The sequence below is a fragment of the Capricornis sumatraensis genome, chromosome 10 (genome assembly GCF_032405125.1).
Source record: "Capricornis sumatraensis isolate serow.1 chromosome 10, serow.2, whole genome shotgun sequence".
Taxonomy (NCBI): Eukaryota; Metazoa; Chordata; class Mammalia; order Artiodactyla; family Bovidae; genus Capricornis; species Capricornis sumatraensis.
In genome coordinates this window covers 9,845,529-9,988,712 of record NC_091078.1, presented here as the reverse complement: position 1 = coordinate 9,988,712, position 143,184 = coordinate 9,845,529, and the positions used below count along the sequence as shown (strand labels likewise).

Genomic DNA, 143,184 nt, shown 5'->3' with positions numbered 1-143,184 from the left:
TCCCCCATACCTTGCTCCATGGCCAAAAACAAAAGAAAGAAACAATAAGCTATGGGTTACAGGGACTTCAAAGAGGGTACTGGGGAGAAGACTTGTTTTTCTTTTTTTGGCTGTACCATGTGGCTTATGGGATCTCAGTTCCCTGACCAGGAATTGAACCCAGACCACAGCTGTGAAACCCAGGAATCCTAACCACTGGGCCACCAGTTGTTGGGGGTTCTTTGTACCTTTGTACCAAACCACCCCCCACAACCTTTCTTGAACTCTCAAGAAGACATGTTTCTCTTGCTTCCCTTTGGGGTGTTTGAGACAGCATTTACTCAAATCCTAGTAGTTAACGTTCATCCCTTGAGAATACATGTGGCCTTGAGTGGCTGAGTGGTACAGGCTCATTTGAATGGATGGTCAAGAAGGAATGTGCATAAATAATGAGGGATCAGGCTGGTTGGGCATGTGGCTTATTCGTTTATTCCTTTTCTCCAAGGTACAAGAACAGATCATTTCTCTGGTAAGTTCTGAAATAAGTTATTATGAAACAGAGGTACATTGGTTACCAGGATCTTGGGTTTGAGAGCCCTAGGAGCCCATACAAACTCTGCCCCAAATCCAGCCTCCCCTACCCCTTGGGATAACCTAATCATCTCAGTTCGTTGGGCTCATACTTGGTTGGGGCTGAGACACAATTATCCCTGGTTGAGAACTGTTGTTCTACAAAAGGTAGGAAGACAGTGGTTTGGGGTATATCTGAGTCTGTGAAAGAGTCATTTGTATCCAAAAACCTATGATCCTGCTTCAGATGGTTTGCAAGACCCTGTGTTCCATTCTGAAAGGAATGGAAATTCAGCCTCAACAGAAAAGTGTTTCTCCCAATACAGCCTGAAGAAAGAGTGTTGATTCTAACTCAGGTGTGTTTCTTCAGGACATCGTGACTGCTTATTTCTGAACATCTGTACATAAGAGATGAGCTTATAGTCATATCAAGTGGGCACGTGCCCACTGAAGGCATGAATTCACTGAAGGTATGAATTGCAATCCATGCCTAAACCAGGAAAGCCATCTGAGCCAGAGAAGGTGATTTTTTCATTTGGATCCCAGCTCTTGGCAGAGGGAGAAATGTTTTAAGGAATGCCTGTATACATGAGGACTTGAGTACTCTGGGTAGTGAAATGAAGGCAGATCACTATTTCCCCTAAAAATCAAAAAATGGGAAATGCTAAGATGTCAAATTTAAGGAAATGAAAGGACAAGATAAGCAATACTATATGAGGAGCCCTCCATTCTAGCCAACCAATGGAGGAGCCACTCCTAGCCTGGTGTGGACAGTTGCTCTGAATTTGCACCTAGTTTGCAAGGATGAGATGAAAGGTATAAATCAAACCCCCAAGATTTGGCCTCAGAGACATTGCCCTCTGCTTGACGGGTCAGGGGGGAAACAGTGGAATCTTACTTCTTCTGATGGCCATGTCTCCTTTTTCCTGCCCTTGTTATGGTTTTAGAAGCAAAGAGCTCAGCACCCAGAACAGAGCAGAAGGGAGTCTGTGAATGCTCTGGCAGAAGGCCTCAATACCAGACCTCCCCTGACAGTTCCCAGAGACCAAAACCAAACAATCTGCCCACTGCTGTTGGGATGGACCTCACAGGCCTTTGTGCCTTGCAGATGCCTTGCCTTAAGATTGAAGTAAGAGGGAGAGATAGCAAGAAAGGCACGACAGGGCATCTTACATTTTCAAAACAGAAACTCCTAGAGTGACATGCCATCATTTATAGCAGATAGGAAATGGCAGCAATTTTTGACACTGGGAAGAAGTGTCAAAGTGTCTCCCTATGATTCACTGGGGGAATTGATGTCAGTAGGGCTTATCTGTTACCAGGGAAACCTGCAGCTAGGGCAGCAGCCAGCATGTGGGTAGTTAACTAACTAAGCCCTATATTTAAGAGGACTGGATAGACCTGTGAGTGGAGCAGGGACTGGTCGAGCAGGGAAGTGTAGAGGAAGCAAGAGAACAGCCATCTTGAATGGGCTGACCATACACTCCACCCCTACATAACCTTCATACCCCTTGATATCTTGGTCAACCCCTCTTCTGCACCTTACCTGGCTCAGGTATATAGAGGTGTACCACAAACAGATACCACTAATGCAACACAGACAACCACAGCTAGTGAATACTGAGTCCAAAAGGTAGCAGCCTTTGGAGACAGGCATTTATCCAGTCAATTTTTCATGGGATTCCTGAGGACAACAGCAGCATATCGCTGCAGACCCAGCCATCAGGCTCATTTTGGGCTGAGGTCATCATTATTGCTCTGTCTGCAAACAGAGCCCTCCACTCAGACCAGACATGAAATATAAGATGTCTAACAGACTCATTGCAGGGAAGATCCTGACCATTAAGCAAAAGACAAGCAGTAAGAGCACTGTAATATATTAACATGCTTGACTATGATTTTGTCCTGGGCTGCAGTACCATTATGCTGTCCAGCCTCTGTCCTCTTCAGCCAGTGTCAAACACCGGAGGGGGGCTGGGTAACAGAACACAAGATGAATGGTGCCTTTCTCTAGTAGGGGACCGAGATTAATTTCTTAGTCTTCTTACCAGGGTCCAGATGAAATCTGTAAGGTCCTTTCTAGTCTTAATCCCCACAGGGCAGCAAACCCAAAACACCTGGGACTTCCCTGCCAGTTTTAGTCCTGGGGCCACTTACAATATGTTCCCCTGGGGATAGATCCTGTGGCAAGAGCAAAAGTGAGTTATTCTCCTGATCGTTAGCTGGCAATGATACTTGGGTGGTCAACAGTTGAACTGCAATGATGTTAAATAGTTTGCTCTGGGTTAACATGATGTAGGTACGCCCTGTGCTGACTGCTCCTGAAATATTTAATGACAAGCTCTGTGACTTAAGCTAGTCTCTTGGTTCACAGGTTGAGACAGTGGGTTTCCTGTATCAGTTGTTGCTTGCTCAGTCCACTTGACCTTCTGTTAGCCCAGCAGCAGTAGGGCTGTAGGACAGGCAGAAACACCAGGGTATGGCATTTTAATCAGCCCATTCCTGAACCTCATGGCCACTAAGCGGTGTTTTTCTGCATTGCTCAGCAAAATTGAGTAGGCCCACTGTAACAGCTTCCACCTGTTGTAAAGCATGTAGGCTGCATAGAGCTTTGTTCCTTGACACTATATCCCTGATCTGCCCCCTCCTACACCTGGGACCAGAAGCCCAGAGGGTACTCTTTTTATTTTGCCATTGCCACATGTCCCAACCAAACCCTTCAGGGTAACCGACCATGGCCAATTCACAAGCCTGTGCCAGTTAGTGTCCCTAAAGCTTGTAATTGTTTAGGGGTGGTGGGTCAAGGGTATGTTTGTATTTTGTAGAAAACAATAAAACCAGAAAGGCTCTTGTGTTTTGCCAGTATCACAAGCCCTCCCAGGCAGTCAGGTGAAGTACAAGCCCAGGCTGCTACTTTTAAACTGGAAGAGCCTCTGAGGTTAATAGGATGTCATCAGTTTAATGGAAGAGAAAGACATCTCTCCCAGGAACCCACGTGCTAGGGGAATAAGCCCCGGGATTATCCCCACAACTTTCCCTTCCCTGTCCTCATTCTCCAACATCTCGGCACTCACTGGATTATCTGCAGCTTTCTGGCTGACTCACCAGTTGTTGGGCTGCACCCTGCGGATGTGCACGCGTGTTGATGCCCAGCCTTGAGACTGAAGCAAGAGCTGGGAGACAGGGGCAAAGACGTCCATGGCTTATTAGATAAGGAATCTTAATGTCCGAAAAAGAAGGGTCTTAGCGCAACCATGTTCAGCGAGAACAGGAAGGGCATGGACGCAATCTTCACCGCTTGAGGGAGGAACCCCCCAGTCTAACAGAGAGTTGACGTCAGTTTGTTTATCAGTTACCAGGGAATCCAGTGTCTGGGGCAGCAAGTATGTAGGTGATTACTGTTAAACCCTTAATTAAGAGAATTGAATAGTCATGTGAGTGAAGGAGGGCTGGGCAGGGGATGAACAGAGAGCATAGAAAGCCATCTTGAGGCAAGTGGAGCGTTGTCCTAGATTTACAGCAGAAAGCAAAAGAGTGACCCCTGCCAGATGGCAGCTCCAACAGACGCTGTGTCCCACAGGCTGTTGCCTCAGCAGCCCTTCACCTGCCCGACTTTGCTCAGTTTGGCCAAGCAGCTCCCAGCTCTTTCCTAGCATCTGAGCAGTAATGTTGAGATGAAGGTGGAAGAGAAGTGGGTGCAGGGGGTGCTGTTTCCTGGACTTGGCAGAGGCAGGCTGCATTCACAAGAGCTCTAGGCCATTGTGCAGCTTGCTGGTCTTCTCTGAACCTTGGATTCCTGGACATCCATGAAACACAGACACTGACACTGACACTTTACTCACAGGGCTGCAGTGAGGTCCTGATGAGATCCTGGGCTGAGGGTGCTCTTTGAACTCTAAGGTGTGTGTAGTCCCATGAATTTCAGTGGCAGGTGTCCAGAAGCCAGGAGAGGGTGCAGTTGAGTGAGTCAACAAGGAAGGAAATTACCTACTTCTTGAAGAGAGTTTTCACGAAACGGGCTGAGAGTCAGGTTACAGGACAGGTATAAGGAGCCAGTTCTCGCCCAGGAACTCTAATTTGCCTGGACGTGCTAGAGCCCTACAGGAAACAACTGTGAGTGTCTCTGTCCTTGCCTCTTGTTTTCCAATGTCTGGTGAGTATCTCCCTGCCTATGTGGGTGGTTGAAGAAGGCAGGGTGTGTGTAGGTCTTCTCTAGGTGGTTCAGTGCTGGTGGTGGGAGAAAATGGGGTAATAAGGGGAGCTCTTCATTCTGCTCCCTTTGTTTGGTGGGAGATGTGTTTCCAGATGTGTTTCCAACTCTCCAGATGTGTTTCCAACTCTCCAGAGAGGGAGAGTTGGTTGTGATATCCAACCAGATCTCTGATGCCATTGTCTGGCAGTCCCTTTGGAAAGTGCATGTCATCTTCCTCTTGGAAGGAGGCCCTTCTCTGGCCAGGAAACCCCTTTCCTCCCACCACCTCAGCCTGCTTGGCAACCCTCAGTCGTTTGCACAGGTCCCTCGGGCTTTCTTCCACGTTTCTGCACCTCCCATGATTCTTTTCCATGCTCAAAACGTTACAGTTTCTCTCAGAGAGGAAAGAAGCCCAACGCTGGCAGTGACCCATGTCCTGCACCCTGATCTCACTTAGCCCCTGAGTCCCCTTTCTGATGGTGACTGGAAGCTCTGTTGGACATGGGCTATCCTCCTCTGAAGCCAGCCTCCCCCTGATGGCACCCATCTCACAGGTCCCCTCTTCCATGAGGCCCCTGTCCCAAGTCCTCTCAGGAGGCCTGGGCAGGACTCTAGGTGTGCCAGGAACTTTCCTGGTGGAGCCCAGGAATGACAAATCCTGGAAAATAAGCAGTCATGCCCCATTCTGTGCTCAGGACAGACCTTACCAAGCATTAGCACTCTGGCTTTTTTTTTCAGATCGCACTGCAGACTCCAGTCCTAGCCTGTCCAGAGCAGCAAGTGAGAGGAAACAAGCCAGCATTGTAAGAGGTAAAGCAATGGACTTACTGGTATAAAAAGGGATAAGAGGCCCAGAGAGGGAAGGGTCCCACCCGAGGGCCCTCAGTGAGTCCCTCCTGGGGTGACAATGGCCTCAGTGAGGAATTCTACATCCTGATCACAGTGCCCCTGGCAGGGATGACAAGCCCAAAGAGGGATGACACAGAGCATCTGAGAGTAGATTCATGTGCTGGCAGACCAGGTCAGAGGCCTGGCTGGTCCGCTCATGTCCTCCCTGGTCAGACCTTATCCTCACTTTCCCTAAACTGCTTTCGGAGCCCTACTACTCTTGGCCCCAGAGGATGGGAGAGGAGATCGGGGAAGGGCTTCTCCTGCCCTCCAGGAGCTGGGCCAGCCCTAATCCTCGTCCTTGGACCAAGAGCAGCCCCTCTCTCTGTTCCTCTGCCTAGGACATGCTTCTCCTCCCTCTCTCCGTGCTGCTCCTGCTCACACAGCCCTGGAGATCCCTGGGAGCAGAAATGACGTTCTATTCCCAGAAAACATTGGCCAACGCCTGTACCCTGGTTGTGTGTAGCCCCCCGGAGGGTGGCTTGCCTGGTCGTGATGGACGAGATGGGAGAGAAGGCCCCCGGGGAGAGAAGGGAGATCCAGGTAGAACTGGGTCCATGGACTTGTCCTGGTGGGAAGGGATGGGCACTGGAATTGTAACCAACCCCAAAACTCTGAATCTTCTGTGGAAACCTTGAAGATGGTCTTTCCAAGTGGGTGGGTTTCCCCCAGATCTTCAGTCCACCTGAGACATGGCTTTACTGGTTGGCAAAGACTGGCTTGCCCAAGTCCCCAGCTCCATAACCACCTGTGCAGATTCTTCCCCTAGGATCTTCTGACCCCAACCACCCCAAAATTGTACAAACAATGAGCAGATGACTGGTATTTGGAGTCCCCTGCTCCAGAACTCATTGGGCTTACCAAGTGGTGCTAGTGGTAAAACCCTGACTGCCAGTGAAGGGGATGTAAGAGATGCAGGTTCGATCCCTGGGTCAGAAAGGTCCCCTGGAGGAGGGCATGGCAACCCTCTCCTGTATTCTTGCTTGGAGAATCCCACAGACAGAGGAACCTGGCGGGCTTTGGGCCACTGGGTTGCACACGACTGAAGTGACTTAGTACACTCATGTAGGAGACATAGGAGATGTGGGTTGATCCCATGGTTGGGACAATCGCCTGGATAGAAAATGGCAACTCACTCTGTTATTGCCTGGAGAATGTCATGGACAGCTACAATCCACAGGCCACAATCTGTCAGGCTGCAATGCACAAAGAGTCAGATGCGACTGAGTACACACACTCCAAAACTTAACTGTTCTTCATTCGTATTAAATGTTGCCTCTGGAGAATGTTAAATATTTTTGAACTGACGACAGTGTTGTAAGTTTCAGTTTAATCATCTGTAGATGAGAATAATATCGACCACACAGTGACAAAGAATTGAGCCAAGGCTTCATTTTTTTGGTGGGTCTTCAAGATAGTTTATCCTTCTGCTGTCCCAACCAGCTGAATTCTCCTGAGGTTTCCAAATGTATTGATTATTAAGGGAATTTTCTGGAAACACTGCCCCACAGGAGAAGATCTGGTTTTTACTGGCAAGAAGTGAGAATTTGATGAACCAGCGACAAGGACGAGGGGACCACCTTGGCCCTGGGCCAGGGCTATGGGGGATCAACTGAGGTCCTTTATCTTTCTGAAGTTTGTGTTTTGATTGGAGGAAAGAAATGAACAACATTAAAGCTGAAAAGAATACATAACATCCCCAGGATGTAGGGTAAGAGACAAGTATCTGTCTGTCTGTTAGAAAGAAAGCAGCTTCTAACATGAATGGGCTGGGGCTTGAGAAGGCCTCCTAGAAGTGATCTCAGAGGAGGGGTGGTATTCAAGATGCCAGCTCTCTCTAGCTCCCCGAGAGGCCCTGAATTGAAAAGTATCCCTTCTTCTCCCTCCCTGCTCTCACGGCCTCCATGGTTGTGCAAAGGATGGGCAACGTCTCATGCTCCCTTCTAAGGAGTGACTTGCTTCCAAGGTACCTGCTGCCCTCCCCAGCCAGAGGGGAACACAGGAAAGGCTAAGCCAGGGACCTGGTGTCTCTGCCTGAGCACAGTGCACCAGGGGTTCTGGGACGCGGGGCCCATCCTCCAGGCTCCCATTGATTGCCTAGTGAGAATTGGAGCTGAGTAAGACACAATGTCCAGCACAGAGGCTCTCGCCACCTGCACAGTCTTGGCCCAGGCAAGCCTGGCCCTTCTTACACTGGGGGAGTGGTTTCCAGATCTGAAATATCATCTCCCCTCTCCAGGTCTCTGAATCCTCTTCAGCCTTGAAGTCCTGTTTACTATGAGTACATGTGTGTCCATGGGTTGGGGGTACTGGGATGGGACGAGGGACATCTCATAAGCTGTTTTCTTCACTTGTTACCTGTGCCTCACAGTTTAAAACTTGATGATAAATTCCTTGCAGACCAGGACCTGGTGCTAACGTGTACATCCTGCTCAGTACTAGGCAGAAAGTGATGTTCCACAGATAGTTTCTCAGTGAACAGAGAAATGAAATAGTGAGGAAATGAATAAATAAGTGAATGAACAAGTTAGCAACACCCGACAGATTTCTTTCATTGTCTTTTTGCACATGGATGCTTACTCACAACAGTCAAAAGATGGAAACAACCCAAGTGTCTATCAACATTTATGCATGGTGAATGAATAAAGAAAATAATTATATTCATACTATAGAACATTTCTCAGCCATAGACCAGAACGAAGTACTGAGATGTGTTACAATTTGGATGAGCCTCAAGAATGTCACTCCTAGTTTAAAAAGGCAGACACAAAGGGTCATACATTGTATGTCTTTATATAAAATATCCAGAATAGATAACAGAGACAGGCAGCTTCATAGCGGTAACCAGGGCCTGGGAGGAGGAAGGGATGAAGTGATAAATGGGTATGAAGTTTTCTTTGGGATTAATGAAATAGTTTTGAACTAAAGAGAAGAGGTAGTTGCACAATTATGTCAATGTTCTAAATGCCGCTGGATTGCATACTTTAAATGACTAATTATAGGAAATTCCTGGAGGTCCAGTGGTTAGGACTCAGTGTTCTCACTGCCAGACCTCAGGTTCAGTCCCTGATTGGGGACCTGAGATCCTGCAAGTTACACATCACAGTAAAGAAAAAAAAAATGGTTATTTTTGTATTATGTGAATTTCATCTCAATGAAAAAAGAATAACCAAGCTCACAGAATTGAGTGTATAATTCTTGAATCAATAGCCATTTCTCCCTTTAGTCTTTGAAGGTAAATCTCTCATAATTTCAGACTTAGGCATCCTTCTTAAGGTAATGTGATTTTTAAATGTTCGATCATTTTTACAAAACAATTAATATGTGATCACTAATCACAAAAAGAAGAAAATTAAAATTACCTAATTGTGCCCCTTAGAAAAAATAACTGTTAACACTTGTGTGTGCTCTTCTTGTGGTTTTTTCAATGTGTGTTACATGTGCACATGCCTGACACATGCGTGCACATGTTGAAGAAACTGATTCAAACTAAATAGAGTATTTAGAGCCTACATTTATCACTTGATGATGCACATTAATTTTGACTATCTTCTTTAATTTTAAAAACATGTTACATAGTTTTTTCTCTTTATATTAAAATAGAATTTATAATAGATTCAGATGTATATAATAATGATTTCATATTTGCATATATGAAATGCATATATGTGAAATGATGTCACAATAAGTCATGTCAATGTCATCAATACACATAGTTACAGTTTGTATGTGATGAAAACTTTTAAGATCTGCTTGCTCAGCAATGCTCAAGCATGCAATCCAGGAAAACTAACTATAGTAATTTCGCTGTACATTGTATTCCTAGGAATCAATTGTTTTTTAACTGGACACTTGTACCTTTTGAAGATTTCTATCCATTCTGCCCACTTCTCAACCCCACCTCTAGCAGCCACAAATCTGTTCTTTGTATCTGTGAGTATGTCGTTTGTATTTGTGTTCTTAGATTTCACATATGAGTGAGATCGTATAGTGCCGCCTTCTCTGTGACTTATTCCACTAAGCACAGCGCCTTCAGGGTTCACCAGTGTTGCTGCAAACAGCAGGATTTCGTTCCCTTTATGCCTGAATGATGTTCCATTGTATGTGCACCCTGCACTTTCTACACCCGTTCATCCATCCACAGATACTTGGGCTCTAGGCTGCCTCCACATCTGGGCCACCATGAACGACGCTGTAATTAACTTGGGGGTGCATATATCTTTCCGGGTTAGTGTTTCCATTTTCTTTAGTTGAATGCTCAGAAGTGGAACTGATGGATTATACGGTAGCTCTAGTTTTAACTTGCTGAGAAACCTCCATACTGTCTCCGTAGTGGCTGTTCCAGTTTACATCCCTACTGCACAGAGCTTTCCTTTTCTCTACTTCTCCAGCACTTCCTATTTGCTGTCTGATAATAGCCATTCTGAGAGGTGTGAGGTGACAGCTCATTGTGCTTTTGCTTTCTGTTCCTCTGGTGATTACTGTCAGGTGTCATTTCTGACAGAAACTTTGGTTTGGGGATGGGGGACAGCAGGGAGCCCATGGTCCAGAGTAAGAGTTGACAGACTTACCTGCCATAAATACCGTGGCCTTGGGGCAGGGGCAGGTGCATTGTATGCAAAGTCAGGCGAATCTTGGTCTGGATCTGCCTCCAGTTCTGCAAGCCTGTTCCTTCTCCTGTAAAATGGAGATGTGAACACGCATTTCCTATATCACCACTGGACCAGTCACCTGAAGGGGGAGTGTCTACACCCTACAGAACCCTGGAGGAATGCCAGGGCCCTGACTCTGGAGGCAGCTGGCTCCTCCTAGGCTGGGTCAGCTGTATGTTCAATTTTTTCTGCCACAGGTTCACCAGGACTAGCAGGACAAGCAGGAATGCCAGGACCAGCTGGCCCTATTGGGCCAAAAGGAGACAATGGCTCTGCTGGAGAACCTGGACCAAAGGGAGACACTGGACCACCTGGTGAGCAGCTGGGCATGGAATGCAGGTGTCTGCAGATGGCGTGCTGCCGCTAGGCCATGGCAGTAGGCGTTCACAGATTCTGCCCCAGGAAGAGGAAGGTCATTCTCAAGGTGGCACGGGGTTATTTCAGAGAAGAATGGAGCTCCTGGGGAGGGCGGAGAGTGAGGGTAACATCTTTAGGAGGAGGCTGCCTGTCTGATTTCTATTATAGCCTCATCTTTTATGCACTCCCACTTCCAAGGAGATTCAGTGTCACTAACCAGGCTGGTCCTTTTTCCCAGGGCCTACTGGTATGCCTGGTCCAGCTGGAAGAGAGGGCCCCTCAGGGAGGCAGGGGAGCATGGGACCTCCAGGCACACCGGGCCCCAAAGGAGAACCTGGGCCCAAAGGTAGGAGGGTGGTATGTGGTGGATTGGGGAGGGAGAAGGGAGGGGTGACGTTGGCAGCCCTGGTGGGGACCAGGGTATGTGCACAGTTGCCTGGAAAGCCTGGAACCTCTGCGGCTGGTAGGCCTGGCCTGGGGCTCTCCCCCGACATTCCCACACTGACTGAATTTCCTAGAGGAGACCAAGAAGTCAGGAGCAGTCTCCCGGGTCACTCTCTCACCTGGAGCTGTGGGTGACAAGCTGCACTGCTCAGGAAATGGTACCTGCTGAGCACACTCTCAGCCGTGTTTCTCAGTGTGTTCCTTTTGCAGGAGGAGTGGGTGCCCCAGGCATGCAGGGCTCCCCAGGTCTCAAAGGAGAGAGAGGTGCCCCTGGTCAGCCCGGAGCCCCTGGACCTGCGGGGCTGGCAGGTGAGCAATGGACGTGGGGCTGGGCTCATGTTCCCCTGTGCCCACCCCCACTACCCTTCTGGTCAGAGCTAGCATTCTAGGGAGAGAGCCAGTGTTGGGTTCTGGGAACTGTCTGTCTCCAGGGAGAGGGTGGTGTGGGCAGCAGGAACTGTCTGTATTCAGGGAAGGCTGGTTGTCGGGTTAAGGGACAGTCAGTGTGCAGAGAGGATGCAAGCAGAGGATCCAGGCACTGAGGGACATTTGTAAAGGTGGAGGGTGTATGGCTGGGGGATAGGAAGTCCATGTTTGGGGGTGGGGAGTGGGTATGAAAATGCTGAAATATACGTTCAGCACTCACCCATTTCTACTTCTCTTATCCAGGGCCTGCTGGAGCCGTCGGTCCACAGGGGCCTTCAGGAGCCAGGGGCCCCCCAGGACTGAAGGGGGACAGGGGTACTCCTGGAGAAAGAGGAGCAAAGGGTGAGAGTGGGCTTGCAGGTAAGGAAGACTTGGAGGCCCCATTAGGGTGTTGGGGCAGGGAGGAGGCCTTATTCAGCTCAGCTCTCCTCTCAGGTAACCTGTTTACTTACAGGTGGGGGTCAAAGCAGGAAAAGTTGACAGGGTATATGGCGAGGTGGACTCTGGGCTTAGCCTCTATGACTTGCTGGAGGACAACCTGAGCAGATTTTCTATCTGATCTTTATGACAAGCAAACCTGCCTCTCCAGTTCATCAGATAACCCTGAACAGCAAATAACTCAATGGATGTATTTTCCATCCATTGCGTATCCTTTCCTGCAACCATACCACCACCTGCAATACAAAAGGAAGTGCTATCAGATTCCTAGAATTTGGAATTAAAATGATATCTGGTTCACTGTCAGTGAGGCGCAGGGACCTGCTCAGGAGATACTGTTCAGAAGAGAACCACAGGAAATCCCATGGACGCAGAGGCCAGCTAGGTCAGCAGAGGTGGGCTTTCTAGGCCTCTGTTCCAACTTCTTACCCCACCCCCAACTTGCATCTCCACCTGGACACTCTTTCCTTGAGTCCTGGGCTCTGAGTGACCCCAGGCTGTTCTGGATTTGTCTTCACTTGGCCTCTCTCTCCTGCAGAGGTCAATGCTCTCAGGCAGCGGGTGGGAATCTTAGAGGGACAGCTACAACGCCTCCAGAATGCCTTCTCTCAGTATAAGAAAGGTGAGTTCCTGGACCTGACCCTCAGCCAGTCCCTGATCATGGGCCTCAGACTTAGTCTGGGCTTGGCTTATGGTTCGCTGGGCTTGGGTCTAAACTGGACTTGCTGGGACCATGATTGGGACTGGACCTAGACCTGGGGCAGGAGTGGGGCTGGGACAGAGCCGTGCTCCAGGAACTGCAAGTAGACACATGGAACAAGGAGGAGGAAGTGTTCAGTGTCACCAGTTCAGCAGACCTTATCCCAGCATACCCTGGGCAGGTGCCTACGACAGATGAGGGGATACCCAACCCTTGTCTTTCTTCTGTGGGGCCAGGTGTGCAAGTGCATAGAGAAGCAGCCACACAGCCCAGGGCAGCAGAGAATCCATACCTGATCATGGGAATGGGGCTGGGGTGCTTCATGTGGGGTTCAAGGCTGCTGGGGACCTGTCCTTAGTGTGTGGCCTCCAAGTATCTCTCCCTAAACATGCCCCCAAGTCTGGCAGGGGCAGGCTGCCTCCGGTTTCTGGCCAGTGCTGGACTCCCCCACACCTCTTGTGGAGTTTAAAGCATAGATTCTTCCCTAAGCCTGGATCCTAAGCAGGCAGAGGCCTCCTGCAGCACACACCTGGGAGCCCTGTGCCCTGGGACTCTCCACCAACTGCCCCTCCTCCTTCTCTGCTCTCCCTGACGACAGCTTTGCATTCACATCATTCATCCAAACTCAGTGATTGATCAAACATTTTCTGAAGGAGCAGAGCATAAAGGAGCCTGATCTGGTGAGACGTATTGTTGGCTTCTAAGGACTCTAGCCAACTAAGTACCAAAGTAGTTCAGAATGCGACTTGCCAGTGTTTGGTATGTCTTCGTCCTTCCACAAGCATATCTGCATACATATTTACTCCCGCACGTGCACACTGATGCAAACCAAGAGGGCTTGGGCACATGCACTGGCTACGCACATCTGTACCTAAACACCATCACCTGTGTGATACCATCTACCTACATGAGCACCGTGTATGCTCAGGCTCTCCTATCCAGATGGACCTTAAGTCTGCCCATGTATCTTCGGATAGACACATGGGCGTATTCACTGATACAAATACACACCCACCCAGATGCATGGGCTGTAAGCCCAGTAGTGTCACATGGCTTCACACTGACCTTGTTCAGGGCTGATCTGGGTGCCATCCTGACCCCCCAGAGAATCTGTTCCCTGAGTCCCTGTTGAAGCTACTCAGAGAAAGGCAGACGGTCAGGGTGCAGCCTGGGTTCCTAAACAGTCCAGGAAGCCCTAAAAATTTCCATGTATGACCCTAGAAGTCAGAGTGATGGGGACGGGTTACAATAAGAAGAGATACTTACATCACACAGAGGATACTCATACTGTATACCCCTACCTTAGAAATAAGGAATGAGACCCTGAAAAGGGAAGTGACTTTCTTCTGTCCACCTGGACCATCATTGCCAAGGTGAGGATGAACACATGGTCTTCTGGATCCAAAACAGGGTTGTTTTTAGTGCTGATCCCATCCTGCCCACTGTTCCTACACACACTGTCCAGTGGTCCAGGGACGCTGAGTGACTTGCATCACAAGCATGTCGAGGCCAATATTAGGCTGTTCTCAGAGGCGCCCCCATCCTCTCCTTCCCCTCACCCCTTCAGACAGCACAGAACTCCCTGTGACAACCCCATGCGCCTGATCGTCATGGAGGGGTTGGAGTGAGCCGTATGATGTTTTCCACACTTCCAGGAACTGCCCTGGGCTGCATGGTGTCAGTTCCCTCCTACCCAGTAACTGAAAACTTGATTCTGGCATGCAACACAGGGAGGAACAGAAAGTGCAAGCTTTAGTGTTACCTCCAGCAAGGTCTGATCCTTGTCTACGCCTGACAGCTGGGCGACTTTGGGCCTCTTACGTAAGCATCTGACTTCCGGGGTCCTCACCTGTACCTGGAGACCACGGCAGCATCACAGGGCACATCGTGGAGCCAGGGCTGCTCAGAACCAAGTGCCTCACTTTCTTCCCGTCTGGTGCCCTGGCACCCGGATGGGAGGCTGGGGATTCTGGTTGGAGCACAGGTCTAGGTGCGGCCGCATCCCCAGCCTGACTCTCCTCTTCCCCTAGCGGTGCTCTTCCCTGACGGCCGGAGTGTCGGGGAGAAGATCTTCAAGACGGCAGGCTCTGAAAAAACGTTTCAGGATGCCCAGCAGGTCTGCACACAGGCTGGAGGACAGCTGCCCTCCCCACGTTCTGCAGCTGAGAACGAGGCCTTGACTCAGCTGGCCACAGCCCAGAACAAGGCTGCTTTCCTGAGCATGACCGATACCAGGAAGGAGGGTACTTTCATCTACCCCACGGGGGAGCCCCTGGTCTATTCCAACTGGGCCCCCCAGGAGCCCAACAATGATGGCGGCTCAGAGAACTGTGTCGAGATCTTTCCCAATGGCAAGTGGAATGACAAGGTCTGCGGAGAGCAGCGCCTCGTGATCTGCGAGTTCTGAGCTCCTCCCACACACACACACACACAGTGTGTGCTGGGGAGGCGGGTGCAGTGCCCAGAGCTGCATTTTTCCAGTGTTTCAACAAAACGGTGACCCTCTGCTTGCCAGGGCTTCTCCACAGAGCCATAGGATAAGGCCAGAAGCAGGGCTCCTATAGAATACATCCCTCAGAATAAAGTTTGAAACTGGCTTCACACAAGAAAGATTTGTCAGAGGAAAAGAGGGGCAGCCTCCCTTCCCAGGGGCAAGGGTTAAAGGAAGTTCTCCAACTCTCCCCTGTTGCAAAATCCAGTGTCTCTGCCTCATCCCTCCATCTCTACCAACCATCAGTTACATTTGACCTCACTGATCACTGTCTCCGCCCCCTTCCCTTTTCCTCTCCTGCCTGTGGTTTTCTTATCTTCCTGGCTGCTCAGCATCACTCTCTTTCCCTCGTCTCTCCTCCTCTCCTCCAGTCCACGGAGGAGGTTGGGAGCCTCAGTTCTGGCTCCCTTCTCTCCTCACACTTACTCCAGGCTTGGGCTCATTCTCTCCCATAGTTTAAATTCCTTCTATTGATGCCTCCCCAGGTATTGTTCTGTTCAAGGCCTCTCCCCAAACCCTGGATTTCTCTAGCCAATGCAAGCTGTCGCCCTGGGGCTGGGAGTGTTGCAGGAAGGAGGACCTCTTCCAGGGCCCAAAACTTGGCTCTTGTCTAACACTCACTCAGAAAAGAATTGTCCGAGGAGACGCATGCACTGACAAAGCAAGAGATTTTATTGGGAAAGGGCACCCAGGTGGAGAGCAGCAGGTAAGGGAACCCAGGAGAGCTGCTCTGCCGCGTGGCTCGCAGTCTTGGGTTTTATGCTGATGGAATTAGTTTCTGGGTTGTCTTTAGCCAATTATTCTAACTCAAGAGTCCTTCCTGGTTGTACACACCTTGTTCAGCCAAGATGAATGCCAGAGAGAAGGATTCTGGGAGGTGGTCAGACATGTGGTGTCTCATTTTGACCTTTCCCGAACTCTTCTGGTTGGTGGAGGCTTATTAGTTCCGTATTCCTTACCAGGATCTCCTGTCATAAAACAACTCATGCAGATGGTTATTATGGTGCCTGGCCAGGGTGGGCGGTTTCAATCAGTGTACTTCTCCTAACAGGAAGTCTCTCAGTGGCTGCCTCTTGCTTCAAGCCCTGAGCCTAGGAAGCTGCACAGGTATAGAGGGGTGACCTGGCAGGAAGGTACCAGCTTCTCTGGCCAGATTGAGTGGCCTTACACACAGTAGGACCCTCACTCTTGAACACCCAGGATCTCTCTCTACCCTTGACAGTGTGACTGCCATTGGCTCATGGGAGAATATACCATCTGCACAATCGTAATCACTTTTGAAATTTCAGGCAAAGAGGGTGTAGAGCCATATTCAGTTTCACCGCCAAACCTCTTCCTGCCTGGCAGTTCTGGGGATGTTCGTCTCCACTCTGCCTCAGAGATAATCTAGTCAAACCCTTCTCATTTTACAGACAAGAAACCAAGACACAGAGAGGAAGGGAACTTGTACAGGTAGAACTGGCGCTACTGCTCACTCTTGAAGAAGGCCATATGACCCCAGAGCTTATACTTTCAGCCTGTAAATTTTTAGATCAAAAATTTTTATATTTAGTTGATTTTATTGACACGGTGCTATAAAGAAAGATTTAAATGACACCTGTGGTTAGGAAATTATAATGAGGCCTGAATGACCCACAGGCTTATGGGAGGGGGTGATGAATATCCTCCCCCAGACAGGAAACCAGCCTCTCTTTCCTTTGTTCCCAGGGACCAGGAGGACTGCCTTCTCTGGCCCTTTCTGAATGGGACCCCCAAGCCCCACCCCTCTTCCCAACATGCTTACAGCTACACTGCATATATGAACAACACATCTGAAAACAAAGCCACACCTCTCACAGCATGCAGCTCAGGTTCCTGCTAAGATCGTTCTCCTGTTAACTGAAAATCTCCCCAAATTCCTGGCAGTTTCTGAAATATAAACATTTACACAATAATGAGCAAATCCAACATGGCCATGGGATGCACGGGAGGTCTTGGTGGTCTGGGCGGATGCTCTGTGGGTGATCACTACTCATATCCCAGTGTGTAAGCCACGCCTATTTCTTGGCAAGAGGAAACTATGTGATGCCATAGGAAGGAAAAAAATCTGTGTTGCTGAAGTCTGCAAATGCTGAGAAAGAAGCTTAGATCAACCCGCATCGTGGGCCACGGGAGTCCGGTTTGCATCTCTCCAGCACAGAGAATAAATAAGGAGAGTCTTCAGGCTCTGCAGACACAGTCCGATTAAAGCAGAGGAAAAAGGCAAGGATTTCAGAAAATGCAGGTTTTTAACCATTCTTGGTCACAGAGGTCTCTCCCTCCTACACTGTCAGTCATGAGCAAATGTGAACATGGATCTCCAACCACATCAGCCCCACCCCAACCACAGTAGCCATGACCCTAGTTTAGTAGCCTAGGTGCCGAGTGAAGCCAGAGCTGTGGGCCTCTTATTGTTGAGAGATGTTAAGACACTCACAACGCCAGCTGACATCGTGGGAACAAGACATCCTTCCAGGTTTGGAGGCGGGACGACCACATAGGGAAGCCTCTGTTTATAGTGTGTTCTCAAGTATATTCTATAGTTGCCTGTTCGTTCTCAACCGTCCTGTCACCAGCCCAGCCCACAACCTATACTGAAGAGCCTATGGGAACCCTGCCCACATTTTTTTTTTGTTTTACTTTTTTTTTTTTAACTTTTCTAGGATCCTAGCTTTGTTCTGAATTTCGCTGATATAACAACACTGGCATGTGAGTTGTTTACATTCAGAACATTCTTGATCACTCTTACTTTCCAGATGTCCTTAATTCAAGCTTAATGGTGTGGCGGACTTTTTCAGGTTACCTGTGTTTTATATAGTGGAGCAAAGAAACCAGGTACCTATCAGAAAAAGTAAAATATTAATTGATATGCCAAACATTTATTCAGGCATGTCATGCCTTCACATATACTAAAACCTTAAACCTGGAACTTCCTTAACATTAGAGATCAGATATAAAATTGTGTTTCAGCAATGGGTGTTGGAGGTGCTCAGAGTGTAAACTGGAAAAGAGTGGATGGATTGTAAAATGTTTTTACCAGGAGAATAGAGGAGAGCCTTCTTCCTGTGGAGGCACCAATATATTCAGAGACCTAGATACTCATTATTGTTCAGTTGAATTGCCTGGGACTATTAGGCCTCTGTATAACTAATGACCGGTATCTTTTGGTAGATTTTACTGTTTTTCACTAATGTTTCAATAAGAGAGGCCTTATGGAGGCAGACATTGCCCTGTGACATGTGTCTCTCCTGGACAGAAGAAGATGAAGGCCAGTGAATATTGCTGAAATGCCCAATTTTCTGCTGCCCTGGTGAGCACAGAAATGATGGTGATTATAAGGTTGGACATCCCAGGATTCTGGACACCTGAGCAAATGCGTGGAAAACAAATGCCCTTGGGGATCACCTAGATCCACTTGGATTTTGAGTGTGGTTTTAGAGTTACTACATCCTACACAGCCCATCCTTACTGAATACATTCTGAATATTCACATATTTGATCTCCGTTTAGTTAAGCAGAGCAGTCTCTCAGACTGGCTGGCTGAAACAACTTGGAGCCACAGAGGGAATCAAGGGGGCCCTGCCTGAGCGAAATGGTACTCTTCCTATTTATTTAGTAAGGAGAAGGAATGAACAAAGTGAGTAAGTGGGAGAGTTGAGTGAATAAGATCCTTCATTCCTACTTGTAAGTCTATTTATAGCCCTGAAGAAGGTGATTTCAAGATGTTTCCAGGCTCTCTGATCTGAAGAAACAGCGCCATGACATTACTGCCAGCTTTCCTGCACATTTATCAAGTCCCTGAATACTTCAATTCAGGGATAAGGGCCAAAAGGTCAGATGCCAACCTCAGACCAAGCAAAGGCATTCTGCGAAGATAAGGATGGAGCAGGATGGGAAGAGGAGAAAAACCAGTGGTGGGTTTTGAACAAGCCTAGGATGCTTCGTCCCCAGCTGCAGAGAGTCTGAGGGAATAGAAAGAGAATGAGGGGGATGTGAATTCTTCAAAGAGTCAGTTCCTGCAAATGGGTGACTGAAGCTCTGAAGACTTCATCAAGGGATTCCAAAGCTCTGATGAGAGAATAAACATCCTAGAACAGACATAAAAATTAATTTTAAAACATAATGAGAATAGACTTGGTCATTTTAAAGGGTTTTAGACAGCTAATATAATTACAATAGTGTATCACTGACGCAGGAATACACAAAACAATGTAAAAAATAACAAAGTCCAAAAATACATATATTAATACACATATATCTTATATATGCATAATTAAGATAAACAATAATTCTATTTTTTAAATGTATTTATTTTTCCTCAAATTGCAGGAAAATAATCTTTCAATTAATAATATTGAGCTAAAAGCTTAAGCATTTATAAGAAACATGAAATTAGGTTCTTTTAGTTATGTATAAAAATCGAAATCAGAAGAAAATGTTAAGTCATGATTTATGCAGTCTTAGAAGGGACAAGAGCAATCTAAGACTGTCAGAGAGGGCAGCGAGATGCAAGAAGTAGTATATGGGCTAGTTGACTCTGAAGGGCGGTGAGGGAAAAGGATTAGTCATGCCGTCTTTAAATATATACAGTACCATGTGTGAAATAGCTAGCTAGCAGGAAGCTTCTGAATAACACTGGGAGGCCAGCCTGATGCTCTGTGATAACCTAGAGGGGTGGGATCGGGGGAGAGAGGCTCAACAGGAAGTGGGTGTATGTATATATATATGGCTGATTCACACTGTTGTACAGCAGAAACGGACACAACATTGTAGAGCAATTATTCTCCAATTTTTTTTAAAGAATAAATAAAAACAAATTGGAGAAAAAGAGAAGGTGATCCACACCACAAAAGCCACAGTGGCCACTGGTCCCTGCAATCAGGCTGTGTTAGTCAACAGGACCATACACACATCAGGACAGCTAGGCATGGACTCTGCAGGTAGACAGCTTGTGCCAGGAGCGTGGCAGAAAGAGCTAAACAACCTCTCACAAACACGGGTAAAATTCTGAAAGTAGCAGGCTGGGACTTCACAAATGTGATAAAAACAACTGTTTTGCTGGCTGACATAAAGGACTTCAATACTCTCAGTGATATTTACAAACAAGATTTTCAGAGTAGCAGGTTGCTGCTTTGCCAAAAGGAGGCTGGGTTGAGACTGAAGCAGTAGCTGTGCAAGGACCTCTCCTGATAGCATCACTCTCCGTGGGTCCAGTGTCATTTCAGTTCAGTTCAGTCGCTCAGTCGTGTCCTACTCTGTGCGACCCCATGAATTGCAGCACGCCAGGCCTTCCTGTCCATCACCAACTCCCGGAGTTCACTCAGACTCACATCCATCGAGCCAGTGATGCCATCCAGCCATCTCATCCTCTGTCATCCCTTTCTCCTCCTGCCCCCAATCCCTCCCAGCATCAGAGTTTTTTCCAATGAGTCAACACTTCGCATGAGGTGGCCAAAGTACTGGAGTTTGAGCTTTAGATCATTCCTTCCAAAGAAATCCCAGGGCTGCTCTCCTTCAGAATGACACTGATCTCCAGTGTCGTTTAGTCTGGAATCTAAATAAGATTTTTAAATTTATGTCTTCATTTTTACAGTCTTCACTGGAAAGTGTAAGGTTGACTGAAACATCTGAAATGATTATGGAAAGTCCACTTAATAAGGAGACTTGAACATGAATTGAAGGTTAATGATGAATCTAGTTACTAATGTTATGAATTACACTTCCAGAACACTCACAGTACTGGATGTGGGGAAACAGACATGCATTACATAATTCTCAGAAACACAAAAGTAAAGGGAAATAACATGGAGGAAAGATGAGTTACAATTCCTGAGAAATAAAGAGCACATCTAATTCAATCAAATCCTATTAATTTAATGATGTGAAATACTTAGTTCTCATGTCAGATACATGATTCTGCTTTTACTTGAGGAAAATTTAAGCATTTAAGTTTGAGTGAAAAACATAAAGGAAAAGAAACTGGACTAAATTTTATATAGATAGTATTTTTCTAATGGAAATAAAATAGCATCCAGATTAAAAAAAAATAAGACTATCAGAGGCAAAAACCCAAATAAAATACTGATATATCTGCACAAAAAATTAGTACCTAAGTAGAAAAAATAAGAAAAGTGAGAATTAAAAGAGAAAATTCATAAAAGAAGAAATAATAATGGCCAGTAGTATGGAACCATGAACAAATGCACAATTTGAGTAGTAGTTAAGGAAACTCATATTAAATAGTAACAAGTATCCAAAAATCTATATGCTATAGCTAAAGCTATTCTCAGAGGAAAATATGTCTTACTTTTGCCATTACAATTTTTTAAACCATAAAAATATGAACTGAAAATAATTGAACATTTATCATTTTGAAACAAATGTTAAAAACAACAACAAAAAAAAGGATAAAACAAATAAATATAAAAGTGAAATTAATGAAATATTTTAAAAATAAAAGAAATGATAAGTTAACCCAGAAACCAAACGTTTTAAAGTCAAATAAAAAAAGTGTATCCTGATAAATCTATATAAGAAAAAAAAGACAAAACACTAACAACCAGAGCAGTAGAGATAAGAAAGATGCTGTAACCACAAACATGAAAAAGATGAAAAGAACTTTAAAGCAATACATTCATCTCCTTTCAGGTACTGGTCATAATTAAACAGGACAAGGATGAAGGGAATCTGGCATCTCAGCTTAGCCCTCCCTCACTTTAACTTCGTGGCCTGGAGTCAGATTTGATGTCCTTGCCTTGGGGCTCCGCGTGGTTACAGCTCCTGGTCAGGGAGGAGGAAAGGGGCACTGCTTTCTCTCTAATCTGGAATTCAGCCCAGAGCCCTAGGGTATTGGTCCAGAGTGCTCACAGTGAGTGTGGTCTTAAGCTGGTGAGTCCAGGGTGCTGGAGACATGTGTGGGCATGGGGTATCTGGATCTGGCCCTGCGGGTAGGGGCTTTTAGGGAAAGGCCTTCCAAGAGAGTGGAGCAACCAGGGGGAAGGGGAAGAGCCGGAAGCAGGATCTTGTGAAGTCTCCAAGTTCTGACAGAACCCCGCCTCTCACCTGGCTGCCTTGTGATCTTTGTTTGCTGATCCTGTCTCACAGATGCCAGCAGAGGGCAGCAGGAGGCCTCAGCTCCTGGGGCACGAATTCACTGGACCCCATTGCTCGAGAAAGGAGGCTGCGCCCAGAGCCGTATTCCAAAACAAATCTGGCTGCTTCTCTTTTGGATCCAGCTTGAAGCTGAGTCAAGCTCCAGAGAAGGGAGTCGGATCACACATTTTGGGGGAGGATTTAGATTCAGTCATTCATTCGTTTGTTTACGTATCCAACTTTATCGAGTGTGTATGTGACTTCTTGGGCTCCCCTGATAGATGAGCTGGTAAAGAATCCACCTGCAATGCAGGAGACCTGGGTTCCATCCCTGGGTTGGAAAGATCCCCTGGATAAGGGAAAGGCTACCCACTCCAGTATTCCAGCCTGGAAAATTCCATAGACTGTAGAGTCCATGGGGTCTCAAAGAGCTGGACACAAGTGAGTGAGTCCTTTTCTAGGTCCTGGAACTACAGAGGTGAGTGGTAGTGTGGTAATACAAGAGCAGTGAGAACAAATGTTTGCACGGCACTTACTGCAGGCTGATACTGTTCTTAATGCCTTACTTGTATCAGTTCATTTACCCCTCATGACATCCCTGTAAGGTGGGCAGTACTACTACCCCCATTTTACCAAGAAGTCAGCTAAAGCCCAGAGTGTATGTGACTTGCTCAGGGTCACACAGCTATAGAGTGGTAGAGCCAGGTTTCTATCCATGCATTGATTTTGCCACACTGATATAAGCTAGTGGTCAAGATGATTTCAGGTAACTATAATTGCTAAAAATAAAATAAAATAGGGCATTGCAATGATGACTGGGGTTGGGCCAACCTTGCTTCAGTGGTCAGATAAGGAGTTTGGGGTGGGGATGGGACAATTCCCTGGAGAAGGGAGTGGTTACCCATTCCAGTATTCTTGCCTAGAGAATTCCATGAACAGAGGAGCCTGGTGGGCTACAGTCCATGGGGTTGCATGGAGGCGGACATGACTGAGCACTGAGCAATCGATAGTGGTGATTACAATGCAAGGGGTGAAGGATCTTATTAGCACCCAGATAATCTCTGCTGGAAAATTCTGAAAGAGACAGGAATACCAGGCCACCTGACCTGCCTCTTGAGAAACCTAGATGCAGGTCAGGAAGCAACAGTTAGAACTGGACATGGAACAACAGACTGGTTCCAAATAGGAAAAGGAGTACGTTAGGGCTGTATATTGTCACCCTGCTTATTTAACTTCTATGCAGAGTACATCATGAGAAATGCTGGGCTGGAAGAAACACAAGCTGGAATCAAGATTGCCGGGAGAAATATCAAGAACCTCAGATATGCAGATGACACCATCCTTATGGCAGAAAGTGAAGAGGAACTAAAAAGCCTCTTGATGAAAGAGAAAGAGGAGGGTGGAAAAGTTGGCTTAAAGCTCAGCTCTCAGAAAACGAAGATCATGGCATCTGGTCCCATCACTTCATGGGAAATAGATGGGGAAACAGTAGAAACAGTGTCAGACTTTATTTTTTGGGGCTCCAAAATCACTGCAGATAGTGAGTGCAGCCATGAAATTAAAAGACGCTTACTCCTTGGAAGGAAAGTTATGACCAACCTAGATAGCATATTAAAAAGCAGAGACATTACTTTGCCAACAAAGGTCTGTCTAGTCAATGCTATGGTTTTTCCAGTGGTCATGTATGAATGTGAGAGTTGGACTGTAAAGAAAGCTGAGCGCCGAAGAATTGATGCTTTTGAACTGTGGTGTTGGAGAAGACTCTTGAGAGTCCATTGGACTGCAAGGAGGCCCAGCCAGTCCATCCTAAAGGAGATCAGTCCTGGGTGTTCATTGGAAAGACTGATGCTAAAGCTGAAACTCCAGTACTTTGGCCACCTCATGAGAATAGTTGACTCTTTGGAAAAGACCGTGATGCTGGGAGGGATTGGGGGCAGGAGGAGAAGGGGACGACAGAGGATGAGATGGCTGGATGGCATCACTGACTTGATGCACATGAGTTTGAGTGAACTCCAGGAGTTGGTGATGGACAGGGAGGCCTGGCGTGCTGTGATTCATGGGGTCGCAAAGAGTCAGACACGACTGAGCGACTGAACTGAACTGAATGGAACTGAACTTAAAAGTGAGAACAGCAGAGCTGGAAGATCCCAAACAAAGACTGCCCTGCAGGTTTTGCAAGGTCTTGCTGAGCTAGGATCCATAATCCAGGCTGGAGCCTGGGCTTGAATGTTGCAGGTTTTGGTGGTTATATTCATTCTGGTCCAGAAATGAAACCTGTATCTATACTTTCACAGGAGAGAGTTGACTTACAGACATAATTTAAACTTGGAGTCCACATCTTAGGAAGGGAGTATTTGCTATTCTAACTCAATCAGAATGACTTCCTATGAACCTGAGAATTGGTGATAAGTTGTTCAGGGCACAATTAGTTTGGAAAAAAAATTGTCAGGTAACAAAGATGGAAGACAGTCCTTGGAACCTGCAGCGTTGCCCCTGAGATGGGCCCTGCAGGTCTGAAACTAGGTGTGATCATGGATTTATCCAGCTTTAAAAAGAAGAAGCCATTACAGACCAGTTTGTAGTTGGGAAACTGAGGTCCAGGGAGCCAGCATGTTATGGCAAAGACTCCTCTTCCATCAGCACAAACAACAGGACTCAGAGGCTGCTCAGAGTCCTGAAGCCCCAGTGGAAATGTGCTGCCTGAGGCCCCTGAAGTCTGTCCTTGGAGCACCTGGCTTAATTAGGTCCCCTGTGCAAGAGATCTCAGGCATCATATGCCCTTTAGAAAAGGAAAACAGCCTGCTTTCAGCACTTGAGAGAGTGAGAGAGATTATCTGGACAGTCTTCTTGAATCCATAATCTCCCTCTTGTTCCAGGTCTTGGGAAGCCTGGCTTAACTGCAGTTTCTATCTCTGGACTCTCATGAGAATCTAATTTTAGATTAACTCCATGTTTTCTTGAGCTGATCAGCATGGGCCCCACTGCTTGCTGATAAGAACTGGAAAGTGAATTTAGGGATACTGTTCCCTCAATCCTAGACTGAGGGAAGAATGCTGCCAGGTATACAACTAGAGACAGGAGCACTGAAAAGACAATCACGTGCTCAATTAGAGAGAGAACCAGCTCTACCTGTCCAAGAGCCTGGGGAGAAGCTTCATGTCCTACAAGGTGGGCCAGGACAAGAGGGAATCCATAAGGATCTTCAGCAGGACTGGCTTATGGGTAGGGGAGCAGGATCGGGTCTTGTATCTCATGGGAAGCTCTCAGAACATGAATGTGAAGCTCTAATGAATGAGGGATGTAGCGGGGAGGGAGCACCATGGAAGGAACTAGAAGAAGAAGGCTGAAAGGGAAATGGAAGAATTTGAGCTCATCCACAGATTTTTATCACATTTCCCTGACCGAGGGGGCACTCATTACATTCAGTTCAGCTCAGTCGTGTCCAACTCTTTGTGACCCCATGGACTGCAGCACACCAGGCTTCCCTGTCCATCACCAACTCCTGGAGCTTACTCAGACTCATGTCTATCAAGTCGGTGATGCCATCAAACCACCTCATCCTCTCTTGTCCCCTTCTCCTTCTGCCTTCAATCTTTTCCAGCATCAGGGTCTTTTCCAATGAGTCAGTTCTTCACATCAGGTGGCAAAGTACTGGAGCTTCAGCTTCACCATCAGTCTTTCCAAATTCTTCCATTTCCCTTTCAGCCTTCTTCTAGTTCCTCCCATGGTGCTTCCTCCCCCCTTCAAATCCTGAATGAGAATATTCAGGACTGATTACATACTGGGAAACAATTTCTGTGAAGCACATGACTGTATCCTCTTCAAATTTATAGCTAGACACTGTCCCTTCCGCACAGTGTAAACAAAGGAGATATGCATCCCAGGGTAGAAGTGGTCCCCATCCCCATTCATTCTTATTATTAAAATAGAAAGAATTATATAATGGTTACCTGTCCACTTTCTCATTTTCATCTTGGCAATGATAAAATTCAGGTGTAATTTTCATGCTTGGTTACCATAATTCTCTTGTTCTGGGTCATCATCTATGTATATTCTTTCCTTCTAAAATGTTTCTCAACTTTCCTTTTCTGTTTGCCATAGCCTACATTCTTTGTTTCATGTATGCCTCTTCCATACATTTGGGGCACTTTCCCATTCCTTTGGCAAGCAGCCTGGATCTGAAGTGCAAATAGTGATTTGCTTGGCTCTGCATCACGAAAGCACCCTTCTCACTGCCCCCAAGAGCAGTGCCTGAAGAAGAGCTTCAGGAGGTTGAAAAGTCAGTGATGTGACCATCGTGGTGGGCCAGAGGCCATGGACAAGGCACTCTCCCCCTCACCCTGCCAGCCCCAGTGTCTTTAGCACACCCCACCCCTACCCTAATAGCTTCGCAGATGAAGCACAGCTTGGAGAGAACTCTACCCTATAATATTCAATTCTCAATATTCCACCCACTCATCCATTTTGCTAAGTCTTTGGTGCACCACTCCAACAAATGCTCATCAAGTGTTTCCCAAGTACAAAGTGTCCCCTCTGGTACTTTGGATACAAAGAAAAATAAAGTGGAAAACTAATTTAACAAAGATATTTCACCAAGTTTAAGTGGTCCTTAGCCCATTCATGAAATATTTTCAGTCTCATTTTGTGATTGACCTACAGTTGGAGCCAGAATTCACTCTTTTCCCCCAGTTGGTTGCCTGGGCTCTATATAATCTCAGCTCCACCACCCTGAGATTGCTCAAGAACATCCATAGTCTTGAGCTTGACTGTCAGCCAAGATGGTGTCAGAACTCTGCTCAGAGGGGAGGTTTTATTTGCTGACTGGATGGTGCTGTACAACGTCCCCTCCAGGGTATGAAACTCACCCTTGTGAAGTTTCCCTCTTGTCTCTACTAATAATGGACCTATTGACCTATAATGGGATGAGGATGTCACAGAAGGAAGGGGATGCTGAACATGGAGGGACTAAGACCAGTGATGCTGTGGGGAACGACACAACCTGCCTGACCATTTGCTTCTATGATGCTGGCATATGCTGCACTGTCAAATCAGTCTCCTAAAAGTATGCAAGAAGGAAAGGCTGCCCTTTGTCCTCGGGATCACCACAGTGGCTATAGGGAGACCACAGCCACTTGAGCAGGCGAAGGGATTCCTAGGACTATTCACTGTTACCCATGCCAGGAGTTATAGTCTGGCAATGAGAAATTCTCAGGGGTAGCTCATGAATAACTAAAGCAACACTTATGTTGTAGACATGGCTGGGCTAGCCATCAGAAGGAAGGAGACTTTGACACCAAGCAGTGGCAACTTGGAAAAATGGGATTGGATCTCTTGGAGGCTGAGACTAATGCTTGCTTGGACACAGACGTGGTCCTCCACTGATCCATCAGCTGGGCTGATGTCCTCACTAAAAAAGGAGAGAGTTTGCTTGCTTTTTCTGTAATTGACTCTGACCCAATGCTGTGCTCTTAGGCAGGACAGACAGTGTCCTTTGCCATGGACTGGACCAGAAACCCTCATGCCCCACTGTCAGCCTCTTTTCACTTCCTACTCCCACAATCCAATACACCCCTTCACTTTCCTCCCATCCCCAAGAAGGAATGAGTCAACACTGGATGTGGGAAAATAAACACAGAATTCTCTTCCAGAGCAGCAGAGAGCTCAGCAGGGAGTCACTGGGGGAGCAGAGGAACTTGCCTCTTCAGGATGGAAATTCACAGATGGCCAAGAAGGAGGAAGAACAGGAGATGTCATTCCAGAGCCCGTCTGGTAAGAGGAGCACGCAGTCCTCCCCTGAGCCATGGTTATTGGGCTCATTCTTCTTCCAGTTGCTGTAGCCTAGCCTTCCTCCAGTTACATACATAAACTGCCCTTCGGTCACCTCATCTGTGATGCCCAGGAAGGCGATGTCGGGGGCCATGTCCTGGATGGCTTTGTTCTCCTCTGCATTCTTGGGTGTGGCCACGGTGGCCCCAAGTGCAGTGCACAGAGCCTTCACACTGGAAAAAGGCATCTTTTCACCATTGGTCACGTACAGCTTCTTCCCAGACTTTTTGCCCAAGGAGAAGGTTTGCACTGAAATCACAAAGGGTAGGTGGGGTTGATTTGGCTTAGAGCCCAGCCCTGGACAGATGAAAAAGCCCTTCTCTAGGAATCTGGGATTGAGCCCCATTCTTTACCACCTCTGGTGAGATCCTGGTAAGAAAGTGAGGGCAAGCCCCCGGCAGCAAGCCAGCGATCTCCTGGGATAGCCCATCCTTAGGACAAATATCTGGAAAAATTGTCCCTGTACTGGTGAATCTAGGGAAACATGCTAGAGCCCCACTGCCAGGTGTGGGCACCAGAGTGAGAAAGAGGCATGGATACCTATCTGAGACCCATGGGTGCTGAGGAAGGAGCAAAGATCCCAGAGTCAACAGACCTCCACTCCATCCTCCTCCATCCTCCTAACTGCATGCTGCATGCTTCCTGGACCTAGTTTTTTCTCACCTGTCAATAAAATGGGTGTAATACCCACACATAGGGATGGCAAAAGGATTGAATGAAATCATATTATTAAGAAAATGAGAACCAACCTAGCCCTGGTATATAATAAGTGGTCATACATGTAAGTTCTTTTCCGCTCTTCCCCCTGAACCTAGAGCTCTCTGGAGATAAAAGAATCCAGAACACATTGGCGACAGAAAAAAAGCCTACACTTTTTGACATGATCCAGTTCTGATCGCAGGTTCCTTATCTGTCCCTCCAAGCTAGCCAGCTTAGCCTCGGCAACTGTAAAGCAATAGAGAGAGGATATTTATTGAGAAGAAGACCTTAAATTGGAAAGCAGAGTATTTTGAAAATACATGTATATATTAGTGGAGTAAAAAGTATTCCAGAAAAATAAAAACATAAAAAGAAGCAAAAGGAAAATAAAATGTATTCCTGCCTTCCCAAGTATACATAGTAACTATTGTAAAAATATAACTCTGGAAATACTAATAATAGTAGTAGTATAATACCATAAACTATAGCTCTGGGTCCTTTTCTTCATATATTTCTTAAATATTATAATTATTCATAAGAAAGGCCCAACAAATTATTCTCCTTTTTGAAAAATTTCCCTAATCTTATTTTAACTTCTTATTGTAGGCAAACTCTTGAATACATTTATTATTTTGATAGGCCAGTGGATAAATATTAGTAAGAGGTCATCATTTTGGTTCTGTTGTTACTGAATTTATTTTACTCTGAACTAAGTTGCTATGATGTCCCCCATTATCCAGGCATTCTATGAGGCCAACACTTTTCATGCCACTCTTGTGACAACAGGCATAAAGCAAGAGCAGAGAAGACCCGTCTCCATCCTTGCAGCCTGCAGCCACGCGCTGGACTGCTGCAGCCAAAGAAAGGCCAGGGCACACGGCCTACAGCGGCCTGCTCAGGGAGCAGCTGGCGGACTTTGGAAGTCTGTACCCAGGCAGCTGTGGAAATCCCCTCAGGCCCCGAGGAGCTGAGAGGAACAAGAGTGCTGGGTCAGGAAGCAGAGCTGAGCATCTTCCAGTGGGGCAGCAGGAGACGGGGCACCTCCCACCTGGCCTGGAGTTCCCAGGGCCTGCGTCCCCTCAGCCCCTGCTACATGCTGGGGTGGGCTCCTTACCCGAGCTAGCGCCACGATCTCCTTTGTAGCCCCTGGGTCCTGGAAGCCCAGGATTCCCTATATTTCCTGGAGGCCCCATTTTCCCTGGAGGGCCCTGGGAGCCTCTGAGCCCTTGCCCTGTTGGAAGATGAAGGAAATATGAAGAAGTAGCTGTCACTCATTCTCTTTCTCTGAAAGCACGATAGTTGATTGACCCCAAGAAACCGCCACTCAACTTGTGGTGACTCAAGGAAGAAAGATCCTCCTGCATCCCGGGGATGGCCTGTCCTAAGGCAGCTCCCTGAGCAAACAAGACACCCCTTCTCTAAGGACAACCACATACCACCAATTCCAGGGTGGCAGTGAGGGATCCTGGAGGGCCAGAGAAGCATCTTTAGAGAATGCCCTTTCACAGGCATGCACCATAATGCCTCCTCCTGTCTCTATGCTAGACCCCTTAGAGAGGACGCTCTCCTACTGGGGCAAAGGTTTAAGAAGACTGGCCTGTCATCTACCTGGTTCTCCCTTTTCTCCCTTGGGTCCATCTCGCCCGTCTCTTCCTGGGGTGCCGTTAGTGACTGGGATGGCACAGGCCACCACTGGACAGGTCTTCTGAGCATCCTCAGCGGCTTTTGTATTTGAGAAGGATACTGTCATCACACACAGGAGGACAGGAAGTGATGAAAACAGGGACATGATCCGTACCTTAGAATGAAGAGAGTTGAGGAAAATAGTTTCATCTTATTTTGTTTAGCCAACATTTGCCACCACCTCTGCAAAGAGGAACTAAAAAGCCTCTTGATGAGGGTGAAAAGGGAGAGTGGGAAAACCTGGCTTAAAACTCAACATTCAAAAAACTAAGATCATAGCATCTGGTCCTATTATTTCATGGCAAATAGAAGGGGAAAAAGTAGAAGCACTGACCGATTTTATTTTCTTGGGCTCCAAAATCACTGTTGACAGTGACTGCAACCATGAAATTGAAAGACACTTACTCCTTGGAAGGAAAGTTACGACAAACCTAGACAGCATATTGAAAAGCCGAGACATCACATTGCTTAAAAAGGTCCATATGGTCAAAGCTATGTTTTTCCCAGTAGTCATGTATGGATGTGAGAGTTGGACCATAAAGAAGGTTGAGTACTGAAGAATTGATGCTTTCAAATTGCAGTACTGGAGAAGACTCTTGAGAGTTCCTTGGACTTCAATGGGATCAAGACAGTCAATCCTAAAGGAAATCAACTCTGAATATTTATTGGAAGGACTGATGCTGAAGTTCCAATTATTTGGCCATCTGATGTGAAGAACCAACTCACTGGGAAAGACCCTGATGCTGGGAAAGAGTGAAAGCAGGAGGAGAAGAAGGTGGCAAAATATGAGATGGTTGGATGGCAGCACTGACTCAATGGACGTGAGTCTGAGCAGGCTCTGGGAGATGGTGAATGACAGAGAAGTTTGGCATTGTGCAGTCTGCGGGGTCGCAAAGAGCTGGACACAACTCTTGGAGCTACTGAACAACAACTGATGTGTTGGGCCCTGTTCTCAGGGCAGTTGACACAGGGAAATATCACAACTCTTGGCTCCAAGTTACTCCTAAGCTACTAGGAAAACTACTGCTAGGATAAGAAAACTATTAGAGTTAAATTCAGTTCAGGTCAGTTCAGTTCAGTCGCTCAGTCATGTCCGACTCTTTGCGACCTCATGAATCACAGCACGCCAGGCCTCCCTGTCCATCACCAACTCCTGGAGTTCACTCAGACTCACGTCCATCGAGTCCGTGATGCCATCCAGCCATCTCATCCTCTGTCGTCCCCTTCTCCTCCTGCCCCCAATCCCTCCCAGCATCAGAGTCTTTTCCAATGAGTCAACTCTTCACATGAGGTGACCAGAGTACTGGAGTTTCAGCTTCAGCATCATTCCCTCCAAAGAAATCCCAGGGCTGATCTTCTTCAGAATGGACTGGTTGAATCTCCTTGCTAACACAAATTTAGATGCAAGAGTAACCTAATAGGGGCCCATTTTCCCTGGGGCTCTTTTGCCCTGTGAGTTCAAGGCTTGTAGTTTAGGCAGCATTAAAGCATGAGAGCCCATGGGGTCTGCACATGACACACAGGCCCTGTTCCTTTTAGAACAGCTGATGGCCCAGCAAAGAGAGCTCATTGCTGGCATGAGCTTTGGCTGCTCTCTTAACTCCCTTTCTTGAAGGTCTACATAGCCTAAATTTCCCTCTTCCATCCCCTCCTATGGACCCTAAAGCTAGACTCAAAACTGTTGCAGGTGACCCAAGGTCCCACAAGGCCCATTGCTTCATGGCACCCGTTTTTACAACATCCATTGTCTCATTTCACATAAAAATCTGTTTTACGCCCCAGGGTCCCAACCACCCTCAGAACCACAGCTGTTTCCCAACAGCCTGTCAATCATCTTGTTTAATAAAGTCTCTGTTTTGTGACAGGCACGTGCTGGGACTAGGGACCCAGATTGCCCTGAGGTATGGAACCTTATTCTAATCCTGAGAATGGAGGCTTCTTGGTCATTGATCCCAGCCAACTGAGACTTAGATTTACCTTCTTCCCTTCATTTGAATTTTCCACGGAGAGGCCATTTGTTCAGCCAGAGCCCAGGCTTCTGAAATTTCTGTTCACTCTGGGCCCGGTGGGGTGATCTCATGTTCCTCCTCCTGGCAGGATTCGCTGCAAGCTTCCCAGATGCCTCTCTGGCTCTGCGCCCCATCCAGCCATCAGATCCCCATCCAGTCTTTGCCTGAGCTGGCCCCCTCCCAGAAAGCCTTCAGAGCCCTGCCACCGTGGGCCTCCCCCTCTGCTTATCATCTCTGGCCTCTCACCCCAGTGTCCCTGGGGCTGCTTCGTACTACTGCCTCTGTCCTTGCCTCCCCTGGCCTCTCAGCTCTCTCAACCCTTTCTTTTCTCCAGGACTCAGTGAGAAGCAATGAGTTGGAAGGGAAATGTCTTTCTTTTTTAGGATTTTGAATTTGGGGATTAATGGATCTCGTTTTCGGCTGTACCACACAGCACGTGGAATCCTAGCTCCTGGACCGGAGATGGAACCACTGGTGGGTAACCCCTGGACTGCTGGGGAAATCCAGGAATGGAGTTTTCTTTATCAGATATTCACCTTTCTCCTTTCTTTACCTCCCCTGATTATGCTACAGACCAAAGCCAGAGCTAAACATGTTGCTAGCACATACACCCCACTTCCATCCTTCCATTTGGCTGAAAAGACTACCTTTAGTTTGCAGATGGTCAACTAGATCCAGGAAGGGCACAAGGCCCCAGGTCAGAGAGAGACAGAGGCCCTCAGGGAAACTGATGACCCCACCATAGCCCCTGCCTGGAACTCACCAGGATCAAGTCAAATGGCCAGACTCTTGGCCCAGGCCTCCACTTCTGTCCTCCACGAATGACCTACTAGGGCCACCTGAGAGCACAGAGGCTGTGGCCGAGAAGCTGGTCCTCCAGCCTGGGCCTTCGGCAGATGCCTCAGCAACGTCAGCCCCAACTAGTCTAGTGAGCAGAGACAGTGGTGGACTGGCCTTCAACCCCAGATTAATGAACAACCATCCTTAGAACTGCCATATCCTGGGCAGTTCTCCAAGGCTGCTGGTGGGTCCTCCACCTTAGCACTGGGCAGCTCTCTACTGCAGCGCCCCAGACACCTCCTACTGCTCCCTCTCACACATCCATCTCTACCACTCAGCTATCTGACCATCTAGAATCACAGATTCTCAGACCATGAATCAGATTCATAGAGGATAGTTCTTTCCCAATATTTATTTCTGGAAGAGACATGCATACACATCCTACCAAACAAACACATGCTCGTGCACACACAGACACACACACACACACGAGTACACACCTCTCTATCAGTTGTTCTGCCTAGTTCATCCCTTCATCCATATTTAGTTTACTGGGGGTAGGAGGGAAGGGGTTAAAGACCTACAACATGAAGTCACCTCATCCCTTTCTTCTCATTCAGAACATCCCTTATCTGTCCTCTCTGGGTGCATCACAGGCCTAGGCACAAGGAGAGGAAGTGTCTGTAAATAACTCAAATTCGGAGTTGAACATGGGCATTTGTGCTAGGTGATCTAGCTGAGAACACTTCTCTCCATCTTTGCACAATTACTTGTTGTCATTCAGATTTCAGCTTAAGTGATATCACTGGAGAAAGCCCTATCACAAAATTAGAGTTCTCTGCTTTAATTATCTGCTTCTAGTCCATCTCTATGTAAAATTGTCTCATGTCTTTGGTTGCCGTATGTATTGACCAGCCCACTCCTTTACAACAGGAAGTTCATCAGAACAGGGATTTTACATCCCCACCTAGAAGAGGGCCTGGAACAGAATCAGTGCTCAATAAACATTATGAAACAAAAGAATCCTCCAGCACCATGTCCTCAAAGAGGCTCTCTTGACTTCCCTCCACCTAGAGCTGATATCTGTGCTCTCTTTTCCAGGGCAGGAGCTGCCTTTGATTCACTTCCTTGTCTCCAGGGTGTAACTCAGGGCTGGGCACACAGCGAGAATCCATTGGCAGAGCGAGGAGAGAAGCAGAGACCCTGAGCAGGGCAGACACCAGATCAGTCCATGGCTCCTCCACGCCTGGGTTTCCAGGAGCACCCAGTTCTTATCTCCAGAGCCTGATCAAATGGCCTTTTTCAAGTCCCTGATGCAACTTTGAATTCCTGCCTTCCCCTAAACTTACACCCGCTCTTTGAAACACTTATTCTAACAACTAAAGCAACTCTAGAGGTTTGCTTTGTCCCGGGGGGTGGGGCCACTTCCCGTTGACTCTACTTCGTGATTGGTGATTTGGCTCCTCAAGCACTGGCCCTTGTGTACTCAAGTCACCGTGCCCTGTTCAGCAAGCCTCCCAGATTCCCGTCATCAAGGAGCCTGCCAGGCGCTGAGAGGAGCCCACTGTAGAGAAGATCGCCGCCTCCCACCAGCACACCAGGATCATGTTTCCTGATGCCATTGACATAACTCTGAAGGGCCCTTAGGCTCAGAGGACAAAGAACACTCAAACCTTACAGCAAATGAGCAGACCTCCCAGAAAGGGGGAAATCTGAAACAGAGATTTACATACAGCTAGGACACGATATCAGAGAAGGCGGTGGCACCCCAGTCCAGTACTCTTGCCTGGAAAATCCCATGGACGGAGGAGCCTGGTGGGCTGCAGTCCATGGGGTCACTAAGAGTCGGACACAACTGAGCGACTTCACTTTCACTTTTCACTCTCGTGCATTGGAGAAGGAAATGGCAACCCACTCCAGTATTCTTGCCTGGAGAATCCCAGGGACTGGGGAGCCTGGTGGCTGCCGTCTATGGGGTCGCACACAGTTGCACACGACTGACGTGACTTAGCAGCAGCATGGAGCTATTAATAAAATTTCAAAAACCTTGTTCTTTGGAAAATCAAATATATTTGGCAGATAGGTCCACAATGGCTTGAATGATTGCTCCTAGTTTCTCATGTCTTCTTTTCATAGAAATACATAGCCATGCCCTTTACTATGGTACTTTGTAGCACCTCCCACTGAGTGTGTGGAGTAAACACCCTGACCCCTTTGGTATTTGACTTGGCTGTGTGAACATGAGCAGACACTCAGGGAACAGCAGCTTTAAATGTGAGAAGAATATCTCCCTAGTAGCCACTAATATCAGGATAATTAAATGATGTAGAGAAAATAGGAAGCCCCCGAGGAAGCTTGACATAAAAAATAGTTATTAAAAATCTAGTCGCGCATCAACGGTTAATAGCCCAGTCCCTGGACTCTGACTTCCTGTATTTACAGCCCACTTCTGCCATGAACTGGCTGCATGATCTTTGGAAAATCATTTTAACCTATATGTGCCTCAGTATTCATTTTTAAAGACTCTGGTGCTGGGGATGATTTGAAGGCAGGAGGAAAAGGAAATGACAGAGGATGAGATGGTTGGATGGGATCACCGACTCGATGGACGTGAGTCTGAGTGAGCTCCGGGAGTTCATGATGGACAGGAAGCCTGGCGTACTGCAGTTCACAGGGTTACAAAGAGTTGGACACAACTGAGTGACTGAACTGATTCATTTTTAAACTGGGTATAATGATAGCACCTACATATTAGGGTTAATGAGGATTATATGAGTTAGTACAAGTATAATATATGGCACATAGTAAGTGCTATGAGAATATGAGCCGTTAGAGTTGGACTGTGAAGAAGGCTGAGAGCCGAAGAATTGATGCTTTTGAACTGTGGTGTTGGAGAAGACTCTTGAGAGTCCCTTGGACTGTAAGGAGATCCAGCCAGTCCATTCTAAAGGAGATTAGCCCTGGGTGTTCTTTGGAAGGAATGATGCTAAAGCTGAAACTCCAGTACTTTGGCCACCTCATGCGAAGATCTGACTCAATGGAAAAGACTCTGATGCTGGGAGGGATTGGGGGCAGGAGGAGAAGGGATCGACAGAGGATGAGATGGCAGGATGGCATCACTGACTCGACAGATGTGAGTCTGAGTGAACTCCGGGAGTTGGTGATGGACAGGGAGGCCTGGCATGCTGTGATTCATGGGGTCGCAAAGAGTCGGACATGACTGAGCAACTGAACTGAACTGAACTGAAAGTGCTATGAGAATATGAGCTATTAGACCAAGTTGAGTATATTCCAGGGATGGAATTGTTCAACATTAAGAAAGGCATCCATGTAACTCACAAATTTTATAACACATTCAAGAATCTTAATAATCTTATAGATAGGTACAATCTTGAAGCCTTGAAGCTCACTCTTTTCCTCAAACTAATACGCAGTCTCATAATTATTTACATATATTTTTCCTTAGAATGCAAACTTTCTGGGGTTGATTTAAAATATACTCCAAATGATTATTGCCCCTAGCTTTGTCATTAAAATCTGTTTAATTTCTGATTCACCACCACCCTGGCCATAGAGTGGTAGGTTCTTAAAATGAAAGGTAGGCAGTAACTTTTTGTTGTATTCTTTTGCATGTGTGGGTGGTAGAGAGAATGATGGTGCCCAATGTGCTTCCAGGATGGAACCAGGTGGCCCCTATCACCCAACAAAGAAAATTTAACCTGAGATTGCACTTCCCACTTTTCAGGTAAGTGGGGGTTCAGAGCTAGAGTTAACTTGACTTCTAAAAATACAGAAATGTTTCTTGAAACCAAAGCAGTGGAAACTCATGTTAACACATTCATGATTTATTACACTTGAATCATCTCTGTTCAATGAGAAGGTGGGGTGGTTATGAGCACAAGCTTCAGGTCCAGGTAGATGAGTTTGAAACCAGCCTCTGCCAATTGCTTCATGTTTAAAAAAAGAAACTCAAAACATTTAACTTCTCTAAATTTCAGTGTTGTTATATAAAAGATTGGGGAAAATAATGCTCATCCCATGACACTGTGTGAAGATTAAATCATATAAGATGTTTTAGAAGTGCATGTCAAGGTGCTTGGTATATAGTATGTGGTCAATAAATGGTGGTGTGACAAGTGGTGTGAACTCCTCACTGAGTTCTGAAGAGGTGGGGAATGTGTTCATCAGCAGGCAGTTACTTGGGTAATGTCTACGGTGGGGGTGAGATCTTCCTTAGAGGCGCTGGCTGACACCCCAAGACTCAAGGAAGTGGATAATACCTGCCAATCACTAGGAATAAATTGGCCTCCATCATGCTGGAGCACCACCTGACCCTCTGACTTCATGGAGAGCCTAACAAGATGCCTCCCCACAGATCTCAGGTTGATAGATAAACCCAAATGTATCCTTAGCTCCACATGTGTGAAATTTCCCAGAAGTCCACCTATCATTGTGCTTGAGCAGAACTGCTAAATCTTGATGAGGCTGGGCAAGCAGTGAGCTGCAAAGACATAGTAGAGGGGGCCAGGAAGCAGGCACCCAGTGTGGTGCTTTGGAGGGAACCTTCATCTCAGGACCTTACTGTTGCCATCTATAAATAAAGGAACTGGACAAGAAGAGGAGGAAAGAAACCTCTGTCTCTTGCAGAAGGGCAAAGTTAGAGTGGCTGCCAAGATTGCAATGCTGAGAAGGGGTTCTGGGGGAGTCAGACTGATTAGTGATCATTGGGGAGGAGTTAGGATCCACCCAGGAGTGGAGTGATCAAGAGTGCCTTCAATTCTGATAGCCACAAAGGAATTATAGCACCTGATCCATAGACCAGGTGGATCCCCAGGATGGAGGCTGAAAGGAAAGATAGGACTCTGTCCATCCTGTGGCTTTGGTGCCTGCTCAGAACTCACAGATGGCCAGTCGGTACTGCAGGCAGTTCTTGTCATTCCACTGACCATCTGTGTATATCTCTACACACTTCTCTTTACCCCGGCCCCTGGGCTCCCCTGGGTACCAGTTGGTATAATTCACAGGGGCTCCATCCAGGTAATAGAAGTCTCCAGCGGTGGGGCCTTCAGCCAGCCCCAGGTAAGCATAAGTGTTGTGCTTCTTCACGATGCTGGTAATGGCCTCATTCTCCTCTGGACTCCTTGGGGCAGCGATGTGTCCACCTGCTCTGGCACATAACTCTTTAATGGCATCAAAATTGAGTGACTGCCCATTGGTAGAGAAGACCTTCTCTCCCACTGCCAGCACGGACCCCTGCAAAATGAGGACTGACAGCAGAAGAATCCAGGTCAGGCCACAGACCTCTTTGCCTCCTTCCCTTCAGGCTCTCCACCTTTGTGTTCTCCCCAATCTCTTTATCTTTGCCTGCCTCTGTCATCCCTCCTTCTTCCAACCCCAGTCTTTCTGGATTCTCTGCTATGCCCTCATGATTCTGTTTATTCCTTCACCCATTTAGCAATTACTTATTATTATGTGTTATAAACTGTGCAATTTCCTGGGAATCAAAGAAAGCAATATCGATAGGGACCTTGCTTCCCCAGGACATAGGGAGCTAATTCATGTCTATTTCTCTCACCTCTGGCCGTTTAAGAACATCTAAAAAATGACTTCCACATCTACACTTGTTCATCAAGTCTCTAGATTCTGGAGCCTGGTTCTGAGGATGAGGAGAACTAATGGGAGACCGCCTACCATATAGAGCCCCAAGGGGGACCCCTTACCGCCCTGTGACTGCAGGACTTGATGTCTGATCTCATGGAGTGTGCCCTGGAACTCTTCATCTAGATACGCTGGAAACCCTGTAGAGAGATCCCCGGTGAGATGAGAGGACCAACAGGTCAACAACAAGCCCACTTGCTGCCAAGCAGATCTGAGATCAACTGCAAGCCTGGAATTCGGCCCTTCCCTTGTCTAGAGCCACCGCCCAGGCCCCTGGTCATAAGGGTCCACAAGGCCGGAGTGGGTTTCCGTCTTCCCTACACGCTTATCCCTTAGTGCCTCCTTGCACCTGCTTGCCCCTTCCCTGCTCTTCTTTCCTTCCATGTCCTTCCATGGCTCTGTCTGTCCATATCTGTGGAGTTTTCTAGTTCCTGGGCAGGGCCCCTTTCCCACCCTCCATTAAGAGCAAATGTGGTTCTTTCCGTACTCTGATGTACCCTCATTGCTGCTATAAGGCATAGTAAGAAACCTAGAGCTCCAGAGGCCCCCTGGGCAAGCAGGGCCCCCAATTTCATCATCTGTCTGCTCCTTGGTCCATGTGAGCCCATACACCTCAGCCCCAGGAAGGGCTTCCCCTCCTTCCATCGCTATTCCGTTTCCCACACCTGATGTCCCGTATCTTCCTGGCAGCAGTTGTAATGCACAGAAAACTTTCGATTCCCACCAGACTCTGCACTTATGACCCACACCCCAAACACCTCCAGGATGCCCTTTGGGAACTTGCACAGTTTTGTCTGACCCCCATCATTCCTCATGTAACTGAACACATGGGCACGGTGTCCAGTTGCCTCTGCCCACTGGCCCCATCCAGCTCACCTGGAGGACCTCTCTCGCCAGGCTCTCCCTTTTCTCCACGTTCTCCAGTGAGGCCAGGGGCTCCAGTCATCCCATCACGCCCAGGGAGGCCTGGCATTCCTCCAGGGGGGCCCATGGGGCCTGCAGAGAGAGGGGGAGGAGGATGCATGGTATCTGTAACCCACAATGAGTTGGGGCTTAAGTGACTGGACCTCCATTTCAGCCAGGCTGACCTGCCTGTCCTTCCATGGGCACTGAGGATAGACCGTCCAGGGCTGTTCCAGTCTAAGGGTCCCAGGAAATACCCACCATCCAGCTGACCCTTGGACCCACCTTGGCAGGTGCTCCCCTTGAAATCAGGTCACTGTCCCCCAGCTCCCACTCAGTACCTGGAGGCCCAGGGTCTCCTTTGATACCATCTCTCCCATCTCTTCCTGGCAGGCCATGGGATCCGGGAGTGCCAGGAATGCCAGGGCTTCCAAGACAAACTTCCTTCGTGTCGCACTCGAGGCCAGAAGCCACCATCCAGAGGAGCGTAAGGGTCAAAGAGCACAGCAGCATGGCGCCTGCTCCAGCGGCTCCTCCTGTGGAAGGGAAGGGCCGTGGCCCCGCTGAAGCATTTATCAGGGTTTCCCTTTGCTCTGCTTTGTCAAGATTCAGCACATGCTGGGGCCTGAGGGCTGGGTTGGTACTGACAGGAGCTCTGGAAAGACCCAAACTATTCTTGGAAATGTCAGCATCATTTGGTACCTAACACGGTCTCATGCCCCATCCCCTTGGCTGGAGGTGGTATGGTACCTGGGCAGGTGAGGGGTTGTAAAGAGCTCTGGAGAGTCAGAGGATCTGGGTTCTAATAGAGTCTCTGTTCCTCGCTGTGTACCCACAGGGGACTCTCTTGGCTTCCCCTAACACGTCTGTCCTGGAGGAAATCCTGGCCTGTACCTCCCAGGTTGCTGGGAGGAAGGAAGTGGTCACTCACTCACTCATTCTATCTGTCCCTCGTACTCTCAGATGGCCTCCTTTTGAGTTGAGGGATCACGATCCTGAGGATGAGGAGAAATGACCAGGGCCCATGGCTTGGCCATTCCCAGTTGGTCAACAACAGGGATTCCCCTCCTCCCTGCTCTGGTGTCCCTTTCTCCTTGGCAGGCTGTTTCTCCCCCTGCCCCAACCCTGCTGGCCCTGCTGAGTCCTTGGGGAGAAGGGACTCGGCCTAGGAGCACAGTAAAGAATGAGGATATCTGCAAGCCCATCATCCTGCACCCGTAGTTAGGACTCTATGGAATAGCTCCCAGTAGTACAGAGGAGGACCCTCCTTTCCACCTGACCCGTGGTGAAGCCTGTGCCTGCTGGGCTGGTTCGCCCTGGGGAAGACCCAGAGGATGGGGCTAAGCTCACCTGCACGAACACAGCCTGTGCTCCCTGCCTCCAGAGCAGTGTGGCCAGATGGACGGTGCCATTTATACTGATGTAGGCCCCAGGCATCCTCTCCAACCTGTAGAGGTTCCTTTCACAAGGGCCTCTACACCAGAAGGGCCGGGCAGGAAGCCGCCATCTTGTTTACTCAGCAACATTTCCTCACAGGCACTCAGGCTGGAGAGGCACTTAGAAAATCTGCTAACGAGAAACTCCAGGTCAGTAAGAAGGGAAATTTCCCATGGGCCGGAGGTCACCCACTCTCCCTCCATCCATCCAGTTTCCCACGCAGTGAAGGACGAGAGCACTTACAAGGAGGCATGTGGCAAAGGAAGTCTTCTCCCTCCTGGGTCTCAGGTCCCTGGTCCTGGCTAGTGACATGTTCACACTCCTGGGATCACTACCCTCAAAAAGCCCACCAGTGGGAGAGAACATACCAGGGCTGGACTCTTTTCCCAGGGGAGCAGAGAGACAGATCAGTGGTATAAAGGGCTGTCCACTGGGGCCATTCCAGTTCCAGAGACTCTTTGGTCTTGGAAGCATCCTTGTGGCTCTAAACCATGCAGAGGTCATGTCTCAAGCCAAGGGATCATCAGACTGAGCTGGAACAAACTGTCTGTCAAGGGGCATGGCTCACTACTGAGCCTCCCAACTCCTGCTTCTGGGGTCTGTGGCTGAGTTGATGGGTACATGGTTCACTGGCACAGGTGATCCCTTGGCTGGGTCCCCAGTTCTTTGCCTTGGCAGGCTCAGTGGTAGGGAGACAGGGCAGGAAGCCATATTTTCTGTCTTGACCATGGTGATGTCTAATGACCTGCAGTGGTGATATCTTTAAGTAGTAGAATGACTTGTGAAGACAATGGAAGAGATTCCCTCTTCAAGCCACTTAATTAGGAGGGAATCTCTAACGTAGGATGGTAACAATGGAGAGCCAAGACAGGAAAAGATTGCCATGTTTACCTGTGAGTGGTCTGAAAATCTTGAGATCCGCAGGGAGAGTGGGAGCCCAGCTAATGGAACTCCTCTCCTGGGAGCAGGAGGCCTGTCAGAGCTGATCTGGAGCTCTAAGTGCTTCCAGCTGCCCTGCTGCCACCTGTCACATGCCTGTGACTCTGCCGGCATGGGATGGGGAGCCAGGGCCAGCACTGGGCTGGGGCAAGTGGGGAGAAGGTCCAGCTTAAGGACTTCAACTTGGCTTGGAGGGAGTGTGGTTCTAGGAGTGAAGGAACAAGAACAGGGAGAGTCTTCTTGGGAAGATTTTGAAGGGCCCTGGGGAAGGCAGCCTGGAGGTCAGGGCCATGTGATTGGTGGGGGAGGGGGTGGACTTAGGAGTCAGAAATACTCAAGTTGTGATTTGGAACTGCCACTCTTTATCCATGTGGTTTTGATCAGGTTATATAACTTCTTGAGCCTGTTTAAATTTTGAATCAAAATTAAATTTCCTATCATGCCTATAAAAAAGATGCAGGGCAGTACAAATTTTTTTCTGAAACCATGACATTCCATCACCCTAGTACCTTAATTTATATGTTATACATAGATATTTTTCCACATAACCATCAAAATGAAGAAATTAGCACTGGTTCAGCTATTACTTTCATTAAACAGTGACAAGAGTATTATGTGGTGTTTTATTTCATTATTTAGGTCATCTGTTTAAGAAGTTACTTACATAACTTAATGCCAATATATAAAAGTGTGTCATAAAAATTCTAATAAAATCATGAATTAATTGTTTACCTGGCCTTACCTCTTTCTTTATCTCTTGTTCCATCAATTCTCCCTTCTGCAGCTTCTCAGAGGATGATGCTCCAAGTTCACAGAACTGAGTGCTGCTTTCCGTGTCTTTGATCATGATTCTTCTCTTGTCTGGAGTGTTCTGATTGTATTTTCTGCCACGAAAATGTAGATATCATACAATATTTGTCTCTGACTTATCTCACTTGGCTTCCCTGGTGGCTCAGAGGGTAAAGAGTCTGCCTGCAAAGCGGGAGACCTGGGTTCAATCCCTGGGTCAGGAAGATCCCCTGAAGAAGGAAATGCAACCCACTCCAGTATTCTTGCCAGGGAAATCCCGTGGACGGAGGAGCCTGGCAGGCTACAGTCCTTGGGGTCACAAAGAGTTGGACACAACTGAGTGAATAGTACTTATCTCACTTAGCAGAATGTCCTCAAGGTGTGTCCATATTGTTGCAAATGGCAGGATGTCCTTTTTCTCATGGCTGAATAATATTTCATGGTAGTATACACCACATCTTATTATCAATGGACATTTAGGTTATTGGCTATTGTGAGTAATGCTGCAATGAACACGGGAATACCGATATCTCTTGATAACCTGTTTTCGTTTCCTTTGAATATATACTCAGATATATACTTTGAATATATACTGAGATGGCTGGATGATCTGGTAGTTCTATTTTAAAATTTTTGAGGAGCCACCATACTGGTTCCCATAGTGACCAGACCTGTTTACCAGTTTACAATCCCACCAACAGTGCACAAAGGAACAAATAATCTTTTTACTGTAAGTATGCAATATTATTACTCATTGGTTATCTGAGGTTCAGATGCAGTTGAGCATCTTATATTTTATCTGGCAGCCCTCCCTGCAGGGACCTGGTCCTGCAGAGGTTGAACAGAGATCTCCTTTGGCTTTGCTGTTGCCTCATGGGTCTAATTTGGGACCGCGTGGTCAAAGTGAATCATCTTGGGCTCTGACCTCTATGTGGTTGGTGAGCAGGAGAGTGTGTGGGTTCAAATGAGGCTGCTATTTAAAACGAACTCCAGGACTTGCCCGCTGGACCAGTCGTTAAGACCTCATGCTTCCAATGCAGGGATCGTGGGTTTGATCCCTGGTCAGGGAACTGAGATCCCACATGCTGTGGAGCGTGGCCAAAAAATAAAAAATAAAACAAGCCCCAGCTCTCCTGAAGTGGCAGGGGATACCCAGGAGCCAGGGGTGAGAATGCTCAGGGCTTGCTTCATGCCCTGCCTCCACCTGGACAAGAGCGACTCTCCCGAGGGAGATCCCGTGGCTACATCGGGAGGGCAGGCAGGGAAGTAAGATACGGTAGGAGAGAGAAAAGGAAAGGACCATGTGGCCAGAGTGCCTGACCAGCCTTTGGGGGGACGAGTGTCCACCAAAGCAGAGATGTTGACCATGTGCAGAGGTTTCTCACAGAGTCTAAGAGTCCCTTTCTCTGGGGCAGTGGGCGTCAGACACCTTGCGAAGCACACATGATGAGCCCAGAGAGGAGGCAGCAGCCAGGGCTCAGGCTCTGGAGCTTATTTACACGTGACTGCCTGCTGGAAGCAAAGCTGAACGTAGCCTGCGGGGTGGGGCAGGTGGACAGAGGGACTAGCCCCAAGCAGGTTGGGGTTCACCTCCCTGGGAAGGACGCAGGATGGGCTGCCTCTGGAACCCAGCCTCGGGGAGTTAGAGAGACTGTCTGCCACCTACACTGCGACAGAAGACTTTCAACCGCCTGCAAGCTCCTTCACAAGCAACGCTTTAGTTTGTCCCAGGATCGAGGAGGCCCTGGTCATCAGAATCAAACACGCACATTAGCCTGTGCGCTGAACAGTTACAGGGTTCCGGGAGGAATCCCACACTCAGGACAACATGGAACTCTCTTTCCGCCCCTGATTTGAAGAACCACCAGCTTCTGATCTGGCTGATTCCAGCCTCATGTCTGTATTGGAGTCGAAGGGACTTTTCCCATCATGCATCTCCCCGTGTCTCCCCCGCATTTATTATATTCATTTATTACACTCACCCAGGCCCTCCACTGTCCCTCAGAGAACCTCAGCGCCCACATCCTGATACACAAGTGACCCTGTGTCAGCCTTGGCCTCCACCTGGGAGCCTGGCCCCAGAACAGCATGGAGTCAACAGTGTGAGTCTGCACAGAGCTCTCTAAAGGGGCTTGTTCTTTTGGGTCCTTCCACATGCTTTACTCTCCCGTGTGCAGTGCCCTTCGGCGAGCCCTCCTGTATTTAATTAACCTCTGATTACAGCAAGAATATCTCAGTACATTCACCCTAGACTTTAGAAAACATTTCAGAAGGGCCCAAAGCCTCTGGGCATGAATGCCCTGCAGTGCTTGTCCCAGTGACCCGGGATGTTGGGACAATGTCTCCTCAGGCCAAGATGTGGGCCTAAGATCGGCTATGGTCTGGGTTTCATTTTCTAAAAGACCTGAATGTTCAAGAGGGGATGTTGTCTGGAGAGCTTTCAACTTAGAGCATCTCAAGAATGGGGCTGAGAAGGAGGTCTCAGCCCCTCCTACTCTGCTCTCTCACAGCACCCTGGCAGGCCGTCAGACCACAGGCCACCCCACCTCACTGAGCTGAAGAGATGATGAGACAAGAGTTCAGGCAGTGGTCCTGGCAGGGGGACGGATGTGGGGAAAATCTGATCCTTGATGGAGTGTCCCACATCTGTACGGAGCAGGGTCAGCCCCTCACACACTAGCCCAGTGTCCGCCCTCTGAGGGGCAAGCAAGGCTTCCCTGGCCTCTACATCGCTCCTAACTCCACAGTCTTCTGATACCGCTCTCCGCTTTGTTGCTGCTGCCTCCAATCCCTCCATCCCATGTACCACTGGATTCACTGCCCCAGGAGAAACTGACTAGGAACAAGTAAAGACTCCAGATTCCAATCAATATAGCTCTGAAACAGCTTCAACCAAACACATTTTGGCTTACCGGGAGATGGTGTTAATATGAAAATTATGACTACAAGCATAAATGTAAAAAACTGAATTTGTGCTTCATATATGACCTGAGCCAGGGGAACTCAGCCTGCTGCCAATTGAGCACAGTCCCATCCTCTGCCAGAGCTGGGACTCCCCTAAGCTACATGGAAGTGAAAGCATTTCTATTAGTCGCTTAGTTGTGTCGGACTCTTTTGCGACCCCATGGACTGTAGCCCGTCTGGCTCCTCTGTCCATGGGAATCTCCAGGCAAGAATACTGGAATGGGTAGAGTGGATAGCTACATGGCGAAGTCCCAACTCAAGACCAGAGGGCACACACTGGCCGTGGCCCCCACACTGCCCAAGGCCAGGAGCCAGGTCTGCAGGGACATTCAGAGAGGTGGGGCCTTCAGGAATCCAACTATGGCAGGTGACCCCTGCAGGGCCACTGGCCACCAGCTACGTCTGCTTCCATAAAAGGGCCTTGTCTCGGCAACCCAGCAGTCCTGTCCTGGGTCTGTGCCCTCTGTCTGCCCACAGCTCTACAGATATCCATGGGACAAACAAAGATTCTACATGAGATCCCAGTTGGCCCAAAGACCAACAGGGAGGAGGAGAAAGAGCCTGCGCCCAAGAAGTGCGTAAGAGTAGGCTGAGGATAAGTGTCTCGGATAAACACGAACCAGGAAAGGGAACAGTGAACTAATCAGAGTCCCACAAGGATGCAAGCCACACCATGGATGTAGAGGAAACCAAGTGGCCAGCAGAGCATTGTTCCACAGCCCCAGAGAATCGCGGAGAGTTGGCTGGATTGGGAGACACTCATGAGAGGGACAGAGGGGCCCAAGGAGGGAAGGAGACCAGGTTGGTGCACGCAATGAAAGGTCGGGGGGCGGCAGGACACAGTGCCATAAACTCTCCTGCTTGCACCCGAGTCTCACAATCCTGGGGAGATCCTTACTCAGGAAGCCCCCTCGTTCCCAGCTGTGCCCCTGAGGCCTGGCTCGCTGCAGGGTGGGGGATGATGGTGCCTGGGGCAGGGCCTTCAGTGTCCTTGATCAGGCCTTCCCTTTGCCTTCTAAAGTCCCCTGAAGAGCAGACATGAAAGTTGGACGGTCTGCGTGTTCCATATGGATTCCTGAGGAACCTACGGATCAGGCTCTCATGTGCATAATCCCCCTGAGGAAAAGGACTTGCTCCAGAGACGGAATATTAAGAAAATGGTTCTGACTTCTCAGGGCCTGTGAGTGGTTTCTGTACCTACAGAGGTGGAAGGTGATCCCTGAGCCTTAAGGCTCATCATTCCCAATAGAACTCACAAGAGGGAGCCCACAGCTCAGTTCAGTTCAGACACTCAGTCCTGTCCAACTCTTTGTGACCCCCTGGACTGCAGCCAGACTTCCCTGTCCATCATTAACTCCCGGAGAACTCATGTCCATCGAGTCAGTGATGCCATCCAACCATTTTATCCTCTGTCATCCCCTTCTCCTCCTGCCTTCAATCTTTCCCAGCACCAGGATCTTTTCAAATGAGTCAGTTCTTCACATCAGGTGGCCAAAGTATTGGAGTTGCCACTTCAACATCAGTCCTTCCAGTGAATATTCAGGACTGATCTCCTTTAGGATGGACTGGTTGGATCTCCTTGCAGCCCTAGGGATTCTCAAGAGACTTCTCCAACACCACAGTTCAAAAGCATCAATTCTTCAGTGCTCAGCTTTCTTTATGGTCCAACTCTCACATCCATACATGACTACTGGAAAAACCATAGCTTTGACTAGATGGATTTTGTTGGCAAAGTAATGTCTCTGCTTTTTAATATTCTGTCTAGGTTGGTCATAACTTTTCTTCCAAGGAGTTAAGCGTCTTTTAATTTCATGGCTGCAGCCACCATTTGCAGTGATTTTGGAGCCCCCCAAAAGAAAGTCTCTCACTGTTGCCACTGTTTCTCCATCTATTTGCCATGAAGTGATGGAACCAGATGCCATAATCATAGTTTTCTGAATGTTGAGTTTTAAGTTTTTTGACTTTTTCTCTCTTCTCTTTCACTTTCATCAGGAAGCTCTTTCGTTCTCTTTCTGCCATAAGCGTGGTGTTACCTGCATATCTGAGGTTATTGGTATTTCTCCCGCAGTCTTGATTCCAGCTTGTGCTTCATCCAGTCCTGCATTTCTCATGATGTACTCTGCATATAAGTTAAATAAATAGGGTGACAACTTACAGCCCACGGCTATCCCATAGGAAATGTATGGGTCAGCTCTGCCCTCTGGTGGCTGCAGGAAAAATTGCAGTCAAATGAGCCGATCTGAAAACAAACGTTGCACATCACTCTCCCTGTTCACTCATTCCACCTTCACGAAGGGCTGTTTTATATCAGGGGTCTTGATAAGTCCTGACTTAATCCTCTCACTCTCCTGGCTCTGCCGTGAGGATCTGCTTTCCCCCTGACCTAGCCTGATAAGAGTCTTCACCTTTGGACGTTCCATCCCTATTTCCACAGAGGCTGGCTCAATGCTGTCCCTGGAGAAGGTGGATGTGAAGCAGTGTCCACTCCTGAGCACCTGTTAGGTTTCTCTACATCCACCATATCCTTTGCAGGGCCCATCTTTACTCCCTTAAATAATAGAGGAACCGAGGCTCAGTGAGGCTCCATAACTTACCAGAAGTAGCACGGTCTGCAGGGTCTAGAGTCAGGTTTGACCTTCTTCCCAACTGAGCTCACAGAATCCTGGGCAAAATTTCCCTGAAGATCCAGTGCATCCTTTGCCCACAGGCTTAGGCTCTGGATGGACTCCTCTTGGACAGTCACTCTGCAAGGTAGACCTTATCCAAGCCTCAGGTCCCAGGACTGCTTACTGTATCAGCCAGAAGCTCCAGCCTTGCTCTTTGCCTAGAATCCACATCCACCCCTGAGCATGTTTGATGCTGGATCAGCTAGATTACTGGGCTCAGCGACTCATGCCCCAGCCTCCAGCCCCAAGGCTGCTGCTCCAGATCTTGGCTCAGGCTGCTCCTAGGCCTTCAGCGGGTGCACAGCCAGCGGTGCCATCAGGGAAGGCTCTTCACTCTTCGATGAAAAAGCCGAAGGCCTCCCTGGCCCAGAAGCCCTGGAGAGGTGGGAATCCCAACCTGCGTGTACCTTGTGCAGCCCTAAGTAACTGAACTCAGTCCAGCCCTAGTGACAACCAGAGGGCGGTAGCCCTGCCAGACCCGGACAGACCACCAGGAGCCCCTGATGCCATGATACAACCTCCGCTGTTCTCTTACTGCCCAGCCACACAGAAGCTTCAACAGAGAAACAGTGTTCCGATATGTCTAACGTCTTTGGTGGTTGAACTTCTCCCAGATAATAGTTAAGAAATAGTGAATTACATCAAATTTACCTTATTACATTTTCTAGAGATTAAAATATAATGGGAATCATTTTAAAAGCCACTACCTGCTAAATACTATCCATAACTTTGTTTATAATACTACGGAGATGCAATATGAGAAGGAAAAAAGACTTATGTAAAAACAGTTCTTTAAACTAAAAACAAATATACCTAATTCAAAAATACATTTGGACAAGGTGAGTTTTTACATTGGGCCTTGGGGTAATTTTGGGATTTGCATTAGCAAAGCCACGCGCAGGGGCAGAAAGCCAAGAGGTAATCCATTTCTACTTTCTGTTTGAGGGAATGCAAGGAAGACCCAGCCCCCAAGGGAGGACCCGGAGAACAATGACCCCTTGGTGAGAAGCTAGCTCAAGGACCCACACTGGCTTCCTGGAGGAAAAGAAGAGAACACCCTGCTGCCAGGAACTCCACAGGTGCATTCACGGGATGGTGTGGAGGAGGAGCAGAGAATGCCTGGCAGGCAAGGAAGCGAGAAGAAATGTCTCCAGGGCTCAGAGAACACGTCCTCCCTGACAAACACTCCATCTGGATCATTAGATGCGTGATCCAAATCTAGACTCTCTGTGGTTTTGTAATTAAACTAGAGTTGATTTATAATATTAGCTCAGGTATATAACAGGGATTCAGTGTTTTATAGATTATACCCCATTTAAAATTAAAATAAATATTGGCTATACCCCCTTGTCACCTGCTGAAACATAGTTTTTACGTCTTAATCTCTTGCCCCTCCCCCTTCTCTACCATGATAACCACTAGTTTGTCCTCTATGAGTCTGTTTCCTTGTTATACCACATTTTATCAGATTTTAAATCTGAGTGATGACATACAGTCTTTGTCTTTGTTTCATTAAGCTTAATACTCTTCAGGTCCATCCATGTTGTTGTAAATGGCAGAATTCCATTCTTTTTATGATTGAATAACCTTAGTCCGTAAAGAATCTGCCTGCAGTGTAGGAGACCCAGGTTCGATCCTTAGGTTGGGAAGATCCCCTGGAGAAGGAAATGGCCGCCCACTCCAGTATTCTTACCTGGAAAATCCCATGGACAGAGGAGTCTGGTAGGCTGCAGTTCATGGCGTCACAAAGAGGCGGGCACAACTGACTAACACTTCACTTCACATTTCGTGAAATATATACATCTTTGTCCGTTCGTCTGCTGATGGACACTTAGTTTGCCCCATATCTTCGCTACTGTAAATAATGCAGCTGTGAACGTGCATGCTAGCATGCTAAGTTGCTTCAGTCGTGTTTGACACTTCGCGACCCTATGGACTGTAGCCCACCAGGCTCCTCTGTCCATGGGATTTTCCAGGCAGGAATACTGGAGTGGGTTGCCATTTCCTCCTCCAAGGGATCTTCCAGACCCAGGGCAGGTGGGTTCTTTACCACTAGCACCACCTGGGAAGCCCCAGCTCTGAACATTAAGGTGCATATATCTTTTTGAATTAGTGTTTTTATTTTCTTCAGGTAAATACCCATGAGTGGAATTGCTGGATCATATGGTAGTTCTTTGGCACTGCCTTGCTTTGGGATTGGAATGAAAACTGACCTTTTCCGGTTGTGTGGCCACTGCTGAGTTTTCTAATTTGCTGACGTATTGAGTGCTGCACTTTAGGATTTGAAATGGCTCAGCTGGAATTCTGTCACCTCCATTAGCTTTTTTCATAGTAATGCTTCCTAAGGCCCACTTGCCTTCACATTCAAGGATGTCTGGCTCTAAGTGAGTGACTACACCATCATGGTTATCTGGGTCATTAAGACCTTTTTTGTATAGTCAGGTTTCATTCCGATGTCAAAGAATGTTAAAACTACCATGCAGTTGTGCTCATTTCACATGTTAGCAAGGTCATGCTCAAATCCTTCAAGCTAGGCTTCAGCAGCATGAACTGAGAACTTCTAGATGTACGAGCTGGTTTCCAAGAGGTAGAAGAGCCAGAGATCAAACTGCCAACACGGATCACGGAGAAATCAAGGGTGTTCCAGAAAAACGTCTACTTCTGCTTCACTGTCTACACGAAAGACTTAGACTATGTGGATCCCAACAAACTGTAGAAATTCTTGAGAGATGGGAATCACAGTCCTAACCACTAGACCACCAGGTACCCCCCTATTTATTCTCTTTTTGATTACAGCCATTATGACGGGTTTGAGGTGATATCTCATTGTAGTTATGATTTGCCTCTCCTAATGTTTAGTGATGTTGAGCATCTTTTCATGTGACTGTTGGCCATCTGAATGTCTTCTTTAGAAAAAAATATCTATTCAGGCCTTCTGCCCATTTCTTAATTATTTGTTTGTTTTTATATTAAGTTACAAGAGCTCCTGTCCGGCCTGCAAACTTTCTGCAGAAAAATCGGCTGACCGTCTTACAAGGGTTTCCTTAGATGTGAACTGGTTTTTCTCTCGCTGCCTTGAAAATTCTCTTTAACTTTTTAAATTTAAATATCTTGGTGTAAGTCTGTTTGGGTTCATCTTGTTGGAGACCCTCTGTGGATAGGAGGGAGGGAAGGTAAAAAAGATAGGAAAAAGGAGGGATGGTTAGGAGGTGGAGAGAGGGAGTGACGCAGGAGGGAAGGAAGAGAAGGGGAGGGAGGAAACCACCATTGGCCATGCCTGAGCATTCACACGTTACTGTTCTCCTTCGTCTATAGCTTTCCCTAAGGAAAGCTTAAAATTACTGTCCGTTGGAGTATCTGATTTACATAATTCAAAACATTCAAACAACAAAGTGAAATGGATGCAAGTCTACATGCTAATGACATCAGGTCATCACGTAAGATTAAAATTCACCATTTTGGACTGCAACAAAAAACTCAAAATTTTTTGAAAAATACAAGTAACAGAGATTATTTTCTGTAATTGCCTGTCAGAGAAACTAGAAACAAGTGAACAAGTTGAAGCGGAAAATGATGTGGAAACTGTAGAACTGCCTCTGGGGTAAATTTTGGATCTAGAAGCCACTGGAATCTATCTGGAGCTCAGAAAGTGAGAAATGGAAAATGAAACGTAAGAAAAGCAGAGAAACAGAAGTAAGACAGAAACAAGTGAGACACCGTGGAGCTCATGGCCTCGGGATATTTGGTGCCAAAACCAGAGCTAATTAAAGGTGATCTTCCTTCTTCCCTTCTCACTCCACCACATTTTTTTTTTTTTTAGGGAGAAAGTTCCTAGGTAGGACCCTCAATCTTGGCCACAGGAGGGGGGCACTGCTCTTCAGAGGTGCGTGGAGGGAGGTGGAGGGGCCTGCCTCTTGGGAGGGGGCGCAGCCCTGGGGGAGGCGATGGGGAGGCAGCACTGTCAGCCTGGCCAGGGCTGCCCCCTGGAGCTGTCTAGGAGACCCTCAGCCCAACAGAACAAGCCAACCAGCTTTACATCACCCACGAATATCAAGAGACCCCTACCCCACTGCACCCAACCCAAACTTCAGTCAGGAGGAGGGAGGTGTGCGCCAGTGGTTGAGGTCAGGGACCCTGGAGGTGGGGGCGGGGGGGGGGGGCCCCGCAGGGTCCAGGGGTAAGTGAAAGGGAGTTCCCTACTCCTCCCCAGGGGCCCATGGCTGTCCCTCTTACCGGAGAGTACACACAGCTTGGAGGGTCCTCATACCCTACAGAGCAGCATGGTGAGGCCCAGTGCTGGGTGGGACATGATCCAGCCACTTCTTCAATGAAGTGAAGGGGACTCAGCCACCACACCCGTGGTTCCTATCCTGCCTGGGGACAGGGTCAGCCCTTTATGGAGTGAGGATCCTCAGAGGTGGCCCCACACTCCTGAGCCTCAGTTTTCTCCTCTGTAACTTGGGGATCTGAATAGTCCTCTTAGGCTACACAAATGCCTCAGCAGTTTCAGCCTTGGCTTGTAGAGGACAGGGGCTCCTTCTAGCCCCCAGTGTCCCAGGGCCACCCTGTTGGGACTCCACAAAACACCCTAGAGGGAGCCCCTTCAACCTTGGCAACAAGAGAGGACCCTGCTCTTAGGTAGCCAAGAATAGACATGGGTTTCCCAAGAAGAGTCACATGCCCACCCTACCACCACCACCATGATCCATTCAGCACACACCAATCTTGCCTTCCTGGTCGTCCTCAGGATGGGGCATGGCCACCTGACCCACAGTTCAGGGAGCAAAGCACTCCCTCCCTGTCTTGATGGCACCTCTGACCCAGAGGTCAAACCAGACAAATATGGCATTTAAATGTTAAGAACAAAAGAAGCGAGTACCCTCTTGGAAGTCTGTGAACAAGTCACAGGGACTGTATTTGGAAATGCGTACTTCCTTATGCCTTTGATAGCTCTGAATTTTAAGAATATTTCCCCACCCCACCCCCCAGCCATTTCTTGGCCAAGATCCAATACTGCATTTTTTTAAAGTCATATCTTGAAATGTGTACAGTTGAGCAACACTCATTTCTGGTGGTTTGTTCCATTACTTTAATGACATCTGTCTATTCCTGTTCTTGTATTTTGTTCATTTACCTCTGGGGTTTTGGCTGCTTTCTTATTGATCTCTGGTTCATTAAATTTGACATTGCAAATATTTTCCATTTGTTACTTATGTTTTATCTTTGTGTTTTTCCAATGCACAGAAATTTTTTATGAAACAAGATATAGTGAATTATTTCCCTTATGACTTTTGAGGCTCACATTGTCTTGAGACAGTCACAGCAAATGGGTCTGTTGGACTCCCATATTGTAAAGGGAGGTCTAATGGCACCTTTGATGCAGACTTCTGGGGTTGTAAACTCTCCTGGTTCCCTCTGGCTAGTTTCTGCTTACATGGAGTTATTTCCCTACCCACATTTTTCTGCATTGATGGCTGGATGGCATCACTGACTCAATGGATGTGAGTCTGAGTGAACTCCGGGAGTTGGTGAGGGACAGGGAGGCCTGGCGTGCTATGATTCATGGGGTCGCAAAGAGTCAGACACGACTGAGTGACTGAACTGAACTGAAGGCTGATATGAGCCGAACTCAGAGCACAGCCTCTCTTATTTCCCCAAAACCTCTTTCATGAAGATGCCACAGTAAGAAGGCAGTAGATCTGAGAGTCCAGGAACCAGGCGTCTGTCCCTCTGCTTTCTCCCCACAGACTTACTGAGATATAATTGACCTATAACGTAGATACGCTTAAGGTGCACAAAGAGCTGATTTAATACACTTAATATACTGCAAAATGATTACCGCCAGAGCATTAGCTAACACTTCCATCATGTCATGCAATTATCATTTCTTTTTTTGTGGTGGGAATATTTAAGATCCACACGCTTAGCAATTTTAAGTATATACAGTGCTATTAGCTATAATCACTGTTATATATCAGCTCCCCAGAACTTTTAACTGGAAGTGTGTACCCTTTGGCTAACATCTCCCCATTCCCCCATCTACCCACCATCTCACCCACTCACAGCCACCATTCCACTCTCGGTCGGCTTTTGTAGATTCCACAGGTAAGTGACATCATACCGTTTGTCTTTCTTCGACTTATCTCATGTAGCCTAATGCCCTAAAGTTTCACCCATGTTGCTGCAAATGGCAGGATCTCCTTCTTGTTCATGAATGACACTCCACTGCACACGTAAAGCGCATCCTCTTTCTCCATCCGTTGGCAGGCTCAGGCTGTTTCCGTATCTTGGCTATTGTGTCAGTGTTCCTGATGCTGTGCCCCAGTCATATCAGCTCTGGGGAATTTGTTGAAAATTTGGCGAAAATTTCTCTTAAAGCCCCCCATTCCAAGTCTTTCACCCCAGCCATCCACTGCTGGGTTGCTATTTCTTCCAGTCCCCTCTCACTCCCCAAATCCTCCATCCACCACCACCTCCCAGACCAAACTCCCAACTCTGCTGACCAACCCCCTTGGCTCACTCACCTGACTTCAGTCACTGAACCGATCGACAAATACTGCCTGAACACTTGCTTCGTGCCAAGCACACTGTAGACAACACGCAAGAAGGGGAAGCAGAAGAAACCAGGCGAGGACGAGGGGCACACTCCAAAGGCTGGGGAAGCCACCTGTCAGCCACTCTGGGTCCTAACCCATTTCGGTTTGCCTCAAGGTCTCCACGAGTAACGGGGGTTTCCTGGGTCCGCCCACCTCCATGCAGTGTGGTGTGGAATGAATAGGTGAGGCAGCGATAATACACAAGCTGGCGTGAGGCCCCGGAGCCCATGTGGACAGGATGGCAGAGACTTCAGCCGGGCCACCTGAGGCCAGGACAGCCGCTTGGCTGCAGGATGAATGAGGTGATGCTACTCGGAGGTGAGGTGTCTAGGGCAGCTGCAGACAGAAACTGAGCATAGAGTAGTTGCTTCTTGAGGTTTTATTCACTGGCTTAGCAGGCACTATTAACAAATAGACTCCAGTTTCATACAACAGTGTTGACCCAAGAAAACCTTGTTTCTCCCAGGGGGTGCAGAAAGTATAAAAATTTGAATTTTCACTTCAAATATTTAGAGGAACTCAGCCACCTGCAAACCTAAGCCTCCCTCTCCGAAAAGGAACTTGAGACTTCCCAGGTGACCAGAGCCCTGTGAGACTCCTGAGCTTCCATATCACACATCAGCTCTAGGTTTTTATGGTCATTTGGGCTTCTTTTTCTGCCCTGAACAGCTGCCTTGCCCCTGATGGAAAGAGAAAGCCAAAGGTTTTTGTGCTTCAGGCCTACAGTTCAGTGCAGGCTGTCTGCTGCCTAGGTGAGGCTTCCTGAGCTGTGCATCTCGGCCGGAGCTGGCACCGAGTGCCACAGGAAGAAGCCAGCCCCCAGTATTCTCCGGGGACCTGTGGAAACTCCTGCCTGACCCTGTGGCCTAAGGAGTGGGGGATAAGGTAGCGGTGTAGCAGTCAGAGGCCCAGGTTGGGGAAGGAGTACAGGGAGGTGCTGGCCATGGAAAGGAAAGCAAGAGAATGCATAGCTTCTAAGATCTTAATGTGCCGAGAATCACCCAAGGCCTCGGGGGTAGCCCTGGCCCCAGAGGCCACCTGGCAAAGGTAGAAATCTCCTCATGACATCTCAGCCAACTTAGCTCCCTCTAGGAGTCGAGACTTGCCACTTCAGTCACCATTTATCATTTGAATTCAGGCCTTTGGGCTGTCCTCTCTGGAAGGGGGATCTGAGAGGCTCACCCACTTATTCCAACAGCACTCAGATTGCAGGGGTTACAAGAGAGAGAGAGACAAGAGACAGAAAAGGGTCAGAGAGAGAGAAGCATGCAGAGGACACAGGGTTCCATCCCTTGTTTAAGGGACAAGCTGCTGCTTCTGCTCTAGGAAGCCTTATATGGGACAGGACTGGCCTTGGACCCTCATCGGAGGAGTCCATGGGCCCAACCCTGCATGTCCCTGAGTAGTCAGGGGCTGGGATAACATAGGTGCCTCTTAATTTCAAACTCCAGCCCAGCCCCATGGGCCAGGATATCCAGCATCGCCTGATCTATCTTCTGAAATTACAGAGGCAAAGGAAACATCCCTTTGGTTCTGTCTTGGCTCTGTAGATCACTGCTCAGGGGTCACCAAGGGGGTCGATCCCCTAACTCCCAGCAAACTCAGGTCTTCAGGACAGAGGTCACAGCCTCATGTCTTCACTCAGACCTGTTTTTAGCATGAGATCAGGGTGGGGGGTGGTGCTGAGGGTGAGGGGTCAAAGTGTATGGGCTCACAATTCAAAGATCAGAGACGCATGTCCAGGCCCCGACCGGTGCAGCTGTGGGCCCTGTGAAAGTTACCTCGGCCTCCTCACCTTAAATGCAGGTAACACAAGGGGTCACCTCATCATATTGCAGTGAAGAAGAAATGCGATCAGTGATGAGCGTGGTCTCTTGCACGCTAGCTGCTGTCACCCCTGCCCCAGGCATGGCCTGGGAGGGCCTGTGGGAAGGCCCAGGATCAGGACGTTGACCACAGGGCTGCAGACCTGAAGGGTGGCCCGGCACGCCCAGACCTTCGCGGAGCCCTGAGATCTTCCTAGCACACGCCAGGGAGGGAGGGGCCCGCTCAGGGTCCAGGCTGCGGGGGCGGGTGAGTGAGCAGGTTTCCTCCGACAGGGGTGCTATTTCCATTAAATTCACATCACGTTGGTCTGGGGGAGAGGCAGGGAAACATAGTGACTGGCGTCATGAGAAGACCTGAGCCCCAGCACCAGAAGGCCCCCTTCCTCCTGCTCAGTCAGAGGGGCCTGGCTCTGCCCAGGAAGGGGGCAGTGGGTGATCTGAGAGCTGGGGTCCTGGAGGAGAGGAGCATGGCTCTGTCCCACCTGAAGGCTGCAGGGCTCACCAGGCCTGGCCCCCAGCAGAACTAAAATACAAGCTCCTTGGGAACTTCCCAAGGGAACTCGCTTCTCCCAAAGTGGCCGTAGCACGCCGTCTTCTGGTAGATGGGTTTCTTCAAGTCCAAGTCCCTGCGCGTTCAGTAGAGCAAAGGGTCAGTTTTAATGGAAAAGGAGGGGAGTGTCTTTCCCTGAATTGGGGGCACAGGAGTAATTAACAGACTATGAGTGTGTGGGGTGTTAACCACTCAAGAGCAATTCTCGCTAAATTTACTATCTCTGCCATGCCACACCTTACAAGGTCACTGCCACTGGTGCTTAAGAAACAGTCTCAGGGTTCCGGGACAGCCTGATCAATCACACAGACAGACACACCAGGAATCAGGATTTGAACTCTGGCCTACACTCTGCTCCACTGACCTGGCACAAACCAACATCGACACCACAAGCTCCAGAAAACAGGGGTGGCATTAGCAGCGAGATTAGTTGGGGCCAGACTTGCTGCCTCAGTTCCCAGCCATCTGGTCTTGCGGTTATTTTCCTAAGATCCCCAACCTGCTCAAAGATGGGCCCCCTGAAGCCAGTGTCTGTTGGGCTCTTTCAACCTGAAAACTAGACATTCTGCATTTGGGGTGTGCACTGTACTGGGCCGAGAGCTTGAAGCCCCTCCTGCTTCTAGGGGGCTGAACATCCTTCCTTCTGATTCTCTTTCTGATAAGCAAGCACCAGGTGGGGGAAAGAGGGCTTTGTCCAACCGCAGGGGCGGCCATTTTACCTGACGATGACACCAGGCCGAAGGTCGAAGTTCTTACTGACCACATCCAGCAGCTCTCTCTCTGTCTTCTGGGAGGTTCCATAGGTGAAGATGGAAATAGACAGTGGCTCAGCCACACCAATGGCATAGGACACCTGTCAGAAGACCCCAGGGTCAGGGATAGGCCCCTCACGGAGACCTTGATGTCCTCAGGGGGAGGCCGTTGAAACCACACACGCCCTGCCCAATACACTCTCCCTACCCCCAGCCATCATCTGCCTAGATACACCTGCCACGTCACAGCTGCAGTTTCCACGCATGCCCTGCTGCCTGAAGGCTTCTGCTATCCCACTCCCAGGTTTGCAGGACAGTGGCCACAAAACCCAACATGGCACAGAGTCACGTCCTCTGGCAGTGCGGGCCAGGCCAGTGCGCCCCTCCTGAGCGCAGGTGTGGTGGTCCAAGCAGGGCGGGGTTCCACCCACCTGCACCAGCACCCTCCGGCAGAGCCCTGCCTTCACCAGGGACTTGGCCACCCAGCGGGCAGCGTACGCCGCTGAGCGGTCCACCTTGGTGTAGTCCTTCCCAGAGAAGGCACCTCCGCCGTGTGCCCCCCAGCCGCCATAGGTGTCCACGATGATCTTTCGGCCAGTGACACCGGCATCCCCCTGCGGAGGAAGAGGAAGACGCAGAAGATGTGGGGGGAGGGGTGGCGAAACACTGGGACGGCCACTAGACCACGACTTGGAGACAGTCTCTGAAGCTTCTAGGAGTGCGTCTTCCAAAGACCCCCTTGGCCGAGAGTCAGCCAGATACCCTGGGCTCTAATCCCAATTCAGTCACTGAGTAGTCACTGAAGTCAGGTCACCAGCTGGAACCTCGTCAGAAAAAGGCCCCTCGTCAGATGGGCCACTGGGGTCACAGCCCGCTCCCCAAGCCTTTGTTGTAGGAGTCGATCATAATGGAGAAACCCGAGTTCAGATGGGAACTGCGCTGGGACCAATATACCCTGGGCGGAGCCCCAGCTGGTACCACCTGGCAAACATCATTCCCCGTTTGCTCAGGTGTCTATTCCATGCAATGCCAGTCCACAGAAGATGTTTGAGGGGGCTCTATATTAAATGACATGGGGAAAGTCTGCATATTATACCACCGCAACACCCGCCCCACTTGGAAATCCACAGTTCTAAGCAGCATGCCAAGGCCCTGAGCATGCCAAGGCCCTGAGAAGTTCTGCAGGAAAATATAGGACTTCCATTCACCCTGGGTTTCTGTGCCACTCTGGCCTAGGATCCCGCCTGAGAGCTCTGTTACATGGCAACACGTCCACAGCAGAGATGCCTGGCAGTGGTCAGTGGCCTCTCCAAGGGGCTAGGCCACTCTCTGCTTGCTCATGCCTGTGGCACAGGAGAAAGGGGCCACTCTGTGTCCCCACCTTGGTGCCCACAAGAGCTGCAGGTCACACGTGGCCAAGACCCAGGAAACGCCACCAGGGCAAGCCCACCAGGGCAAGCTCGGCATCTGTGATGGAAAGTTAGCTAGCCCCTTGGCCAGGAACCTCCTGGGACATGTCCCCCACCCTCCTGTACTGAGGGTACATAGCAGGCTGCACAAAGTGAGCTGACTTCACATCTCACTCAGGGCCAAGTCACACAAAGCCACCACCTCCTGCAGGTTTGTGCTGGGGACGTAAGCAAAATCAGGGCTCATCTGGAGACAGGGATGCACCTGGGGGCCTCCGATGACAAACCGCCCACTGGGCTGCAGGTGGTAGATGGTGTCCTCGTCCAGGTACTGTGCTGGCACGACTGCCCTGATCACCTGCTCCTTCAGGGCTCTGCGCATGTCCTCCAGCGTGATGTCTTCATTGTGCTGCACGGAGATGACGATGGTATGGACACGCATAGGGATGACTGCGCCGTTGTCCTGCCGGTACTGCACTGTCACCTGGGGGTGGCAGGGTGGGAGGAAATGTGAAGTCCTGCCCAGACCTGAGGACACTCCGTTGCTGGGCAGAGGTGCCGAGGAGGTGGACAGGGCTCCCAAAAGCCGGAGGGGGCGCCGGCCTCCTGTCCTCAAAGGGCCTTCAGGGAAGTTCATCACATTCTTATAGCAAATGACTGCCTGGCGCCATGAGCTGATCAGGCAGGAGGCACGAGCTAGTCCCACGCAACCACAATCAGTGCCATTTTGGAGACCCAGGTGTTGCAGAGTTTCCTCTGTCTGTGACTCAGCAGACGACTCCCTCTGTCTCAGAGGGTCCTGTGTGCCAGCAAATGTCCCTCCACTAAAGCCCTGTCTTGACCCTCCATGGCTCTAGGTAAGACACCCAGGCTTCTGCTAAGAACACAGGAGTCCACAGGCCACATGCCCGCTGCCTCAGCTCCTCAACGGAGGGCCTCTGGAAACATATGTGCCCAGGGACCTTGTCTGGTGGAGGGACCTGAGCCAGGGTGATTGAGCTAAGAGGCAGCAGCAAGGCCTGGGTTGCCAGCCTCCAGGTATTTGGGCAAAAGCAAGGAAGAGCCGCAGGCACAAGGAAAGCAGGATCATGTCTGCAGCTCCCCTGCAGGGCTGGCCACAGGACAGAGCTGGGACTCTCTCCCCGCAGCGTAGTCAGTTCTGTGCCTGTTTCATGCGTTATCAATGAATACTGCAGCCATCCCAGCAAGCTGGGCACAACTGTCACCACTTTACAAACGAGAAAAGTCAGGCTCTGCGAAGAATAACAACTTCCTTGAAGTCACAGGCCAGTCAGTGAAAAGCCCACGAGCCAGCCGCTGTTCCGCCTGCTCCCTCAGCCTGTGTCACGGCCACAGCAGTGCAGACAGAATGCTTCTGCACCCTGTCCTCTCCCACCTCGCCAGAGAGGGCGAGAGCCCATGTCCCAGCCTGCGCACCTTGGGCTGCACACAGAGCGAGAGGGAAGGAGGTGGTGCGGAAGGCAGATGAGGCTGGAAAAATAAAAAAAAGAAGCTGGCATTGACTGGGTGTGTACTCTATGCTACAAAGAATGCCAAATGCTGTGAGAAGTTGCTACCAGCTCCATTTCAAAGACGAGAGAAAATGGGCTTCCAGAATGTAAATACTTCAGTCAAGATCGCACAGCCAGCAAAGTGGGGCTGTGACCTGGAACAGTGCAGCCTGGTAACTGGGCTCTGCCCAGCAGAAGGCTGTCACCCAAGACCCTCAGTACTGGAGCCCCAGGCCCCACTGCTACCCAAGGCAGTGTGGACCCACAGGAACAGTGCCCAGAGGGGCTATGGGGCCTGCAGAAGTGCAACTACGCCAGATGGCCCTGGCAGGGACGTTGACCAGCAGGCACAGGCTGCTCCCACCCCAAGGGCCTTGATAGGACTGCAGGCAGCAAACGGTGTCTCCCTGGGGCTCTGCCTAAGGCAAAGACCTCTTCGATATCCATCAAACTTTATGTCCTGCCTGGTCCAAAGAACAACGGGGTGGGGTCCAGAAAAAGGAAGAGACAGAGCCCGGCTGCACAATGCTTGATCCTAGGGTGATGGGCATATGCACACCAGCTGTGAACCGAGCATAGCACCTTTCATGCTGGGCTGCGTGCACTCCCGGACCTGGGAGAGGAAGCTGGAGTTGGGGGCTTGGGAGCTCCAGAGGGGAGGCTCCACAGCGGCTCTGGACTCAGACCTGCTGTACCTGGCCTTCAGAGAAGGCTCGCTTCCTGAGTGGCTGCTGAGGTCCATCTCCAATGCTCCTGGGCTCCCCCACTCTGCCGCAATCCCTAAGCAGAGCTGCGGCTGAGTGAAGGGCCCTAAGCATTGCGCTTATCTTGTGTCAGCAAGATGTGGAGAAAAGTACACCATGGAAAACACAACTCTGGCCAGGTACAAAAATAGCCATTTGTACTGCCACCCCGCTCTTAGTTATCAGCAGCAAAAATTTGTTCAGGTGGAAAGGCTCACTCTGTTCACAGCCAACACTATGGGCAGGTGATAAAAATCCTTTACCAGTAGACGAGAAGGCCCAGACATTGTTCCCGGCAAGACACCTCTCCCACGGTAGCAGCCTTGTGGAGGCTGGCAGAGGACATTTATATGAGAATTCAGTGTCTCCTTGCAAGAAGGGAAAGCCTGGAAGGGCCCGTCTTCCCCTCCCTCCCTCATTGCCCTCTGGACTCGGAAACCTACTATTACTAAGCAAACATAGGAGGCCTTTGCTATTTCAGGGAATCTGATAGGTGAGCCCTCCAATGCTCACCCTCAAGGAGGGAGAAGGAAACCTGAGCCACTCCACTCACTTCTTCTCACCTGTGTTCTGGGATTTCTCCGCCCTTCCTCCCCATCCCCACATAGCTCTGGCACAGAACGAGGCAGGCAGGGCAGGCTCCTTTCTTTTGGTACCATCACAACCTACATATTTCAGCTCTTCGGCCCACTACCTCGAAGATCACCTGAGTGATGCTCATGAACCCACTTCCCAGTGTGGGGGTCACGTGGATAACACCTGAAGTCCCAAGGGCTTCCTTTAGGCCACAGAGACACTCTGTTGCTCCAGGTACAGCCAATATGCAGCCTCCACCATGGGCAGCCTGACCCTTGGGGAGTACCGAGACAGAGTCACAAGCACCGTGCTGAACGATAAAACCACACGAGCCAAATTCCAAGGGCAGGATAAGAAGACGTCCCATTCGAGAGTGATCAGGGGAGACCAGAAGGAGGCGGGAGCCAGGCTGGCCACTGAAGGACAGGTGGGGACCAGAGAAAGATCCCAAGGAAAGTGAGGGGTGAGAGCACAGGTGTGAAGGACTGAGAAACGAAGGGAACGTGAGTGAAAGCATAAGGATTAAGCAAAGACTGGGGGGTGGGGATCGAGGAAGGTAAAGCTGGAAGACCTTTAAATGCCTGCTTTAAATGCCAGAATAACAAGTGGGTACTCCTCTCGCCTCCAATAGGAAGTAGAAAGTTGTAGATGGTTCTGAGCAGGTATAAGGAAATTAAAAGCGAAGTCCAAAGCAAATTAACTGAAGTTTCCAGACAGAGAGAGTCTTTAGGAGGACACAGTAAAGCCTGGCCTGGGAAAGGGGGCCGGAGAAGAAGGGATGTTCTAGAGGGACAAGTGTAACTCAGACCCAGTGGAGACAGAGAGGGCCGGGGAAAGGTGGGCTCCACGAAACCCCTTCAGCTGAGGAGCACTCCTGGGGCCCACGTGTTTGCAAGAGGAGTGAGAATTGGGGGCTGGTGATTCAGACAGACCTGCAGGTAGAAGACTTGGAAGCCAAGCGTGCAGACGTGAAAATAACCCACAAGTGTGGGTAGCAGGAAAGAGAAGGTAGAAGGAAGTGTCCAGACCCCACTGGAGTGCGGAAGTAGAGTTGGGAAAGGAGCTCCGAGGAAAGGGGCCATCAGGGTTGTCAGGATGTGGAGAGTGAAGGCAGACAGAGGCCTCAGCATGTGCCAGCACATGCATTACCGCCAGCTCTCACATCCGGACTCAGTGCGCATTTCATCACGGCAGGGAACACGGGGTCAGGGCCACTGGCAACAGAGCATCAGGATCAGCAAAGGTAAATCCTTTCTATAAGAAGCAAAGCAAAAGGGCTGCAGCAAGCTACAGACAGCACCTGTTCATGGGGTTTTCAAGCTTTGCTTAAGACACGGAGACCTGACAGGCAGTGGCCAAAAGTCTGAAACCAGTTAGGAAGGTGTGCGGCAGGAACTGGGGAATCATATTACTAGAGTAAACATACGCTAAGAAGTCCCGCCCCCCAAAAATCTAGAACTGTTCATTTTTCTGTGTTTAAAACTTTTTCATACTAAAATGTTGGCGGATCAGGGGAGAAAAGAAAAGATTTATCTGGAGCAGAAGATTTTTCAAATAAATAGTTCTTTTCAGATTCAACATTTCTTTGAGTGCCCAGAGAGAACATTTTGATCTTAACATATGACCAGAATCAAGAGGAAGGGGTTAGTTTGAGGTGCATTTCTGGAGCCCTGCAGGGGCTCAGAGAGCAGGGGCTCACCTGTGTCTTGGAGTCAGGCCGCAGCCAGGGGAGCTGCCCTGAGCGCCGCAGCTCTGCCATGCGGGCGTTGAGTCTGTGCGCCAGCATGATGGTGAGGGGCATGCACTCTTCCGTCTCATCCGTGGCATAACCAAACATCAGGCCCTGTAGCAGACACCCATTTCAGGCTACAGGTGACAACTCTCTTCAGATCTAAAGCCCCACTGGTCCTCCACCCTTCCAGGCATATGACTTTTTATACTGGGTATTTGTGGAGGGGAAGACAGGGTCCCCAAACCCAACACTCTAGGTAGGGAGACAGGCCACACCAGGCATTCCCAACCCATCCTGCCCTCCAGAAAGGCTGTGTGACTCCAGACAGGGGGCGGGGGAGCTCTGCCCACAGCGCACTCAGTCTATTACCCACGAACAGCCAGCCCTGTGACACAGAGCACACTGCCCTGCAGTTCTGATGTGGCGCCCACGCTAGTGTTTAGTGACCTGATCGCCGGCACCGACATCCTCTTCATTTCTGTCCAGGTGGACACACTGGGCGATATCCGGGGACTGCTGCTCCAAAGCCACCAGCACGTTGCAGGTCTTGAAGTCAAAGCCTGGACACAAGGAGAGCAGGCCTAAGCTGAGGGAGGCTGGAGCTCCTGGGGGCTGCTTGGCACCCAAGAGGGCATTTAGTGTTGGGGTGGGTGGTCTCTGCCATCAGTCTGGGCTCAGAACTGAGGCCTAGGATGGGGAATGTCAGTATCCTTCTCATCCTATCACATGGAACTCTTTAGTCAAAAAAAAAAAAAAAAAAAAACCTCCACTGTGTATTAAACTACACCTCAATTAAAAATATATACCCTACACAGAACGGTGGTATGAAAACCAGATAACAGCTACGGCTGCTCTGGTAGAAGGGCGGTGGATGACCAAGGGCCTGGCCCCTTAGGCTCTCCCCGAGGTTGAAAATCACTGCACTAAGTGAATACCAAGAGACTTCCAACACTGCCTGTCAGAGCCCAAGTATCAGAAATATACACCAAACCCAAGTATCAAATATACTGAACAATAAATAGGTGCATGGGGGCCATCCAGAGACACTCCCGAGTCAGAGTGCCCCGAGCCCGAGGTGCGCACAGGGCCTGGAGCAAAGTGGGAAAAACCACACCTCTGGAGGCTGAGGCCCCTGCCAGCCTACCCCCAAAGCTCAAGCACAGAGATGGAGCTAAGTCCCCTCCTCCTGCCTGGCCCAGGCTGGGGACTGTGGGTTGGGGCCTGGGACACAGACATCTTGGGTAGCAGCAGCTCAGGCCAAGAAGCCCCATGAGGGTACCACTAGGCAGACTGCACACTCTTCCCAAATTGGTTTTCCCCATCTTGCTGGGCTCAGCTACAGGATGGGTATGAATGAGGAGCAAAAATGCACAGAGATTGCACCACAAAGTCAAGTGTCAGTGACACACTGACTGTCACCCTCTTCCAATCTGTTCTCCTACCCATGCGGCCAGAATGGGCTTACGAAAACAAATAAAACCACAAAAATACCCCTAGGTTCAACCTGTTATTTACCTACAAGCTTCAAGTGAAGACCTGCCACCAAAGGCAGTAAACTGGAATCTGCTCAGCTCCAGCCAGGCTTTCCCAGCTGAGCCCTCAACCGAAGTGAACTCAGGTTTAGCGTAAACACAACCTCCTTTTCCACCTCCACAAGGACCCTCTGCCTAGAAAGCTCCTCCTCTGACCCCCGTCCCCCTCCACAAGTCCATCCAGCTCTCAGTAAACATCCCTGAGCGGCCCCCACCCCAGCTCTTCCGTGCACACTCTGCTGCTGACTCGCTGCCGAGCATCTCGTACCGCATCACACTTGATGCCAGGCAGTGCCTCTGCTCAGGAGTGCCAGGCCACCTTGACCTCTGCAGCCCCTATTCCTAGTGAAGGCTTCTGAATACACATACCAGGGAACAGCCTTCAGCTGCCAAGGGCTCACCAAATCCCCATTTCACCTTACACTCCCTGTCTAAAGAATAAATCTCGGTGCTGAGACGGAATGAAAGGCTCCAAGTCACTTGGGGAAACAGTTCAGGGCACTAAGGGGAGAGGAGGAGGGCTTAGAAAGGTCAACTCTGCAGCGAAGAGCAGTGGGAGCCTCTAGCCTGGGGGCCTTGTGACTGCAGGCCAGCCCGCAGCCTGCCGGTCCCCTTGGTGCAGGCGTGCTGACAAGAAGAGCTGGGCCCACTCCCACTTCTCTCTTCTAGGGGAAGTAACACCCCTGGGAAACTACTTTCCTACTACCTAATGCAGAACAAAGTTTGCTCTTGGATAAGTAAATAATAAGTTGGCTCTTCTTGGCAGAACAGGGTGAAGGGTTGCAAGGTAACGTGGCAGGGAGCTGCTGTTCTGGGACAATATGCCTGCTCCGTGAACACCCTTTGTGCTGGCTGGGAGAAGCAACCTGTACTCACTGGTTTCTTCTTCCCAGAGGTTCTTGATATGTCCGCAAAATTTCTGTATGCTCAACTGAGTCCTTTGGGCAAGCCAGCAGGTAGGTGGCCGCACCGAGCTTCTATGTGTCTGTGCCTTCACACAGAGAGGGCCTCTCTCACAATAAAGACGTGTGCATGTCACAGCAGCCTGCCCTGACCCACAAAGATGCCACATATCACCCCAAACAACCAATAAATAGACCAGTGTACCCCAGTCCTAGAATTGGGCCCTCATGCCCTGTCCTTTGACGCCCTCCAGGCTGGGCTCCTTCCCAGCCTGCCTGTTCCTACCGTGCAGGGATCTGCTTCAGGGCCCTCAGTTCTCTCACCCCCACCTCATCACAGGGCTCCTCCTCAACTCCAGCCAGTGCCTGGGCCTCTTCCTGGGGTTGCAGGCTCCCACACTGCCTGGCACTGGAGCCACCCTGGGCCAGCCTCTCCTCCACCTGCTTTCGGCACCTGTACTGGACTGAGTCACCTTCTTCTCTATGTGGGAAAGAGTAGCCTAGCTTAGCAGAAAGCACGGAGTCCCAACTGGGGATAGCCACTTACTGACTGTGCCACCTATATGAGTTATTGACATCTCTAAGCCTCAGTTTTCTCATCTGCATCATAGGGAGTGGAGCAGAGTTCCTCCAACAACACACACACACACGCACACACACACACACGCACAGATCTGCCCCAGCGCCCGGCAGACAACACGTCCCCAAGAGAGGGCAGCCCCTTGGACCCAGAGCTTCTTCTTCTTCTAAGAAGTCAGGACTGTAAACAAGACCAGAGTCAGCAACGGATGGACAAGGGCCAGTCTGCCTGGGCTGCCATGCTGTTGCCAGAGCTTGCGAGCCCTGGACCCTGGCAAGTGGGCCCAGAAGGAGAGACATTTGCTCTTCCAGGAGATGGGGAGCCTCAGGTGGGCCCCGTCCCAGGGACCCGGCCTCACCCTTGGCAGAGTCGTCGTAGCCGATGTGCTTGATGGCCTCCCGCACCACACGCTGGTAGTCCACCATGGCCACGGAGGTGATCTCCCCGCACAGAAGCACCATGCCCGTCTTGCACACCGTCTCTGAAGGAAAGAGACAGACTAGTGGCCACGTGCTGGCTAAGGGGACCTCTCAGAGTGCTGACAGAGACCCGCACAAGAGACCACACAGGGAATGGACTCCAGAAGGACCATCACGGTGATAACAGGCAGTACAGCCCAGCACAAGTTCTGACCGTCTTCACAGGCGTTCAGAGACCTGCACTTTGGAAAGAATTGGGCACACGAATTCCAAGTTTCTATACCACGCACTTACTACTTGCCCAATCCTGAACTGCTTGTTCAGCCTCGGCTGTTGGATGGAAATAATCCTAAGACTGCTGTGTGCATTGCAATGAGACAATGGCTGCAAGTAGTCATAAAAAATGCAGCCAGCATACATGAGGCCTCTTTTGCCCCCTTACAGCTAAAGCGCCACTGCAGGCTTTAGGGTATGGGGTCCTGAGCACAGAGTCAAGGCAAGTTATTTATAAACACGTCAGGGTGAAGTTCACCCTTAGAGGGACATGGGTCCCTACAGTGCTCAGTCTGAGGGCTAGGGTGGCGCTGGAGAGGGAAGGGTGGGTCTGAGCATCGGACAAAACAAGCTGCTGACTGTGAGGAGAGTGGGGCTCTGGTCTCCACACTATGACCCCTAGCCCATGACCTTGCCCAAGGGATACCCAAGATCCCCTCTGTAAAGTTGAAGAGACTAGTCCTATCACCCCGGGGCCCTCTAGGCCCTGAAGTCCCCGGTTCCCTGCTGTGCCGAGGGCTTCAACCTGGGCACAGGTTTCGAGTTGAGCCGGAAGGGCCAGGCATCTCTTACCACAGGCCACCTTGGCATTGGGGTCCTGCTTGAGGTGGGCATCCAGCACTGCATCACTGATCTGGTCGCAGATCTTATCTGGACAAGAGGGAACATGAGCAAAATTCACAGACATGTCAAGCCTAAAAACTGAAATGTTAACACAATTAGATATTTTGCCAATTTACACATCAAGTCTACCCAAGAGGACACTTTTAAAGCATAAGAAATTGTAAATTTTTGGAATTTTTATTTCTTCCCACTTTTGCCTTAATTTTGGATGATGTATATTATATAAAGTCATAGAATTTCCTAAAAGAAAAGTATATTCCAAAGCCAGTTACAGGAGTCTAAAGTAATTCACATATACACACACGTATATTCTTCCAATCAAAAAGTATCTCATTCATAGAAAACTAGATTTATAGGAATATCTAACTATATCTAAATAAATAATAGAGACAGATGTGCAAGGAACTAAGATACACACACAGAAATATCTCATTCCTCAGCATATTTCCTTAAATTCTAACATCAAGAAAAATCCTAGAAACAGAATTTAAAACACTAATGGCATCAGTGAGATTAGGCGCCGACGGGTAGAAGAGGCCAGAACAGGTAGAGGCTTGTATTGCTGGTTCCACCAGTTAGAGTGCGCTGTGCATAAAGCCACGCCCACTTCCATGACTCCAGCTCTAAGAATCCTGCAAGAGAACCTCTACAAATCACGGCCACTGCTGTTTTGCTGAACACTTCCACAAGCTGCTCTGAGATCCTCCCCACCATCATTCAGCCTCCTGAAGGCCTGATGTCCCAGCAGCGGGGTCTGATCTGCTCATCAAGGTGGGACTGACAAAAGTTCAACATGGGCTGGTACTTCATCTTGTTCTTCTATGATTTGCCTTAAATATTCCTCATGGTCGATGGGATTTCCCTAGTGATCCAGTAGTTAAGAATCCGCCAATTGATGCAGGGGACGTAGGTTCAGTCCCTGGTCCAGGAAGATGTCACATGCTGGAGCAAGCCGGGTGTGGCCACTGCTGAGCCCCTGTGCCTAGAGCCCGTGCTCCACAACAAGAGAAACCACCACAATGAGAAGTCCGCACACTGCAGCTAGAGAGTAGCCCCCTCTCACTGCACCTAGACAAAAACCATGCACAGCAACGAAGACCCAGTGCAGCCAAAATAAATAATTTAAAAAAAGACTCCTCATGGTCGAGCATGTAGACACTGGAGAAATCCACTCTTGCTCTGGAGTTATGTGTACTGCCAATGTTTACAAACTCAGAAATAAAAGTGACGTCTATTTGCACATATTACATCTTGTTTAGTGTTCAAAATACCTACAGAGTCCACTCTTAGTAAGTTAATAAGATTTTTCCCAGACTTATTGGAGTATAATTGATATATAAAAATTTGCATATAATTAATGTATGTAAATTTGGCAAGTTTGGTCATATGTACATACTTGTGTTATCATCACCACAATTAAGATTTAATATACAACCATCACCTCTCAAATTTCCTTGTGTCCCTTTTGTCATTTTATAAGTTTTTAAATTAAGAAGGCAGGCCCAGAATCAAGCATTTCTGATTTTGAAAGTACATATGAAATTCTGTAGTTAAAATGTTAATCTGAAGGTTAATTCTCTAATCTTTCCTTCAGAAGCTGCTACTAAATATATATTTGAGTTTTTCCATCTCCCTGCTGATCCTGGTTATAAATCAAGGTTTGCCTGAGTTCATGCCCCTGCAACCACCTACCAGTAAAGGCCTCCTACTGCTCAACTATCACTTTAGACCCAGCCATCAGGACTCCTAGGAGCCACTCACATGCTGATCATGGGCGACTCTGCTCACTCAGAGGACACAGGTCACATTTTCCAGTGCACACAGGGAAATGGGGTAGGGATATTAGGGATAAACTGGAGTTGAGCAAGGGTACTAAGATAGCTGCGTAGATTAAGATAATGCCTTAGGAGGGCCTTTCTCAACTGTGTAAGGCTTTCAAATTTTCTATCAATATCACTTAGTAGCCTTAAGATAGCTAATAGTTTTCTTGGAAGTTGAAAAGGAAGCATTAATCTTATCTTTCTGATGGAGAGGAATTCAGCACTGGAATGACAAGAAGAAAACCACCAAGAAATCTGTTTTACATGGACAGCTAATGTACAGTGGTAAGCTAAATCAGACAACTGAAGCGCTGCCATTAAGCAGACAAAATAGTCAACTGAATAGAATTTCCATTTTCTGTCCACTGAGCACATAGCTGTGTGTACAATGGGACCACTGGCCACTGTTTGTGAAAAAGCACCCTCTTCCTCCACATGGAGCAACTTCTATATATGGCCATTTTCTGACCTGTAGATGGCCTTAATAAGTCATGGAGCTGTCCAGAATACACCAGACACGGCAGAGAATCTGAGGCTATGAGTAAAGTAACCCTAGGAGTTTATAAAGTCATGCAGAATGAAAGATGCTATTTACATTGAAATGAGCTAAGCTACAAACAACATTCAGTTTAAGCCAAGATTTCTCAGCAGCACTATTGACATTTTGGGCTGGAAAATTTCTTTGCTGTGGGGGATGGTCTTGTGTTTAGAAGCACACCTGGCCTCTCTCCACTAACTGCCAGTATCAGGCCATGCCTCGACCCCCTGGAATAGCTGTAACAACCAAAAAATGTTTCCAGATATTACAAAACGCCCTTAGGGGAAAAGGGTTGCAAAACTTTCCCCAGTTGAGAACCAGTGGCTAAAGCATATGGAAGGGGGCAGCGCACTGAGATATCTAAAGCTGAGTTACAAGGTATAAAAATTAGAGCTCTTTGAGAAATAGCAAGGATGAGGAAGATGAAAAAAAGTTAAACTCGATGATGATAAGTCACCAAAAAGTTTAAATACTCTGGTGAATTTTGAAGAGGTGCTTAAAAGCATAAATCAGTGTGTCTGGCCCCCAGGGTTCTCCTAGATCAGTGGTCCGCAGAGTGTGGCTCCCACATCAGCAGTGTCAGCATTGCCTGGGAACTTCTTCAGAACACAGATTCTTGAGCCTCACCCAAGACGTATTAAATCAGGAACTCTGGGGGTGGGGCCAGCACTCTGTGTTCTAACAAGCCCACTGGGTGATGGTGAGGCACCCTGAAGTCTGAGAACCACTGTCCCAGAAACTGGAGGCTCCCATCGTGGTCCTCACGGAAGCCTCTCTCATTTCTCCACATCACACTTTTTAGAGATCACAAAAAATAAATGCTGGGATTTTCTTGCAGGACCTAGAGATCTGTCTCAGCCCCTATTAGAATGCACTGCTGTTCATTTCTAAACTCTACATGCTTTACATTCAAAACTTAGTGACCCGTGGACTTGTTTGTGGGAACATTCTCTGTTGACTTAAGCTGCTCATTGATTAAAAAAAAAGCTTTACCAGAAAACAAAACAAAACTCTGTATAAAGTGAATACCTGATGATACATTCTACACACATAATATGTTTATCCAAGCAACCATATATTCTCTATTGTAGCCCCAAGGAAACGCTGGTGGTGGGCAGCAGCACAGACCCTTGGCTTCATTAACTTACAATCTATTATTTGCATAACAAGTGACTGTTTTACAAAACTGCAATAAAATAAAAAAGATTGCATATTGCTCTTCTTGAGATCCTTGATAGTAATTTATGCACATTGTTTTCCAGGCCTTTAGTAACAGCCCCCTACCGTGTATAGGTTGCCATCTGTCCAAGACCACCTACTCACCCGGGTGCCCCTCTCCTACAGATTCCGATGTGAACATGAATGCTCCTTCCTCACTTAGAGAATGATCACACAGGCCATCCACTGGTCCATTCATCTCTTCACACTTCTCCACTCAGCTTCTTCGAGGTAACAATTTTAATGTTGGGACCTGGCCTAAGGTTTTTTTAATTTTCCTCCTTTAAACCCAACAGGCTCGTCTTTGGCAGAGCCACCGGGCTCACTTCTGCCTAAGTGCCCACAAGCACGTGAGAGTAAAGGTGCGGATGGGCGAAGAGGAGGGACTGGAGAGGGGTGTGTCACTCCCTCTGACTGGCCAGAGCTTGCTCCTGAGGGACTCCTATATATGGAAAAGTGAAAGTACCTCAATAGTCATGTGAGAAAACTGGAGGAGTCCATTTTCTGGGAGAGGGGGTCTTCTTACCTTGTGGAATTTTAGCCCTCAGCTCTCATCTCCCAAGCCCTAAGCGTGTGATCAATGTATGGCAAAGAAGGCTGCATAGACTCTGCAGAACTGAAGCTCCTCTGGGACTCTGCCTTAGCTCTGCAGCTCATCTCCTCAGTGCTCCAAAGCTAACATCCCACGTAGGAGGTGGGGGTCTGTGGTTGCCCAGGGATACAAATAGGAAGTAAGAAACTCCTTCCCAGGGAGACGGTTTAGGCTGAGATCACAGCACAGGGTGGCTGGCCGTCGCTTCTGTGTTCCCGGCCTCCTCCGCCCACATACCTTGTCTGGATTGGGCTTGTCCCCTTCTTCTACCTTCTCAGAACAGAGCATGCACCTGTATTCTGAGCCAGTTTAGACATTCAACAATAGATTCATTTAGAGAAAAAGCTTTTGAGCCCACTTTTTTTCTGCTAATAGAAATCACATAAACTGTCAACTTCTCTAAGATGCTGGCAGTCACATTAACAAGCAAGATGTTAAAAAATATCTAGATAGGCTATGGAGAACAATGATTTTTGGGAAAAAAAAATCCTGAGAGGCAGATTCATTATAGGGAAATTATCAGACTCCAGTTTCCCAAAGCTTCCATATGATAAACTAAGCATTTACACATTAGGTCCTATACACTTGAGAAACATCCTTCTGGCAAGATCTGCATTATTTTTGCTTTGACCAAGAAAATAAGTAGGATTATATACTGAACCAATTCTTGCATTAAATGCCAGCATCTTTTACTTCACTCTCTCCAGCTCTCAGGTCTAACTGCATCCTTTGACCCAAGGAACAAAAGGGAATTGAAAGCACAGAGAGTGAGAATGGGTGGAGAAACTGGTTCCCACTAGAATGCAATAAAACGTAATCAACCAAAACCTCATGCACCAAACATTGCTCTGTGGGAAGCAAAGAGTAGAACACGGTTGTATGAACTAATAATTCTGGCAACCGAATTCCCTCTTTACTTAGAAGATGAACATTAAAAAAAATTTTTCCAGTGCTCCAAATTCTAAGTTTTCCAACTGGTCAAGAGTGGCAGTACTACCCCTCCACGGTCAACAGTGGCAGTACTATCCCTCCATATTAAAGTCACCCCTGCTGGGACAAAATAAGAGATTTTATATATACACGTTCAATCAGAGGCATTTCACAAAGAGGGAGCTGGAATGCTCAGTCACAAGATTGCAGAACGTCCAAAGGGGAAAAGGCCGCTGGAAAGGAATGGAAAACTAGGAATCAATATAGGGACTTTAGACAACATGGCCTTGTCCCTGTCAACACACAGGAATCCTGTTTGCACTTAAAATATTTCAACATCATTGTCCCTTTGTAAATTTCTTCTGGGTACATTGGTTTCAAACCTGGAGGCGATATGAGCTAATGTTTAATGCAAGCTGTAGACCTGGATTACACTAGCAGTTAACAACTATAGTCATTATGTTCTTTTTTCTTTTTTTCCTTTGTTGGCAAAGTGATGACTCTGCATTTTATTTTTTCATTTAAATTTATTTATTTTAATTGGAGGCTAATTACAATATTGTATTGGTTTTGCCAAACATCAACATGAATCCGCCATGGGTGTACACGTGTTCCCCATCCTGAACCCCCCTCCCACGCTTTAAGAACAAGGTGTGCATCCAGATCCCTAGAGCTAGCAAGAAGTCAGAAAACAAAGCAGGCTAACTGCCCTCTGAACTCCAAAATGAATAACAGCATCATGGGGTAAAAAGGCAGGGGGTGGCTGAGGGGGAGTGAACGGAAGTGGAAGGGACAATGTCCTGTCCAGAGAAGTAGCACTTCAGAAACATATGCAGGAGGCTTCTGCAGCCTGGACACAGATTCACAGGGAGGGAGGGATCTGGAAGGCACCTAGTTGAGAATCCACTTTATATGAGTCTCATATGACATTCCTACTAAATACTAGGCCACCATATGCTCTTTCAGCAGATGAATGTTAACAAAAAGTGCACAGAACACAGTGGTTAGGAGTATAGGCTTCAGGGCTGGGGTCCTGTTTGCCTCTAATCCTCTATGCACCCTGGGGTGGGTTTCTTACCCTCTTAAGGGTGCTGTTTCCTCATCTTTTAAAGGGGGTTAAATAATTACCTACCTCATAGCATTGTTGTCAGAACTATACGAGATCACATGGGCATGTTAAGTACCAAGCATACTGCTAGCACATAATAAGGATGTGATAAAATATTACCTAAGCGCCTTATAGGGGCTTCCCAGGAGGCATCAGCAGGTTCAACCCCTGGGTCAGAAAGAACCCCTGGAGTAGAAGTGGCAACCCACTCTAGTATTCTTGCCTGGGAAATCCCATGGACAGAGGAGCCTGGTGGACTGACTACAGTTCATGGGGCTGCAGGGTGACACAACTGAGTGAGCACACAAGCACCTTATATGTTTATGTACATGATTTTCTCCTGGAAAAAGAGTAGATAGCTATATGTATGTTATTTGCATCTTGTTATTTCTTTTCGACAATATACTTTTGTCCTCTTTTTACATCTCATTTTTAGCACTTGACTAGTATCCCACATGAGGCTATAAAATACATTATTTAACCAGTCAGCTCCCAGTGGCTGGATATTTTCAACTTCTCTAATTATTTAATGTCACCATGATGCTGCAGAGAAAATATTAATCATTGGCATGCTTTTAAAAAGAAGACAAAATGCAAGGCCCTGGTAACACTGAGCTAGATCAAAGATTTCCCTTTTGCAATAAATTTTACCCAGTTAGCGACTGAGAAACTTCCCTTTCACTTTTCACTTTCATGCATTGGAGATGGAAATGGCAACCCACTCCAGTGTTCTTGCCTGGAGAATCCCAGGGACTGGGGAGCCTGGTGGGCTGCTGTCTATGGGGTCGCACAGAGTCGGACATGACTGAGGCGACTTAGCAGCAGCAGCAGCAGCAGCAGCAGCAGAGAACAGAAACAGCTCTGCAACCAAGAGTCAAAATAGCAGCATCAATCTGTCCTTTGCAGATGGAACTGGCAGATATTAGCAACAATGTAATTATCTAGAAAGCTGAACCCACAAGAACTACATAGCCCTAATCTACCATCATAAACTCAAATTAAAGCCTCCGTTATGCACAGACTGTCCCATTCTCCCTTACACATGAATTGTCCTAATGTCCCCCAACCCAGCCCCACTGATTACCTATGCCCAATACAGTGTGTCAAAGGCCCAAAGTTGATCTCATTTCCATGCAACAACCTTCAACTCTAAAGCTTTGCTGACAAACCTCTGAAGAAACTTGGCTTTGAAAATACCACTTTCAGCTAGATTTACCCCTGCTGCTGCTGCTAAGTCGCTTCAGTCGTGTCCAACTCTGTGCGACCCCACAGACGGCAGCCCACCAGGCTCCGCTGGCCCTGGGATTTTCCAGGCAAGAACACTGGAGTGGGTTGCCATTTCCTTCTCCAATGCATGAACGTGAAAAGTGAAAGTGATTTACCCCTGAGGAATCTCTAAATGTCAAAAATAACAAGGGGAAGACCATGTATTATCTTCTGGGGCTGAACTTCAGGCTTCTCAAGACAGGAAGGTGAGGGTAAGGCAGAGTTACAGATGCCCTAATAAGCACTGAAGAATATCCTAAGTCGGAGACAATCCGCAAAGACTGGGAGGGCATTTTTCTATTTTCTAGGATCCTGGTATATAAGGAATCTCTGTCAAAACAATGGCCAGCCACCAAGCTAATGAAACACAGACTTCACACAGGACAAAAGTGCAGAACACAAAATAGTTCAGGAAAACATGAAACAGCGACCCAACAAATGGCAACAGCAAGTGCAGGGAGAGGAGAAGATCTTTTTCCAGAGTTGTCACATTATAACATTAAAAAATGTCCATTTTCCAATAAAAATTTACTAGGCACAAAAAGAAACAAAAAAGTATAGCCCTTGTGCAATGGGGGGAAAAAGAAACGAATAGAAACTGCCTTTGAGGAAGCACCTGCATTGTACTTACTCATACTTACTGGAACAAAGACTTAAAATGAACTGTCTTATATATTCTCAAAGATACAAAGAAACCATAGATGAAAAACATTAAAGGAAGTCAGCATAGTGTCTCACCAAATAGAGAATATCAATAAAGTGACAAAATTTTAAAAATAAACCTAGTGGGAATTTTGGAGCTCAAAAGTATAACAACGGAAATTAAAAATTCATTAGAGGGGTTCAGCAGCACATTTAGGCAGACAAAAGAGTCAGTGAATATGAAGATAAGCCAATTCAGTTCAGTTCAGTTGCTCAGTCCTGTCCGACGCTTTGCGACCCCATGAATCACAGCATGCCAGGCCTCCCTGTCCATCACCAACTCCCAGAGTTTACTCAGACTCACGTCCATCAAGTCGGTGGTGCCATCCAGCCATCTCATCCTCTGTTGTCCCCTTCTCCTCCTCTCCCCAAATCCTTCCCAGCATCAGGGTCTTTTCCAGTGAGTCAACTCTTTGCATGAGGTGGCCAAAGTATTGGAGTTTCAGCCTCAGCATCAGTCCTTCCAATGAACACCCAGGACTGATCTCCTTTAGGATGGACTGGTTGGATCTCCTTGCAGTCCAAGGGACTCTCAAGAGTTCTCTAACACCACAGTTCAAACACATTGATTCTTTGGCACGCAGCCTTCTTCACAGTCCAACTCTCACATCCATACATGACTACTAGAAAAACCATAGCCTTGACTAGACCGACCTTCGGTAGCAAACTAATGTCTCTGCTTTTCAATATGCTATCTAGGTTGGTCATAACTTTTCTTCCAAGGAGTAAGCGTCTTTTAATTTCATGGCTGCAATCACCATCTGCAGTGATTTTGGAGCCCGGAAAAATAAAGTCTGACACTGTTTTCACTGTTTTCCCATCTATTTCCCATGAAGTGATGGGACCAGATGCCATGATCTTCGTTTTCTGAATGTTAAGCTTTAAGCCAACTTTTTCACTCTCCTCTTTCTCTTTCATCAAGAGGCTTTTTAGTTCCTCTTCACTTTCTGCCATAAGGGTGGTATCATCTGCATATCTGAGGTTATTGATATTTCTCCCAGCAATCTTGATTCCAGCTTTTGTTTCTTCCAGTCCAGCGTTTCTCATATGTACTCTGCATATCAGTTAAATAAGCAGGGTGACAATATACAGCCTTGACGTACTCCTTTTCCTATTTGGAACCAGTCTGTTGTTCCATGTTCAGTTCTAACTGTTGCTTTCTGACCTGCATATAGGTTTCTCAAGAGGCAGGTCAGGTGGTCTGGTATTCCCATCTCTCTCAGAATTTTCCACAGTTTATTGTGATCCACACAGTCAAAGGCTTTGGCATAGTCAATAAAGCAGAAGTAGATGTTTTTCTGGAACTCTCTTGCTTTTTCCATGATCCAGCGGATGTTGGCAATTTGATCTCTGGTTCCTCTGCCTTTTCTAAAACCAGCTTGAACATCAGGGAGTTCACAGTTCATGTATTGCTGAAGCCTGGCTTGGAGAAGTTTGAGCATTACTTTACTAGCGTGTGAGATGAGTGCAATTGTGTGGTAGTTTGAGCATTTTTTGGCATTGCCTTTCCAAAATATACAGGGCAAAACTGACATAATTAAAGGTAGAAGGTAGAAATAGTTGGAGATTTCAACTATTTGAAGTATTCATTTTTAATAATATGTAGAGTAACTAAACAGAAGATCAATACAGAAAGAGAGGACTTGAAGAACACTGTAGACCAACTAGACCTAACTAATGTACATGGAAAAGTCCATTTGAAAGTAGAATATAGATTATTCTCAAGTGAACATGGAATATTCTCTGGAGTAGACCATGTGTTAGGTGACAGAACTTTCAATGCATCTGAAAAGACTGAAATCACACAAGGAATCTTTTTTGACTACAATGGAATGAAGAGAGACATCAGTAACAGAAGGAAGCTAGGAAATTCACCAAAACATGAGAATTAACCTGCACAATCTTGAATAAAAATGAATCAAAAAAAATTACATATGAAATTAAAACATACTCTGACGTGAAGGAAAATTAACATTACAGAATTTGTTATGCAGCCAAAAGCAGTGCTCAGAGTGAAATGTATAATTTTAAATGCTTATATATATATTTTTTTAAAGATCCCAAGCCAATAACTTAATTTTACACCTTGAAAATCTAGGGGAAAATAGCACATTAGACCCAAATCTAGCAGAGGAATAACATAACGGGGATTAGAACAGAGATAAATGAAAGAGAGAACAGGAACACAAAATAGAATCAACAAAAAGTTGGTTCTTTCAAAAAAATCAAAATTGATAAACATTTAGCTCAATGGACCAAAAGACACCAAAGAGAGAAGACTGGAGTTTTTAAAAGCAGAAATAAAGTTGGTGACATTAGTACAGACCTTATGGAAGTGAAAAGGACTATAAGAGCATACAAGAACTGTAACCAAATTAGATAACTGGAAGAAGTAAGCAAATTTCTTGAAACACAAACAAAATTGACTTAAAAAGAAATAGAACATCTGAAGGAAAAAAAACTTAACAAGAGATTGATTGCCAATCAAAAACCTTCCAATAAAGAAAACCCCAGATCCAGACGATTTCACTGTTGAAGTTCCCCAAATACTTAAAGGATACTTAACACCAATCCTTCCCAAATTCTTCCAAAATATAAAAGAGGAGGCAATACTTCCTAACTCATTCTATCTGGCCAACATTACACTGATACCAAGACAAACTAAGATATCAGAAGAGAAGAAAACCATAGACCAACATCCCTTATGAATATGGATGAATGAGTCTTAGCAAAACACTAGCAAACATGTTTCAGCAACATATTAAGAGAAAGATACATCATTACCAAAGTTGATTTACCTAGAAATGCAAGGGTGGTTAAATATGAAAATCAGTGTAATACACTATAGTGCTAGAATGAAGGGGAAAAAACACATAATCATCTCATTTGATGCAGAAAAAGGACTTGAAAAATCAAAGTGATAAAAATATTCAACAAATTTGGAGTATAAGGAACTTCCTCAACATGATAAATAGCATTTTTGGAAAACCTACAGCTCACATTATACTCAATGGTAAATAACTCAAAGCTTCCCCCCGCCCCAAGATAAGAAACAAGAGAAGGATACCCATTTTCACCACTTTTATTCAACAATGCACTGGAAATTCTAGTCAGAGCAAATGGGCAAGAAAAAATAAACAAATAAAAGGCACTGAAACTGCAGAGGAAGAATAAAACTGTCTCTATTTACAGATGACATCACCTTGTATACGGAAAATTTAAAGAATCCACACAAAAGTACACTATTAGGGCTTATACACCAATTCAGCAAAACTTTGGGGTATATAATAAACACAAAAATCAGTTATTTCTATATACTATCAATGAATAACATGAAAAGGAAATTAAGAAAATGATTCCATTTACAATAGCATCAGAAATAATAAAATAAAAATTTAACAGGGTTCAAGGTTTTACAGTGGAAAACTACTAAAAATTTCTGAAATAAATTTAAATGGAAACACATCCCATATTTATGACTTTGAAAACAAATCATTAAGATGGCAATAGAACCCAAAACAATCTACAGATTCAATGCAATCTCTGTCAAAATCCCAGAGGCATCTATTGCAGAATTATAAAGGCTTATATTAAAATTAATACAGAATTGAAAAAGATCTCAAATAGCCAAACAATCTTGAAAAAGAAAAATGAGGTCGGAGGACACAAACACATTTTCCAATTTCAGCTACAGAAGCTACAGTAATGAAAACAGTGTCTGATACTGGCATAAACAAAATGTTTCCAAAACTAGAAAGCAATACATCATTCCCAAACTTCTGGGCTGTTTTAGGTTCGTTTCTCATAGAGAAATAAAAGCAAAACGTTTCAGATTAAATGGTGCTGTGGGGTTCTAATTATAGCGCTCAACCATAGTAGGCCTTCCAAAAAAAAAATATAAGTTGAGTTTTATTCTGGTGTAATTTATGGTAGCTGCGGGAAAATTTCAGAAAATACAGAAAAGAAAAATAATATATTATATCCTTCCATTCATAGATTGATGAGCATGATTAATATGTTGGCATATTTTCTCCTGAAGGAAATATATCCATGTATCTCTATAGTATAGTCCCCTGTATGTGTTACTTAGATTAAAAATCTGAGAGTTAATTAAACCTTCTGAGTCCTAGTTCCAGATGAGATGGGGAAGGACAATAAGCAGGCTCTTCCCTGTCTCTCTCACTGAATGCAGCTATAACATCTTCACAGAATACATGAAGTAGCTATCTGAGGATTCTGCAAAATAAACAGTAGTAGACAGATAGGGGAAGAGACCAAAATTCAAAGTATCACGGAAAAGGCAGGGAGGTTCCCTGGTTTTCACCGCTCCTGTATCTTGGCCCCAAGGCAGCACAAAACTCAGGAGTGGGTGTCGGGGTGCACACAGAGAAAGCTCTGGAAGAGGCCCTTTTATTGACTCAAGAGCAGGAAAAGGGATTCCTAAGTTGAGACAGTGGAGGGAAATCGTTTGTACTTCTTTTCCTTTTTCCATTCTCTGGAGCCCCTGCCCCTAGACAATTCCAGGGTGACAAAATTAGCAGCTGGGCCTGTAGGCACCTAAAATCCTGAAGGAGGGGAAATTTCTCTCCAAATGGAGGAGCTGTAATCCCAAGAAAGTGGGACCAATCCCTGTCGTTTTTTCTTAGGCACCTAGCTAAATCCCAGGTGCAGGCTTAGCCATACAAAGCGTACAGCAGAGCAGGGCAACTAAAAGCCAGTTTTCTGCACAACAGATTAAAAGGACAGGCCCAGAGTGGGGAAAAAACTGGAAGGATCACAGAGGGAAGAGCGCGAGAAAGAGCTCCAGTAACACTGTAAGATGCTAATAATAGGGGAATGGGGATTCAGCGTATACAGAAACTCTGTACTAACTCTGCAATAATTTTGTAAATCAAGAAGAGTTCTAAACATTTTTAAAAATTGAAAATTCACCTCAGCTCCTTCACCCCTATATTCATTCACATGACTCACTGAATTATTTACCGAGCACCTACTATGTCATGCTTCAGATACTGCTCTAGTCTCTGGAAATACAACCAGCAAAACAAAACCCAGCATGACTCCTGACATCAAGGAGCTGACAGTGCAGCAGAAAGCAAAAGAAATAACACGAAGGCATTGTCAAGCCGCAGAAAAAAGTGTCACCACTTTCGAAATTACAAATTATCTTCTTGAGAAAAACCTGTGAGGGCTTCCCTGGTGGTGCAGCGGTTGAGTCCGCCTCACAATGCAGGGGACATGGGTTCAATCCCTTATCCAGGAAGATCTCACATGCCTCGGGGCAGCTCAGCCCATGCGCCACAGCTATTGAGCCTGCACGCTCTAGAGCCCGCGCTCCGCAGCAAGAGAAGCCAGCACAACCAGAGGCTTATGCACTCCAGCTAGAGCTTAGCCCCCGCTGGCCACAACCAGAGAGGACCCACAGACAGATGAAAACCCAGCACAGCCAAATATAGCCAACTAAATACATAAAATTATTTAAAAAACACAAGAGGAAGAAAACTCTTTGAGAAGTTAAAGGCCCAGACTGAAGACCATACAACCTGACAATTGACAGCCAAGGAGCAAGAATTCCAAAGAAGAGGAAGAGGCCGCTCTGGAGCTAAATCTCTAGCAGCCCCTGGCCTTAGCAGGAATAATTCCTCTGAGTTTAAGTTTACACCGGAAGATCAGGCTAGCTGTCATCTCTCCGTAAGCCAGTCTGTGCAGAGGGACAAGACGTGGATAGGAAGCTGCATGCCCTGATGGGCTGCCGTCTCAGCAGTGGTAGGAAGGGAGCAGGGTAGCTGCCAGGACAGGCTCCCCCAGGCTGCCCAGGGACCCACGCATCTACCATTTTTCCCCGTTCATATATGACTGCTAGGCGTTCATTCTGTGAATATGAACTAAATGCCTACTCCATATCAGGAATAGAGCAGGCCCTCCTGAATATTCCAGGCAACACCGGGAGAAAATGTTCCAGGCACTGGGAAGATCATTTACAGAGACCCACAGCTAGAGAGAGTATGAGGCCTTTGTGATATTTCAAGTTATTTGGTGAGGCTGGGATATGGGCTGGGGAAATGCCAGAGAGAAGACTAGATGTGGTGGCAGGGGCTAGATCACGAAGAGCTCTGTTCCTGTAAGGAGTCTAGACTTTTTCCTGGTTACAAAGGGAAGTTGATGAAGGGCTTCAAGCCTGTGCCTGGAAATGAGAAAGTAACACTGAAACATATACATTATTACTACATGTGAATTAGATAGCCAGTGGAAATTTGCTGTATGAAACAGAGAGCTCAACTCCCGTGCTCTGTGGCAACCTACAGGGGTGGAATGGGGTAGGAGGTGGGAGGGAGGTTCAGGAGGGAGTGGACATTCTTATGCCTATGACAGATTCTTGTTGATATATGGCAGAAGCCAACACAATATTGTAAAGCAATTATCTTCCAGTTAAAAATAAATTTAAATTAAAAAAAAAAAGATGTGCATGGATGAGACTTTCTATGGAAACCATTTTGCCAGCTGCTGCTACTGTTTTATGCCCACCCAAGGGGACAACAGAGGATGAGACGGTTGGATGGCATCACCGACTCAATGGACTTGAGTTGGGGTAACCTCCGGAAGTTGGTGATGGACAGGGAGGCCTGGCGTGCTGCGGTTCATGGGGTCGCAAAGAGCTGGACACGACTTAGCAACTGAACTGACTAAACTGAACTAGAGCTGTCTGTCCCAGAGGCAGAGAGATTACTTGGCATAGGTAGAAAGCAGAAGTGGGATTTGATACCTCATTGGACGTAGGAAGCAAAAAGGTGGGAGGATTCAGGGATCACTTCCAAGTGACTGACCTGGGTGAACACACGGGATGCCACAGCAGAGAGACAATGACAGTAAATACCAACGCAGGGTGTTCTCAGGATGAACTAGATCCTGCCAGGAGGCGAGTGAGTGCTGACGCTCTGGGGAGGACTGCGCGCTCTCAGGGACTTGCGCCAGCCTCCTACCCTGCAAATATGCCAGCACTGCCTGTTACGCACATTCCCCATGTCTTACTCAACGGGTCAGGTTGTGTTAAATGAGCCTCCAGAAAACTGAAAGTCTTTACAGACATAAAGTATTAAGATAATCCCATACTCTGATCAATAAAGCCATTTCTACAAGAATTTCTATAAGCATGTGATTCTATATTTAAAAACTAATATTCTGAAGGTTACTGTTATCATGAAATAAACACTACTCATTTTACATAAGCAAGCACACTTGCCAAGGTAAATACATAACTGAAGTGAAAACGGAGCCAGCACGGGTATGTTTAATGTCAGCCAGTAATTTCGGAGGAAAAAGCAGGAAGATGGGTGGGACGGAAGAGCAGCATGGGATTGGCCCACTGATCTCCCAACATAGAGATGTCTCGCTCGAGGGAAGGAAGGGGCGGGTTACAGAGGCCCAGTTGTTAGACAGGGAATCACAAATCCCGTGCGCTCCTATGGAGCCCTCTACTCAGCTAAAAATTGCTTTGCTGTAGATGATTTAGCATTTTTAAAGTAGAAAAATAATGAGTCAAATCTAAGAATCAATTCACAGCAATCAATATGAATGTTAAATATACTATACATGATTTCAAGAAATTAGCCATCCCCTCTCAACTCTAAACTGAGAAGTTAGCTAAGATGTATCTAGACATCTGTCAGCATAGGCTAAGGACCCTAAGGACTACAGACTACATGTATGCATATAACTTCCATTTTGATTAAAATCAGCATGGCTGTAGTCAGTCATTATAAATAAGTTCTATTTTAAAAATTGCAGGTTATCCCAACTGACCTTAGAAATTTAAAATATCATGTCCTTCCCTCTAAACTCATCAATACTGGTAGGAAATCGGCAAAGTGTGTGGATTGACAGTGACCTGACCTCAGTCCACAATTTACTTAATGGGGTTAAATCGCTGACCTACAGTTTCACAACACAGCCAAAGAGTATGGAAAAGAATGAAGCTGTCACTTTTCCCCCAGAATACAGTTTCTTTGCTAAACAAATCTCCATCCCCAAAACCTAAACACTTTAGAGGCAAAAACTGTAGAAAAAGAAAATCACAGTCATTAAGTCATCTGGCTTTAGTGTCTCTCAATATTCTGTCTTTCCCTTATTTACTCTGAAGTGAAGTGTTAGTCACTCAGTCGTGCCTAACTCTTTGCGACTCCATGAACTGCAGCCCACCAGGCTCCTCTGTCCATGGAATTTTCCAGGCAAGGATACTGTAGTGGGTTGCCATTTCCTCCTCCAGGGGATCTTCCTGACCTAGGGATCGAACCTAGGTCTCCTGCATAGGCAGGCAGATTCTTCACTGACTGAGCTACAAGGAAAGCCCTTATTTACTCTAGAAAATATTTTTATATAACTGAACAGTGTTGTTGAGATCTAAATATTTTAAATGAAATAAGAAACTAAAATAATTATTTAGTTAATTTAGGCCTCCCATCCAAAAGTAAATAAAGTTGGATCAGAAGTATTTCATGTTTGGGAATGTCTACAAAACTGTCTTATTTGGGGGGCTGAGGACAGATTCTAAAAACCTATTTGGAAAAGCAACACACACCTAAGTGGAAGCAGCCTTCCATTCCTACTGTCTCTGATGTAAATATTCCATATTAATAAATATATACAGAAAGTCTTGCAGTTTACAAAGCACTCCTGTAAATGTCAGCTCTCACAGTAACTGAGCAGGCTGCCATCCCCATTTAACAGAGGAGGAAGTCCAGGGAGATTCCATGATTTAGTTTGGGCCACACAACTGCTAAGTGACACCACGCTCAAACTCAGTCCTTCCAACTATAAGTATTCTCTCCTTTACCCACACTGTGTTGCCTATTAAAAGTGCTTCAACTCTTCCCTAATTCAAGATAATAAAAAAGTAAGTACTCACAAAGTTGTGGTTGTTTATTTATGCCTCTCATAGCCTCAGGTGCAGAAAGTTTGCCATTGAATGCTCCAGAATTATACCCAAAGGGTCCTTGGACGATGAAACAAACACATCTCTAATTCCACTGCTCAGCATGATCTGCTTTCACTGGCTTCTGAGACAGAAGGATCACCTGTACTGCAGCACCACATCCAGTGACTCACCAGACACCATAATGGACAAGTGACACTGCTCAGCCCAGGCTCTGAACCTGCAGCAGAGGGCCTACCACCCACCTCGCCCACCACCACTGCCCAGCCTCCACCACCCTCCTTGAAACTGCGGCACTACTGCTCAGCCCTCAAACTCCTCCAGCCACCCATGTGTCTACCAAACCTCTCCAGTCCATGACCCCACACACACGCCTTCTGAGTCTACCTTGGACCTTTGTTATTCACTGCAGTTCCTTCATGAGCAGCCTCAGCATCACCTGCCCACTTGTTAGAAATCCAAAATGTTAGGGCTCCACCCTAGACTCGGAAATTAGAATCTATGCTTTAACAAAATCCCGCCAGTGTGGCTGAGTCCCTTTCCTGTCTACCTGAGGCTATCACAACATTGTTAACTCGCTATACTCCAGTAAAAAATTAGAAGTTCAAAAAAGTTAAAAAAAATAAAAATTTTTAAAAGAAATTAAAATTTGAGAAGCACTACCCTAGGAAAAAAGGTCAAAGGATGTGAAACTCCTCCTGTCTAGTTGCCACCCCATGCAGTCTTTGGGCACCAGTATTTCAGGCTCTCAGAAGGTGTTACAACCAAGTTCAAACCCTCCAGCAACAGCCCACCTGTTCATGTATTCCCCTAGTGTAACCAATTCAGCTAGTGTATCCAGTTCATCTAGTATATCCAATTCAGCTAGGTTTCCCAGTTTAGCAAATAGTCTCACTAAAGTATTAATAGCTATTAATGCCTACAAACATTCTCTGATAGAATGTTACTGAGAGAACACAGTGGTAGCAAGAAAGTTCTAAAGGCAAAGAAATCTGGGTTTATATCTCAGCTCTCTCAGTGATTAGCAGTGAGAGTCCCAGAAGCTTAAAAAGCTCTCTGAACTTCCATTTCTGCCCCCATAAAGCAAGGAAAATGCCTACCTTGCAGAGGGAGTACACATACTACTGCAAAGTGTCTTGCACACCACGCCCGGCACACAGTAAGCACTCTCTTCCTTTTGAATAAACGAGCCAACAACGTCAGAGATAACTGAACTTCAAAACTGTGGATGCAAATAAACACCTAGGAGGTGCTGCTCCAAGCAGCGGAGCCACATAGGAGACATCCTGGGGTAGGTCAGCATTTCTTATGACTTGAAAAATCCACCAACCATTACCAGCCTGAAAGTCACACACTGCACACCTCCCACCTGGTAAAACTCTCCTATGCCAAATTATACTTCGGAGCCATCTGATTCAAAAGCTCTTTTTCTTCTCTCCTTGAAGAAAGTGCCTAATCATCAAAGTAAAAGGCAAAAAATATTAGCAGTGGTGGAAGTAGGCTGAGGTTTTAATACTACAATAGGCTCATTTTTAGCACTTAAAGTATCATTTCAGCAACATCACCAATGGACAAGTTATTAACTAGAATCAGAAAAGGAGTATATTAAGGCTGTATATTGTCACCCTGCTTATTTAACTTATATGCAGAGTACATCATGAGAAACGCTGGGCTGGATGAAGCACAAGCTGGAATCAAGATTGCCAGGAGAAATATCAATAACCTCAGATATGCAGATGACACCACCCTTATGGCAGAAAGTGAAGAAGAACTAAAGAGCCTCTTGATGAAAGTGAAAGAGGAGAGCAAAAAAGTTGGCGTAAAGTTCAACATTCAGAAAACTAAGATCATGGCATCCAGTCCCATCACTTCATGGGGAATAGATGGGGAAACAGTGGAAACAGTGGCTGACTTTATTCTGGGGGGCTCCAAAATCACTGCAGATGGTGACTTCAGCCATAAAATTAAAAGACGCTTACTCTTTGGAAGGAAAGTTATGACCAACCTAGGCAGCATATTAAAAAGCAGAAACACACCTTGTCAGCAAAGGTCTGTCTAGTCAAGGCTATGGTTTTTCCAGTAGTCATGTATGGATGTGAGAGTTGGACTATAAAGAAAGCTGAGCACTGAAGAATTGATGCTTTTGAACTGTGGTGTTGGAGAAGACTCTTGAGAGTCCCTTGGACTGCAAGGAGATCCAACCAGTCCATCCTAAAGGAGATCAGTCCTGGATGTTCATTGGAAGGGCTGTTGTTGAAGCTGAAACCCCAATACTTTGGCCACCTGATGCAAAGAGCTGACTCATTTGAAAAGACCCTGATGCTGGGAAAGATTGAGGGCAGGAGGAGAAGGGGACGACAGAGGATGAGATGGCTGGATGGTATCACCGACCCAACGGACGTGGGTTTGAGTAAACTCCGGGAGTTGGTGATGGACAGGGAGACCTGGCGTGCTGCGGTCCATGGGGTCGCAAAGAGTCGGACACGAATGAGTGACTGAACTGAACTGAAGACTCACTTTATTATTCAATATAACTGATAAAATCATGCTTTAGCCTGATTTTTAAATTGTCAATTTACTATACTTGAAGAAAATTAATTTGAAAAATTTAAATTAAAATACATGGAAATAATTTATAAAGATAATTGTTAAATCAGATTGGATATAAATTTTTCAGACTTAATAATGTTTCATTCACTTGTTAAAAGACAAAAAAATCATAAAACATGAATGGAAAAAAAGGTACAGTTAACTAAAATAAAACATTTCTACTAAACAAGAAATACCATAAACCAAGTTAAAAGGCAACCCACCAACTGAGAGATTTCCCAATACATACAACTAGGAAAGTCAATAAGAAAATGACAAACAAATCAATAAAAAATATAAATAAATAATATGAACAAGCAATTCTCAGAACAGCAAACCCATTGTTCGGTAAACATGAGATGATTCGTAACCTCACTAAACATCAGGAAAAATTCAGATTGACAAAGAAGCTAGCACATTACAGTTCTGGCATTGAAGCGTGACATTACCAAGTACTGGAAGGGAATGACACACAAGGAACCCCATATCCTGCCAGTAGGACTACATGGAACACTCGCATGACTGCCGGGGGAATCAATTTACCATCATCTAGACGCTTGAGAATAGGGACCAGGATCACACAAGGGGGTCTCGTGTCTCCCAGAGCAGAGTTCTCCAACCTGTGATTGCTGAGCCAGAGCAACACCACACCCGGTAGCTTAATAGAAATGCAAATTCTCCAGCCCTAGTGCAGACTTACTGCCTTACTAGGGGTGCATTCAAAGACTTCACAAATATTCTGATGCATGCTTGAGTTTCAGAATCACTGCACCAGAGAAGCTCTCACATACTAGTTTTCCCCTGTTCCACAGGACATAGTGTCGGAGAAGGCAATGGCAACCCACTCTGCTACTCTTGCCTGGAAAATCCCATGGACGGAGGAGCCGGGTGGGCTGCGGTCCATGGGGTCGCTAAGAGTTCAGCACTACTGAGCAACTTCACTTTCACTTTTCACTTTCATGCATTGGAGAAGGAAATGGCAACCCACTCCAGTATTCTTGCCTGGAGAATCCCGTGGACAGGGGAGCCTAGTGGGCTGCCATCTATGGGGTCGCACAGAGTCGGACACGACTGAAGCGACTTAGCAGCAGCAGCAGCAGCAGCAGCAGCAGCGTCATTCAGTAGGAGATAGTGTCAGAATACTAGGGACATGGCCCCTAGTTGATAGATTCTCTGGAAAGGGATGTAGGATAGAGTGTCACTAAGTGTCAAGGGATGGTATGCAGACAATCAGATTTCCTCAAGTGCACACATTTCCACAGAGATACATACAAAGATGTATATTACAAATAAAGCATTTAAAACAGTCTAAACAGCTGCCAATAGAGGAGTGGGTACAATGGTACATTGTACAACAGTTAAAATAAATGAAGTGTATTCATGAATTAGCAGAAATAAATCTTGAAAATATAGCAGGAATGACAAAAGCAATATGCAGAATGACACCTATGATAGTTTGATACCATTTAACATTAAGTTTCAATCTCACTCCAAAATATCAATGCTACTTTTGAATAAATCAATAATCATTTGCATGAAAACATCAGGGATGCATGCCTGGGCAGTACATTTACTGATCTCAAGGGAATGGTTATCTGTGGGCAAGAAATGAGAGAAATGTCAAATATATGATGAAAAGTTAATATCTGTTAGGTCTGGGTTGGGGTAAAAGATACTGCTTGTATTATTCTGTGTGCTGTGCGTGCTAAGTCACTTCAGTCTTGTCCGACTCTTTGCAACCCCATGAACTGCAGCCCACCAGGGTTCTCTGTCCATGGGATTTTCCCATCAAGAATACTGGAGTGGGTTGCAATTTCCTTCTCCAATTATTCTGTGTACTCTTGTGTATATTTGGGGTATTTCATAATAATTTAAAAAATTTAAAGTAGTATTTCATTATACTGGTTAATACTAGAAAATCTTAATTCTGTACAAAAAAGGAATGTTTCAAAGCCACAGCCACAAGAGGTGTAGGGCCTTTAAAAACTGAATCTTTGTGACATCTAGTGGTATTAGTAATAGTTACAATTTAAGGGAAGCCTGGTAGGCTACAGTCCATGGGGCTGCAAAGAGTTGACAGGACTGGGCTACTAACAATACACAATTAGAAGCAAATTTGATTCAATGTACCTGATTTCTGCATTTAAATAAATTTCACAAAACTTTTAAAATCTGCCCTTTTTATTTCTGTTTTCAGTAGTCTACTATTGTTGTTCAGTTGATAAGTTGTGTTCACCTCTTTGCAACCCCATGAACTGCAGCATGCCAGGCCTCCCTGTCCCTTACTATCTCCTGGAGATTGCCCAAATGGTCTATACTCGAATATTTTTAATGGGGATGGCACTTAATGGGGATGGCACTTTGGAATAAGGCTATCATCTTGTATTTATTCATTATATGCCTCAGTCACTGGTCTTGTGAACAATGTATCAGTAATATTAGTTCCAGTATCCCCAAAAAAGGGGACCCCTGTCACCCCATTCTCTGGGAGAGAGCAGCAGAGAGGCTTGGAGCATCTCCCTCACACCCTGCTACACACCCAGCTGCCAGGCATCCCTTCCTACCCCTGATCTGCTTCTCCTGCATAATCCCTCTAAGCCCTCAATGGCCCCACCATTATTCTAGGCCAGGGTTCTTCCTGCAGTCAGCTTCCAAGTTTGCTTATGGAATTTGTCATAGGTAACACTTGTTTTTTTTACATTCCTCCACTAAACTGTGGGTGACTTGAGAGCAGGAATCACGTCTGATACATACCTTTCCCTTGAGAAACTAGAACAGTCCTTAGCACATAGTGCGTGCATGCATGCTAAGTCACTTCAGATGTGTCCGATTCTTCAAGACCCCTTGGACTGTAGCCCGCTGAGCTCCTCTGTCAGTGGGATTCTCCAGGCAATAATAGTGGAGTGGGTTGCCATGCCTTCCTCCACGGATCTTCCTGATCCAGGAATTGAACCCACATCTCAAGTTTCCTGCATTGGCAGGGGGTTCTTTCCCAAAGAACATTCACTAATGAATTTCCACTACCACAGCCCAGATTCCAGCCTTCATTACCTGAAGCCTAGACTAAGACCACAGCATTCTAAGCCAAAACCATGCTAACCACAACTTAAACTAAGCCTCTCAAAACCATCTCTTTGCAAAATAACACCACTTTCTCATCCCCCATTCCCAATAAAGTTTTCAGTGTACGTGTCTCATATCCATTCCCACTCTCACCCTAAATGTCTTAGCTTTGACTTTAATAAGCTTCACAAACTGGTCCAGATCAGCTTTCCTGAACTTCCCTCCTGCTTCATCACTAAACAGAGCGACTATTTCTCAGGCATCCTGCAGGCATTCTCACCTTCATTTCTCTGCTCACATTTCTACTGCTCATCCACAATCAGTTCTGCACCTTCTTCTTTTTGCGTGTGTGTGTGTGTCTTGTTTTGCTTTGATCTCTCAATTCCATGAATCTCTAAGTGACTTCTATCCATGTAAACAGTTCATAGCACTAACTACCCAACTGGTTGTCTGCAGTTCCATCATTATTTACTTTCTCGTTCATGCTCTTTCTCACCATGTGCAGAGGGCTTTGCAAGGCTCTGAGCACCTCTCACAAAAGTCTATGGTGGGATTTGCTAAGTCCTCAGAGGGGAGCCAACAAGAGGAACTTGTTGAAATAAGGAAAGTTAGGTAAAGGGCGGGAGGCCACTGACCACAGTTGGGATAAGCTGTTACCATTTTTTATCTGAAGGGAGCTGGCACATGATTCTGAACAGTGTGTTAAACAAGCAATGTTTTATAATTTGATGAAAGACTGATGACAGTGACACCAGAAAGGGGACAAGGTACGAAACCTATCTCATGGCTTTGGAACATGAGAGAAAGAGGAGTATCAGGCTCCCTGTACTGGATGAAAGATAACCACAAGAGGGTCCGGGAGGACTCTCCCATCATAAATTTGGCACCTGAACAGTAATGAAGCCATTTATGATACTGCAGAGGTGAGTATGTATAGTCATGTATGGATGTGAGAAGTGGACCATAAAGAAGGCTGCGCACCAAAAACTGATGCTTTGAACTATGGTATTTCAGAAGACTCTTGTAAGTCCCTTGGACTGAAAGATCAAACCAATCAATGCTGAAGGAAATCAATCCTGAATATGCATTGGAGGGACTGATGCTGAGGCTGAAGCTCTAATATTTTGGCCACCTGATGCAAAGAGCTGACTCATTAGAAAAGACCCTGATGCTGGGAAAGACGGAAAGCAGGAGGAAAAGGGGACAACAGGGGATAAGATGGTTGGATGGCATTCCCGACTCAATGGACATGAGTTTGAGCAAGCTCCAGGAGATGGTGAAGGACAGGGAAGCCTGGCGTGCTGCAGTCCATGTGGTCACAAAGAGTCAGACCTGACTGGGTGACTGAATAACAGCAGAAGGTGAGGAGGATGAGCTTCTAGGAAAGTAAGTCAAGTCTGCTTCAGATGTGGCTTTTTGTAAAGCTCTCAGCGTAGGTAAGCACATTCAGCAGCTTAAGCATGTCACACAGAGCTGGGCAACAAGGCCAACTCCAACACATTAGATGGACAGCTCCGAACTTCCTTTCTGAAACTTCCCTTCAAACACAGGCTCACAGCAACAATCCTGTAAACTCAGAGTAGAGCCTTCAACATTAACAAGCACTCAGGCCACTTCTCTCCTTCACTAACTTCATGCCTCACCCCTTCCCACCCACTCACAAACCCACTTCTGTCTTGCCCCCATCCTTAGAGTGCGTGTTTAGGCTGGACAACGGGCACTGGTCCTGCTTCTGATTTATAGTCAAGCTCTTTGGTAGGGTCAGAATCCTTCCTTAACACTGACTCCTTGGCTGGGCCAAATCTTTGCAAAATCCTCTACCATGAGCTATGCTATTTGCTCTTGTCTCTCCATCCCTCTCCTATCATTGCTCTGCGCCAGGCCGGGAATCTGCTTTGAACAAGGCTACTCACCTCCTCCCCTAGAGCCACAAGGCTGCTCACCTCCACCCAGCTGACAGGGAGCCTGGGAGCCACACACTCCACTGCGGTTCTTGTTGGACTCTAGACCCCACGGTCTTGTGATATCTACCAAATGTCACCTCTAGGGCACCTCCATTACCCACTGACTGCCCTACCGCTGATTCTGTAAGGGGCTATTGGAGCATATGATTTAAGAATGCTGAGGAGGTCTCTACTTACCTAGCAGAGTACCCAGCATGAAATAACATGGTAATGGTAACAACTTCTCTACTTGAGTACCTGCTAAATGCTAGGCAATGCTACTAAAGCTTTATATGAATTAAGTCATTTAATCTTTACAACTGTAAGAGGCAGGCATCATTACTTATTACACAGATAAGGAAAGTGAGGCAGAGTAGGTATCTATAAAGTGTTTTCAGAATGAATAAATTTAAAGTGGGTACACAGAGTCATCCAACAGTCATTTTATTCATCCATTCCCCCAGCAGATATTTTAAAATTCATCCTCACTCAAGTACATAACCAAACTCTGTCCTCCTTTCCTTCTTTACCAAGAGGACTGGAAGTCCATACTGCAAATTCTAGAATGCACCACTATCCCAAATGTTCTTCCCCTTCACTCACAACATCTACTCCCCATCCCTGGATGAGAGCAAAAGAGTAATTCCAACGTGCCTTCCTTCCTCTGTAATTTTGCTCCACACCTAATTCTCCTTCTCCAGGAACCCTGTTCTAAGGCTCCTGAACCACACTTCCAGCCTCTGCCTCTCAACTTGCCAACAAGTTGACTCAACTGCCTCTTGCCTACTGCTGAAAACATGAAACTTTTTTCTACCCAAAGGAGAATCCCTTTTCAATCTTGCAAAATTCTCAAGCACTTTCTCTTCATCACAAAATTTCTCCAAAGAATAGCTTTACAATATCTTTCCCTTCTCTACCAAAATTCATGACTTAACCATATGATCTGAATTTCACATCCACGTACTTCATGAAAACTGTAAAAAGCCCTCAAGAACCATCATGGGTCTTTCCATACATGACTCCAGTATCTCAAGTCTAGACCATGGAGGCTGGCATCCCTGGCCTCCATGATCTGGCTCCTAATAGTCCCTCTAGCCCTCTCGTTGACTAGTTCCTTCACATCCCCATGGGCTTCCCTTGCAGCTCAGTTGGTAAAGAATCCACCTGCAATGCAGGAGACCTGGGTTCAATCCCTGGGTTGGGAGGATACCCTGGAGAAGGGGAAGGCTAACCCCTCCAGTATTCTGACCTGGAGAATTCCATGGACTGTACAGTTTACGGGGATGCAAAGAGTCAGACATGACTGAGCAACTTTCACTTCACTTCACATCCCCATGGGTTTCACATGTTCAAAACTTACCTTTCCCTTAAGGTTCTTTTCAAGGTTCTCCCGTTCACAAAGCTTGCTCAAATAACTCCCTCCTCAGGTTCAAGAGGAAGGGGACATATATATACCTATGGCTGATTCATGTTGAGATTTGACAGAAAACAACAAAGCTCTGTAAAGCAACTATCCTTTAATTAAAAAATAAATTAAATTTAAAGAATAACTCCCTCCTCTAATTTCTTTGGTCCTATTTGTGTCAATTAATTGCTTCAAACAAACTGCCCCAAATATGTGCACACAGTTATGCTTTTCAGTGACACAAAAGCTCTGTCAGGGAAAAAGTAATACTTTATTTTTCTGTCCTACAGTAACTAGCAGGGGCAGGACTAGGGCAATGCAAACAGAGTGCCTAGAGGGCAAAATTTAAGAGCCAGGCATTCTCCAGTTCCTGTAATTACAGAGTTTGCACTTAAACTTTTACCACATTTGCCTTACCCTGGCCCTGCCCTGTAACTAGGGATGTCTCTTTGATACAGATTGAGAATAAAAGAATCTAAACTGATTAATCAATGAATGAATCAATGGTGTGTAAGTACTTTGGGTGATAACTACTCATCTTTGTTGGAAATGAGATTGGAGATGATATATATATAGTGCAATCATGTGAGACAGGAAAAGAAGTTTGCTAAACAGTTTCTAGGAATATAATAACACCCAGGAAGATAGAGTCTCACCTAATTCTTACATAAGATGCTGCTGTATCTGAATATAACACCTGGATTTATTTACTGCTGTCAAGCTGTGAGGAACCTGAGGGTGAAGCCAATAGGAAAGAATGGCAGGGCTAAGACGAGGGAGCTAGAGCCCTGATCTGCCATGCTTGGGGCCTGCCATCCTCTGCACTTCTTGTGGAGATAATTAGTTATCTGATCCCTGAAGCCAGGTGAATTGGGGTTTTAAGTTATTTCAGCCAAAACAAGACTAATATGGTATCATTTCCCAAGATGGAGAGATGTGTGTGGCAGAATAGCCAGGTTACCTCTGCACCACCCTCCTCTCTTGCTTCTTCCAAGAGAAGGATGAGTGGGTCTGGTCTAAAGGCCGCAGGCGCACCTGGGACTTAGAGCTCTTGCTCCTCAATGTCTCAGCCAATCAAACCAACCAAAGACCCTCTGTGCTTTCATCTCCCCCTCTGAGAAGCCAATAGACCAGGCTCTCCACCTGGCACAGACAGAACTGCAGCTCCCCGACTGCTTTTCTTGAGACTAACCAGTAGGAATGAAACACTCTGTTTTGGCCCAGTGTCCAAAGGGCACTCTTTGATGAAATTAACATCTGTGAAGTCGATTCTTTGACTCATAAGGGGCGTCTGGCCCCTTATGCCTGGTTTCAAACAGGATAAGAGATATAAGTCATTAGGTACATTCAGGACTCCTAAAGTCCTCAGAAAATAATCACACTGAACGTCATAAAACTAAGAAAGATGAGTATAGCAAAGGAACAGTTTTTCATGAGAAAAAGTCTATAGGGTTTGATCTTTGGCTTCAAGCCAGAATGGTGTAAAAGGTTCAGGTCTTGCACATGAAACAAAACCAGGACAAAATACCTGAAACAATACATTTCAAGACAGTGATGGCTGAGCAACAAGGGACAGTAATCACGAAATGAGAGAAAAAAGTGTTCTCTACTACAGTAAGGGAGGGGGAAGTATATGAAGGCTGGTGTCTCCTTGACTGAAGGGAAAGGAGCTGAAAGCACAGAGAAACCTACAGAGGGTCCTCTTCGAGTCTTCAGCTGGGTAATAAATGCCTGTTTATGAGGAAACGACACAAAGCTAAAGAAGGAACCCCCTGAAATGATTAGACAGCATGGCTCAAAAAGACTCAGGAAAAAGTTCTCTTCCTGTCAATCACACATCAACAAAGTGGTTTTACTATATGCAAAAAGAATCTGGAAAAGAATGAATATATGTATATGTAAAACTGAATCACTTGACTGTACACCTAAAACTAACACAAACTGTAAATCAACTATATGCCAATAAAACTTAAAAATAAAATAAATAATTTTCTAAAATAATAGATTTTAATTGGAAAAAACAAAGTCATTTCAAAAATACAATAAAATAATTGATCTTCCCACAGCCAAAGTGGGACTCCTCATAACTCACTAGCATCGGGTAGCATACGTTCGAGACTATTGCCTTAGTTGCAGGGCAAAATTAGCCCAAGACGGAATGCTCTCTTGGTCCCAATTCACAAAGCTTCTTAAAACTAAGACCTGAAAAGATATCAAACTATTTCCAAGTAACTTAATTACACCTAGGAAAAAAGCTCAAAAATATTTACTTTAGGAATAAAAATCCGCAACATTCAAGAAGACAAAATTCACATAAAAAGTTACCAAGCAAAGAAGAAAAATAACCTATAATAAGGAAAAAATAAATCAAAATTGCCCCAATGCAATGACAGAATTAGTAACCAGAAACATTAACGCAAGCATTCCAATTGTCTCCTATACATTTTATAAGCTAGAGGAAAGAATGAACATATTAAGTAGAGGATGGATGATATTATAAAAATAATAAATATAAATGCTAAATATACCAGACAGGATTAACAGTAGATATCGCAGAGAAAAAAATCTTTAGCAACAGAAACTTTCAAAAATGAAACATGGAGAGGCAAAAAAACAAAAAGAAGGGAATTACAACATCAGTGAGCTCAGTTCACCCTAGAGAGAAAATAGTGAAGAAATACTTAAGAAATAAAGACTAAAACTTTTTCCAAATTTAATAAAAGCCTAAGCCAAGAAACTCAAATAAACCTAAGGCATACAAAATATGAAGGAAAGTACACCAAGGCATATCAAAATCAAATTGTTGAAAACCAGTAATAAAGATAAAATATTAAAATCAGAGAAAATAGACATATTACATAAGAACACCTAAGGGTGATGTTAGATCTCTTATCAAAAACAAAGCAAATGAGAAGAGAGCAAGAAATCATCCTTAAAATACTGAAAGAGAAAAAACTGTCAACTTACAGTTTTATAAGCAGTAGAAAACTGCTTCAAAGGCAAATGTTAAAATCCAAAAAACATTTATATACAAAATTCAAAGGCTTACATCTCATATCATTTACATGATAGATGATTATAGATTTCATTTAATGTTAGAAAGAAATGTACCATTTGGCCTTATCTCACTAGGATGCCTAAGAACAAAACTAAACAATTTTAAAATAAAGGTAAAATAATGATTTCCAAAAATAAAGATCTCTAAAAATATCTCCCAAAACCCTCTTCTCCATAAAAACAGTAATAATACTGGTATAAACTGTCAAAACCAACTTTTTCAGAACTCAAAATTAACCAAAGACTGGCAAAAAATTCAGGGAATATTCATTCAAGAAAAATAGCTGAATCTCAAGAATAGCATGAACCTTGTGGCTACTTACCTTTCTCTATTCCCATTCCCCTATCCCAAGTCTATGGTAGTCTTGAAAATCAACAGAGCTTTCATGTTGAAACCATGGTGAAAATCAGTGACCTATTAGCCAAAAATAAATAAATAAATAAATAAATAAAGGCAGAATCAGGATGGAACTTATCTAAAGGCCAATCCCCAGAAAACAGTCATTATTTGACTTGCCTGGAAGTTTCATGGAAAACCCCACTTGAAAAAACTCTATTTGACATGACTCGAAGTTCACCTATGCAAACAAAAAATCAGCACCAACTTTTTTTTAACATCATGGCTGACTGATACAGTGATAATGACTGGGACAAAGAACAAGATGACCAAAACCTTAAGTCAAAAAGCTTAAGAATGAGATTCCGTAGGGGACTATTAAAAGTTCTGCAATATTGCTAGAAATTGACATGTTTGCTGGGTTGCATGCCTAAGGCTATATATACAGTTAAGAAAGACCCAAGAAGACCCTAAGCTCTCATCTCTGGCTGAACTGGAGGAGGCTCAACACAATCAGAAAGTGAAGATTAAAGCAGAGCTGTAAACTACATACCTAAGCATTGAATGTATGCCACAACAAAGTCTGGAAGATTTATTGGTTTCAAACATCTAAAGAAACCTCTGTCAAATCAAAGGCTGACTAAGCAACCCAAGCAGACTTCAATGACCACATATGACAAAACATACAGACATGATGAAATAAATTCAGAAAAGTTACTAAACAAACAAATAACAAGAACAAATAGCAATAGTAAATTCTGTGGTGAGGGTAGAATCTGTTTTCCAGAATTGTTAATACATATGTTTTGAAATACCCACTTTTCAAAAAATTACAAGATATGCAAAGAAACAAGAAAGTATGGCCCATATTCAGAAAAAAAAAGGATTATTATAAATTATCCCTAAGGAAAAGTCAAGCATGGGATTTATTAGACAAAACCCTAAATCAACTATTTTAAATTTGTTCAAAGCGCTAAAATAAACCATAAAAACTAAACAAAACATAGAAATTCTGGAGTTGAAAAACAGTGACTAGAATGGAAAATTCATATGAGGCATGTAATAGCAGAGTTGACCTGGCGGAAGAATAAATCAACATTATGGAGATAGGTCAATTGACATTATTCACTCTGAGACAAGCAAAGAAAAAAATATGCAATAACAAAGCCTGAAAGACAAATAGAACACCATCAATTATACCAACATGTGCATAAATGAGTTGCAGAAAGAAAAAGAAGCTAAAATAATATTTGAAGAAATAATGGTCCCAAACTTCCCAAATTTTACAGAAAATATTAAACCACAAATCCAAGAAGCCCCAGTGTACTCCAAGTAGGATAAACTCAAAGAGATGCATAGTGAGGGAAATCATAATCAATCTATCCAAAAATAAGGACTGAATCCTGGGAGCAGCAACAGAGGAGCAGCTTATCACATACAAGGGATGCTCAATGAAATTAACAGCTAATTCCTCATCAGAAACCTTGGAGGATAGAAGGCAGTGGGATTACGTATTCAAAGCGCTGAAAGAAAACACTGATAATAACTCTATATCCAACAAAACCATCCTTCAGAAATAAATGAGAAATTAAAACAAAGCTAACAGAATTCATTGCTAGCAGACTTGCTCTGCAAGAAATACTAAAGAGAATTCTTCAGGAAGAAATGAAATTGGACAGTAATTTGAATTACTATGAAGAAATAATGAACATTGATACCCATAATTATGTATTTTTTGTTTGTAACTTTTTCTCCTATATTATTTAAAAGCAACAATTAAAAATCTGTGTTAATGGGCATACAAATTTGAAAGTGTTATTTCTATGACAATGATAGCACAAAAGAGGAGGAAGAAAGTAGAGCTATGTAGAAGCAGTTTCTGCTTCTTAATAAATAAAATTAAGTAGGCATTATTCTAAACCAGAGTATTATTTATTAACATATTTATTTTAAAGGACAGTATCTTCAATAAACAGTGTTGGAAAAATTGGATAGCCACATGCAAAAGAATGAAACCACTAGCTTACACCACTCACAAAAATTAACTCAAAATTATTAAAGCCCTAAATCATAAAACTCCTAGAAGAGAACATAGGTGGTAAGCTCTTAGACATCATTCTTGGTGACTATTTTTTAAATTTGACATCAAACCAAAGGCAACAAGACCAGAAATAAACAAGTGAGACTACGTCAAACTAAAAAGCTTCTGCAAGGCAAAAGAAACCATCCATAAAATGAAAAGGCAACCTACCAAATGGGAAAGAATATTTGAAAAATCATATATCTGCTAAGAATTCATACAATTCAATATAAAAAAAATTTTTTTAATAGGCAGGCAATCCAAATAGACACTTTTTCAAAGACACACAGATGGCTAACATGAAAAGGTGCTCAACATTACTAATCATCATGGAATGCAAATAAAAACCGCAAAGAGATAGCACTTCATACCCACTAGAAGGACTTCTATCAAAAAACACAAGAAATAGCAAGTATTGGTGAGGATGAAAAGAAAAGGAGTCCCAAGTACACTCTTTGGGGAATTGTAAATTGATGTAGCCACTATGAAAAATAGTATAGGGTTCCTCAAAAAAATAAAGTGAAACTATATGATCCAGCAATTCCACTTCTGGGTATTTATCAAAGAAAATTAATACACTAACTCAAAAAGATATATGCACCCCATAAAGGATTATAAGGATTGTATGTTAACTCTATGCCAAATTAGATAACTTAGGTGAAATGAACAGACTCCTAGAAAGACATAAACTATAAAAACTGACTCAAAAAGAAACAGAAATACTGGCAGTAAAGAAAATGAATTAGTAATCAATAGCTTCCAACGAAGAAAAGAATAGGTCTAGAAGGCTTTATGGGTGAATTCTATCAATTAAAAAAATTCTACCAATTAAAGAATTATCAACACCAATCCTTCATAAACTCTTCCGAGAACAAAAGAGAAAGGAATGCTTCCTTACTTATTCTATGAAACCAGTATTAAACTGATACCAAAGCTAAGGACAACATAAGAAAACTAGAGACCAGTATCTGCTTTGAATATGGATACAAATATCCTTAACTAATTCCTAGTAAATTGGCCCTAGAAAAACATAAAAAGGATCATATCATGATAAAAACATTCAACACATCATGAATACATGGAATTTTTCAATTGATTTAAAAAAAAACTCTAGGAAACCAGAATTGAAAGAGACACATGTACCCCAATGTTCATCGCAGCACTGTTTATAATAGCCAGGACATGGAAACAACCTAGATGTCCATCAGCAGATGAATGGATAAGAAAGCTGTGGTACATGTACACAATGGAGTATTACTCAGTCGTTAAAAAGAATTCATTTGAATCAGTTCTGATGAGATGGATGAAACTGGAGCCGATTATACAGAGTGAAGTAAGCCAGAAAGAAAAACACCAATACAGTATACTAACACATATATATGGAATTTAGGAAGATAGCAATGACGACCCTGTATGCAAGACAGGAAAAAAGACACAGCGGTGTATAACGAACTTTTGGACTCAGAGGGAGAGGGAGAGGGTGGGATGATTTGGGAGAATGGCATTCTACCATGTATACTATCATGTAAGAATTGAATTGCCAGTCTATGTCTGACGCAGGATACAACATGCTTGGGGCTGGTGCATGGGGATGACCCACAGAGATGTTATGGGGAGGGAGGTGGGAAGGGGGTTCATGTTTGGGAACACATGTAAGAATTAAAGATTTTAAAATTAAATAAAAAAAAATTTTTTTTAATTTAAAATAAATATAAATAAATAAATAAAAACTCTAAAATACCCCAGTCACAAAATATTTACTTGTAAAAGATGGAAAGCTTTTCCCCTAAAGTCAGGAACAAAACAAGGATGCCCGCTTTCAACACTTCTATTCAATGTTATACTGAAAGTTCTGGCCAGGGCAATTAAGGGAATAGAAAAAGAATTAAAAGGTACACAAATTGGAAAGGAAGAAGTAAAATTATCTCTCTTTGTTAATGACATGATCTTGTGTACAAAAAATTCTAAGCAATCACAAAAAGAAAAAAACTACTAGAGCTAATAAATAAATTCAACAAAATTTCAGGATATAAGATCAATAAACAAAACCAATTGCATTTCAGTACATAAGTAATGAACAATGTAAAAGAGAGATTAATAAAATAATTTCATTTATAATAGCATTAATAATGCTTAGGAATAAATATAACCAGGAAGGAGCAAGACCTGTGTGCTGAAAAATACAAAACATTTTTGACAGAAATAAAGAAAATTTAAATAGAAAAACATCTTGTGTTTGTGAATTGGAAGACTTAACACTGTTAAGATGGCCATATATCCCAAACCTGTCTAAGGATTCAATGAAATCCCCATCAAAATCCTAATGTACTCCCTTACAAAAATGAAAAAGACAATCCTAAAATTCATATGCAATTTCAAGGGGGCCTAATAGACAAAACATTGAAAAAGAACAAAGTTGGAGGGCTCACACTTTTCAATTTCAAAACTCATAAAAATTACAAAGCTACAATAGTCAAAAGAGGGTATTACTGGGATAAAAACAGTAATATAGATTGATTGAATAGCATGGAGAGTCCGCAATGTATGTAAACCCATACATATACATTATCTTAACTGATTTCAACAGAGTGCCAAGACCTTTTGATGGAGAAAGAACAGTCTCTTCAATGAACGGTGCTGGGATGACAGAATAGGCAAACGCAAAAGAAGGAAGTTGGACCTTTACTTCGTATTATATATAAAATTAACTTGACATGGATTGAAGATCTAAATAAAAGTTAAAATTATGAAACTTTTCAAAGAAACCATGGGTGTAAACCTTTATGACCTTGGATTTGGCAATAATTTCTTAGACATGACATCAAAAGCACAAGTAACAAAAGAAAAAAATGGATGAACTGGACTTTTTGAAAATGGAATCTTTGGAGGATTAAAAGACGCTATCAGGAGAGTGAGAGAATGGGAGAAAATATTTGCAAATTATACAACCAATAAGGGTCTAGAATCCAGAGAATATATTTTCCTTAAAAAAAAAAAAAAAAACCTTAAAACTACAAAAAATAAAAATAACAAAATAAAAACAGGCAAAGGACTTGAAAGAACATCTCTCCAAAGATATAAATATGACCAACAAGCACATGTAAAGATGCTTAGTTATTAGTAATTAGCGAAATACAAACCAAACCACAATGACACACGACTTCACACCCATTAGGATAGCCACACGCACAAAAAGAAAATGGTAAATATCAAGTGTAAGTGGGGATGATACATTGTTGGTAGGAATGTGAAATGGTGTAGCTGCAGCAGAAAGTAGCTCGGAGGTTCCTCAAAAACTTCAACATGGAATTACTGTATGACTCACTCCGAGGTATATACTCAAAAGAACTGAAAACACATGTCCACAAACAAGTTTGAATACACAAGTTGATAGCAACATTATTCACAATAGCCCAAAGGCAGAAATCACCCTAGTGTCTATGAACTGACAAATGGGTAGGTGTGGTATATATCAAAGCAGTAAGTTATCATTCAGTGACAAAAAATGTACTGATATATGGTACAACTTAGATGAACTTTGAAAACATTATGGAGGTGACAGAAGCCAGGCCATATATTCCATTTATTTGAAGTTTCCAGAACGGGTAAATTCATAGAAACCTACTCAGCAGTTGGTAGGGGCTGGGAGGAGGGAGGAATGGGGAGTGATTACTCAGTGGGTGTGCAGTCTCCAGCTCTGATAAAGACATCCTGGAACCAGACAGTGAGGATGGCGGCATGATATCAAGTACAGCGATGGCCGACTTTATTTATGGCCACTGAACTGTACACTTTAAAATGGTAAAATGGTAAATTTCGTGTTATGTGTATCTTACCACAATAAAAAGTAAAACATATAAAAAGTCTAATTCTTTATGAACATCGAGCTATACAAACAATTGTTTCAGATCTTTTTTTAAAAAAATTACTTTCAGTTTTCTTGTCCCTATCCAGAGTCCAAATAGTGAATTGACAGAAAATACTGATTTTGATGAAGAAGTAAATTGCAACCCACTGCAGTATTCTTGCCTGGAAAATTCCATGGACAGAGGAACCTGGCAGGCTACAGTCCATGGGGTCGCAAAGAATTGGCCCCAACTGAGCACATCAGCAGCACTGACTTTGAGGCCCAACAAAGGCCCAGTTCAGGTCAGCTCTGTCACTTACCAACTGTTTAAAACGAGGCAAAACCCCTCTCTTCATGCCTCAGTTTCTTTATCTGCAGACTAGTGAATAATATCAATTATGCAGGGTCCTGAGTACTGCCAACATCCGCTGGATCATCGAAAAAGCAAGAGAGTTCCAGAAAAACATCTATTTCTGCTTTATTGACCATGCCAAAGACTTTGACTGTGTGGATCACAATAAACTGTGGAAAATTCTGAGAGAGATGGGAATACCAGACCACCTGACCTGCTTCTTGAGAAATCTGTATGCAGGTCAGGAGGCAACAGTTAGAACTGGACATGGAACAACAGACTGGTTCGAAATAGGAAAAGGAGTATGTCAGGGCTGTATATTGCCACCCTGCTTATTTAACTTCTATGCAGAGTACATCATGAGAAATGCTGGGCTGGAAGAAACACAAGCTGGAATCAAGATTGCTGGGAGAAATATCAATAACCTCAGATATGCAGATGACACCACCCTTATGGCAGAAAGTGAAGAGGAACTAAAAAGCCTCTTGATGAAAGTGAAAGAGGAGAGTGAAAAAGTTGGCTTAAAGCTCAACATTCAGAAAACGAAGATCATGGCATCTGGTCCCATCACTTCATGGGAAATAGATGGGGAAACAGTGGAAACAGTGTCAGACATTCTTTTTGGGGGGCTCCAAAATCACTGCAGATGGTGACTGCAGCCATGAAATTACAAGACGCTCACTCCTTGGAAGATAAGTTACGACCAACCTAGACAGCATATTCAAAAGCAGAGACATTACTTTGCCGACTAAGGTTCGTCTAGTCAAGGCTATGGTTTTCCTGTGGTCATGTATGGATATGAGAGTTGGACTGTGAAGAAGGCTGAGCACCGAAGAATTGATGCTTTTGAACTGTGGTGTTGGAGAAGACTCCTGAGAGTCCCTTGGACTGCAAGGAGATCCAACCAGTCCATTCTGAAGGAGATCAGCCCTGGGATTTCTTTGGAAGGAAGGATGCTAAAGCTGAAACCCAGTACTTTGGCCACCTCATGCGAAGAGTTGACTCATTGGAAAAGACTCTGATGCTGGGAGGGATTGGGGGCAGGAGGAGAAGGGGACGACAGAGGATGAGATGGCTGGATGGCATCACGGACTCGATGGATGTGAGTCTGAGTGAACTCCGGGAGTTGGTGATGGATAGGGAGGCCTGGGGTGCTGTGATTCATGGGGTCGCAAAGAGTCGGACACGACTGAGCAACTGAACTGAACTGAACTGAGTAGTGGAAACACCATACATAAGGAATAAAGAAGCTTATTCACTTACCAAGGTGATGATAATAAAAAAATAACTGTAATGGATTGAAAGACACTACTAAATCAAAGAAGTACCATGAGTCCATAATGATAATCAATTAAAAGAAATTCAGGAAAAACTGTCATTATTCATAACTACTTGAATTCCTTACTTTTAAGGTTAGTAATTAAGGGAAAAGAAACAGTTATCTCTTTTTAGGAAGAATTACTTTTGAGGGTAACCGAATGATTATGAAAAACTTTTCAGAAGAATGCTGGATATAAATGTAAAAGGAAAATAGAATTAACAATGAATTTCACAAACTCCAATGCAAAGTTTGATTTGGATAAAAATTAGCAACTAATATTAAAATGATTAGGATTGGATGGTCATATTGTAATCATACAAATTACTTCAGCGTTGCAAGAGGGGACAGAAGACTAGAGGCACAGAGTATCATCACCCTAACCCAACGGTTATTCTTAACTATACTGATGGTGAGTCAGATGCTGTGTTTTCTGATGTTATACAGAAAAATTAGATTAGTAGTTGCCTAGAGTTGATGGGGAAGGATCTAGGTGTCATGACCACTAAACCAGGCAGTTTCTTCTTGGGGTGATGAAAATGTTCTAAAACTGATTGTGGTGATGGTTGTGCAAACCAGTGAATGTACTAAGAACCAATGCATTGTAAATTTTACATGGGTGATTGTGAATTTTATCTCAATAAAGCTGTAATGTCCCAAAAATATATACAGCTGGCTAAGTCATCTTCAATCCAAACAAAATAAAAAATATAGCATCTACAGAGCAGAAAACTGAATCGGAGAAAAATTAGGTATCCAGAAGTATCAAACACAAATGAACAATAGAGAGCTTAAAGAAAAAAACACATTAGGGGGAAAAAGTACTGAAAACTATCTGCTTTCTCTATTTTAGCTGAAAATAAACATTTACATAGTGCCAAATTGTGTGGCACAGTGACCACAAAAGTTCCAAGCATTTAAAAATGTTGAAAAATCAGTGCTCCGGCATCATAATATTAAACCAAAATTTTAATTAAAGTGTAGTTTTAAAAATTGCTATGTTTCAGAAGTTAACCTATAACTTCAGCCTTAACTTCAGCTGAACAGTGAACTTAATATTTGGCTATTCAAGATTCAGCCGAAACGTCTATTTAACTGCATGATGCCACTTACGTGTGGAATCTAAAAAACTATAACAAACTAGCGAGTAAAACAAGAAGAAGAAGAAACCTATAGTTTATTTCTGTTTAGATCCTTTATGTCTCTCCATTCTTTCATTTCTTCCTTCTCTTTGCCTTCCACTAACAGCCAGATCAGGAGGAAAACCTACAATCAGTCAGTCAGTTCAGTCGCTCAGTCGTGTCCAACTCTTTGCGACCCCATGAATCGCAGCACACCTGGCCTCCCTGTCCATCACCAACTCCCGGAGTTCACTCAGACTCATGTCCATCAAGTCAGTGATGCCATCCAGCCATCTCATCCTCGGTTGTCCCCTTCTCCTCCTGCCCCCAATCCCTCCCAGCATCAGAGTCTTTTCCAATGAGTCAACTCTTCGCATGAGGTGGCCAAAGTACTGGGTTTCAGCTTTAGCATCAGTTCTTCCAAAGAAATCCCAGGGCTGATCTCCTTCAGAATGGACTGGTTGGATCTCCTTGCAGTCCAAGGGACTCTCAAAGAGTCTTCTCCAACACCACAGTTCAAAAGCATCAATTCTTCGGTGCTCAGCCTTCTTCACAATCCAACTCTCACATCCATACATGACTACTGGAAAAACCATAGCCTTGACTAGACGAACCTTAGTCGGCAAAGTAATGTCTCTGCTTTTGAATATGCTATCTAGGTTGGTCATAAATTTTCTTCCAAGGAGTGAGCATCTTTTAATTTCATGGCTGCAGTCACCATCTGCAGTGATTTTGGAGACCCAAAAAGGAAAGTCTGACACTGTTTCCACTGTTTCCCCATCTATTTCCCATGAAGTGATGGGACCAGATGCCATGATCTTCGTTTTCTGAATGTTGAGCTTTAAGCCAACTTTTTCACTCTCCACTTCTACTTTCATCAAGAGGCTTTTTAGTTCCTCTTCACTTTCTGCCATAAGGGTGGTATCATCTGCATATCTGAGGTTATTGATATTTCTCTTGGCAATTTCAACCAAAACAGGATCTTATCTCACTAATGAAAAGTATGCCAGGACAGGAGGCATCCCCACCCCATCCTTTGCTGTCATTGTTTAGTCTTTGCTACCCTATGGACTGTGTAGCCCACCAGGCTTCTCTGTCACTGCAGGGGATGTGGGCTTCATTCTTGGATTGAGAAGATCCCCTGGAGAAGGAAATGACAACCCACTCCAGTATTCTTGCCTGGGAAATCTAATGGACAGGGGACCCCATCCTTTGGGTGGGTCTAAAATAAGTCTTGCTGCCATTAGCAAGAAACTCTAAGACTCAGATTCAAACTCAGCACAAGTGTCTGCCCGAAGATGACAGCCTTGCCCTAGTCCCAGTGGGCATCTGCTGTATCTGTGAGTCATCTCCTGGTGGAGATGGGAGCCTCTTCCCTTGCACCCTGATCACCAGCTGAATCCTCCTGAGGGTTCTCTCCCCAAAAGATTGAATACTTTTCATCTCCATTCTTATCCCATTCTACCTTCTTCCTCTTATGCCAAGCTCTGGCTGAGGACTCTTCACACAAGACCACCCTCTAGCCCAGGGCCACAAAGCTTCACCTTGAGTGTTGACTAACACTCAGAAACTCTTGTTGCCAAATCCCAGGGCCAGACTGCACTCTTTGGGGAGGGGCATGGGCTGACTGAGTCCAAGATGCCCTCTAAGCCTGGCTTTCCACACCTAGCCCTCCTTGACGGTGCCACACTGGTTGAGGCTGAGGCCTTGAAGGACACTCTCCTGCTGCCTTCAACACTTCTGCCTGGGTACAGTGAACACAGGTCATCCATATGGTGGGGCAGAGTGCCTGGAAGCCTGATGGACACAGAAGTTATCGATGGCTCCAGGGCCCCTGGAACTTTTTTCTAAAAAAAAAAAAATGCACAGAACTGGACTTCCCTGGTGATTCAGTGGTTGAGAATTCACCTGTAAATGCAAAGGACACAGGTTTGATCTCTGGTCTAGGAAGATTCCACATGCTACAGGGCAGCTAAGCCCCTGCACAACTACTGAAGCCTGTTCACGTAGAACCTGCGCTCCTCCCACAAGAGAAACCACAGCAATGAGAAGCCTGCGTACTACGATGGAAAGTGGCCCCCACTCACTACAAAAGCCACCCATGCGCAGCAGTGAACACCCAGCGCAGCCCCAAATTCTTTAAGTTTTTAAAAAAAGTACAGAACTGATGTAACATTTCTTTTCAATGAAATCTGTATTCTTTCCCATAATTTTTCCCCCTTTTTCTTTTCCCATTTAAGCAATTAGGTTATTCTCTTCTCATTGTGTCAGGAAACGTATATTATAACTAAAACCAGATTTTTTTTTTTTTTAGAAGAAGCCTCTTCTTGGCATAAACATAGATTTGGAACAATTTTTTATAATAGCAAACTTCTCCCTAAAGTTCAAAGCTAGCCCTGAAACTTCCAAGAGGCCAAGAGTGCAGTCAGGGTCCACAGACCGCCCAGCATCCATTGAAGGAAGCGAGATCTTCCCTTCAACAGCAGCACATCATCCCTCTGCCCAAAGATTGTTCCAAAAGAAACAAAGCTTCCCCTATCCGGGAGCTTGACATCCCTCCCCACCCCAGCTGCGTCAATAAGTATGGATTAAGTGGAACTACAAAGATCATTTCCCAGCAAACTGGGGAAGTCTTTGCAGTGCACTCCCGGGAGGAAATCATCATATCTAAAGCATGTTGAACGTTCCTGAGCCCTGCAGAGTGGCAGCCTCTTTCACTTCTCACAGACCAGTAACTTTCGCCTCAGGCCATCTTGTTCTCATAAAGACGCACACAGTTCTTTTCAGCTGGTCTCCCACTCGCTCCTTTTGGTTGCTTTGGAAAAAGTTCTCTCCTCTTCTCTCAATGACATCATACATGTAACCAGTCACATTAAGAAAACAATATTTTAAGGCCACACTTGAAACTTATTTATAAAGCTGTGGTTAGAGGGAGGAAAAGCAGAGTACAAGTTTGGAGGGAAAAAAAAATACAACTGGGGACCTCCTATTTTGAATCTTGAAACAAGAAGAAAAATGTATTGTTCTTAGGTTGGTTGAGCCTACAAGTCTTGATCAATGTTTAATGCAACCTAAAAACAAAATGAAAAGTAAATATGCTTTAATACAATTATAAATTTTAATTAATACAATTATTAACTGTATGCTTTGTATTAAAATTAATAAAAATTAATTGTAGCATATTGTATTAAAATATGCTTTAATACAATTAGAAATTTTAATTAATACAATTAGAAATACAATTTTCCTTGGAAGAAAAGCTATGACCAACCTAGACAGCATATTAAAAAACAGAGACATTACTTTGCCAACAAAGGTCCATCTAGTCAAAGCTATGGTTTTTCCAGTAGTCAGAGTTAGACTATAAAGAAAGCTGAGTGCTGAAGAATTGATGCTTTTGAACTGTGGTGTTGGAGAAGACTCTTGAGAGTCCCTTGGACTGCAAGGAGATCCAACCAGTCAATCCTAAAGGAAATCAGTCCTGAATGTTCATTGGAAGAACTGATGCTAAAACTGAAACTCCAATACTCTGGCCACCTGATGCGAAGAATTGACTCATTAGAAAAGACCCTGACGCTGGGAAAGACTGAAGGCAGGAGGAGAAGGGGACGACAGAGGATGAGATGATTGGATGGTATCACTGACTCTATGGACATGAGTTTGAGCAAGCTCTGGGAGTTGGTGATGGACAGGGAGGCCTGGCATGCTGCTGTCCATGGGGTCACAAAGAGTCAGACACAACTGAGTGAGTGAACTAACTAAATACAATTAGAGCTATGAAAAGTACAAGCTACACAAAATTAGAGCTTAGGTAACTTCTATGTGACTATGTAAATAAAGTTTTTTGATAGTTTCGGATTATTTCACATAAAATCCAAATTCAACATAATAATAATTTAATTGTATTTTCAATGTATTTATTAACCCATCCTTTCTTCTACTTCTCTTGCTATTCCCTCTTATTGTTGTCTGTATCTTTCTTGCAGATTCCTGTACCCATTCCTTAGATGCTGAAATTTCTCATGGTTTCACCCTGAGAGGGTTTCCCAGGTGGTTCAGTTGTAAAGAATCCACCTGCCAATGCAAGAGATACAGGTTTGATTCCTGGGTTGGGAAGATCCCCTGGAGAAGGAACTGGCAACCTACTCCAGTATTCTTGCCTGGGAAATCCCCTGGACAGAGGAACCTGGTGGGCTACGGTCTATGAAGTCAAAAAAGAATTGGACATGACTTAGCAACTAAACACACACACACACACACACACACACACTTCACCCTGAGACCCCTCCTCACATTCTGCATTCCCTCTTGAGCATCTGACTCACTCTCCTAGCTTCATTTAGTATATATAACTAAATTCCTCTCTCCTGTCTGGACTTCTCTCCTGTCCTCCAGACCTACCTGCATATCTCAGAGTGACCTGAAACTCAACACATCCACAATTGAAGCCATTGTTTTCACAAACCTACTTTCTCTTCATATGTTCCTCAGTTCAACCAATGGTAAAGTTCAAAAACTGGTGACGAGTCCAGTTGCCCAAGGCAGAAATCTGGGCTTCATCCTTGATTTCTTTCTCCCCCTTATCCTCCCAGCTAATGTGAATCCACTCAGCTGTCCCCATCTGTGCTGTGTGCATCCTGGTCCTACTCACCTTGCACCTGAATGACTATGAGAATTTCCTAGGTTGTCCGCTCTTCCCACTCCCACCCACTCAGATCTTCTCTCCACCTTCTAAAAACACATATCTCATCCTCACATAAACACTTTTGATGACTTCTATTGCATCTAAGTCCAAAATCCCTAACATGACACACAGAGCCCAGTATGATCTTGCCTGTACCCAACCTTCAAATCACTTCCTTCTCCTAGCTCCATGCAACTCAAACCAAAATACTGGACTATTCCAGTTCCTTGAAAGTATCTTGCTCTCTCTATCTGCTAGACTTATCTCAGGCTAATTCTTTAAATGTTATTTCCTGCATAAGACTCACCCAGGCTAGGTCAGGTTTCCCTGCTCTGTCCTTTCAGTGAACTTTCCCCACCAGCCCATGGCTCCCAAAGGAAAGAAACCCAATCTGTTTTGCTCTCTGGTATTTTCTAGCTCCCTGCACAGTACTGAACCACAGCAGCCATTTAACAAAAAATGTATCCACTGACTGATTAGAACCAAATCCACCCAGCTCCACTTTCTGAACAGCTCTTAAAACACCATTTACTATTTTCGGTCATCAATGCTATCTCTCCGTAGATTACAACAGCCCCCTGGTGGGTCTTCTCAAATCTATCACTCCATTTTCTTCTACACGCTATAGCCAAATGGCCTTCCTAAGATGCAGCTCTGAGCATGTTGACCTCCACTGCCTTTAGGATGATAAATATATGTCTGAGCACAAATTCAGGTCCTTCAGTGGTCTGGCCCCTGATTTCTCTACTGTCCCAGCTCTGATCTCTCCCTGCCTCCCATTCCCTCTCTCTTCACCCTGAGCTGGGTCCTGATACTTTCTGTGCCCCCAGACTCCCACCCCACCACTGAGTGACAAGGCTGACTTTCTCCATGAAGCTTTCCCTGATCAAGGGTCTTCAGCCAGGCAGCTGTTCTACTTTGTCAGTGCCCACCAATGCAGGTGACTCAATAGGCTTCCTGGGTTATAGCTGCTGATGGCATCAGATATCAACAGCTCCTCCTCTCGCTCTCGAAGCATACTGCTTTGGAGGACAAATTACCTGGCCACTCTAACAGTGACAATTACTTGCTTGTCTAGTTGTTTGTTTCTTTCCTAGACAAGGTCAGAACGACCTGTTTTGGCCATAAAAGCACTGGGCACAATATGTGTGCCCAGGAAACACTGTATGATTATTAAATAAGCTAACGTACATAAATACTGTAAAAGCATGCACTCTCATTAGGTTATTTACTTGGCTCCATGGTTTACTACTGAGAACCAAAATACCGGCCCCCAAAATTTAAAGATTATGTATTTTGCCACATGGTTTTAAATATATGTTTTGAAAAGATTTTGAAATTTTCAAAGCCTCACTTCCGAACAACCGTATCACCCTCTGCATAGGAGGGCACACTGCTCACTCCACATTAATACCCAGCTACCTCCCCACCAGCGCCCACACTTCTGTGTGGAGCCAGACCAGGGCCTGCCCTCACTCTCGGGGCCAGCAGCGCACTGCACAGAACACCAATTAGAAAAAAGTTGGCACCCAGAAAGCTGAATTCTTTCTGTGAAGCAAAAGACCGACTTTGCCATCCAACCCTGGCCTGAGAGACACTGGGCTTTCCCAAGTAAAACAAGAAACTCTGCTTTTCACAAAATACTTTCCTACGGATACTTACGTCAGAGAGCATTGGCTCATCGAGTTCTTCCACTCTGCTCAAGTTTGGTGCCCCATATCGATCACTAATTTCAGCTAGTGTTTTGCCTGAGTCGGCTCCATCCTATAATCATATGATCATAAATGAATCATATAATTCATTTTCACTTTCAAATGACTTTAAGATTAATACATTAATTTGCTTTCAGTTCTGCTAAGGCATTTCTGAATTATAATATCAACATTCAACATTGTCAGTTAATGGAATGAACCAATACCTGTTAGTGACAAGTGAATTCTAAAAACAAAGGCTAAAATGTGTTTTTTAAAAAATACATCATAAAATTTAAAACATATCACTGCATGTAATCATATGGTCAATAATCTCATAATATTCTGGTTTTTAAAAATACAAAAACAAACTGGATACTCCAGTTTTATCCACTTTGAGATTTGGCTTTAAAGTACACCCTATTTGTGACTTGTTATTACTAGATTATGTATTTGAACTATCAGTTTTGATAATCTCCATATTAAAACTTTAGCTACTGGCCTTCCCTGGTGGCTCAGTGTTAAGGAATTTGCCTATCAATGCAAGAGACATGGGTTCGGGAGGACCCAACACGCTGCAGGAGCAGTTAAGCCTGTGTGCCACAGCTACTGAGCCTGGGCACTGCAACCACGGAGCCCGTGTGCCCTACAGCTTGTGTTCCACAATAAGAGAAGCCACCACAGTGAGAAGCCCGGGTACCTCAGCTGGAGAATAGCACCCACTCACTGCAATTAGAGCCTTCTGCAGCAAGAAGACCCAACACAGCCAAACACAGATAAATAAAATTGTTTTTAAAACGTATCTACTAATGCACCAAAATTTAGTGTCACAATCCAGGATACTTATTCGTATCCCATAACATAACTTTTTGTTCTCACCTCTCCATGTAAAGTATCTTCACCCTTAGCCATATTTTCCATGCTCATTCTCAACTCCTATAATATATAAAAATGGAGAAAAATACTTTGAATATGCTTTTCATTTTGATTCCAGGTTTAATTTTTAAGCATTTTATTTTTACCTTATGACCCATTTAACAGCAAAAATGCTGACCTTCTTAAAGAAGAAATCTGAATACACAACTACAGATACGGTCTCATTTAATACTCTATTAATAGGCGACTACCATATTTTGTTTATAATTAAATAAAATGTTCCCTGGTGGCTCAGATCTGCCTACAGTGCGGGAGAACTGGGTTCAATCCCTGGGTCAGGAAGATCCTCTGGAGAAGGAAATGCCAACCCACTCCTGTACTCTTGCCTGGAAAATCCCATGGATGGAGGAGCCTGGTAGGCTGCAGTCCATGGGGTTATGAAGAGTCAGACATGACTGAGTGACTTCATTTTCACTTTTCACTTTCATGCATTGGAGAAGGAAATGGCAACCCACTCCAGTATTCTTGCCTGGAGGATCCCAGGGATGGGGGAGACTGGTGGGCTGCCATCTATGGGGTCACACAGAGTCGGAGACGACTGAAGCAACTTAGCAGCAGCAGCAGCAGAATATTTTAAAAAATGAAATAGGCTGAAACACTAACCCTGAAGCCAAATTACTAACAAAAATGAAAAGTGACAAAAATTTTAATAAACTCTTAGAATAAGAGATTTTGAAAGAACTTTCAGTTAAGTAGAATTTTATACATAGTGAAAAAGAAGCAAATATTTCTAAAGCAATTAGTCTGGCCCAAGGCACTACCTAATACATGTGACCTCTCCACAGCACCTGGCAATGCCCTCTATAAAGCACTCTGAATACATAGGACACTGCTTTCTGAATGTGAAAACCCAGAATCTTCTAACCAAACCAAACCTTGCTGTGGCCTCTATCTTTTCATTCTAAGGCAAAAGCTGACTTAACTGCTCTTGAGCTGATTCATTTCAGCTGTCCAAGGGTGAGTCATCTTGTAACCGTTTATATAATGGCCCTGATGATTAGGGACACATGTGGTACATGAGAGTCCCTTGGACTGCAAGGAGATCCAACTAGTCAATAAAGGAAATCAGGCCTGAATATTCATTGGAAGGACTGATGCTAAAGCTGAGACTCCAATATTCTGGCCACCTGATGTGAAGAACTGACTCATTGGAAAAGACCCTGGTGCTGGGAAAGACGGGAGGTAGGAGAAGGGGACGACAGAGGATGAGATGATTAGATGGCATCACCAACTTGATGGACATGAGTTTGAGCAAGCTCTGGTAGTTGGTGATGGACACGGAAGCCCGGCATACTGCAGTCCATGGGGTTGCAAAGAGTCGGACAAGACTGAGCAGCTGAAGTGAACTGAATGGTACATATGGGCTTCCCATGTGGCGCTAGTGGTAAAAAAAACCCAATCTGCCAGTGCAGGAGATGTAAGAGACATGTGTTTGATCCCTGGCGACCCACTTCAATATTCTTGCTGGGATAATCCCATGGACAGAGGAGCCTCGTGGGCTACAGTCCATAGGGTCGCAAAGAGTCAGACACAATTGAAGCAACTTAGCACTATATGCTTTTCTCCAGATCACTCCCTTCTCCTGCACACATCTTATCCCACAACTTCGTGGTTTTGATGGAAAAATGCATGTTCTCATAGGATTCTGTTCCCCAACCAAGGGATGGATACTTGACACAAATTCTTCCAGTCAGAATCCTTCCCAAGATTCTTTTCTTAACTGAAACCTAAAAGAAAGGAATCCATTCCTTTCGGATGGTCGGAGCCACAGCATTATAAGATGCAGGAACCATTAAGGACCATGGCGACCCTCACCCATGTGCAGCGAACCAGGCTGCAGTGAGAGGCAACAGCAGAGGTGTGAGCCCTGGTAGCACGGATTCTCTTGCCCCCAGAGGCCTAGAAGACCCAGCTCAACCAAAGCCCTTCACAGTTCAGTTGTAAAACCCTTGCTTCAACCCAGGAGCCTTCCAATACATTTCCTTTTGCAAATGATAGTTTAAGTCATGTCTCTAAATCCTCAAGAAGGCCAGGACGAAAAGACTTAGATGAATCTGCCTCCAAGCAAGGCAGTATGTTGCAGGGAAGAAAGGGGTGATAAGCCAGTAGGAATATGGATTATTAATGTCACTGCAGCTCTGGACACTCAGTCTGATAATGCCCAGAAGGTAAGTAACATGAACGGGGACCCTCTGGAGCCAATCCCTCCTATAAATCACAGACTTTCTATATCACTCAGCTATAACTATCAGGGCATCTCAATAAGACACACTTTCAATTCTTTTATCATTTTGATCACTATCTTCTTGATGTATTCTGAGTTTTCTTCTTTTACTTGCGATCACTCAGTCTTAACTGAAGTGGAAGGGTGTGTGCATTGACATGTGTGTGCATGCATGGATATCCATGTACCCTACCCTCATTCAGACAAAGACAACATCAGCACCTCTGTTTTTAAAACTCTGTATGGGTATTTGATTTTATCCTTTTAAAATCTCATCTTTTTGACTCACAAAAGTAGTCTTCCAACACTTGGACTACAACAGGACTAAATGATTTCACTTTGTAAAAACAATTCTTATTCATCTTATAGAATGAGAAGCATTGTACATTGATGGGAAAAAATAGTAAATTAATTAAATCTCATTTTTAAAAAAATTTAATTTACCCTTTAATTTACTTTTTTAAATTGCTTTAAACAATGATACTCTCATCTAAGCCATTAATAAATATATTCTACAAAACCTGCTTCTATTTTAAATTTTTAAAATTTTAATCGTGGAATAAGTAGAGGAATAACATTTGAGTAACAATTGATAGTTGTAAGCATACAATATGAAATATCCAGTTGAAAAGCATAACTCAGTCATGCAAAAGTTTAGTCTATACAACATATACTTTTTGGATACGAGGAAACATTGACCAAGCAGGAGGCTTGACATAAAACAGACACAGTCAAGGGAGATGGACTTTTTTGGCCTAAGTTACTGAAAAATTTAAAGACATGAAAAATCCAAATAAGAACATATTTTAAAATGTAAGTTATTGTTCACAATACATCCAGTGTGAAGAAAAGAGACAAACTATTGTCTCAGAGATGAGAATACCCCCAATACTACAAAGAACTTTGCCTTCAGTATCAGCTGCCATAATTAGGAACCACTGTCTCTTGACTAAAACGTTGACCACATCAATATTAGAGAAGGCCACTGCTGACAAAGCAGTTTCACATACACGGTCTTATTTGATCCTTCCAACAGCCCAGTGAGACATTGCCAACAACATTATACTGTTATCCCTATTTTTCTAAAAGGTAAACTGAAACTGAAAGGGTTATAGGACTTGCTTAAGTAGCACAAATAATATGTGGCACGTCTTTAGACTGTGAATCCCCTACTAGAACAACTGAAAGTAACAGTGAGGATTCTAAGAGGTTTTCCATAAAACAAACATTTATAAAACTTTAATTTACCTTCTCAAATTGTTCTTGAGCTCTCTGCAGTTCTTCTATTCTCTGTCTCTCTTTTTCTTGCTCTTCCAACTCCAGCTGGAATTCTAGCTGTTGCTGAATATTCAGATATAAATAAGTCATATTAGAGTTTATTGCAAGGAATTCACTCGATTACTCTGAAGTATCCCAGGATAATTAAGGTTACACCCACCTAAATTTCAGAAACTTAAGAGAATAAATGGTCACAGGCTCCCAGTACTTTAGCTTTTACAAATATTTCTGATGTACAAAATTTAAAAGGAAGGTTCCTTAATTGCTGATTCTAGAAAAGCAGTATTTGTACAAAATTAAATCATTTTTCCTATTCTTCTAGAAGCTACAAAAGAGACTGCAGTGATTTTTCTCAGATGAAATTTCTTTAAGAACAGATAGATCTTCAAATAGCCAAACTCTGGTTGTAAAACAGTAGATGAGAACATTTTAAGTATATTACCTGAACCCAGAGACAATCAACAACATATTTGGTCCCATCTCAACATATATCCTAGCTCCAGGAGAACAGAAGTCCACAGACTAAATTCCTGTGGCCAAGCCTGACCCAACTCCTGTTTCTTTTTATAGTCCACAAGTGAAGAAAGGTTTTTATACATTTTTATGGTTGAATAATACCAAATGAATAATATTTTATTTCACATGAAAATTATATGAAGTCCAAATGTCAGTGTCTATAAATAAAACTTTTTTGAAACACTGCCATGCCCACACTCACTCACTTATCTACTGTGACTGCTTCTGCCCCATGACAGCAGGGCCCAGTATTTGCAACAGAGGCGGCAGGTGGTGCTCTCACTGCCTTGTACTGCTGCTCAGCACAGTACACACAAGCTCACTGACACCATCAGAACTCACAGAGTGCCATAGTATCACTACACCAGGCTATTTCTTTTAACCAGTGCATTATCCATCAAGAAAAGAAGTGAATTTTGAATGCTGCTCTTTTAAGACAAAGTAGAATGTGGGTTATTTTACTATCAAATTATTCAAGAGCAGAGGATGTTTCTCATTCAATGACAGTGCACTAAAAGAATACAGTAAATGTCAATATTATCAGAGTAAGCACTTATCACAATGGTCTCAACTCACATGAACACACAGGTTGGAAATATTAGATAATTTAAAACAAAATTATTTCACCAGAACAGAATTTCTTCACAAAAATTAAAAGTGAAAAGGAGGCCGCACTGAAAGTGAGCTCGCAAATGGCTCCTCTGTTAGCCAAGCAAAGAAACACATTCATCAGTGGTGATTTAATAAAAACAAGTTTGATTTCAGTGTCTAAGAAAAAAATAATAATAAGGTTATTAGCCTTTTGGTGAGAACAGTTGCTCAGAGTGGATGACATGAGGAGCAACTTCAATGGCCAGTTAAAGACAAGGGAAATATTGATCTTCCTTGCCCTTGATGAGTAGACAAATGCTCTCAGCACTGCTTAGCTACTGTTTATCAAAGGAGTTGATGCTGAGTTTGCAGTGACTGAAAAATCAACCACCATGAGCAATCTTCTTGGGACAGTACTACAGGCAAGAACATCTTCAGACACTGAGGAACATTAATTCAGTACAACCAGATATGAAATCTGCTAAGATGTGTAACAACCTGCCAAAAAAAGTGTGTGTGGAACAGAAAAAGGACTAATTGGACAAATTTACAAAGTTTGTGAAAACATAGTGTTTGACACCTATGAGTTTTCACTGTATGATTCAACGGCAGCTACTCTTCAGGAAATATTTGACTCTATCATGTGTTAGAGTTCCAGATGAACTTCCAAATGTTCAAGCTGGATTTAGAAAAAGCAGAAGAACCAAACTGCCAAATCCGTTGGATCATCAAAAAAGCAAGAGAGTTCCAAAAAAACATCTGCTTTATTGACTATGCCAAAGCCTTTGACTGTGGATCACAACAAACTATGGAAAATTCTTAAAGAGCACCAAAGAATTGATGCTTTTGAACTGTGCTATTGGAGAAGACTCTTGAGAGTCCCTTGGATAGCAAGGAGATCAAACCAGTCAATCTTAAAAGAAATCAGTCCTGAATATTTATCGGAAGGACTGATGCTGAAGCTGAAACTCCAATACTTTGGCCACCTGATACGAAGAACCTACTCATTGGAAAAGACCCTGATGCTGGGAAAGATTAAAGGCAGGAGGAGAAGGGGACGACAGAGGATGAGATGGTTGAATGGCATCACCAACTTGATGAACATGAGTCTGAGTAAGCTCTGGGAGTTGATGGACAGGGAAGCCTGGCATAGTGCAGTCCATGGGGTCGCAAAGAGTCAGACAAAACTGAGCAACCAAACTGAACTGATCATGTGTTATTGAGCCAGCAGTGTTGAAACTGAGACCCCCTAAAGTTGAGTTCCTGTACTGAGTTTATGATTAATCTCTCTATCCAAAACTTTATTCCCTTTGTTGTCCTCTCTGACCTCAATTCTGTGCTAACTGAACACTATAATCAACCAGAGTCAGACGACTAAAATTGTTATTGTCGGTAACATCGTTAATGCACTAAAATTGCTATTTTATCATTAATGTACAAATTCAGATCATTTCTCTAGGACAAGATGAGCTAACTGACCCACTGAGCCATGGACCACCTGGACAGGGAACTGTAAATGGGCGACACCCTGACTTCCAAAGGAGTCAATGCCAAGTTCAAAACGACTGAAAAATCAATCGTTGCCTGAAAAAAAGCAATGATTAAGAAATATCACAGAAGTATTGAAGCAACATGGATAGTCCTAGAGATTATCTTACTAACTGTAAGTCAGACAGAGGAAGATAAATATCATATATCACACTTGTACATGGAAACTGAAAAACAGTACAAATGAACTTAACATAAAAAACAGAAACAAACTCACAGAGATAGAAAACTTATGATTACCAAAGGTAGGGGGAATTGGAGTAGGGGTTAACAGATGCACACTGCCATATATAAAATAAACAAGGATACTGTATGCCACAGAGAGCTATATTTAATATCTTATAATAAACTATAATGAAATAGAAAAAGTATCTATCGATATATATATAACCAGATCACTTTGTTATACACATGACACTAACACAGTATTGTAGATCAACTATACTTTAATTTTAAAAACAGAAAATGTCACAAGATTAATCCCAGCCTCTTTGCTTTTCCCCTTTAAGAAACTCATTCATTCGGACACTAAGTGAGAGTGGATACAGTTTGTCTCCTATGCCCTTGCTTGTTACCCTGCAGTAAACTCTGTACTTGCCTTCACCGCAACCCAGTGTCAACAGGTTTCGCTTTACTGTGCATTGGATGAACAGACTTAAGTTTGGTTCCGTTTTAACAGTGTCAACAGTGACCCTCATTTACCCTTATGAATTTAACCATCATCGGTTCTATGAATTTTCATAAGAAATAGAAGCTGGGGACTTCCCTGGTGGTTCAGTGGCTAAGACTCCATGCTCCCCATACAGGGCCTGGATTCAGTTCCTGGTCAGGGAACTCCAGGTCACATGCCACAACTAATAGCATTCACAAGCCTTGGCTAAAGACCCTCCGTGCCACAACACAGAAAATCCTGCGCACCACAATTCAGACCCAGGGCAGCCAAATAAATAAATGCACACTTTTACAAAGACCACATATTTAAAAATAAAAAGAAATAGAAGTTGAATATATCTCGATAGTTTCATGCCTAATAGTTTTGTTGTGAATTTTTGAGCTCAGGGACAAGACTGAGGTGTTTCTGAATGAGAAGGCCATTTTCAACCACAATTATCAAACATTAATTAGCTTCTGCTGTAGACTTTTAATCAATTCAATCTAAAAGTATAAGGCAAAATAGCACTTATATGTAAAACTGAACACTTCAGTAAAATCATTTTTACAACAGCTAATACCCTCTGAATCACGTCAAGCTGCTGTATACATTCCCGGTGCTGTCAGAAACGAGATTTCCATTCCCATACAGCTCTGTGCCAGATACATTTTCCAAATTCAAATTATAGTTGCAGAGTGTGTTTAGGCCTGATGTAAGTGCAAAGGAAATCCCCACATTTCAAAATCCATTTACAACGGATTTCAAAACTGTAACTGAGAAGCTTTCACCAACCTTCAACTGGAAGGGATTAATTTACCAGGTAGAGACACACTAGAAGAAAAATATCAAGAGAAAAACTGAGCAGACTTCTACAAGTGCCTTCCAAGAGATCGATACACTGAATATTATAGGCACAGGGACTAATTATCAATAGTTGGTAGGACCTACGAGTGAAAAGACATTTTCATAGATGAAATACATAAAATCTCATTACAGATCAGCATTAACAGAAACATTTCCATCCCTTTTGATGAGAGGGAACATTATCTTTGAAGTCCAAGTAGGTGAACTCTTATCTTTAAAGGGGGAGTGTAATTCTTCTCAACAGTAAGCCTACATTACAGAAAGAAATTATATATTTTTTATTTTTTATTTCATTGATAAAACATTTGTGGAAATTTCTCTCTTGCTATGGCTACATAATATACTGTAGTCCCCACACAATATCCTCAGTTTTGCCTCTTGGCCTGAAAATATCCACCTTTACTGGAAGAGTTTGTTAACCTCACTAGAAAATAATTTCTTACCATCAGTCCAGTGCCACCCCATAAACAGGATAATAGAAGCTCATTCCATTAAGAGAATTTTAAAACTATATTAAGGATTTTTAAAAATACATTTTTTACAAAGAGATAATAAACAGTGATTAATAGTTATTCACAAAGGGCTGTTAATTTCTTCGTATTCTTATGTCATCCCCACTAAAATAAAAGTGATGGGCTAGCTAGCTGAAATGCAGGAATGTTATCATTCAATCATTTCAGACATCAGTACAGAAAGTGAAATAACTCTAATCAGTCAATAACAATGCAAAATGTAGTTGTTAAATACCAGCCACACTGGTCAACATAACCAGTTTCTTAACATTTTCAGGAAATGTTTGAAACTCAACTGCTTTCTTCACAAGTGACCAAAAACCATTAGAAAAACATTCATACAAATATAAAAGCTATCACTTCTAAAATGAGCTCTTGAGTAAAAAATACCAATAAAAATGTTTCCCTGTTCACAAGGACCTGGGCTTGCTGAAGAGTGTCTAAAATTTCAAAGAACTTCAAGTCAGCTATACTGTGAGGACACTTGCTTTTGCAACCAAAAGGCAGGTGACCAGAGTCCTGACCTCCAGTTCATTTGACTCAAAGGGCACAGAGAGCCTCTCCGATTTTTCTTCATCTTAGCCTCACTGTTTCAAGTGCTTCTCTGCTGGTCCATCTTTCCACACATCCCTCTTCTCTCGCCTCTCTGCCCATCAATCTACTTCTTTAACCAGCCACCGTGCCTTCTGCAGGATATCACTGTATCTTCCACCCACCCAATACAATGCTTAGGGTTCGATGCACAGCCAGAAAAAAGTTTCTAGTATTGTCAAACTTCACCGAAGTAATGTAAAAAAGATAAGTCAATGGAAGTTGGGGTATCTCCACAGCTGTGATCTAATTTTCTTGGGGAAGGAGAACTGCTAAGAAGTTCCCTTTATTCAGACAGACAGGGGACAGATGCAGCTCCAGGAGCTGGAAGAGGCAGGGCAGATCCCCGCTCAAAGTTGGGGAGACTGCAGCAGACACTTGCCCGTTTGGATGGGCATTTGACATCCAACACCTTGCAAGCTCCCCACAAAAATAAGCCCAATGACTGAAAAATGAAGACTCAGAAGAAGCATTAAAGGCCTCTACAGCCATATCCATCTAAGGTGCCTAGAATGTTTTACCAAGTATTGAGGATGGGAGACAAGATAGAGAAGCTATTTTCCATGTCTACATTTTCCTTTTTATCCACACACCCAATTAATCCCTTTTTGAAATATGTAAACTGGAGCTGAGTCTCTAGAGTTAGGTACTATATGGTGGTAGAAGTATAAGGGTGACTCAAATTTGGTTTAGAAGTGCTCCATAAATTAAATTTAATCCAGAAGTCACTCTAGGACTTTCCCCTATCTGGTTTATAGTCCATAACCCACCTCTTCAACCATTCTCAAACCAACATCCTTAGCTCCCCAATCCTGCTAACCCAAATTCACTTCAGTCTGTCTGTCTCCTCCACATCTTTACCAGTATACCTAGGGTAGGTAGAGAAAATCACACAACAACAAAATCAAACCAAACGGCCCCATTATGACTGGTTGGATGCAGGGAATTCAGTGCTACCAAGGAACGCTTAGTTTCCTTGGTCAACCCTAGTTCTCCAAAGTCCCCATTTCAAACCTTCACCACTCTCCCGTCACCTCCTACCTTACCCCCTCATTCTGGGTAGATGATCATGGTCCCTGCTTTATAAAAAAGAAACAGTCACACAGAAACTGCTTTCATCTTTGCTCCACAAAACCTACACACATGTACTTAATGCCGTCTTCTCCCCTTCCCTTGAATCAAAGGACACTTTCACCTGCCTAATCTTCATTCCAGAGACAGTTTCCTCTGGTCTCCAAGAAAAGCTGACCCCAGTAACCATCCCCTTCATTACTTTATATCAACCACTCCCCTTCCACTCTGTTCCTTAAAACAAACAGAAGAAAACCCCTTCCCTGAAAATCTCCTTGAAAGCATTACATCTACTCACCATCTCCACGTCCCCTGCGCCGCCCCACCCCACACAGCTGCTCCCACCTAGGTCACCTGTGGCCTCAAATGAGCACTTGGCAATTCGGCTCTCACTTGACCAACCACAGACATGACTGACCACTCAGGTCTCACTGAGATGCTGTCCCCTTGGCTCCTGCGATAGCAGACTCTCTGGGGTTTCCTCCTGCTTCACACTGCTTCTTCCCCAGTAAGGAAGCCACATACAGGGGCTTCCCTGGTGGTCCAGTAGCGAAGACTCCATGCTCCCCATACAAGAACTAGATCCCGCATGTCACAACTAAGAGTCTGCATGTCTCCAGTGAAGATCCCCCATGCCAGCAACTAAGACCTGGTGCAGCCAAGTAAGATAAACAAATAAAAATAAGCATTAAACAAAAGAAACCACAAAACAGACATAACGCTGAAGATGTAAGAAAGCCACGTCTAAGCAACCAGAGCCGAGGAGTTTTCTGCACCTTGGTGTTGGGGCACCGCCCCAAGGGTGCCACCGCCGGGGCTCCAGGCACCACTGACCTCTCTGGTCTCACCTGCTGGAAGAGAAGCTCCTCTGCTCTAAGTCTCTCCATCATCTCCTGCTCCTTCAAAGCTACTTCTCTTTCATGCTCCAGTTGGGCCATTTCCTCTTGTCTCTCACATGATTTAAAGAAAAACATCCCATTACTAATTACAGATAAAACAATTTGTAAAACACAATCTTAGAAGAATCTTAACCGCCACCAATAGGGAAAGGAAAGCAAATTACAGTTTATCCATTAGCAAACTATATAATAATTGGGGAAAATGTATTATTTCAAAAAAGAGCATAAAATTAAAATTACACATTGAGTGTGGGCACAATTGTGTTAAAAAAAAAAAAAACTCCAGACAAGTATGTAGAAAAAAGATTAGACTACCTAAAAATACCTAAAAATCTAAATAGAGGTCTTTGTTTTCTTCTACTTTTTCATGTCGCCCAGTTTTGTATAATAAACATACTATTTTTATAATAGAAAGAAATTATAATATTGAACTTCTTTTAAAAAGCAAAGACACTGGGCCAATTATTTCACTCATATAATTTTATAACAGAAGATCCAAAATGGAACAGGATAAAAAGCCCAGAAATAAACCCAAGCATCTTTGGTTAATTGATCTATGACAAAAGAAGAAAGAATATACAATGGAGAAAAGACAGTCTCTTCAATAAATGATGCTGTGAAAATTGGACAATTACATGGGAAAGGATGAAATCAGAACATTCTCTAGTACCCTACACCAAAGTAAACCCCAAATGGATTAAAGCCTTAAATGTAAGACTGGATACTATAAAACTCCTAGACCAAAACACAGGCAGGACACTCTTTGACCTAAATTGCAGTGATATCTTTTTTGACCCATCTCCTAGAGTAATGGAAATAAAAATAAACAAATGGGACCTAATTAAACTTAAAAGCTTTTGCACAGCAAAGGAAACCATAAACAAAATTAAAAGACAACCTACAGAATGGGAAAAATATTTGCAAATGATGCAACCGACAAGGAAATTAATCACCAAAATACACATAAGCAGCTCATATAGCTGAATATCAAAACAAACAAACAACTCAATCAAAAAATGGGCAGAAATTCTAAATAGACTTATCTTCAAAGAAGACATACAGATGGCCAAAATACCCAGGAAAAGATGCTAGACATCACTATTAGAGAAATGCAAAACAAAACTACAATGAGGTATCACCTCACACCAGTTAGAATGGCCAGCGTCAAAAAGTCTACAAATAATAAATGTTGGAGGTGGTATGAAGTAAAAGGAACCTTTCCCTACACTGTTGGTGGGAATGTAAATTGGTACAATCACCATGGAGAAAAGTATGGAGGTTCCTTAAAACATAAAAATAGAACCCACATGCTCCTTCAATTCCACTCCTGGACATATATCTGGAGAAAACTCTAATTCAAAAAGATACATGCATCCCAGTGTTCACTTAAGCACTATTTACAGTAGTCAAGACATGGAAACAATCTAAAAGTCCAGTGATAGTGAAATGGATAAAAAATGTGGTACATATATACAAAGGCAAGCTGCTCCTGCTGCTAAGTTGCTTCAGTGGTGTCCGACTCCATGAGAGCCCATAGACGGCAGCCCACCAGGCTCCCCCATCCATGGGGTTTTCCAGGCAAGAGCACTGGAGTGGGGTGCCATCGCCTTCTCCAACAAAGGCATACTGCTGCTGCTACTGCTGCTAAGTCACTTCAGTCATGTCCGACTCTGTGCGACCCCATAGACGGCAGCCCACCAGGCTCCCCCGTCCATGGGATTCTCCAGGCAAGAACACTGGAGTGGGTTGCCATTTCCTTCTCCAATGCATGAAAGTGAAGAGTGAAAGTGAAGTCGCTCAGTCATGTCCGACTCTTAGTGACCCATGGACTGCAGGCTCCTCCGTCCATGGGATTTTCCAGGCAAGAGTACTGGAGTGGGGTGCCATCATCTTCTCTGACAAAGGCATACTACTCAGCCACAAAAAAGAATGCCATTTGCAGCAACATGGATGGACCTAGAGATTTTAATACTAAGTGAAGTAAATCACACAAAGACAAATGTTATACAATATCACTTCTATGTGAACTCTAAAAAATGATACACACGAACTTATTTATAAAACAGGAACAGACTCAAAGACAGAAAACAAAGCTATGGTTACCAAAAGGGAAAGGTTTGGGGAGGGGGGAGGGATAAATTAGGAATTTGGAAGAAATGTAGACATCCTACCATGTATTAGTAAAGAAGGACCTGCTGCACAGCACAGAGAACTAGACTGACTATTTAGTAATAATCCATATGGAAAAAGAATCTAAAAAATATATATGTATATAATACATGCATGGATATGAGTCACTTTACTGTACACCTAAAACTAATATAATATTGTAAATCAACTATTCTTTGATAAATAATAAATTTTTAAAACTATATCCATATCTACCTGTTTCTCCATGGTCACGTTTTTCTTATACTTATAAATCCACAGTGCTAAATATTCTATTGGATCCACTGGACGCATCCTTGCCACTTCCGCAAGACCTTCAGTTAGACACGTCCCAAGAAACTTTTGAAGATATGCTGACTCCATTTCTAACTGCTAAATTAAAACTTCTAAAAGATAAACATTTTGCATTAGTGCAGGAAATTTTCAATGAAGGCACAGTCAAGGCAGAGTCCAGTGAGGCCAACAAAGCATTACCCTCTGTCACCAGTCATGGGCAGCTGCCATCAGCACATCAGGGCACAAGCAAGCTGGCTCTGGGATGCTTCTAGCAGTTTCCAAGATGGCTCCACAAATGTTGCCACAACTAGAATAGTTTCCAAATCCTGAAGGACCCTGGAGTCCAAGAGTCAGAGAAGGGTTACTGTCATTATTGTGAGATGTCCATATGACAAGAGATACATGTCTTATTAAATCCTCACAGCATACCTGAACATTGTATCCTTAGCCTCACTGTGCAGATGAGGACGACCAGGCACAAAGAGTGTAAGCAAACAGCCCAGGATCACACAGGTTGTGCATGATGGAGAGGGAATCATACCCAACTCTTGATTCCAGAGCTGTTACCCTCCCTACATGAGTTATTAAGATGTTCGTTGCAAGCCATAAGACTTATTTCTTGAAAATATCACAATCGTCCGCCTCAAATTTTTTAAAACTCTAAATATCTCAAGGCCAAAGAATTAACAAAAAAAATCCAACCTTCCAAGAATAGCATATGAAGTTCCTCATGCTTTGGCTCCACTTTTCTTTCCAGGATCACTTCCAGATATCAATTCTGGCTCCTGGGCTTTAACTACACAGAAGATCTTGCCATCCTGCTGCTCACACCTTGCATGTTTCCATCTCCATGACTTTTGCATATGATGGCCCCCTCACTCTCCCTCAGCTTGGAAAATACTTCCTCACCTGCAAGGCATCAATCCTCTCTCATTTCTCCCTGCTGTGGCTCATACAACAGTCTCCCAGGCAATGCAAAGATGGTCCTCCTTCCCCAAGCGGCTCACACAGCATTTGTCACACCACCTGAGCACTCTCTGTGTATGCATATGTCTGTCCTCCCACAAGAGGACAAGTTTCCCTAGCTCCTCAAAAAGTATGGCTCAATCACACTGTGGACACAGCTAGCCCTCCTCCATGGGCAAGTGAATGAGTTTCTCCACTCTCTCAGTAATGTCCCAATTTACTAATGAATCTGGACAAGAATAATCTTAGACAAGAATGGAAGGAAGGATAAAAGAAAGAGGGAGGGTGGGAGGAATGCAGTAACCACTCTATTTCAGGTGCTTTGAAAGCGGTGATCACCTTTGAATTACCCGTATGGAATTCAGATTCTTCTGAGAATCTAATGATATGTATTCATTATTCAACAAATACATACTGAGTATCTGTTATATTCAGACATGAGCAATTTCAGGGGACAGAATGCCAGTGTCTAGACGGGTCCCCTAAACAACTGCACCTAAAATTCTGCACAAAATTGTAGAAACAATGACCCCTTGACTTCCATCCATAGATCTCAAATCTACTCTCTCTCTCCTTGATAGGAGTACAAAATGACATAACACCACGGAGAAGGATTTGTAAATATCTTGAAAATTACATATGTATTTACCACTGGACTCATCAATTTCACATCTGGGATCCTATCTTACAAAAATGTGAAGTGATATTATTACTGAAATGCAAGTTCATATGCCTGTCACACAGTGAGGCCAAAACAATACCTAAGAGTCAGAGTTTGGAACAGAGAAAGGTTTATTGCAGGGCCATGCAAGGACCTGGGTGGCTCACGCCTTAGAAACCCGAAACTCCCGCAAAAGCTCTCAGCCAGGCCCTTTTCTAGGAAAGATGAGAGAGGGGTGGAGTCAGTTGTTTCACATCATGGTCAGGCAATGATGCCCCTGTAAATGTTCTGCCCAAAACGTTGCGGGGTGTGGGGAGGAACAGGTTCCACAGAAAGCCACTGCTAGTGGGTATGGGGGAGAGGTTCACCGCTGCCTCAAGCCCCGGGCTAAAGCCAGTGGGTGGCCCTGGCAAGGGCTCTGAAACTCTGCAGGACAGAGCCCCCGGCCCTGGGCCCTCCAGCCCACCCACTGGCCCGAGGCCAGGTGAACTGGAGGGCTCCATGGAGAAGGCCTGGATCCGCCTCTTACCTCACTCTGCACCTGAGGACCACCACTCCACAGCTCACTACTCCACCAACAGACCCCCGGCTGTGTTCCTGAGTAACGGTAGCTGACAGTTGATTGCTTGTGGGCGGAGCCCACTGCAGCAACAGCCAATGGTTAAGCAGGACCACTAACGGTCACTCACTGATGGTTGGTTCGTTGGTTATGGGCGGGCCCACTGCCTGTACGGACTAGTAGCTGAGCCGGACCATTGCCTGCTAAGGGGGGTCCAGAGGAAGCAGCAGAGCAACTTCTGCATTCTAAGGGATGAGCTCCCTACGCTCTGTTACAATACATACACAGGGTTGTTTTGCACTATCACTAACAATAACCAAATTGGGAATCCATCGTTAAGGTACAGCCACACAATGGAATATTGTGCAAATAAAATGAGAATGAGGACAGTCTCCCAGACCAGGAGTGAGCTCTAGGACATACTGTGAGGCGGGGGAGGGATGCAAGATGCAGAAATTGCATCTAGTATGCCCTCTTTCAGAGAAGGCGATGGCACCCCACTCCAGTACTCTTGACTGGAAAATCCCATGGACGGAGGAGCCTGGTAGGCTGCAGTCCATGGGGTCGCTAGGAGTCGGACACCACTGAGTGACTTCACTTTCACTTTTCACTTTCATGTATTGAAGGAAATGGCAACCCACTCCAGTGTTGTTGCCTGGAGAATCCCGGGGACTGGGGAGCCTGGTGGGCTGTGGTCTATGGGGTCTCACGGAGTCAGACACCACTGAAGCGACTTAGCAGCAGCAGCATGCCCTCTTTGGTATTAACAACCGCTATGGGGAGAGGAATGTGTACTTGTGTATCCACAAACATTGTCATAAAGACAAACCAAACCCGGCACAAATTTAATGCCCTACCTAGCTTGCACTAGCATCTTACCCACACAGAGAGAAGAATGATTATAACTGAGTATGGCACACAGTATCCTAACTGTACTTCTTCAATGGGATAATGCTCTAAAGACAAAAATAACTACATTGTCATCTCAATTCCATCTGAAACACACTATCAATTTCTAAAGGACTTTTCCCTGGTGGCCCGGGCAGTGAAGAATCTGACTGCAGTGCCAGAAATCTGGAACAGATTCCTGCTGCAGCTCCAGAAAGCGAACACAGGAGGAGACGACCCTGGTCTCCGAAAGGAGAAACCGCCCAAGGAGGACTGGTCTCCAACAGAAGCCGGCTGCATCTGCTCATCAACGGGACCCAGGTGAAACTCGTTACTTCGTTTGGCTTGCTTCCTCTCCAGGAAACAGCAAAAATACCCAGCCTGTTGTAACGCATATTTTTCAGACACACCAACAGGCATCTTGGCTCAACATAAGAAAGCTCATTTCCACAGAAACAGCTGCCTTAAGCCTGGCGAGAATACACAGAAGAACTGTACAAAAAAGATCTTCACAACCCGGATAATCACGATGGTGTGATCACTCATCTAGAGCCAGACATCCTGGAATGTGCAGTCAAGTGGGCCTTAGAAAGCATCACTATGAACAAAGCTAGTGGAGGTGATGGAATTCCAGTGGAGCTAATTCAAATCCTGAAAGATGATGCTGTGAAAGTGCTGCACTCAATATGCCAGCAAATTTGGAAAACTCAGCAGTGGCCACAGGACTGGAAGAGGTCAGTTTTCATTCCAGTCCCAAAGAAAGGCACTGCCAAAGAATACTCAAACTACCACACAATTGCACTCATCTCACACGCTAGTTGAGTAATGCTCAAAATTCTCCAAGCCAGGCTTCAACAATATGTGAACCGTGAAATCCATGATGTTCAAGCTGGTTTTAGAAAACGCAGAGGATCCAGAGATCAAATTGCCGACATCTGCTAGATCATGGAAAAAGCAAGAGAGTTCCAGAAAAACATCTATTTCTGCTTTATTGACTATGCCAAAGCCTTTGACTGTGTGGATCACAATAAATTGTGGAAAATTCTGAGAGAGATGGGAATACCAGACCACCTAACCTGCCTCTTGAGAAATCTGTATGCAGGTCAGGAAGCAACAGTCAGAACTGGACATGGAACAATAGACTGGTTCCAAATAGGAAAAGGAGTGCGTCAAGGCTATATATTGTCACCCTGCTTATTTAACTTCTATGCAGAGTACATCATGAGAAACGCTGGGCTGGAAGAAACACAAGCTGGAATCAAGATTTCCGGGAGAAATATCAATAATCTCAGATATGCAGATGACACCATCCTTATGGCAGAAAGTGAAGAGGAACTAAAAAGCCTCTTGATGAAAGTGAAAGTGGAGAGTGAAAAAGTTGGCCTAAAGCTCAACATTCAGAAAACGAAGATCATGGCATCTGGTCCCATCACTTCATGAAAAATAGATGGGGAAACAGCGGAAACAGTGGCTGACTTTATTTTGGGGGGGCTCCAAAATCACTGCAGATGGTGACTGCAGCCATGAAATTAAAAGACACTTACTCCTTGGAAGAAAAGTTATGACCAACCTAGATAGCATATTCAAAAGCAGAGACGTTACTGAAAGGTCGGGCAAGGTCAGGCGTGTTGAGGTATGCCTGAGCATGCCTGGGCATGTCGGGACATGTCCCGGCAGAGTGCCGCAGACAAGCACCGGAGGCGGGCCGACGACCAAAGCCGTCCAATCAGGTGCCGACACGGAGCCCTTGGACACCAATCACCGCTGAGCCCGCGTTTTCTTCCTTATATGGGAGCCCGGCCCGGGCTATAAAACCCTTCCCCACCCCTCATACCTCGCAGACTCCCTTTGCTTCGCAGAGCCCCTTCGCTTCCTTGCTCACCCGCCCCCGGGAGTTCTGCCCGAGAGCGACCGCCCAATAAAGGCCTGATCAATGGTCCATAGGGGTGCCTCTTTCTTCCTGCGGTGTTTCTTACATCTGGCACCCAATGTGGGGCACATCTTGGCCCAGTGCCCTTCTTGGCTGCACTTGAAGCAGGCCCCCGGAGGAGGGTTTTGGGGCCCCGAGCCCACCGCCGGCTGCAGGGCCGCTACCAAGGCCTGGGTTTGCTGGTTTAGGAGGCTTGCCTGAAATTCGGCCTTTTGCTTGAGCCTTGCCTTCCGGCTGGCCTCAGCAGTTTCCTCGCGGGCATGGTAGACCTTAAAAGCCATTTTTACCAGGTCTCGGATAGGGGTCTGAGGGCCGTCCTCAGCCTTGGCCAACTTTTTTCGGATATCGGGAGCAGACTGGGAGATAAAACGATTGGCCAAGGTGGCCGCCCCAATGGGGGACTCAGGGGACAGCCTGGTGTATTAGACGAGGGCCTCGGTCAGCCGATAAAGGAACATGGCTGGGTTTTTGTCGGGCCCCTGGGTCACCTCATCTAGTTTGAGGAGGTTTACAACCTTATGAGAGGACGTTTCCATCCCATCAAGGATACACTCTATCATATAGCGTACTCGCAGCTGGCCACCACCCCTTTCCTGGTAGTTCCAATCAGGGTCAGTGTCAGGAACCGCCTGAGCCCCTGGGGGGTGCTTGGGGGAGGGGTTGGCATAGTGCCTCTGGTCCGGCGTGAGCCTTGGCTGCCGTCCAGATAGCCTGCCTCTCCTCGGGGGTGGTGGTAGACCCCAGGATGACATATATGTCCTGCCATGTCAAGGCGTAGGCGCGGGTCAGACCAGTAAACTGCTTAATGTACTGAGTGGGGTTGGAGGAGAAGGAACCCAGTTTGGCCTCAATCTGTGCTAAGTCTTGGAGGGAGAAGGGGACATGGACTTGGGCTAGACCCTCGGCTCCGGCTACTTGTCGGAGAGGGAATAGCGGGGCTGGGGGAGGGGGAGGGGAGGCTCCTGGAGGCTTGCTGTGGGAGCGAGTGTGGGAGCTCACCGGGGAAGGGGAGGGAGTGACGGGGGGAAGAGGAGGATACAAGATAGGGTTAAGGGCCGGAGGATCCGGGGCCGGTGGTGGAGTCTCGGGGGCGGGAGCGGAGGTAGGAGGGGCCGGAGTGGAGAGGGAGGGGGCAGGAACCGGAGTGGAGGGGGTGGCGGCCGTGGGAGAGGTATAGGGAGGAAGGGCCACCAAATCCTCTGGGGGAACAGAGAAAGCAGAGGACTCAGAGACGGGAGGAGCTGGTTTGGCCCGGGAGGGTGGAATCGGGGGAGCCATGATAAGCAGGGTTTGGCGGGGAGTGCACGTGGTGCACAGGGTGGGGCTAGAGCGCAACGCCCAAAAGGCCTGAACATAGGGGACCTCGGACCATTTTCCCGTTCTCCGGCAGTAATTATCTAAATCACGGAGGACGTCAAAGTCAAATGTCCCTGTGGCTGGCCACTGTGAGCCATTATCTAGGGGATACTGAGGCCAGGCTTGTGAACACAGAAAAGCGAGCTGCTTGGGGCGGATATATCCCTTTAGTCTTAGGGTCCGCAGGTTAGCCAGCAGGCACTCTAAGGGGGTGGAGTATTGGGGATCGGGTTTGGAGGCCGTCGATCCCATGGCGACCACGGAGCATGGAGGCAACCCCTGCTGCCCGAATGTCTTCGGACGTGCCAAGGGAAGCCGGAGGTCCATGCAGCCGTTTGGAACGTCTTCCTCCCAAGCTGGGGACCGGGAAGGCCGAAGCCGGAGGTCTACGCAGCCGTTCGGGACGTCTCCCTCACGAGCTGGTGACCGGGAGGGCCCAGTAAGCGCGCGCCTGTTACCGGGCCCTAGGAAGTGGTCGCCAGGGAGGGCGGGCCCCAAAGCCGAAGGGACTTACCCCGTATCCTGCCGACCGGGGGGTTGGTCAGCCGCCTGGGTCCGGGGCTACCGCGGCGGTGGAGCTCGAGGGGGCCTCAACGGCGAGTGCCGGAGGCCCTCACCTCGAGCCCCACGTTGGGCGCCAGATGTAAGAAACGCCACGGGAAGAAAGAGGCACCCCTATGGACCGTTGATCAGGCCTTTATTGGGCGGTCGCTCTCGGGCAGACTGCCTTTGCTTCGCAGACCCCCTTCGCTTCCTTGCTCACCCACCCCCGGGAGTTCTGCCCGAGAGCGGCCGCCCAATAAAGGCCTGATCAACGGTCCATAGGGATAGCTCTTTCTTCCCTCGGCGTTTCTTACAGTTACTTTGCTGACTAAGGTCCGTCTAGTCAAGGCTATGGTTTTTCCAGTGGTCATGTATGGATGTGAGAGTTGGACTGTGAAAAAGGCTGAACACCGAAGAACTGATGCTTTTGAACTGTGGTATTGGAGAAGACTCTTGAGTCCCTTGGACTGCAAGGAGATCCAACCAGTCCATCCTAAAGGAGATCAGTCCTGGGTGTTCTTTGGAAGGAATGATGCGAAAGCTGAAACTCCAGTACTTTGGCCACCTCATGCAAAGAGTTGACTCATTGGAAAAGACTCTGATGCTAGGAGGGATTGGGGGCAGGAGAAGAAGGGGACGGACGACAGAGGATGAGATGGCTGGATGGCATCACCGACTCGATGGACGTGAGTCTGAGTGAACTCTGGGAGTAATGGACAGGGAGGCCTGGCGTGCTGCAATTCATGGGGTCGCAAAGAGTCGGACACGACTGAGCGACTGAACTGAACTGAACTGAAATGAACTGAAGCCTGGCAAAGCTGTCCGAAGAAGCAGAGGTTCCTCGGTCATGCTTGGGAGAAAGCCGGCCGAGAGGGAGAGGAAGGGATCAGATACGGTGGCCAGTTAAATTTAAAATTTCAGATAAACAAGAAACGATTTTGTATTATACACTCTACTATACTTGTGCTAAACAGTCATTTCTTATGTCTCTGAAATTCAAATTTAACTGGGTACCCCGAATTTTACCCGACCTGGATTCCGAGAGCGCTTCGGTAGATTTTCTATCCCAGACCCGCCTCCCCTGCCCCTCCAAAAGGCGCGGCGCTGCTTACCAGTGAGGAGGAAGAGGAGGAGGACTCAGCCACAGAGGTGCCGCCCTGCGCTGAGCTATTCCTCTCTCGCACCACTGGCAGGGTCCAAGAGCCAAAGCTGCCTCTGCCCGCTGGAAACCAGCCCAGCACCGGAAGCTGTTCTTCCCAAAAGGCGCCTGCATTCTAGAGGCTGGCGCCTGACGCATGCGCCTACCTACCTGCAGATAGCGTCCCGTTGCTAGGCAATGAGCCCGCGCGCCCCTGGGCTGGAGACTGCCTGGGTCCGAGAGAGAAGAGTGCGTGCTGAGAGCTGAGCTGACTACGCTGGGCCGAGGTCAGAAGAGGGGGCGCGCGGGCCGGGGCGTGAGCGATGGTGAGGGTTGGAGGCGGCGGAGGGGAATGTACGGAGGAGTAGATGCTGCAGAGAGGAGAAGCTGGAGGAGTGGGGCGGGGTAGGATGCGCAGCTGAGAGGAGGCTGCGCCCAAGGTGTACAGGGTGCTGGATGGAGAGCCGGAAGCACCAGGGTACGTGAGCAGAGACAGGATGTGCAATCCAGAAGCTTTGAGGAGGGGCCAGCCAAAAAGGGGAATTGACCAAGCGAGACTGGCAAGTGCAGTGCACACGGAGAGAGCCAGGACAGAGGCTGACCGGGACGGGGCGGGGCGGGGCGGGGCAGGGGCGGGAGTGGATGTGCGCGAAGGCTACCGGTAGGTGAAGCCCGCACTGCATAAGGCCAGAAGAGAGTGTAGCAATCTAACATCCTGGTATTTTCTCAGCCTAGCGCTGTTGCACCTGCTGGTGACTTCTGCTTGGATCCTGGCCACTGGGGGTGGGGGTGGGGGTGGGGGTGGGGATAGCACATCTAAGAGCTGTAAATTCAGTTTTACTTGGGGACTTAACTGAGGATTATAGTCCTGCAGACAGCCTCTCAGACAACTCTGAGAAAGTGCTTCAGCATGGAAGAGGTGAGGGCAGAGGTCAGCGTATAGGAGATTTGGAGAACGGGTACCTGCAGTCAAACATATATCTAGGTAAAAGTCTACTGCTAGTTGTCAAGCACACACAGTTTAATTATTTTATTGCTTTTCTAAGTATGTAAGATGCAAGAAATTGGGTTTATAAATTTTTGTCCTGAAAATTTCTGTCTATTCTGTCAGTTTTCCCAGAAAGTAGAGTATCTCATTCCTGATTTCCACCCTGAACTCTTTTCAGGCTGTGTTAGTGACCAGTTAACAACTGCTAATGACTCAGTCCTTGTGGAGCCAGCTGGCTGGAGACATTCTTTAGTTGGCACTACTTTCAGAGCGAGCACGGGTGCCCCCACCTCCAGGAAGTCTTCCCACCTTTTTCATCTCCCCCACCATCTGCAGCCTTCCCTGGGCTAGTTGTTTCGCACAGTTCTTGGCTAGCATTTCCCATGCTTTGTTTCAGTTTATGTGGGGCAGTGCTGGGCACAAGACGCTTCGCTAAGTGTTGGTTGAGGTAATAAGTGCCAGCGGGAGCACTGACAGATGGAAGGCTCCTCAGCGTTTGGTCCTCAGTGGTTGCCACACTGCAGTAAGCGTGGCAAACTGGATAAACGGTCTGCTCCAAACTTGGTGATCCCGCCCCCTGGGAAGGGTAGTTGTACTGGGATTAAGGCAAAGGGGAGCTGTAACTGTGTATCACCTGGGGATTCTGTTAAAATGCAGACTCTCAATCTGTAAATCTGAGGTGGGACCTGAGAATCTGCATTTCAACAACTCCCAGGTGATGCAGTGCTGCTGATTGTGGACCACACTTTGATGAGAAGGGGTGTAGAAAGTAGTTTACTTGGGTGCATTGGTTCAGGTGCATTAGTCACAGATTGGCAGAAGGAGCCGCCAACACATCCCCATCCCCTCCCTTCACCACTACCCCAAACGTAGTGACTTTAAACACACATTTATTATCTTACAGTTTTTGAAGTTTGAGATCCAAGATGAATCTTACAGGGTTAACATCAGAGTGTTTCAGCAAGGCTGGTTCCTCCTGGATGCCCCAGGAAAGATCCCTTTCCTCGCCTTTTCCACCCACCCCCCTTGGCTCATGGTCCTGAATCACATCACCTTTTCTCCCTCTGCCGCCATCGCCACACCTTCTTCCGCCCTGTCTGACTTTTCTGTGTCCCTCTTATAAAGACTCTTGTGATTACATTGTGCCTACCTAGATTTATTGCTATTTTAGTTGCTAAATTGCATCTGACTGTTTACAACCCCATGGTCTATAACCTGCCAGGCTCCTCTATCCGTGGAATTTCCCAGGCAAGAAAGAATACTGAAGTGGGTTGCCATTTCTTTCTCTAGGTGATCTTCCGGACCAAGGGATTGAAGCCACGTCTCCTGCACTGACAGGCAGATTCTTTACCACTGAGCCACCTGGAAAGCGTGCATACCTGGATAATCCAGTATAATTCCCCCCCCCAAAAAAAATGCTTAATTTAATCACATCTGCAAAGTCCCCTTTGTCATATAAGGTAACGTAGTTCATAGATTCCGGCTATTACTTTGTGAGCACCTTTGGGAGCCATTATTCTGCCCTGACACACTGTGTATTTCCTAGGGACAAGGACATTTTCTTACTCATATTTCAATTACCACAACCAGGAAATTTAACCTTGATATAATTCTATTATGGAACTTACAGTTCACATTCTGTTTTCCCAACAACGTCCTTTACAGAATTCTGTCTCCTGGTCTACATCCAACTAAGGATCATATATTGCATTTAGTTGGGATGGCTGTTTAGGCTCCTTTGATCTGGATCAGTGCCTCATCTTTTTTGTCTTTCATGATGTTGACATTTTAAGAGTGTACCCCAGTTACAGACTTTCTCTCAACTTGGCTTTGTTTGATGTCAGATTCCAGTTTTGCATTTGGGGCAAGAATCTACAGAAATGTGTTGTGTCCCAGGAGGAAGTGCATCACATCAGGAGACACATAATGTTATTTTGTCCCTTTATGGGTGATGTATGCTTTGATCATTTGGTTAACATTGTGCCTGTCAGGTTTTACCACTGTGAAGTTTCTGTATTTCTTTTTGGAGTTAATCCATAATTTGTGGAGAGAAACTTTGGGACTTTGAATATCCTGTTGCTGCTGCTGCTAAGTCGCTTCAGTAGTGTCCGACTCTGTGCGACCCCATAGACGGCAGCCCACCAGGCTCCTCCGTCTCTGGGATTCTCCAGGCAAGAACACTGGAGTGGGTTGTCATGTCCTTCTCCAATGCATGAAAGTGGAGAGTGAAAGTGAAGTCGCTCAGTCCTGTCTGACTCTTCGCGACCCCATGGACTGCAGCCTATCAGGTTCCTCCGTCCATGGGATTTTCCAGTCAAGAGTACTGGAGTGGGGTGCCATTGCCTTCTCCGTATGAATATCCTACTCCTTGTCAAATACTCACCAAGTTTTAGTGTTCATTGATGATTGCTTCAGTTATACTATGATCATTACAAAATATTTTTAAATTTCATTTTTCTTTCCACATTTATTAGTTGGCATTCTTCTTTATGAAAGAATTTGCTTGCTCTCCCATTCAGTAATTTATTCTTATATGGACCCATGGATTCTTACTTTATTCAATTGATTATAATCCATTACAGTCATTATTGCTGAAGCTGAAACTCCAATACTTTGGTCACTTGATGCAAAGAGCCAACTCATTGGAAAAGACCCTGATGCTTGGAAAGATTGAGGGCAAGTGGAGAAGGGGGCGACAGAGGATGAGATGGTTAGATGGCATCACAGGCTCATGGACATGAGTTTAAGCAAACTCCAGGAGATAGTGAAGGACAGAGAAGCTTGGTGTGCTGCAGTCCATGGGGTTGCAAAGAGTCAGACACGACTTAGCAACTGAACAATAACAACAGTCATTACTAATTTTGGTGGCCAAATTACCTCAGATTTGGCTAGTAATAGCCCCTTCAAGCTGACTCCTCTGTCCCCAACCATTTTATTTTTTAGCATTTTCTTATTTTGGGGGGAAAGCAAAATATTCCAGATTTATTAGACTTTCCCTGCCTGGATCTTGGTCCTTTCTCCAAGGAACCCTGATTCCTTTTAAACTGTTAAGGCTATTTAAGAGCAAATTCTATCTGAGGCTATGTGGGTGGGGTGGGTGATAGGTGGAAATGAACTGGGAGTTTGGGGCAGCAGATGCAAACGATTATATATAAAATGGGTAAAACAACAAGTCCTATTGTATAGCACAGGGAACTATATTCAATATTCCGTGGTAGACCATCATTGAAAAGAATATAAAAAGAATACATATATTAATGTATATGTATCATTGAATCATTTTGCTGTATAACAGAAATTAAAACAACAGTACTGATTAACCATACTTCAGTTTTAAAAAAAGCAGATTCTTTGTGTTCATTGCTACTGAGGTGTTCTTGGTTCTAGGCCTTTGCAGTGGAAAGACCTAGGAATATTTTTCCCATATTCATATCTACCCATCTACTTACCTTTCCCTCCTTAAACTGAAAAGTGCCTCCAGAAAATGTTAGGACTTGATCTAAGCCTATTATTCACTTTATTATTAGCTCTTTTGGAGTTACAATGTGTCAGCTTCAGAAATATGAAGATGGTCAGGAAGAGGCTGGATGCCAGGCGAGTTCATGTCACAATCTTCCCCATAACAGCTAATAGTAAACATTTATTACTCGCCAAGCTATGTGCTTCACATGTGTTTAGTATCTCTTCTAATCCTCACAATTATGAAATACATATTTTTGTTATTCTGTTCCTAGATCAGAAAGCTGAAGCTCAGAGAGACTTGGTAACTTGCTGAAGATCACACAGCTAATAAACAGGAGACCCAGGGCTGGAACTTGGTCTGTCTGATCCTGGAGTCTGTGTTCCTACTGCTGCAGACACCTCTGCTCAGGTAGCCCTGGGCAGTAGCCACAGCGCCAGGTATTTTCCCTCCCTCTCTGCCTCAGGGCTTCTCAGTGGTCCGTGGTGAAATATATAAGCCTGTCTTATCTATGTCATAGATGACTGTAGCTTTTAACCTCACAATAATGTGGCTTGCTAGGTGCCCAGAGACCCTCTTACACCCTCCTGCCTGCTCAGCCATTTCCTCCCTACTCAAGAGTCGAGATGTGTGAATAAGTGGAGGCCTCAGCCACTCTTAAATACCCATTCACCAAGCTCCTGGCCAGATGAACCCCAGGACCTATTTGTGACCTAGGACAGCTGGAAAGCTTTAGAAAAAAGTTCATTTGCAGGTAAGAGCTATTGACAAGTGCATATATATTTATTGGTAATTTAGGGGAAGGATGGGCTCCCAGAAACATCTCACTTTTGTCCCCAAATAAATCTCCATTGGTTAGAATGTGTCTATTTTTTTTTTAAGTCCAATTAGATTGTGACCCTGTTTTGATGTTTCCCAAGCCCACCAGGATGGAAACCAATTACCTGAAGAGGTGCTTTGGAAGTCACCTGGCCCAGGCTCTGGCAGAAGTGGCGATGGTTCAGCCCAGTGACCCCATAGAGTACCTGGCTCACTGGATTTATCATTACAGGAAAACGGCGAAAGCAAAAGAACAGGTGCATGCAGTCAGTCTGGGGAGGGCTGTGAGCTTTCTCATAGTAACCTGAAACCCAAAGCAGGACTCTGGGGATCCCTGGGGAGGGTCCATGCCCCTGGGAACTGACCAGACTCTACTCTGTCCTATCACCCCAGGATAGACAAGAGAAGACCCAGCTGCAGAGAGAATATGAAAATAGCCTCAAAGAAACCAGAATGGCAGAAATGCTGAAGCAAGAAGAACATGCGATTCAAGAGCAGTGTGAAAAGTGTCACCACCAGCTAGGGAGGAGAAACTCGGCGGTGGGCACACAACCACATCCCGTGGTGGGTACCAGGAAATGCACGGAGTGCACTGAGGCTCCCCAAACCTACTTTCCCTCCATAGTCATGTGTTTGTATGTAGATCAGTCTTACTGACAATCTTTGTCAATGAACAAAATGCTTAAAGGCATTTTAGATTTCAGGAAATATCTTACATGTATTGGTTTAAAAAACCAGAGTTTAGAAAAATCTAAAGCATCACTTGGAACAAGTATATTTTCATACAAGATTCTTCGAATTCTTTTAAAAAATTACTCAATATTTTTCAGAAACCAAATATGGTTTCCAGTATATACTTCAGATATATTATTTTATGTTATATACTATTTACTTAACTAATTTAATATATGCTATTTATTTATCAAGCCACAAGATGTCTCCTATAATGCTCTAATACTGGTCATGAATTATTAGAATAGTTAAGCAACAACTCTGTGTTTATTAGTCAAGCTTATCTTTTATCTCCCACAATTTTTGCCGCAGTCTTCTGAAAAACACCATGTGTCCTTTTGTGCTTTCTGCAAAGTACATGACACCTGGAGAGCAGATTGACTTCTTGAACTTAATATCTGACATCTTTGTAATCACTGTATTCCTGTGCATGAAAATCTTTAATGTAGTCTTATATAATTTATTAGCTTTTGCTAGTTTCCAAAGCCAATTTTGATGAAGACATGAAAATATTAAGCTTTATGTACATTTATATCAACATGCTCACCTTTCCTCAAAATTAATAGATTTATGTTTTAAGTCTGGATATTTTACATGTAGATCAAAAGAAAGATAGTTTCCTACTACAGTCTGAAAGCGGTAATTGAAGGAACCCTCCCTCAGGAACAGTTCATCATTTGAGCAGTTGTTGGGAGATGGTAGAGGTGAGATCATTAAGCAAAAGTTGTCATCACCTCGGTTGCCCACGCTAATTCTTTTCTAACACCTTGCTTCACTGTTAATAGAAATGTAAATATATAAGGCAAGGAAAGACTCCCAAAACTGTACCCTGGTTTTATGATGGAAAACTTTGCTCACATCAGTATTTTGAGTTGTCCCTCTGTGTTGCACTCAGGAGGTTTCACACCCTATAGCTGTTCCTTAGCAAGATTTGGTTGAATAAAAGGTTTGCTGTTCTTTTGCCAAGTGTGAGACAATTGGCAATTGTCAGGGAAATGAGAGCCAGCCTGATGCCTGGATTGTGAGCAAGTTCTCAGTTTTAGGAAAGAGTTCACGTGCAAATTGTAACTATGGAAATTTATTCCCTTTGTAAGAAGGAAGCAAAGGGAACCCAACAGGGGTCTAAAAGAAAGCTTATTGCTTACAGGGCGAGGGAGAGCCACATCCTGATACAAATTGAAAGAGCTAGATAAAGGGTGAGGAGGTGGTGACGTGAAAGTCACTCAGTCGTGTCCAGCTCTTTGTGACACCATGGACTATACAGCCCATGGAATTCTCCAGGCCAGAATACCGGAGTGGGTAGCCTTTCCATTCTCCAGGGGATCTTTCCAACCCAGGGATCAAACCCAGGTCTCTCACATTGCACATGGATTCTTTACCAGCTGAGCCACAGGGAAGCTGTGGAAGTACACCAAATAGAATAACAGTCTAAGTTCTGGTTTCTTCTTGGCTCCAAGTGAATTGCAAACTATTCCTTGCTGCTGTCACCTTTAGCTTTCATCACTGGAACTGTAAAACCTATCTGAAGTAGGCCCAGAATGGGTTGCATTGGGTTTCAGAAGGCCTGCTGATTTAACTGACGGATTTTAACACCTGTCAGTTCAGTCAGTTCAGTCGCTCAGTCATGTCCAACTCTTTGCAACCTCATGAATCACAGCACGCCAGGCCTCCCGTCCATCACCAACTCCTGGAGTTCACTCAAACTCACGTCCATCGAGTCGGTGATGCCATCCAGCCATCTCATCCTCTGTCGTCCCCTTCTCCTCCTGCCCCCAATCCCTCCCAGCATCAGAGTCTTCCAA

At 45.4% G+C, this 143,184-nt stretch overlaps 6 protein-coding genes across 9 annotated transcripts in view; 2 read left to right on the top strand and 4 right to left on the bottom strand.

Annotated features, from left to right (window-relative positions):
* The first annotated feature begins 5,973 nt into the window (after positions 1-5,973).
* On the top strand, positions 5,974-15,053 carry LOC138087207 (pulmonary surfactant-associated protein D). The gene is made up of 7 exons (XM_068982190.1): positions 5,974-6,172; positions 10,479-10,595; positions 10,877-10,984; positions 11,293-11,391; positions 11,752-11,868; positions 12,485-12,568; positions 14,677-15,053. Exons 1-7 carry the CDS (start codon positions 5,974-5,976, stop codon positions 15,051-15,053), a joined length of 1,101 nt encoding a protein of 366 aa, XP_068838291.1.
* Positions 15,054-27,880: 12,827 nt separating this feature from the next.
* On the bottom strand, positions 27,881-33,378 carry LOC138087439 (mannose-binding protein A-like). 2 transcript variants are annotated; one of them, XM_068982549.1, is made up of 5 exons: positions 33,228-33,378; positions 30,381-30,570; positions 29,887-30,003; positions 28,944-29,018; positions 27,881-28,322 (listed from the first exon to the last, which is right to left on the bottom strand). In XM_068982549.1, the coding sequence occupies exons 2-5, from the start codon at positions 30,559-30,561 to the stop codon at positions 27,949-27,951; spliced, it is 747 nt and encodes a 248-aa protein (XP_068838650.1). In that variant the 5' UTR covers positions 30,562-30,570; positions 33,228-33,378; the 3' UTR covers positions 27,881-27,948. The 2 variants fall into 2 exon arrangements, with proteins under 2 accessions (XP_068838650.1, XP_068838651.1); XM_068982550.1 differs by lacking the exon at positions 28,944-29,018.
* A 3,761-nt stretch (positions 33,379-37,139) lies between these two features.
* Positions 37,140-43,484, bottom strand: LOC138087169 (pulmonary surfactant-associated protein A). 2 transcript variants are annotated; one of them, XM_068982118.1, is made up of 6 exons: positions 42,924-43,484; positions 41,156-41,371; positions 40,147-40,341; positions 39,779-39,898; positions 38,965-39,042; positions 37,140-38,511 (listed from the first exon to the last, which is right to left on the bottom strand). In XM_068982118.1, exons 3-6 carry the CDS (start codon positions 40,316-40,318, stop codon positions 38,135-38,137), a joined length of 747 nt encoding a protein of 248 aa, XP_068838219.1. In that variant the 5' UTR covers positions 40,319-40,341; positions 41,156-41,371; positions 42,924-43,484; the 3' UTR covers positions 37,140-38,134. The 2 variants fall into 2 exon arrangements, with proteins under 2 accessions (XP_068838219.1, XP_068838220.1); XM_068982119.1 differs by lacking the exons at positions 41,156-41,371; positions 42,924-43,484 and having other exon boundaries at positions 39,779-39,838; positions 40,234-40,318.
* A 13,507-nt stretch (positions 43,485-56,991) lies between these two features.
* Positions 56,992-85,807, bottom strand: MAT1A (methionine adenosyltransferase 1A). 2 transcript variants are annotated; one of them, XM_068981897.1, is made up of 9 exons: positions 85,702-85,807; positions 68,575-68,652; positions 67,668-67,790; positions 64,743-64,855; positions 64,263-64,406; positions 59,999-60,217; positions 58,756-58,938; positions 58,292-58,425; positions 56,992-57,648 (listed from the first exon to the last, which is right to left on the bottom strand). In XM_068981897.1, the coding sequence occupies exons 1-9, from the start codon at positions 85,730-85,732 to the stop codon at positions 57,546-57,548; spliced, it is 1,128 nt and encodes a 375-aa protein (XP_068837998.1). In that variant the 5' UTR covers positions 85,733-85,807; the 3' UTR covers positions 56,992-57,545. The 2 variants fall into 2 exon arrangements, with proteins under 2 accessions (XP_068837998.1, XP_068837997.1); XM_068981896.1 differs by lacking the exon at positions 85,702-85,807 and adding an exon at positions 72,307-72,590.
* Positions 85,808-109,830: 24,023 nt separating this feature from the next.
* Positions 109,831-127,429, bottom strand: DYDC1 (DPY30 domain containing 1). The gene is made up of 6 exons (XM_068982905.1): positions 127,283-127,429; positions 124,847-124,948; positions 117,624-117,716; positions 114,095-114,151; positions 113,187-113,288; positions 109,831-109,911 (listed from the first exon to the last, which is right to left on the bottom strand). Exons 1-6 carry the CDS (start codon positions 127,427-127,429, stop codon positions 109,882-109,884), a joined length of 531 nt encoding a protein of 176 aa, XP_068839006.1. The 3' UTR covers positions 109,831-109,881.
* Positions 127,430-140,760: 13,331 nt separating this feature from the next.
* DYDC2 (DPY30 domain containing 2) overlaps positions 140,761-143,184 on the top strand; it is a 5,425-nt gene continuing 3,001 nt past the window's right edge. Inside the window, exons 1-2 of the mRNA XM_068983059.1 lie at positions 140,761-140,907; positions 141,044-141,214. Coding sequence (XP_068839160.1) covers positions 140,761-140,907; positions 141,044-141,214 — 318 coding nt within the window. The remainder of the gene's footprint in view (positions 140,908-141,043; positions 141,215-143,184) is intronic.

Coding starts and splice junctions, on each gene's coding strand:
- DYDC1 (XM_068982905.1), bottom strand. CDS start 127,429: ATGGAGTCAGCATATCTTCAAAAGTTTCTTGGGACGTGTCTAACTGAA. Junction 117,717..124,846: donor AGGAGCTTCTCTTCCAGCAG/GTGAGACCAGAG, acceptor CTGAATATTCAG/CAACAGCTAGAATTCCAGCT. Junction 113,289..114,094: donor AAGATACTTTACATGGAGAG/GTGAGAACAAAA, acceptor ATATGATTATAG/GATGGAGCCGACTCAGGCAA.
- MAT1A (XM_068981896.1), bottom strand. CDS start 72,400: ATGAATGGACCAGTGGATGGCCTGTGTGATCATTCTCTAAGTGAGGAA. Junction 64,856..67,667: donor CTACGACGACTCTGCCAAGG/GTGAGGCCGGGT, acceptor CCTTGTGTCCAG/GCTTTGACTTCAAGACCTGC. Junction 57,649..58,291: donor CGGCCTGGTGTCATCGTCAG/GTAAAATGGCCG, acceptor CTGAACGCGCAG/GGACTTGGACTTGAAGAAAC.
- LOC138087207 (XM_068982190.1), top strand. CDS start 5,974: ATGCTTCTCCTCCCTCTCTCCGTGCTGCTCCTGCTCACACAGCCCTGG. Junction 11,869..12,484: donor GGGTGAGAGTGGGCTTGCAG/GTAAGGAAGACT, acceptor TCTCTCCTGCAG/AGGTCAATGCTCTCAGGCAG. Junction 12,569..14,676: donor CTTCTCTCAGTATAAGAAAG/GTGAGTTCCTGG, acceptor CTCTTCCCCTAG/CGGTGCTCTTCCCTGACGGC.
- LOC138087439 (XM_068982549.1), bottom strand. CDS start 30,561: ATGTCCCTGTTTTCATCACTTCCTGTCCTCCTGTGTGTGATGACAGTA. Junction 30,004..30,380: donor GGGAGAAAAGGGAGAACCAG/GTAGATGACAGG, acceptor ATCTTCCAACAG/GGCAAGGGCTCAGAGGCTCC. Junction 28,323..28,943: donor ACTGGATCATGTCAAAAAGT/GTAGGCTTTTTT, acceptor TTGTGATTTCAG/TGCAAACCTTCTCCTTGGGC.
- LOC138087169 (XM_068982118.1), bottom strand. CDS start 40,318: ATGCTGCTGTGCTCTTTGACCCTTACGCTCCTCTGGATGGTGGCTTCT. Junction 39,899..40,146: donor AGGAGACCCTGGGCCTCCAG/GTACTGAGTGGG, acceptor CTCTCTCTGCAG/GCCCCATGGGCCCCCCTGGA. Junction 39,043..39,778: donor TGGCGAGAGAGGTCCTCCAG/GTGAGCTGGATG, acceptor ATCTCTCTACAG/GGTTTCCAGCGTATCTAGAT.